Source organism: Callospermophilus lateralis, chromosome 8 (genome assembly GCF_048772815.1).
Source record: "Callospermophilus lateralis isolate mCalLat2 chromosome 8, mCalLat2.hap1, whole genome shotgun sequence".
In the NCBI taxonomy this organism is placed as follows: Eukaryota; Metazoa; Chordata; class Mammalia; order Rodentia; family Sciuridae; genus Callospermophilus; species Callospermophilus lateralis.
The window spans coordinates 32431209-32575387 of NC_135312.1; the positions used below are offsets into that span (position 1 = coordinate 32431209).

At 35.5% G+C, this 144179-nt stretch overlaps 1 protein-coding gene and 2 non-coding genes across 4 annotated transcripts; all 3 read left to right on the top strand.

Annotated features, from left to right (window-relative positions):
- Positions 1-16700: 16700 nt before the first annotated feature.
- Positions 16701-106142, top strand: Slc30a9 (solute carrier family 30 member 9). 2 transcript variants are annotated; one of them, XM_076864588.2, is made up of 18 exons: positions 16701-16937; positions 25598-25765; positions 37614-37673; positions 40015-40114; positions 41816-41908; positions 42433-42515; positions 58699-58757; positions 65515-65582; positions 68527-68629; positions 78193-78248; positions 80936-81071; positions 83935-83974; positions 84982-85053; positions 85502-85609; positions 87946-88111; positions 92734-92863; positions 95600-95713; positions 104686-106142. In XM_076864588.2, exons 1-18 carry the CDS (start codon positions 16826-16828, stop codon positions 104728-104730), a joined length of 1713 nt encoding a protein of 570 aa, XP_076720703.1. In that variant the 5' UTR covers positions 16701-16825; the 3' UTR covers positions 104731-106142. The 2 variants fall into 2 exon arrangements, with proteins under 2 accessions (XP_076720703.1, XP_076720704.1); XM_076864589.2 differs by lacking the exons at positions 95600-95713; positions 104686-106142 and adding an exon at positions 93423-93505.
- LOC143406597 (U11 spliceosomal RNA) lies at positions 47413-47550 on the top strand. Its single transcript, XR_013092240.1, has one exon. It is a non-coding gene; the product is annotated as a U11 spliceosomal RNA (small nuclear RNA).
- Positions 67284-67413, top strand: LOC143406592 (small nucleolar RNA SNORA38). Its single transcript, XR_013092236.1, has one exon. It is a non-coding gene; the product is annotated as a small nucleolar RNA SNORA38 (small nucleolar RNA).
- Positions 106143-144179: the final 38037 nt, after the last annotated feature.

Here is a 144179-nt window from a genome sequence, read left to right on the forward strand (position 1 = left end):
GGGAAATTTATCACCAATTTTACTTTTTAAATGTATTTCCTTTTTTAAAAAACTAATTTGTAGAATTTTAATTTTTCTTTAAATTCTTTGAAGCTCTATAATTGTTACTATTCTAGAAGTGATACCAAGGTGTCTCGGGACAAATAAAACTGGCAGTGATCTAGAATAAAATAGGTCTGTCTTTTATCATTAACTGATGAAAGACACAATCATGTAATAGGGATTCTGTGATCTGAAATAATGGTTCTTGATATTTTGAAGTATCAGGTTCATATTTAGCAGTTAAGTATAGTAGTAAACATTTTTTACTGTCGTTCATCTTCTGAAATATTTAGAAATTACTGTTTTACTACTTTACCTAGAAGACTAAACTTTTTCAAGCTATTTTACTCATTTTGAATTAATGGTTTTTGTATGAACATTGTATGTTCATTTCCTGATGGTACTCCTCAGTTTCAAAATAGAAGCAAAAAAAAAAAAAACTTCTTAAAGAAAATTTGGAACAATTTTTAGGAAACATTTTAATTTGGCTCTTATATTTTTTAGTTATATGGCTAGAAATAAAAATCTTTTCTTCAAAGCAATTAGACATTTCTCCTATAATTTGCCAGAGTTTTTTTTTTTTTCCTTTGCTTATTAATATTGCATCAAAGTCAGTTTCTCTTAGGAGACTTATTAGGACTCTTGAGTTTTTGTTTATTATACTTTAAAATTGTTTTGTGGCAGCTACATTTGTATATTTATATACAACTGATATGATTTCAATAACAAAATCTCTTCACCCTTTTATTAAAATGCAGAAATGAGCTCGAAGCAGGCTTATAAAATCATTATTTTCTGTATACTAATAGTTATCTCATTCTCAAAGTATAATCTTATTTTAATTGTAAGCAAACTTCATTCTGGTGGTAAGTTTTCTGAAAAGCAATTCTAGTAACTCATTTTGTATGTAATAAAAAACAGGAACAGCGGGAAGACATATGGCTCAACTTCATAGTATTTCCAGGTTTGTTTGTTGTTTTTTTTTAACACTAAATCATCTAATCAGTGTTAAGAAGGGCTTCTTGGGCTTGCGGTTGTGGCTCAGTGATAGGGTGGTTGACTAGCACATGTGAGGTACTGGGTTCCATTCTCAGCACTATGTAATAGATAGATAGGTAGATAGCTCAGTTCATCTACAACAAAATATGAAAAAGGTTGGGGGTTTCTTTCTCAGGAGGCTAAGGCAGGAGGATCACAAGTTCAAAAAGCGAGCCCTGGTAACTTAGCAAGGCCCTAGGCAACTAGCAAGACCTTGTATCAAAAAGGCTGGAAATGTGGCTCAGCGATTAAGCACCCCTGGGTTCAATCCCTGGTACCCCCACATATATATATATATACACACACACACACACACACACACACATATGTGTATTGTGTATGTATGTATGTACATACACATACATAAAAAAGGGCCAGGTGCAACGACACACACCTGTAATCCCAGCAACTCATGAATCTGAGGCAGGAGGATTGCAAGTTCAAGGCAAGCCCCAACAACTTAGCAAAACCCTGTTTCAAAATAAAATGGGGCTGGTGATGTGGCAGGGTTCAATACCTAGTTATCCACCCCCTCCCCCCAAAAAAATCCATTTAAAGGGTGCAAAAAAAATTTATCAACTTTATCAACTACTTAATAAATCTTGTAAGTCAAGGTATAAAGTCACAGAATCTTTTGAAGATTTTTAAAAATTGCTATTGAATGTTGACGTAGGCTCTTGAACAGTTGACCAAGTTTTCAACTAGATACTGTTACACAGGGAAAGTAAACCTAAAGGATAATGTCACACAGATGAATTTAGGGGCCCTAACAAAAATAAGTAAATTAGCCAGTGAAAGCACTTAAAAATATTGGAAAGACTGAACTGGAAAGTACTTGATTAATTTAAAGGCATTTCAATTTAAAAAATTTAGGAGCTGAGGGTAGAGAGTGCTTAGCATGCACAAGGTCCTGGGTTAAATCCCCATCAACCCCTCCTCCCCAGTTTTGTTTTTTAAACACTGCCAATTACACACTGTGGACCTAATTAATGACCCAAATGTTAATATTATCAAGGAGTTAAAAATATATATAGCATCAAGAGTAACACCAGAAATAGTAGTTCCAGTATTTGGACATTCGTCTATGGGCCTCAGTTTCCTTATTTGTAGAATGTAGCCAGTAGAAAATTATATTAGAGATTTATTTGAGGTAGTGTATGTGAAAGTGTTTGTACACTAAAGATTTATACAAACAGCTAAATTTACATTCTTTTTTTTTAAAGATTTTATTAGTTGTTGATGAACTTTCATTTAGTTATATGTGGTGTTGAGAATTGAACCCAGTGCCTCACACATGCTACACAAGCACTCTACCACTGAGCCACATCCCCACTCCCAATTTACATTCTTTTATGGTCTCTTTACCTTAGGAAATTCTGGGACTCTTGAAATTTAAAGAACTGCCCCCAAAGTCATACTTAATGAGTCAGTGTCAGTTAATTTTGTGACACTATGTTATAAGTCACTACCTTTCTGAGAAAGAATGAAAACATTGAAGCCTGGGAATGTAGCTTAGTGGTAAAGTGTATATTTAGTGTGTAGGAGACCCTGGATTCAGTCCTCAACAATAAAGAAAGAAAAAAAAATTAGCCTGGCCTGGTGGTGCTTGCCTGTAATCTCAGAGGCTAGGGAGGCTCAGGCAGGCGGATCACGAAGTTTAAAGCTATCCTCAGCAATTTAGGCCCTAAGTAACTTACCAAGACCCTGTCTAAAAGATAAAAAGGGCTGGGGATGGGTCTTAGTGGTTAAGCACCCCTAGGTTTAATCCCTGGTACATTTGAAACAAAGAAATGAAACTTTGAACCTGTCAAGACCAAAAAAAGACAAAGCCTTATGTCAACATTTGGATTTTCTTTATCATCAAAGTTCCAGAGCTTATGCAGGAGACAAGTAAAAGTGCGGTTACTTACCAAAATAGATCCACCTCTATAATTTTAGAAGTTGTCTCCAGAAGTACATCTTCAAGATCAGCAAATGATTTAGAAGTCATCTCCAAAATATACTCTTTTTAAACTATCCCAAATTAATACATAAGGAGGCAAAAAATAGTCTGTGAAATACTCAAAGCTCAATTTATCTGTAATGTGTAGAGAATGTGGCCCAGAATTACAATTCTGTCTTCATTAGAGAATATGCCAGAAATTGAGAGTTCCCTGATTCTTATCCTAAATGAAGCTTCTAGGAAGACAGATAAAACTTTATCATCTCAAAGCAGTAAAACCTGGCCTGTCTCTAGGGCTCTGAAGTCTGACAGGCCTGGCTTCAGTTTTTTAGTTGTGTAGCCTGTTTCTCTTCTGTAAAATGACAAAATACCAGCACCCTGTATAAAATGACCTAAGGTACATATTATCATAGTGCTTTGCATTTAAAGACTCAGTATATTCTGGCAGTCATCATCATCATTAATAATTTAAAACAGTACTGTGGATTGCTTCATTGACTAAATTGAGTAATATAATTTCCTATGTCCTTATATACCAAAGAGAAAACAACTATAATGATTCTCCAAATGATGTATAGTATAGTAATAATTGATACTTTTAATGATGACTGCCCATCATTTTACCCTATACAGGATATTTAAATTGTTGAATTGTCAGAGAAAGTTTAAAATTTTAGAGGTTACATACAAGATATTATGATTTAATGGTAAGATTTAAGTAGGGATTAGCACTCAGACGTAAGTGGTAATTATGTAGGGTCTATGACCTTGGATAACATTTTTTAACCACTCTGAACATCTGCTTTCACTTGGAAAATAGGGAGATACAGAACCCAAATCATTAATTGCATGGATGATGGGATGGTGTTTTCTTCCTTGCCACTCCTATTTTCTAAAATGTTGAATCTCTGAAGACTACCTTAATAGAAGGATGGCTTTAAAATGTTACGTAAGGTATCAGTGTAATGAGAAATCTAACTGCATTTAAATATTTAAAAAAAATTTTTACAGTCGTTGATAGACCTTTATTCATTTATCTGTATGTGGTGCTGAGAATCAAACCTAGTGCATCACACATGTGAGGCCTACCACTGAGCCACAACCCCAGCCCTGCATTAGATATTTTACCAAGTAGTCAGATCCCATGAGGACTTTCCCCCTCTGCCTCATGGCACATTTGGCAAGTTTTGAAACCTCCCCACTGTCAACAGATAGAGCACAAAAAGATAGAAAGCATCCTTTGGAGGCAAGATCTAAGGGGAGTTGGACTGACATTTTAAGGAAAGAGTATATTAAAAGGACCAAGAGACTGTATAGCAGCACTGTCCAGTGGGAATACAATGCAAGGCACAAATGACAACCACCTATGAGATTTAAAATTTTCTAGTAGCCAGATTAAAAACAGTAAAAAAGGGACCGGAGATGTAAATCAGTAATAAAGCATGTGCCTAGCATGCACAAGGACCTGGGTTCAAATCCTTTTGACAAAACAAGAAGCCAAAACATAGTACAAAGAAACAGATGAAATTATTTTTGTAAGGTATTTAATTCAACATATCCAAAATATTATTTCAACAACATATAAGTTGTTAATGAATTTATTTTTTTAGTACACTGTTTGAAATCTGGCATGGATTTTATTTTTGTGGCACATCTCATATGAAAGAAACCATCAGTGAGCATGGTATAACCACCACTTGTTCCACAGAGCCTAGAGCTAAGTTCCATTCATGGCTCTAAATAACACTTAGAACAAGTTGATTAAAAAGTGGTTTAATCTCACTGGCTGGTGGACACTGTGTGTTTTGAATGATATGACCTGAAAATGATATTTTTAAACATTTTTGGGATTTTGTGTGTGTATTTAATTGGCCAAATTAAGACTGTTTCGCCATAGATTAAACTACCTTTCTCTTCCATTTTGTGGTGCCATAACAAAGTCTAACAGCCTGGGTGACTTGAACAACAGAAATTCATTCTCCCTCAGTCTGGAACCTGGGAAGTACAAGATCAGGGTGGTGGTGAGAGATGTTTCATTTTGAGGCCTCTTAGTTTGCAGGCAGCTATCATCTCATTATACGCTCATGTGGCCTTTTTTTTTTTTTAATGAATATGCATGGAGAGAGAGATTGTTTTCTTCTAAGGCCACCAGTCCTGTTGGTTTAAGATACCATTATAATCTGACTTAACCTTAATTACCTCCTAAAGACTCCATCTTGTATACAGTCATATTCGTTAGGGTTTCAACATATACTTTTGGGGTGTGTCCATAATTCAGTTTATAGTGTGAGCTCTAGTGTTCATATGTAGACATGTGTAGAAAATATAACTAGAAAAAAAGAGAGATTTAGGAGATAATGGAATGCCACTTCTGAGTGTATCTGTGATAAATGATCCTTTGATCTGTGAGTTAAAGGATCCAGTGGTGTTCAAACCTGGCTCTTGTACTCACTAGTACTAGTAGGTGACTTGAGGCAAGTTACCTACTTCTGTGGCTCCCAGTCTCCTTTTCTATAAAAAGCTATACTTAACCTCAGGGTTGTTGTGAGTTAAATAATGAATATTAAAGTGCTTTTTAAACTTGCTATTTAAAATGTTTGGTGTTGCCACATTACTGTGACTTGCACATAGTAGGCACTGAAAATATTTTTTAAATGATTTCAACACAGTGATAATATATTTTATTACATGCATCAGATAGTGTGAGCTTTTAAGAGGCTTTCTGTCATTACTGAGGGAGAACACTGTCATTACTGAGGGAGAACACGTATGCTAATCCAGTTGTCAGAAGCATTAAGTCATCAGAATGTCTCAAAATCAATCTGTTTACAAATTGTGTCAGTTACACCTTCAAAATATATTCAGTATTAGACCGTTTTTGCCTGCTTCAGTTCTCACCATGGAGTAAACTATCTTCATTTCTCACCTAGATTATTGTAACAGCTTCCTTATTTTACCCTTTCTTTTGCTTTTGTCTCCCTTCCTAGTTTTTATTTTTGTTGTAGCAACCACAATGATTCTGTGAAATCACACATCAGAATTTGTCTCCTGAAGAAAAACAATAACAACTTCCAGTGGCTTCCACTCTCAGAGTCCTTGCAGTGCATATGTGCCCCCAGGGTTCAAATCCAGGGTCATACACATGCCAGGAAAGCACTTTAACACTGAATTCCATCCCCAGATCTCCAAGCACCTCTTGATCATCTCCTATTTCCCCCCTCATTCGGTGTGTTCTAGCCACACTGGTTTCTTGCTCTGCTCTAAATAAGCCAAATAGACTCCTGCTTTAAGCACACAGTTGCTCCAGCCTAGAATGTTGTAGTTGATATCCATTTCACTCATTCCTTTACTTGCTTCAGATCTTTATTCAAATGTCACCTGGTGAGACTTTTCTGGACTGATCTATCTAAATATATTGTTCTTACCTCTAAAGTAGTCTTTCTTCTTGTTTTATTTTTTTCTCTAGTACTTGTCATAGTCTTACATCACTTACAGATAACAATTATCATGTTTTTTTTTAATCATGTCTTCCTCACCAGAGTGTAAGCTTCATTAGAATAAGAATCATTTTGTTTTCCTCATTGTAAAAACCATTTGTTAGAACACAGTAGGCACTAAATAAAAGCTCAATGTTTGAAACCCTCCCTGTCAGTTAAATAAGAGGAATTCTTAGAAAGATATTGGTGGTTAAAAGTTGGAAGGAGTGTAGAATCAGGATTGGAAACTGTACAACTGAGAATGATACAGTTTCCATTGGGAACAGTCATTGCTATTGCTGGGGCACTCCCCTAGACTTCTATCCTTACCATCCCTGAGACCTGGGTATAATTTTATTTCATAACCCTTCACCAGAGTATACTCTACGAGATGCCTTGCTTTTTTTCATTACTTTCAAACTGAAACCTCTCAAAGATGTTCTGATAGTTAATTGGAGCCTCTGTCACAATGCATGGGCCTTAGCTGCAAAGGAGCCCAGAAAGCAAGATCCAGCATTCTACCTTGAGGAGGAAGATAGGAAATTTTCCAGATATTGAAAGTTATGTTCAAAATATACCAGCAGGCATGAAATCAGATAAATGCCCTCCATGGCACCAAGTTCTGTCATTAAAAATAAAACTTGCAGCTCAAGGATTAAACATAATTCAGAATTTGTTTCCAACAGCAACAACAGTTTAAAAATATCTTAAAAAAAAAAAAAAAAGACAGTGTCTCCTGATGTTGCCCAGGGTGGCCTCAAAACTTCTGAGCTCAAGTGATCTTCCTGCCTCAGCCCCCCCTGATCCTACTAAGCAGCTATAACTTACTGTGCCCAATTCCTTCTTTCAATTTTGTTTTTTCATTTTTAGTTGGCAGTTTTAGCGGTACTGGGGATTGAACTCAGGCAGGGCCTCACATATGCTAAGCAAGCACTCAACCATTGGGGCTATATCCCTAGCCCCTTTTATTTTCTTTATTCTTGACCTTGCTTTTATTCTCTACTAGTTTCATATATTCATTTGACCTCTTAGTAATAAGACCAAGCCTACTGCCTAAAGTATAGTTTCCATTGTGACTGGTAGGCCTTGGCTAGGGTGGGATGAACAAAAAACTGCATCTTTTATTCATGAAAAGGGAATCAGGTTGTGAGCCCATTGTCAGAAAATGTGTTAAAGCATGTAAAATATCAGACTGCTCAACTTTTAAGGGCATATTTTCTGCTTGTCACAAACCATGCTTTGACGAGGACAAATGCTAGATTGAATTCTATGAATAGAATTGATATTAGTTTATCTTTTTTTTCTGTAACCATCTTCTTTTGTTTTTCTTTTTCAAGTAGGGATCGGGAGTTACTCTTAAATTATTAGATATTCAAGTTTAGAATCCAATGTTATTATTATACAATTCAGTTGCTGAAATAACATGTAGCAGATGCTACAGTGCAAGTTAATAAATGGTTCTTTTTTTGCACTCTAGCCTCTGATTGCAATTCCTTTGTCACAGATGTGGGTTTAGTAATTATTCTTTTGACACTTTATAGAAAGTTGGCTTTTAAAAAGGCATTTTGCTTCTATTATTTGCTTTTATTTTTTATTTTCTACTTCTTAAATTCTTACATTTATCTTAACTCTTTATAAAGCCTCAGGACTTTTTAGTTCACTTCTGCTGTGCAGAGGAATGTGAATACTTCCAATAATTTGTTCCTTATTGTAACCAAGCCAAAGCTTGTTTTCCATTTTACTGGCACAGTTGAGGCCTCAACTTTTAAGGGCATATTTTCTGCCTGTTATAAACCATGCTTTGACTTCCCTTTTCCAAGCTTGTCTTCTTCCTAATCAGAAAACAAGGAAGGGCCAAGATTTTCTTCCCATTCAATTTCTATATAGTTGCTTGTATCCAAAGGTAGACCCAACATAGCTAAAATTAATATCAGAATTGACTCAATTCAACTTTTTTCTTTTTCTTTTTTTTTTTTTTTGTCGTGCTGGGAATTGAACCCAGGGCCTTGTGCATTCAAGGCAAGCACTCTACCAAACAAGCTATATTCAATTCAACTTTTTTGAAAAGAAGACCAAAAAAGGTAAAGATCTAGATATTTTTAGAGCAAATGGTGCAAAATTTCACAGAAATCTCTTTATATTTGGATTGATGTTAGATAAAAGTATTTTCAGCAAGCTACCAAAAGATAAGAAATGTTGGAAGTATTGGGATAAAAATATAGTAAAATTGATGTGAACCAAGAAGCTGTAATGATGTGTGTCCATGCTGTTGAAATATCTGGAAGATGGAATTTCCTTGAAGATGAAGGAAGAGTGTAAGAATAGAATAGATTTAAAATCTAGCCCTGTTTATCTTTTTACCTTCATATCTCTTCTAGTATAGATAAATATTTGATGCAAAATTATGAAGAATACTGTTGCCTATTCCTTTCTCCTTGATTCCCAGTAGTGATGCTGATAATGTGAAGTAGCTTTAGACATGGAGAGAGGTGGTGGGTGGGAAAAACTGTATTAGGATATATACATGAAGATTCAGAAATCTAAAAATAAACACACATACAAACACACTTGGTGGAAGCTGATGATCATTGCTTTTATATAGTACCAAACTGTTATGGTTTCTCAGTAGTGGTACTCTTTGACATTTTGGGGGATATAATTCTTTGTTGTGAGAGGCAGCCCTATGCATTGTAGGCTGTTTAGCAGTATCTCTGGGCTCTACCCATTAGATGCCAGTAGCATCCAGCTATGACAGTAAAAAAGGTCTCCAGACATTGCCAGAAGCTTCCCCTGGTTGAGAATCACTGCTGCAGAAGCAACTTGTGTTTGGGCATGGGAGATGTGAAGCCTTGAGCTTGGGCAGGGAGGCTGGAAAGACCGAGGGGCAGAAGTGTGAGGGTTGTAAGGATACCTGTGGAGAAATGGAAGGAGATGGTAGATGAAGGAAACTGAATGGAATGCTGGGACAGACTACATATGTAGATTCCTAAAAGAAAAAGAAAGGATCTTAGAGGCTGAGAGTCTTTCAGAAATGTAGGTCAGATGTCGTAACATTTAAGGGGATAGACTTATTTCTCAGAAAGTTTTGTTTACTGAGAGGGAAGAAGAGTTGATCAGAAAAAGAAGTGAAGGGGCTGGGATTGTGGCTCAGCAGTAGAGTGCGCACCTAGCACGGGACCTGGGTTCGAACCTCAGCACCACATAAAAAAAATAAAATAAATATTTAAAAAAATAAGTGGAAGTGCCTTGAAAGCTGTCTTTCTACTTAAACTTGGATTGATGTCACAAAAGTAAACTGAATCCCTTGTCCTTCTCAGTGAAGGAGAATGCAGTTATGTAGTTCTTAGAATTTTTATTCCTCCCATCATTTGCATACATCATGTGTCCCATGTGTTATGATATAAACGGAAAATTAAAAATAAAAAGATGAAGAAACATTCCCTATACAGTATTTACTGTTTAGGCAAAACAAAAATTTGAAGCTAGTTTTACCGAAAATTTCAACTCCAAAAGCATAAGCACGAGCTGGGCACGGTGGTGCACACCTGTAATCCCAGCAGCTCGGGAGATTGAGGAAGGAGGATGGTGAGTTCAAAGCCAGCCTCATCAACAGCAAGGCACTAAGCAACTCAAGTGAGATTTTGTCTCTAAATAAAATATAAAATAGGGCTGGGGATGTGGCTCAGTGGTTGAGTGTCCCTGAATTCAATCCCCATACTTGCCTCCACTCAAAAAAAAGCGTAATCTGTTTTATATAGTTGGCACTTTTTACAATTTCAGTGCCTCTATATATCAGCCTCCTTAAGTTACTGTAACTTTCATTTTAGGTATTGAAATTTAGTCCTAATCATTTAAAACAATCTCATATTTAGTTAAAAAAAAATTCAACTACTCTCTGGGGAAAACTAGATCTGTGTTCCAGCTTTCTTTGCACACACCTCTCTTCCACATGCCTGCTTTTTAAATGGTTAGGTCAGAAGGCTCAGGAAGGAAAACAGGCAATATCTTAAGGACTGGACTGTAATAAGGTGGTTGTGTAGGTCATTGTAGCTTATTTAGTTTACTCTAGTGAAGAGACATGGTTATCCCAGCAGGCCTCATGAGAAACTCAAACCCAAAGCAGCCCCCTTACAAGACTTATATCTGTCAGCTGACTCCCTACTGGCAGTAGTGAATTCTTCTGATACATACATACTTCTGGCCCTGTGCTTTGTTCTATAGCAAGACTCTAGGCCTCAAGTCTTATTTATTCTCTGATCCCAATTTTGAAGTCTGTTGGATCAGATAGTGCCGGGTTTCTGTTCTCGCGACTAAAAGGCTTAGGGGTCACTCCAGTTAAACTGGGCTAACTGGGCTGTGCAAAATAACCACACAAGAGACACAAATACCTTTTTCTTTGGGGTCGCTGTGATGGCTCCTCTGACCTTAAGGGTCCACAGAGAGAGAGCGAGAGCATGCGCTGACCCCTTTTACCGAGGAGAAGCTATTCAAATGAGGCAAGGGGTCAGGTTTCAGGGTTTTGAGTCTATTTTCATGATGTCCACTGTCAGCAGGTTGACTGACACCTGGGTAGGCCACATCCAAGGGCACAGTAAGAGAAGGGGACACGCACAAGGGACTTCCATGGAAGATTCTATCCTAACAGGGCAAGGGTTATATTCCAAAGGAACAGGTGAGCATCGTTTCACCCATGGGGCTGTAGCAAGATACACCCATGAACGAGACATGGACCCTCACACCCAAGAAGGGTGGGGAAAGCTCTGCCACATTTCTGCGACTGAGCGCCTCAGCACCAGCTGGGGAGTGTAACTCAGTCACATGTAAGGTTGGTCTCCCACAAGATAGGATCCATAGTTGGTATACCATAGAAATTCTCTTTAGTCTTATTTCTCCCCAGTGCTCAAAAAATCCCTCCAGGTTCATAGCATAGGGGCAGGCAAACTCTGATGGCTAAGCAAACATCCAAATGGGGAATGGAGATACCAGTCTTTTTTCCTGTTTTGTTTGTTTTGGTATCAGGGATTGAACCTAAGGTACATTCCCTGTCCATCACCCCAACTTTTTTTAAAAAATCAAATTTTTTATTTGTTGAGACAGGATATCACTGAGTTGCTAAGGCTAGCTCTGAATTTGGGATCCTCCTGCCTCCATCTCCTGAGTTGCTGGGATTACAGGCAGGAGCTCACACACCTGACACTAGTCTTTTTTTCTTGAAGATATAAAAACTCTACTAGTACCATGTGATATTCATAAATGTTGTAAACAAAACAGAAAAAGTATTAACCATTAATGAATCAAACAAATAATTTAACACCAAGTACTTCTTTTTTTAAGACTTCAGAGGATTGGGGTGTAGCACGGTGGTAAAGCACTAGCTTAGCTTGCATGAGGCCCTGGGTTCCATTCTCAGTTCTGCAAACAAACAAAATCCATTATCCAGATGTTGTGATACATATATCCAAGAAAATCTTGCTTTTAGAAAACATAAAGAGCTTTTAATAAGGATGAACAACACACTAAAAAGAAATATGGGCAAGATTCTTGACTAGAATATGAAGAGGAGATCCAAAAAGACAATATTTATTTTTTAAAAGGTGTCCAACTTCATTTATCATCAAGGAAATGCAAATTAAAATTACAATGCCATGCCATTACAAATTCACCACAAATGTTGATGCAGTTGTGAGCAAACAGAACTTTCAAAAATTGCTGATGGGAGTATGTACAGATAAAAGCACTATGGAAAACTGTTAGTAACTGCTAAAGCTGGAAGTGTGCATTTTTCTGTAATCCAGTAATTTTGGTTCTAGGAATGTATCCATTAGAAATGCACACATGTGTCCAACATAATTTGTTAATGGCCCTAAATTGGATATCACCAAAATGCTCATCAGTGGTAGAATGGATAAATTGTGGGATAGTCATACAATAGAATCCCATCTAGCAAAAATAAAAAACACAATATAGATGAATCCCACAAACACAATGTTGAGATAAAGAAGCCAACCCAAAGTGTATGTAGCATACAATTCGTGCATACAAAGTCCACAAACAGGCAAAATTACTCTGTTAGAAGCAGGATTAATGGTACACTTTCAGGGTAGGAGACAGTGATTGACAGAGAGGCTTCTGGGAAGCTGGCACTGCTGGGTACTGGTTTCATAGTTTTGTTCACTAGTGAAAATGTGTGCCCTTAAGAATTGCATCTTCTGAATATACCTCGACAAAAAATACCACTGGATTTATTTTCACTTTACCAATGAACTACATCCCTAGCCCTTTTTATTTTTTTATTTTGAGACAGGGTCTTGCTAAGTTGCTTAGGGCCTCGCTAAATTAAATTCTAAAAAAGAAAAAAAAATCGAATGAGAATTTCTCTTGGTGTGTCTGACTGTGGTTTCAGGGGGGAAAAAATGACTCCACAAATATTGTCTTCTCAAGAAGTACCAAATCTCCATGTTCCGTCCCCAGCTTTTTTCTCACAACAAATATTACCCAAATGTTCAGTTTCTTTTGCTCCCAAGCATATTTAGTAACTCTTTCCCCAATTGTAATCCCAATCTTACTCACTAACTTCTGAACAAAGTGTATGTGTGTATTTATAAAAAATTGTGACCAAAAAAAAACCCCACAAGCAACTTAGAATGTCAGAAGTGGAGGATCTGTGAGAACAACCTACCCTTTTTCCCCACCTCCTTACTCAGCACATATATAGATTTGGAGTCAAAGGACCAGAGTCTGATTCCATGTTCTATCACATTCTTCTTCTTTTTTTTTTTTCCTATCACATTCTTGCTTAATGAAATGGGAGGAAAAAAATCTCAACTTCTGGAAAATGAAAGGGAGGATTAGCAACCTGGTCTGAAATCATATCAACTCCAAGTTGACCTTCCTTTATTTATGCAGAAGTTTGCCTCTATGTACAAAATGTGTCTGTGCACATCCACTTTACTTTTGATCATGGCAGAGTGTGACACTCTTGGTAGCCATGATTATCATTTTTATCCGCATGTTATGATAAAGGTGTTCTCATGGGACAGCTCCTTCTTTCGCCTGAGGAAAAAGAACATGATGGCAACTAATATATCTGTGTTAAATTTGTGTTTTTGATGTGCCTTAGGATAGCCACTGGATTTATTTTCTAATGGATTATCTAAGTCAGTTTTCAAGGTAACCAGCCAAGTTTGTCTCATGATCTGAATCATTTCCCCAAAGATATCAACAGGATAAAACGAAGGAATAGTCGATTCAGTTTCAGAAGCAAGTTTCTGAAAGGTGTTGGGACTTCAGAGTTAATGGAGAACCTTATAGGAGTTATGGTGTATGGAAATCAAAATGACACTTGACCTCTTTCCTGCATCTATTTCCTTCTATCTGACATAACAGTTGTCTATATTTAGGCATCTTTTTATATCAGGAATCATCAATTCCTTTTATATCAGGAATCTAAAATTACATTGATCACACATAAAATGATGTTTAAGAGTTTCTGGGAAAATTCCCACTCTTCATCTACATTCCAGAAAAAAATGAGATCACACTGTCATTCAAATCTTTGAAAGAATAGTACCCACTGATTCTAAAGTAAAGAGTGGTGCTTAAGAGAAAGGTCTTTGTGCCTTAGTTTCTTCATCTAGAATTTGATAAGGTGTTAGGAAGGGTGTAATGGACCTAAAGGTTCAGTAAATAATCAATGTTGCTACTGATATCATTATTTAAAATTATGTGTTTAAATTTTCTGTATCAGCTGGGTACAGTGGCAAATGCCTGTAATTCCAGTGGCTTGGGAGGCTGAGGCAGGAAGATTGCAAGTTCAAAGCCAACCTCAGGAACTTAGCAAGCCCTAAGGATTTAGTGAGACCCTGTCTCAAAAAAATAAAGGGCTGGGTATGTAGCTCAGTGGTTATGCACTCCTGGGTTCAATCTCTGTTATACCCCTCCCTGCAAAAAAAATTTGTTTCCTCCTTCAACAGAAAATAAACTCTATGATGCTGGAATCTTACCTGTTTAATACATACAGGCAAATGCTGAATGTGTGTCAAGGAGCATAAAAGTAAAATTTCTTAGTAAGGATGGGATTTCTCAAAGAATTAAAAGGAAAATTTCCTAAGGAATTCTCCAACTGACATTAATTTTTCAAGACTTGGGAAAATTCTGAAGACTATCTATCTAGCAGGACAAGTATATGATGTGGGTGTAAAGAGCAATATAGAAGTATTTCAAGCCTTGTGCAGGGTTAAATAAAGTAACAGCATGATCCATTATTTTTCAAACTTATTTGGCAAATCAAGGCTACTGGAGGTTTGTAAAAATTGTCTACATCAAGTTACACCTGCCTATACCAAGAAAAAGGAGGGTAGAGCCAGGCATGGTGGCACATGCCTAAAATACTAGCAGGTCAGGAAGCAGAGGTAGGAGGATTCCAAGTTTAAAGCCAGCCTTAGCAGTGGCCAGGCACAAAGCAACTCAATGAGACCCTGTCTCTAAATAAAATACAAAGTAGGGCTGGGAATGCAGCTCAGTGGCTGAGTGTTCTTAGGTTCAATCCCTGCTACCCTCCCCCCCCCAAAAAAAAGGAGGGCAGGGAAAAACACATAGTGAAAATTTACTATATATCAGTATTAAGTTCTTCACATCACATGGCTATTATTAAAATTATTTTAACACCTACACAAAATATCTTAAAAGTTTCTTATCAGAAAAGTAAGTATATTCCTCTAAGATTAAAAACTAGATTAAAAAGAATAAAATTCCATTGAAAAAATAAAACAAAACTTAATCACTTACTTTGATCATTAAAATGACAGTGGAAACCAGGACCACTTTAACAATGCAAAGTGTTAGGTTAATTTTGTTCAGAAAGAATTATTCATAAATGTTAATGAATATTTTACATACATTTACTACAAAGTTAGAAGCCTTTATGTATTTTTTATCATAAAGTTGAAAAAAAATTTGTATGGAGGATTTATCCCAGGGGCACTTTACCAATGAACTACATCCCCAGCCCTTTTTATTTCTTTATTTTGAGACAGGGTCTTGCTTAGGGCCTCGCTAAACTGCAGAGGCTGACCTTTAACTTGTGATCATCCTGTCTCAGCATCCCAAGTTGTTAGGGTTACAGGTGTGGGTCACACACAGAAAGTTGAATTTCTGTTAAATTTACTTTCCATTCTTGTAACGATTTACTCATTCACCTGATTATACTTAATTGGTATAAAAGACTATGTTGAATCTCTTTAAATTAGGAACATACTAATTAATTTCCTCTCTTAAGTCGTTATCTTGTAGTAATACAGTTGAGCCACTCAGACTAAAACAAACCATCAATGCAGTCCATTCAGTTTGTGCCAGGCACTGTTTTAGCCCCTTGGAAACAGCAATGTAGAAACGGAGAATTCCAATATCATGGTGCTTATTTTCTACTCCAGGAGGCAGAAAACAAAATGATAAATAATTTCAAATAGCGTTTTGAAGAAAAGCACACTCGGCAACGAGGTACAGAATGACGACACCAGTTACAGGTTGGGTCATCAAAGACCTCTCTCGAATTTGAGCTAAAGCCCTAAACAAGCATATCAGAAATAAACAGGCTTGTATTGAATATTGTTCAGCTTTCTTTCTCCTTGGAACCAGACTGTTTCCAAATTTCCACACCTTCGTTTATCCCAAATTATCATAAACACATAAAATCTCTAATTTTATTATATTACAGACGAGAATCTCAGGTTCACAAATTAGGCAAGTAATTCCCAAGTGCGTACTTCTTACTTTCTTGATATTGAGTACACAACGGTGTTACAAGGAGAACGAAGTACCCTGAGTTCGAGGACTTCTAGGGGAAGTACTGAGGAAGACTCCTTCTCACCTTTCCTCCCATTTCCAACACCATGGCTCAGGCTACAAAGCCCAGTTAAAAGAAGTCAAAGAAAGAAGAAGGCATCGTCCCCAAAGGCCGTCGCTTCTCTCACGGTTTTCGTGGCGCTAAAACGCAAACAAGGGAAGGGATGATTTCCAGCCCAGCGCAAGCAAAAGCACTGGTACGAACCGAATACAGGGCAACACCCACTTCCACCGACCGCCACGCCCTCTCGAGCGGGCCGTTTACATAGGGAAGGCTCGCGATTCGCGCTTAGCGCGTTACGTCATTTCCGCTGTCTCCAAAGCGGGCGTCACTAAATATCATTACGATTTCCGGGTCCTTGAGGCCGCCTTCGGCGGCGCAGGCATCCGTGTTTGCTGGTGTCCAGTCTATGGAGGCAGTTGGTGCTGGCGGCGGCGCCGAGGCAGGAGGCGGTGTCCCAGTAGGGGCCTCTGCCCCGCCAGGATGTTACCGGGCTTGGCCGCCGCCGCTGCGGCCTACCGATGTAGCTGGTCCTCTTTCTGCCGGCTTCATCTGCGCTGCACGGCAGCGGCCCGTGGCTCCAGCGACCGCCAGGGTGAGTGTCCCGCGCTGGCCGCTGGGTTCCGCGGGCCGGGCCGGGCCGGGCCGGACTTAGGCTCGGCGCGTCACTCCGGGCAGTGATCACCTTGCCCTTTCCCAACCCCAGAACCTTCCTCTCCGGACTCCGCCTTTAGGGCTCAGCCTGCCCATCCCGCAACGGACGTGACAGGTACTCCTGATCCTGGTGCCGCCTGCAGCCCCAGCCCCGGCCGGCCCGGTCCCAGAAGCTGACCACTTTGTAATAAACAAAACCTTAACGTGCGCTTCGAGGTGTCGGGTGATGAGCCTCTAGTCAGTCGGAAATGGCGGATCCGCAGAGTTCCTGAGCTTTTTGATCTCACGGACTCACCTTCACTTAGCACTTTTGACTGAGATATTCTTTCGCTGTTCTCAACTTGTTTTCTTAAATTTCCTAAAAGAAAAGTGGGGGATGTCACACAACATTACGGATTAAGAAGTTTGAGGGCATCTCACAGGCATTGAATGAATCCCGTTTTGGACCGCAAAACAAAAGAGCTCTCAGTTCATCTAACATTCCCACTGGTGAAATGTTTCCTGGAGCAATAGTAACCTAGGGGAGGGAAAAGGTGGTTCAGATTTTTTTTTTCTTACTTAAATTTGTTAGAGAGGTTTCAAATGAACATTGAGCTTGTAATCAATCAGTCATACCCTGTTTTTGCAATAGCTTGACATCAGGAACAGATGGGAACCCTGAGGGAGAAGATAGAACTAAATTTGTCCCTAATAGAATCCTCCAGATACTTGGGAATGCAAGGATTATTTACAAAAACATTTTCAAAAAATTAATGTTTGACAATGTGCAGCATGTTGCGACCTTCCAATAGAAGATGGAAGTCGCAGTAATTGGGTTTGTAAATTGGCTTAAGTTCTATGCTGTGAAAATAAATTAGAATATATTTGTCTTACAAATGTAATAAATGTAAAACCTAGTTCTTAAAATATTTTTTTTTAAAGAGAGAGAGAGAATTTTTTTTTAATATTTATTTCTCAGTTTTCGGCGACATAACATCTTTCTTTGTATGTGGTGCTGAGGATCGAACCTGGGCTGCAAGCATGCCAGGCGAGCGCGCTACCACCGGAGCCACACCCCCAGCCCAAGTTCTTAAAATAGTAAACAGATTTATTTTAACAGTATAGTTCTTGGTGCATTTTGTTAGTGATAGAAAAGTGTGACTATTGAGTTTTTTTATAGTGACAGTATACCTGACTCGCTAATGAACATAATGAATCATCTGGTTATATACTATACTCCAGAAATCCTCAAGTAATTGTTTCTATTAATCAAACAGTTTGGCATTTTACAATGAAATTACATTTATTGGTTGTTAAATTTAATCTAAACTTAGTGTTGGTAAAATATTGAAATAGTGTAATTTGAAATCCCTGTTCTCTTTAGCTGGAAACTATGTACACTCTTTGTCTCATCCATCTGTGAAACATAGATAATAATTACCACTCTAACTAGTCAGGATGACTTTGCAAAGTTCTTTGAAATGTTTAGTACTACAACAATTAAAGTGGGTTGAAAACACTGGGTTTTAAATATAACCATGTTTGTGGGAATTTAGTTCAATACTGAAACACTTTTTAAAAGGGAACCATAATCATAATAAAATTTAAAAACCATGGGCTGCGATTGTGGCACAGGGACAGAGTGATTGCCTCACATATGTGAGGCACTGGGTTCAATCCTCAGCACCATATAAAAATAAATAAATAAAAAATAAATAAGTAAAAGTATTAAAAAAAAAAAACACTGGGAAAAAATACTATTTGAACTGGATGCCTGTGAGAAGAAAAGACTATTTGAAGAACCTTTTTTTTTTGGTTGGGATGAAGGGATCCAGATGTTTTACAAAGTCAATTTTTGCTTCAAAAGTGCCTATGTGCCTATGTTGCTGAGGCAGAGTATAAAGAGAGGAGGAAACCTTGAGGAAAACAGTTGCTTGATTTGAAAAAAAAAGATGAGGCATTCCTTTAAAGGCAAAATAGTATTCAAGAGCTTTCCTATATAAAAACAATGAGAACCCCATTCTGAATTGTCTGGTAGCCACATTTAAAAATGTAAATATAAATTAAATTAATAAAATTTCCCAGTATGTTCAAAACATTTCAACCATGCAATCATTTTTAAAATTGAGTTATAGGGGGCAGTTCTCATATCAGGCATGGGAGATTGCAGGAAATCAAAGGGCAATTGAAGCCTTTATAAACTTTATAAAGTATCTGAATCATGAGTTACAGAGAATGGAAACTCCAGTTTTCTTCAATAACTTGATGTCACTACTCTGAGTTTGAAAATTAAGTCAGCTGTTTAAAGGGTTCTGTGTATACTTTACACATTCAGAAGCATTTTTAGCCCCCTTCTCTCTCAATTATTAAGCTGTTTTACATTTTCTTTCTTTATTAAGTCTTCAGAATCCAGTATTTTACACTTCCAACAATTCTCAGTTTAGATTAACCCACACTTCAAATGCTCAATACACAGAGACTATTGGATAGTGTATTCTTGAGTCAATATCCCTAATTTATAAGAATTTTTACAGCCGAGCATGGTGGTGCATACTTTTAATCCCAGCTGCGTGGGAGGCTGAGGCTGGAGGATCATAAGCTCAAAGCGATCCTCAGCAACACAGCAAGACCCTGTCTCAAAATTAGGAATAAGCACTCCTGAGTTTAATCCCTGGTACCCCCCCCCCAAAAAAAAAAGAAAGAAAAAAAAAATAAGAAAGAAAATAAAAGAAACTTGTGAACATTCCAGTAGAAAAATGGTCAAAGGAAATAATAAATCAATAAAGAAATTTTATCGGCCGATAGGAATGTACAAATGCTCCAAACACTGAAAAATATAGACATATACCTTTGAAGAATTTACTACTTATTGGCTAGTATGTACCTCATAGGGTATTTGTTGAGTGGGGATCATTCTGCAGAGAGATGTTAGGCATTGTTTTTATAGGTAGTATTAGTCCTGAGCAAGACAGTTTCCATCTTTATTGGTCAGATAGCCAAAATATGAAGTCTAAACTGCTGTAAAAGAAAAAAAGCAGAGTTTTGGACTAGAAAGTAACCACGAGGGGCCATTTTGTTAGTGCTGGCCTTGGCCTTTTCATTTCGTGAAAGATGAAAATAAGCAAGCTAGGTTAAAATCTAGGGGAGTGAGCAGACCAGAAAGCAACGTGGAACCATGAGTACTATTCTGGAGCAAAAAGAAATCTGCTGTGCCTCGGGTATAAGGTAGGTGGAATGAAATGAAGTTTGAGAGTTGTTAGACCCTTTTAGGCCACTAGTTTAAAAACAAAAGGCAGTGTTATAAAAATACACTGTGACTACTGGGTGAAGAATGGATTGGAAAGGGTGGAGTATGGATAGAGGAGATAGGGGACTATGAAGTTATTGAGGCAAGCAGGGTTGTGTTAGGACAATGCTGGTTAGCAATGAAGATGAGAGAAATAGATTTGAGATATGTTTTGGAGAATTAAGTTGATAGTATGTTAAAAGCCTTTAGCAGGATGTATAGTACTTGGTAAATCCTCAATGGTAGATGTTTTTTATTGTTTTTAGTTTTTCTAAATGTCAAGAAGAATTAAGATAATAGCGATGCATGCCAAGATGCAGTGCGGGAATTTGTTAGCATCACATGTTGTTTCCTTACTCAAAAAAAAATGACCTGTTCCTTACTGTGTCCTAGAGAAGTCACATCATAGACTGTATTATAAGTTATGATGATGATGTTAAGACCTTGAAGAATTTCTAGATAATTTAGCAATGGCTATATTTTTAGTTTATTACTATAGATATTTTTTAGTACAGAATAGTAGAAGGTATAAAGTAAAAATTATGCATAATCATGATATTTTACTGGTCACATTTTTAGTAGTCAAAAATCATAGTGTATTAGTCTCATGCTTTTTTCCTTCTTATTAGAAGTTTTTAATGAAAATATAGGGGCCTGCCTTATGTGATCATTTTTCTGCTAGGGAACATTTAAGTTGTTTCTGTTTTTTCTATGATAAATAATACCATGAAGAATAGTCTTTGCATTCTGTAAGTATTTCAAATTCACACTTAGTAACCTCTTTAATAATAATTATAATAATTATTTAATTTTTATATGTCAGTGATTTCAAAATTTTGGGTAAAAAACTACTGAACCAGTTTTCTTCAGAAAGGAGACTGACATCTGGAAAAGAGGCTACAAGCTTGATTCTTGTCTTGAAATTAACCAGAAATAAGCTCAAAACTCCAAGCAGTAGCTTGATTCTTGTCTTGCAATTAGCCAGAAATAAGCTCAAACTTCAAGCAATCTTTTTGTTTTTAGCTAGTGTTTCTGTAGAATCAACATATACCATAGATTGTCACTTTGGGAAAAAAGGAATTTCTTTTTGTTGTTGTTTGCAGTCTAAACACAAAGGCCAATTTTTTTTTTTTTCCCCCTGAAACCTAGAGTAAGTGATGGGTGACAAACCAGACTGGAAATAGAGGACAACTGGTGATCAGTAGCAGTGGTCATCAGGAGCTATGGAGGAAATAACAGTAAAATAAAAGCAGAGAATTGTTGTGAATGACTAGTGATGTTTGTGACTGAACTGATATTCCACAATCTTGATGAAAAACAGCCCTTACATATCCAGCAATAAGAAAGGCCTTGTCCAGTTTGGTAGACTACTGAGTGCCAAACTAAGGACTGATATTCCATGCATAGCTTATTTTAGATGTCACCTACAAGAAAGGGCAATAATAGTGGTAGTATTTTTTACTACATTACTGCATGCTAGAATTAATTAGTTCATAATTCTTACAACAAATGGTTGGTTCTGCTGCTGCTGCTGCTGCTGTTGCTGCTGCTTAGTTACTAACTACATTTGTTTGATTGTTTGACTCATATACGGTCCTGTTTAGTTTTTAAAATATAATCAGTTTTGTGTCTTGATGCCAAATATATACCTTTAAAGTTGCAGATACCTGAATTTCTACTGATGGTAAAATAGTAGAATAGTTCATTAGGAAGTTAAGATTACTAGAATAGGGTAAAAGATTTGAAGAGACCCCCTACTGGCCAAGAATGGAACAATTTTAGCATTACTCCAGATAATGATTGAAATGGATTAAAATATATCAAATAGGTTAAACACCACCTTAGGAATTCAGTCCGCAGGATCTAATTCTAAGAAACTACCAGGACAAAAATTCAAGACAACTGGTTCAACATAAATATGTTCAGTTAAAAAGAAAGAGAGAGATTCTGCTGGGTGCCATGGTGCACGCCTGTAATCCCTGTACCTCAGAAGGATGAGACAGGAGAATTGCAAGTTCAAAGCCAGCCTCAGCAAAAGGGAGGTGACAAGCAACTCAGTGAGACACTGTCTCTAAATAAATGCAAAATAGGTCTAGGGATGTGGCTCAATGGTCAAGTGCCCCTGAGTTCAATCCCTGCCACCTCCCCACCCACACCCATAAAAAAGACATTCTGCAACTTTAAAGAGAATTAAAAGACATCTTAATATGCCTCTTAGATATATATACTAAAGTATTTATGAATGATATTATTTGCTGTTTGAGATTTGCTTCAGTTTAATATGGTAGTGTGTAGATATTGGTACAATTAGACATGTGGCAAGATTTCCCATGAGTTTATAATTGTTGAAAGTCGGTAACAAATATGTGAAAGTTTATTGTACTGTTTTTATTATCTTTGTGTATGTTTGGACTTTAACAAAATATTTTAAAAATGAATTTTGAAAAACTCTAGCATCAGGTCATAAGAAAAAAGTCATCTTCTGAGGAAGGATTTTTTAGGCTGTGGAGTAATCTCTCTTTAAATACTTTAGCACAAACTCTATAAAAGTATTTCATTAATGGATGAGAAAAAGTGTTGGTGCCATATAGTCCTTGTTGAGGAACAGTTATAAAAGTTATTTTAAATAGAACTGAAAAGTCAGAATGCCAGCGTCCCCAGTGAAGAAGAAGCTTATCTAGAGTATGGATTTCTTAGGGGGACTTCTTTAGCTCTTGTTTCACTAGTTAATTTTGCTAACTGGTTACATTGTGCAGGAATCTTCCATAGTTATGTTTTGTCTACTCAGCATTTAGGAAATAGATGCAAATGGCTAAAAATATACTGGACCTCCAGCAATTTGCCAAATAAGTGAAAGTGCCATTGTGGAATATATTTTCCAAGAAAATAAATTCCAAGCCTAAAACTTGAGTGAATAATGTTGCCTTATGTCCTTTGTGCTCTTTAAATTATCTTCAGCATTCACAATAAACTGTATTTCTGATGTATTCTCTGTACTTTTAAGAAAAGGTTTTTCCTTATTTCAGAAGGTATGTATTTGCATACACACATACATGAATTAAGATTTTTGCATGATTATTATTAAGTTAGAAAATTTCAGTTCTGAACTGCTCAACCCTTCACTTAGAAAAACTAGATTATCTATAATATGATTTCATCTAAAACTTCAAAGAATATGAATTGTGTCTAGACAGAATTTTTGAGTTCTTTCTAAAAGGGGAATTCTAAGTACTCATAATAAAAAAGAGAGTCACCAGAATGTAAAGACATTGCTTTTCTATTACTTTAGTGCAAAGTGGACTAAATTCTCCTTTAGTCCTGCAAAGCCCACGGTCAACCCAGATGCAACAACTGAAGTACTTCATAATTAGTCTTCTTATTCTTTCCTCAATTAAAATATCCATATATAGAGACATCTCACCAAATGTTGATCTAATTATCTGATTAGAAATAAGTGACAATATGAATTAATTAATATTTATAATTAATTAATGTCATTATAATTACATTAGTGAATCTCCAGCAAGTGAAAAGAGGGCAGGGAATAATTTTGAGTAGAAAGCCCTCCTAACACCCTACCGCCTCCATGGAGTCTTCTATTTTGAAAAATATGCCAACTTAAAAAAATTATTCATATATGACAGCAGAATGCATAACAATTCCTATTACATATATAGAGCACAATTTTTCATATCTCTGGTTGTATACAAAATGTATTGACACCAATTCATGTCTTCATACATGATAATAATATCCATCACATTCCACCATCATTTCCAACCCTATGCCCCCTCCCTCCCTCTCCCACCCCTCTACCCTCTCTAGAGTTCGTCTATTTCTCCCATGCTTCCCTTCCTTACCCAGCTATGAATCAGCCTCCTTATATCAGAGAAAACATTCGGCATTTGGTTTTGGGGGATTGGCTAACTTCACTTAGCATTATCTTCTCCAACTCCATCCATTTACCTGCAAATGCCATGATTTTTTTCTCTTTTATTGCTGAGTAATATTCCATTGTGTATATATGCCACATTTTTTTTTATCCATTCATCTATTGAAGGGCATCTAGGTAGGTTCCACAGTTTAGCTATTGTGAATTGTGCAGCTATAAACATTGATGTGGCTGTGTCCCTGTAGTAGTATGTTATTTTTAAGTCCTTCGGGTATAGTCTGAGGAGAGGGATAGCTGGGTCAAATGGTGGTTCCATTCCCAATTTTCCAAGAAATCTCCATGCTGCTTTCTGTATTGGCTGCACCAAATTTCAGTCCCACCAGCAATGTATGAGAGTGTACCTTTTCCCCCACATCCTTGCCAACACTTATTGTTGTTTGTATTCATAATAGCTGTCATTCTGACTGGAGTGAGATGAAATCTTAGAATAGTTTTGATTTGCTCTTCTCTGATTGCTAGTGATGATAAACATTTTTTCATATATTTGTTGATTGATTGTATATCATCTTCTGAGAAGTATCTGTTCGGGTCCTTGGCCCATTTATTGATTGGGTTATTTGTTTTTTTGGTGTTTAGCACTTTGAGTTCTTTATATATCCTAGTGATTAGTGCTCTATCTGATGTGTGAGTGGTAAAGATTTGCTCCCAAGATGTAGGCTCTCTATTTACTTCACAGATTGTTTCTTTTGCTGAGAAGAAACTTTTTAGTTTGAATCTGTCCCATTTATTGATTCTTGATTTTAATTCTTGCACTATCAGAGTCTTATTAAGGAAGTTGGGGCCTGATCCCACATAATGGAGGTTAGGGCTACTTTTTCTTCTATTAGAGGCAGGGTCTCTGGTTTTATTCCTAAGTCCTTGATCCATTTTGAGTTGAATTTTGTGCATGGTGAGAGATAGGGGTTTAATTTCATTTTGTTGCATATGGATTTCCAGTTTTCCCAGCACCATTTGTTGGAGAGGCTATCTTTTTTCCAATGCATGTTTTTGGCACCTTTGTCTAATGTAAGATAATTGTAATTTTGTGGGTTAGTCTCTGTGTCCTCTGTTCTGTACCATTGGTCTACCAGTCTGTTTTGGTGCCAGTACCATGCTATTTTTCTTACTATTTATGCCAACTTTTTTAAAAATATGCAACTAGCATACAAAACAAAGAGTATCTGTCTAGATAGATACTTTTTTCAGAATACCCAAATATGAATGTTTTGCCTTTAAGTGTTTTTTAAGTTGCCACATAAATTTACAAATTAGAGAAAAAAAATTTTAAATGTATTTTTTCTTTACAAAATGTTCCTCTATACTTAGGGAGATACCTCCAGTGAAGGCAGATTGTTATTGTGCATCTAGGAGTTGGTTTGAAATTAAAATATATTTTTTCTTTTAGAATGGCGGAATGTAGTGACAGCTGGAAGTTTTGCATACATGGTTCCCTATAGTCACCCACATATTTGTGTACTGAGTCAAGTAAAGTTGTACTCTACAAATGTTCAGAAAGAAGGACAGGGATCACAAACTCTCAGAGTGGAAAAAGTACCATCATTAGATGAAACAGGTATGTATAAACTTTTAGATCTTTTTTTTTTCCTGTATGCTTTGTGTAAAATTATATGCTCCTTGAATATCTGATAGAGTTTGTAAAAGTAGCCTGACTTGTATTTTCTTTGTGGGATCTATTAAACTGGTGCTTTAATTTCTTTAGTTTTTCTATTTCTTTTTGATTCAGTTTTGGTAAGTTATATTTTTTCTAGGAATTTTTACATTTAAACTAAATTTTTAATATATTGGCATAAAGCTCATAATATTCTGTTCATTCTCAGTTGCACAGATAATTCTTTTTTCATTTCCAATATCTATCTTATTTTTAAATAAATTGTGTCAAAGCTTTTTTTTAATTATTTTTCTTTTTTTTAAATATTTAGTTTTTAGTTATAGGTGGATACAGTGTCTTCATTTTACTTTATGTGGAGCTAAGGATCGAACCCAGTGCCTCACGCGTGCTAGGCGAGCGCTCTACCTCTGAGCCACAACCCCAGCCCTTTTTATTATTTTTCAAATATTAATTTTTTACTCTGAACCATCACATTGTATATTTATTTCTTTTTATAATTTTTTTAGTTGTAGTACACAATACTTTTATTTATTCATTTATTTATTTATGTAGTACTGAGGATCAAACTCAGTGCCCCATGCATATAAGGCAAGCACACCACCACTGAGCCACAACCCCAGCCCCTCATATTTATTTTTTATTTCATGATTTCTACTCTTTAGTTATAGCCTCATTTTTGCTTGCTTTAGGTTTATTCTTTCATTCTTTTATTAACAGTAAAATATTTTGCTTATTAGTAATGAGCCTTCCTTTTCTGAAGTAGGCACATAAACTGTACACTTTCTACAAGTTTTGACAGATATTATTTCTTACTACTTCTCTATTATCTTTCTCTGGAATTGCAATTATGCAATATGTTAGATTTTCTGGAGCAGGTACAGTGGAACAACACACGTAATCCCAGTGATTGGGGAGGTTGAGGCAGGAGGATCACAAGTTTGAGGCCAACCTGGGCAACTTAACAAGACCCTGTTTTAAAACAAAAGGGACTAGGGATATGGCTCAATAGTAGTGGTACTTGGTTTAAACCCCAGTACTGCAAAAGAAAAAAAAAAGTTAGATTTTTATACTTTGTTTTTTATGTCTCTAAATTCTCTCTTCATATTTTCTGTTTCTTTATCTTTTTGCCTGCATTCTAGATTATTTCCTCAGGTCTACTGAGTTCACTAATTTCCTCTTTTTTTTTTTTTTTGGCACTGGGAATTGATCCCATAGGTGCTTAACCCCTGAGCCACATCCTCAGCCCTTTTTATAATATTTTTATTGGGGACAGGGTCTCATTGAGTTGCTGAGTGCCTTGCTAAGTTGCTGAGACTGGCTTTGAACTCTTGATCCTCCTGCCTTAGCCTCTCGAGCTGCTGGGATTACGGGGTGCTATTGTGCCAGGCTCATTTCCTCTTTAGTTGCCTCTAATCTACTGGTTATTTATGTATATTAGGTTTCCAATTTCAATGACTATGTATTTCATTTCTACAAAAAAAGTTTTTCACCTTGCTTGATCTGTCATTCCTTGTGTGTATTTTCAAGTTTCTCTTTTTATTACTTTATCAAATGTGACTGAAAATTGCTATGTAAAATTCTGATTCTCACTATATTGTCATTTTCCCCTCTATCTTGCTTTCATTTTGTATCTGTTTCTTAACTGTGATTTGCTTATTTTCCATGCAGTTATTTTATTTTGAAACAATATTTGATCTTTACCTGGATAGAAGATGCTGTCTTTGACTAGAATGTTTACTTTTGCTTCTGCTTCTGTTAGCTTTTGGGTACACAACTTGGGACAATATTAAGTTAGATTCTCTGCTTTAGATCTTTTAGACTCCATTATTGGTGCAGATTCAGACTGCACATGTGAAGGTTTAGGATTGACTTGTTCTTAGGATTTTCAGGGGAGTTTTTGTTTTTTTCCTCCCATACTACTTAACACCAAAGTACAGATAAGCCTAATTATTACTGCTTTCTGTGTGTGCTATTTATTTCTGGCTCACAGTTAAATTATGTATGTAGCTTTATATCCGGGTATTTCCTGTTTGACCCCCACTTTCATGTTTTTATTTAATTTTTTTACTTTTTGGTACCAGAAATGGAACTCAGGGGTGCTTTACCACTGAGCTATCCATAGCCCTTTTTAATTTTTGTTTTGAGACTGGTCTTGCTAAGTTGCTGAGGGCCTCACAAGTTGCTGAGACTGGCCTCAAACTTGTGATCCTCTTGCCTTACTCTACCAGAGTCCCTGGGATTACAGGTGTGTGCCACTGTACCCAGTACCCCAACCCATCTTCAGCAGAACCTAGTCTTATTCTCTGGTCTTCTGCATTCCTTCTACAGCGATGACTATGGAAGCTCAAAGAGTACAAGGTTCAGTAGAAACCAGGAGAAAAGGTAGTTTATTCTGTAGAGATTTTGCTTTTATTTCATTTTTCTTTTTTCTGGATTATTTTTTGCTAGATTAGTGATGCATTTTAAAAGGTTTTGTTCCAGGTATGTAGTATGCCATGCAGCATTAAAATAAAGTACTTTGTTTATTGATTTGTTCATTAATTCACTCAAGAAATATTTATTGAGTACCTCTTTTATGGCAACAAATGAAGTAACTCTGAGTTTATGTTTTCTTTATTTCTAAAGCAGAAAATTGAGCAGAAAGATATTGTATGGCAAGTACTGTAGTAGGGGAAAATTCCCTTTGGGTTTAATTGTACACTTTCAGCCAGTTTCTTCTTTCTTTTGTAATACAGAACTGCTGGGATAAATATTGTTTGATAGTTGGGTATTATAGAAGGAGTATAGAATGTAATGAGTCTCTTAAGTTCTAGAATTAAGTAGTTGTAACATAGTGAATAAAGAAGAAACAGATGATGAAATAATATAATTAGGGGTAAAATATAATGCTCTTCTCAGGTAAACACAGACTCGGACAAAAATATTAAGTGTTGATTCCACTGTACAGAATCCTTAAAATTGACCTCCATGACTAGTTTTCTTTTTACTCTGTTTACTGGAATAAAAATGTTACATTATTTTCTTATATTAGAAGTAAATTGTTTATTGATGATTATATTTGTGGTTCTATTTTTCAAGATTTGCTAAGGCAAAATTAGACCTTGTTAGCCATCACATAGGCACCAAGTAATTGCTTGATTGAAAGATAATTTGTATATTTAAGGATTTGAGATTGATTTTTGAATAATTCAAAGCACATGGTAAAGTTAGGAACAGCTCATTAAAAAGCAGAGACCTGCTAAGGCATCTTAAATTTTTAAGGAGCATTGAGATGTTTTAAATTTTAGTAAAATTAGTTTTAATTTTTCTAATGATAGCAGATATGTGTCGAACAGTTAGGATTTGAACTTAAAACGAATGTCTGGAGATATTCGTGGATAGACTATGTGGTTAGTTATTGAAATCATAAAGATTCTACTCTAGTGATACAGCATGAGTTTGTTAAGATGGTGGTATGCAAAATAAGTATTCATACCTGTGTTTGAGCCATTTACCAAAACATTCTTATTTGTGCTTCATAACACTATATATTTAGTAGGATCTAGACAGTTTGCAGTGAGAAAAATATTCAGAAGTATCCATCTTAGAGCAACTCATTTTATAAATTTTATGTGATTTGGTTAATTATTGTGAAAAGGAGGACTTTTCTGAAACCTTTGATGATAGATTTCAGTTTTTCAGACACCAATGTATTAAAAACTTAACTACTCTACCTCTTCCCTCTACTTGTCTCTGCCTTGCTCTCTGTTCCCAAAACAACTTTTTAAAAACTTGATAAGTAGGTTCTGTAGAGAAAGATGTTTTATTTAAAGTTTTATAACTTTATAGCAATAACAGTCATAATAATTATTTAATTCTTCAATGTCAGATGTTATGGGCTTTATTTATTTATTTTTTTCAAAATATTTATTTAGTTATCGGCAGACACAACATCTTTGTTGGTAAGTGGTGCTGAGGATCGAACCCGGGCCGCACACATGCCAGACGAGCGCACTACTGCTTGAGCCACATCCCCAGCCCATGTTATGGGCTTTAGTTATTAAGAAAGTAGAAGTGTTTTTAAAGTAGGCTTAAGCCTATTTTAATTAACCAAATATGCCATCATAACCCACTTAAGATTTAGTCAGTAGTTAAAACCTTTTAAGATTTTTTTGTTCATGCTTTAGTAATTGAAACATATTACATACAGTCATTTCCCCTATTAATTTTACTGAAAAATAATTGCCAAGAAATATACCAAAAATTACATGTAAGAGGTTTTTGCTTTTATTTCAGTTTTGCCTTTGTTCGTGCTTAGTCTGTTAATTCTTTCATATGAGTCTTGAAAGAAGGTAAGTCAGTGGATAGGTAGAACTTCTGATGAAAATATGAATACATGCTTTGAGACACGCATCCTATTTCTCACTAGAGTGATAGGTAAAATATAAAAAGAAAAAAAGAAAATGGAAGCTATATTCTGTGCCAAAAAGAAACAGCAGCAAAAACCTCATGTTATATCCAAGAAATTGAACAGAAGTATCTGGGCTCTGGGTCTGTAAGCAGGTAGTGGTAGCTAGGAATTTGGTTTGTTTAGGGTGATGGATCTACAAGTGCTCATGAATAGCCAAGTACCGGAGTCATACTATTTGAACTTACCCATGCATCCCTATACATAAGGAGGCTATTCCATTTGCTACCACAGAGGCTGTGTCATAAGAAGATACAGGTCTAGGGAGGAAGAAAGAAGACTGTTAACTGAAACCTGCTATTTGCTGGAATGGAGACTGAATTGAAGAATAGGACATCCCCCAGCACTGGGGATTGAACCCAAGGTCTCACACATGCTTATCAAGTGCTCTAGTACAGAGCTACCTTCCTATCCACTGCCGGCCCAGCCCAGGGGTAAAACTTTCAAACAGGCGATATGTGATCTGGTTCTAGAGAGAGAGATCAGATTGAGTTCTGAGTTTGACAGCATGAAGAAGGGGTGAACAGATATATACTAATTCTCAATGAAATAAAATAATAAGCAGGGGCTGGGGCTGTAGCTCTGTGGTAGAGCACTCTCGCCTAGCACTGGGTTCAATCCTCAGCACCACATAGAAATAAATAAATAAAGGTATTGTTTGTATCTACAACTAAAAAAATTGTTTTAAAAAATGGCGGGCTGGGGTTGTGGCTCAGCGGCAGAGCGCTAGCCTTGCAAGTGCGAGGCCCTGGGTTCGATCCTCAGCACCACATAAAAATAAATAAGATAAAGGTATTGTGTCCAACTAAGAAATAAATATTTTAAAAAATAAAAAATAATGGCCTGAATTGCTTTAAAATAAGTTTAATATCCTCAGTATAAATGAAGGACTCATTCATTAAAAAGAATGAATACACCAACTAGTCAAAATAAAACCAGAACAAATAAATATGAATAAGAGACAGCTATAAATCTTAGGAATGAAAATATAGTTAATGAATAAAAAATAAGTGGATTAAATAGTTATTGTCAATAGGAGAATTAGTAAATTAAAATTCACTTGAAGGTGCAGGGAAAAGCAGAAAGATTTTCAAAAAAATAAGAGCACTTAAGAAGCAGAGGGACTGGGATTATGGTTCAGTGGTAGAGTACTTGCCTAGCATGTGTGAGGCACTGGGTTTAGTCCTCAGTACCACATAAAAATATACAAAGCATTCTGTCCATCTACCAAAAAAAAGCATGAAACTCTAGTTTATATTTAATAGGCATTTCAGAGAAAGAATAAGAATTGGTAGGAGAAAATGGATGAAAATTTTTGTGAATTTGGGAATAACAAATCCTTAATCAAAAGTGTACGTGTGTATGCGAATATATCTATATAAACACATACATACGCATGTGTATTTTTTTTTGGTAGTGGCATTGAACCCAGAGGCAGTTTATCCTAAGCTACATCCCCAGCCCTTTTTATTTTTTCATTATATTTATTTACTTTTAAACAGGGTCTCACTGAGTTGCTTAGGGTGTCACTAAGTTGCTGAGGCTGGCCTCAAACTTGTGATGCTCCTGGCTTGGCTTCTCAAGTCACTGAGATTACAGGCATGCACTCCCATGCCTGGACAAAAGTATGTTTTGAATATTAAGCAGGATAAGTAAAAAGAAATGCACATTAGGCACCTTGTAGAATAATCACAACTTAAAAACCCAAACAAGAAACAAAAGCTGCCAAAGAGTAGAGTTGAGAATGCTGTGAGTATAGTTGTTGCTCTTTTTTCCCCCAGTTGTTGCTCTTTTCAAGTAGACTTTTTATGTGCAACAGTGTGCAGCAAACAAAAGAGGGGAAATGATTTGGAGTATTATCCATGAAAGAGAGGAAAAATGAATGCTATCATAGAATTTTATAATGATCTAAATAATCATTCTAGAGTGAAGGCAAAATCAACATGTTATCACACATATAAAGATGAATGTTACTGACCAACCCACACACATTAGAAAACTATTAAAGTATATATATCTTTAAGAGGTGGAATAAATCCAGGGGGAAAAAGAAGGTATGAAATATAAAAGAAACAATGAAGAATAAGAAATGGATAAAATGTGTTGAAAAGGTTAAGTATTGATAATAGAAATAATAAATGTTCTTTTAATATTAAATACCAAAATTTTAATCCAGAGTAGTAAGGCGGGGCTGGGGCACCTCATAAAAATAAATAAATTAAGGCATTCTGCCTCTATATAACTACCCCCCAAGATGAAAGAAGTGTTCAGTGGTAAAGTTTTTTTTTTTTTTCTTATTTCAGAGAAAGGTAGAGATACTGAATAACTATGTAGTTGCTTAGAAAATATGTTCAATTAAATAGTAGAAATATAATCTTATAAATTCCAACCAGCAACTGTGGGGATAGAGTGGGTGGAAGATATTGAAAATTTGATCAATCTAACAAATGGCAAAAGTCGAAGTATAAATAAAAGCAAAGAAAAAGGGATGGTAAACTGAAAATAGTAAGATGTATCACAAGTACAGATGTATCACAATCAAGTAGTCAGACTTAATGGTGTTCCATATTTAAATACACTCATATTATAAATATGTATATTTTTTAGTCAACTTTTAGTGTTTTAGACAACTTTTGGTCACTGAAACCAAAATACCCAACAAGAGCAACTTAGAGGAGGAAACGTTTATTTTGGACTCATGGTTTCAGAGGTCTCAGTCCATGTTGGTGGACATCGATGCTGTGAGCCTGAGGCCAGGAGGAAGGAGGAAAGCTGCTCATCTCATGACTGCAAGGATGCAGAAGAGAGTGAGTAGCCAGGAGGACAATACGTGATCCCCAGAGATACGCCCCCAAAGACCTCTGTTGCCTTCAGCCATACCTCATCTGCCTATAGTTAACTACCCAGTATAGTGGTAATTTCAAATTATTGATATGCTGATTAGATTACAGCTATCTTAATTATTTAACCTCTGAATATTCCTACATTAACACAGGAGTTTTGGAGGACACCTCATATCCAAACCCTAACAGAGTTGATTTTTATTTCGTTACATGTTTTCAGAGACCTTGTTTATATTATGGATCCCGTGTTAGCTCATCTGCTCAAGGATTTTGTTCATGTGATTATTGTCTTAATGTATTATATACACCAACATTTATCCTCCTGTACTTCATCACTCTCACCTGTACATCAAATACAATCAACCTTTTCTTGATTCCTTTTTCCTCTCCTGTTGAAAGTCTGGATACTTCTTTTATTCCTACTCTTCCAAGGGAACTGCTCTTATCAAAAATTTCCAATGATCTTCATGTCACTATTAACACGATTCACTTCTAACCTCTTATTTTTTTTTAAATAGATTTTCTATACCTATTTATTTATTTATTTTTATGTGGTGCTGAGGATTGAGCCCAGTGCCACACATGCTTGGCGATTGCTCTACCACTGAGCTCTACCATGACCCCAGCCCCAACCTCTTCTTTTTTCCCCATGAGAAAAATAAACAAATACCTACTTATAAATCTATTTATTTATTTAGTACTGGGGAACAAACCCAGGGCCTCACACATGCTAGGTAGGTGAGCTACCACTGAGCTAAATCCCTAGAGGATTGCTAAATTGCTCGTGCTGGCCTCCAGCTTGAAAATCCTTCTGCTTCAGCTTCCCAAATAGCTAGTATTACAGTCATGTACCACTATGCCAGCTTAAATCAAATATTATTTTAAACATAAATATAGGAAAGTGGTTAAGAGTGTAGTCTAATCAAAATGCCCTGGTTTTCAATCCTGACTGTGTCTTGTGTTTAAAGTACTAGCTGTTTGACTTTGGGGGGAAGTTATGACCTCTCTGTGCCTTGGTTTCTTCACAAGACTTATCTCTTGATTTATGACTTATGTCAAAGTGATTTTCTGCTGGTTAAATGAAATACACATAAAGCACACAGGAAAACACATGACGCATGTTACATGCTGAGTAAATGTTAGCTGTGATTAAACTCTGAAATTTTTTTTTTTTTTTTTTTAGAATTTCAACATTTATTTTTTAGTTTTCGGTGGACACAACATCCTTGTTTGTATGTGGTGCTGAGGATCGAACCCGGGCCGCACGCATGCCAGGCGAGCGCGCTACCACTTGAGCCACATCCCCAGCCCCTCTGAAAAAATTTTTTATTATTGAATAAGAATATAATTTTAGCCATTTTATTTTACTTTGCAGTACTGGGAATCAAACCCAGGGCCTTGTACATGCTAGGCAAGTGCTCTACTATTTATCTATATTCCCATCCTCAGGATATAAATTTTAATAAAGGAAAATGTTTTAAAATTTTTTACAGGTGTAATATTTGATACAGGTATACTATAATATCATTTTATTTGTAAGTCAGGAAATAAAATCATTTTCTTATAATTTATCACTCAGCCTAACAACTTTCCCTTTTTTTTTTTTTTGGTACTGAGGATTAAACTCAAAGGCACTTAACCACTAAGCCCCATCCCCAGTCCCTCCCCCTTTTTAAAAAAATATTTTATTTTTTAGCTATAGGTGGGCACAATATCTTTATTTTATGTTTATGTGGTGCTGTGGATCGAACCCAGTGCCCCACGCATGCTAGGTAAGCACTCTACCACTGAGCCACAACCCCAGCATCCCCCCCGCCCTGCCCTTTTTTATATTCTGTTTAGAGACCAGTTCTTGCTGAGTTGCTTAGGGCTTCACTAAGTTGCTGAGGCTAGCTTTGAACTTGCAATCCTGCTGCCTTAACCTCGTAAAACACTGGGATCACAGGCATGTGCTATTTGATCACATTCTTCTCACATCTCCATTTGTCCTGTGTATTTCTGCCATCCTGATTCTTATGTTTCAGTCCCTTGATTTAAAAAGGGGCGAAGGAGGTGCTGGTACTTTAGCTCAGTGGTAGAGCCCCTGCCTTGCACACTTGAGGCACTGGATTCAATCCTCAGAATCATGTAAAAATAAATAAATAAAGACATTGTGTCCATCTACAACTAAAATTATTTTTTTAAAAAGGCAGAGAATATAGCTTTGCATATTTGTATGCATGTCAGACTATTTAGTTTTGTCTGTTTTCAACTTGGTTGTGATAACTTATTTATTGTATGATTTTTTCATTAAATTTCGTTGCTAAGATTTATCGTAACTATTGGTGTATGTGTGTGGTTTACTGATTTTCATGGAGATAGTTATAATGTGCACTGTTCAGGTCCATTGTGTGATTTAAATGAGTTGATATTTGTAAAATGCTTAGATAGTATTTGGTACATAGTAAGGGCCTAAAGAAAGATAGCCAAATCATGTTTATTATTTTTCACTGCTATATGAGGTGATATATGAATACAACATGATTTGTTTGTGTATTCTCTTATGGATGAGCATTTGGGCTGTTTAACACAGAAAAGAATACTTCTCTGAACATTCACATACCTCTTGTGCCTTTGTGCAAGGGTTTCTTGAAGCCAGATATATTGACCTAGAAGAATTGCTATATTATAACTAATGCTTATGTTCAATCATATTAGATAATGCCAACTTTTTTTTAGTAAATATTTTTTAGTTGTAGTGGACACGATACCTTTATTTTTATGTGGTGCTGAGGATCAAACCTAGGGCGTTGCATGTGTTAGGCGAGCGCTCTACCGCTGAGTCACAACCCTAGCCCCAACTTTTTTTTTTAAACCAAGGTAATTGTGCCTCTATATTTATCAGCAGTGGGTTCTGTTTCCTCCTACCTTTACTGACATTAGGTAGTATCATTGTGTTACTTAGGTTTTCATTGCTGTGTGACCAGAATACCTCACCAGAACACCTTAGAGGAGGAAAATTTATCATGGGCTCATGGTTTCAGAGGTTCAGTCTGTGGTCAGTCAGCTCCTTTGTTCTGGGTCCAAGCTGAGGCAGAACATCAAGGCAAAAGGGTTTGGTGGAGGAAAGCTGTCAGTTTATCGCAGCCAGGAAGCAGAGAGAGAAGGTGAGTATCCAGGAGGACAGGTTATAATCCCCAAGGGCACACCTCCAGACATGTATTTTTTTCAACCATGCCCTAGCCACCTATAGTTACCACCCAATATAGTAGTCCTTTCAAATTACTAGTTCATCAAATGGATTAGTCCATTGGTTAGGTTATAGCTCTTATAATCTGATTGTTTCACCTTTTGCATTAACCTTTTGCAACTCATTTTTTGCATTCACCTTTTGCAACTCATCTCTAAACCCTAATTGTCATGTTTTTACTTTTCCTAATCTGTGGTTGTAAAATGGCATTCTGTGGTTTCATTTGGATTCTATTAATAATGAAACACTCAGGTTTTAATAAATTTTCTAGTTATTTGTATTTCCTTTTCTGTGCAAGTTTATTCACATTTTTTTCTAGTGTGCTGCTTTTTTCTTATTGATCTGGGTAAGTCTAAACATTCTTTATTCTAGGGGCTGGAGTTGTGGCTCAGTGGTAAGAGCACTTGCCTAGCATATGTGAGGTCTTGGGTTTGATTCTTAGCATTACATATAAATAAATGATTAAAATAAAGGTTCATCAACATCTAAAAAAATATTTAAAAAAAAACCCATTCTTTATTCTAATCCTTATCAGTACTATTTGTTGGACATATCTTCTTCCAGTTTAAGATTTTTTTCTTTCTTTTTTCTTATTTTTAATGGAATCCTTTGATGAATAGATTTCTGAATTTTAATTAGCAGTATGTGTCCATTTATGATAAAAATATTCTCTGTTGTCACCATGAGGCTATAAATGCACCAATATTTAAGCAGTTAATTGACCTGGAATTTCCTTTTGTCCATGGTGGGATTCCAGTTTCATTTAAAAGAAAATTCATTCATAAAAATGAGTGATGGAAGATTAAACAGTTGTCTCAAGACTTTATTAGTCATCTTTTCTACATTGAATAATGTCTCTAGAACTGTTTTAAGTGGAAAGACTCTGTATGTTTGTTTTGTTTCTTATTTTATAGGAATGCATCTAAACTTTTACCATTGAATACAGTGTTATATGTTTGTTTTTCACTTGAAAGAAATTTCTTTTGTCCTTGTTTTCTAATAGGGTTTGATATTTGTACGATACTGAATTTTATTAAGTGCTTTTTCTTTAGTTTGTGAAATGATTTATAGTTTTTCTTCTTTGTTAATGAGGGGAATAAATAGCTTTTTAATGTTTAACTACTTTTTATATCTTAAAATAAATCTAACACAGTCTAAGATATTTTTTATCTTTTTTATACATTGCTAGATTCATTGGGCTAATATTAATTATGCTTCTAGGTTTGTGTATGAAAGTACCTTTAATGTAAACTTGTTTAATAAACTTTACAGCAGAAAATATTGGCGCAGAACTCAAAGCCCCACTTAAGCAAGAACCTCTCCAAGTAAGAGGTAAATATATTTTATTCTATATTTTTATTTTATTGATGATTTGAATTAAATATATAACATTAACTTATGGAGATTTTTATAGTTATATTATTTTAAGAGCAATACTTCTATTTTGCTTTTATTTAAATAGATTGACCATAATAATTTATTCTATTTAAAAGCTTATTTTCTACAGAAGTTTATTTTGCATGTTGGCCAACATCTTCAGCTACATCTTTTTCAAATCCTGGTAGAGTTTGGCCATTCTTGTTATGTCTTTTCTAGGAATAATTGAGTTCTGAAGAATTTGTTTGCAGCTCTGTTATGTGAAACAGACTGTTAGTTCCCATCTCCAAAGCAGCTGTTTTGTGGAGGTATCTCTTTGTGATTAGGAGCACTATGGTTTTGGTGTCAAACAAAACTTGGTTCAGTTTGTAACTCTTGAGTTTATTAGTTATTTGACTTTGGGCAGTTTGACTTATCTGAGCCTTAGTTTTCCTTCCTATAAGATGGCAATAAAAAATGAGACCTCTAAGCCAGGTATGGTGGTAATCCCAGAAGCTTGGCAGGCTGAAGCAGGAAGATTGAGAGTTCAGAGCCAGCCTCAATAAAAGCAAGGTGCTAAACAACTTAGTGAGACCCTGTCTCTAAATAAAATACAAAATAGGGCTGGAGATGTAGCTCAGAGGTCAAATGCCTGAGTTCAGTACCCTATACCAGAGAGAGAGAGAGAGAGAGAGAGAGAGAGAGAGAGAGAGAGAGATATCTAGCTGGGCACAGTGGTGCTTGCCTATAATCCTAGCAACTTGAGTGGCTGAGGCAGATTTGAAGCCACCCTCTGCAACTCAGTGAGACCCTGGCTTAAAATAGAAACAAAAGAAGGCTAGGAATGTAGTTCACTTGGTAAAATGAGCCTGGGTTTAATCCCCAGTATCAGAAAAATAAATAAACAAACAAACAAACAAATAAATAAATAAGAGACCTCTTTTTTAGGGTAACTTGGGAAAATGAATAATCGGTATCAAAATAGCAGTATCCCAATGGGATGTTTCCCTTTTCTCCTCCCTCATAATCACATCCTTCATGGTATGATATCAAGATTCCCACTAACAGTAATTTGGGTCATGATAAACAACAGAAATTTCTAGATATTTTGAAGGAATTTAGAAAAATAATTAAAAAAAACGAATCTTCTAAACTGAGATGTGATTTTGAGTTTTAGGGTTATTAGAGCAAAGCATCTTAGACACCTGGAACTTAGGCAAAAAGAAGTCTAAATTTCCTTATGTACTTTTCTCAAGTAAGGTTCTGGGTTTTTGTTTGTTTTTAAAAATATTCTTATTTTTAAATTTAATTTTAGTAGTTAATGGATTATTACAGGAGTGTTTTTGCCCACTGAAGTGATTGTTAATTTTAGGTTTGATTGTGTTCTTTCAATTTTGAAGTAGAACAGAAAACTAGGAATCACTAGATAAGAGCATAGAATATGAAGTAAATAAGTGACAATTTGAAATGGAGCTTATGAGGAGTTTTTGTTGTATTCTGGCTTTTTTAGATGTTTGCTTAAGTTATTTATTTTTGTCTCATGTCTAATAAAAGTCTTGCTTCCTAAGGACTTGCTAACTTAGAAGAATGTGTAATTTTTAACTCACCAACCATACATAATTAATGCCAGATTGGTATCTTGTTATCGATGTCTCTGGCCATTTTTTACTTTTTATGGCAGTTTTAATACTTGACAATAGGAAATTTACCATAAGTTTTAATTGATAAAATTGTTCCTTAGTTTACTTCAGTTTTCACAATTTACAGTATGTGAAATAGTCCAGTGTCTTTAAACATTTTTGACTGCAAATCAAACTACTTCTTAACCTAGAAGACAGATTTTTATACATAACTGAATCAAACTTCACAAAAGTACTTATTCTTAAATATATTAAATATTTTTCATTTACATTCTATTTTGACTTTATAAAATGCTGGTTTGTCCCACAGTTTGAAAACACTGAACTAGACTATAATTTTTTCAATTGAAACTTTATTTTTAGTTAGACCCTAAATAACTTAATTGTTTCCATGTTTTAGACAGTTCAGTTTCACAGCTACAAGGTATTCATTAGACAAAAGGTGGGCATTTGAACATAAATTACAAATGAACTATGGAGATAAAAACTGGATGGCTACAAGTGCAATTCTATCCTATTCTGCACTTGGATAGTTTATTTTTTGATGCCATTTGGTGCATCAGGAAAATGATAATTTCCTATGGAATTTATTAGTAAGACCACTTAAGAATCAACATGTATTCTTCAAATATGACTTTCAATGTGCATACTTACATATTTTTCTGTTTTTGATTTAGTCAAAGCAGTCCTTAAAAAAAGGGAATATGGATCAAAATACACTCAGAATAATTTCATCACTGGAGTCAGAGCAATGAATGAGTTCTGCCTTAAGCTCAGGTACAATATATTTTTTTTTAAATGTAGTATTGCGCCCTATCTAAACAATCTGGCCATATTTTTCTTACAATGTGTTACCTGCTACTATCCATATGTGGAAAATTTCTCCTTGGTTCGTCCTAAATTGAAGAAATATTTTTGTTTCAAAAATGTTAAAATTATTAGCACCAGGAATTGTTGTGCACCCCTGTAATCCCAGCGACTCAGAAGGCTGCGGCAGGAGGATTGCGAGTTCAAAGCCAGACTTAGCAACTTAGTGAGGCCTTAAGCAACTTAGCAAGACCTGTCTCAAAATAAAAAATAAAAAGGGCTTGAATATAGCTCAGGGGTTAAGTACCACTGGGTACAATCTCTATTGCCAAAAACAACAAAAATTAAAATTATTAACTTACTAAACTGAATTCTGCCCTAGCATGAGCAAATTCAGACTTTCTCAGCTTCTTAAAATCACAAAGGCAAGTTTTTCAGAACCTCTGTATCACCAAAGAATCTATTGTTATGGTTTGTTGAAATTGTATTTGTCACAGATTTCAAAATTTCTCTCTCCTTTGTGGGCTAATTGGAGAAACAAGATGATGTATCCCTTTTCCGTCCCCTGTGGTATAGTATCAAGGAATAAGTATTCCTATAATACATTTCATAACTTTCATAATCATTAATATAACTGATTATAACATTGATGTAAAACTATATTTTTTCACATAGAATATTTCATTTGGTTCTCACAGAAATTTTGTGAATTAATTGAATCAGGTATTGCTATCACACATTCTAGACTAAGCTTATTTAGTGAATCAGTAATAGAGAGTGAGTTAGAATGTATATTTTTTCAATGCCTGGCCCAAATATTTTTACTAACATGTTGTGGCTGTTCATTTATTTTAAATCTAGATTTAATTTCTAGAACTTAATGACGTTCTCTAGTCACCAATTTTTATTTGTAGGTCTTTCCATTGCTATTATAAAATTTCGTTAGGAAGACCAGTGGTTAAATATAAAATATTTAACAGTGACTTGATGAATATGTAAATTTCATCAAATAAATTTGTACTTGTAAATTTTTAATTTAAATTCTTACAGGATGATACTCTAAGCCATATTCTTTTCACTTTTAACTTTTTTTTCATACATTAAAGATTAGCAGTGGTGTGCCCATAAACAAAAAAATACAAACACCTACAAGGGAAATGAATTTCTACACATTATGCTCTGATGTCTATACTGACCATCAAGAATAATTCTTTTTTTTTTTCTTTTCACTGTCTAAAGACCATTTTTGTATATACGAATGCCACCTTTAAACCTGTCTTCAAAGCTATGAAGTATATTCTTTTAAGATGAGGAGCAGTATAGTTGCTTTTATCTGCTCTTAGTAATCCTTTTCTTCCTCCATTTATTTATTTATTTTAATTAGAGCTTTATGGTTATATATAGTAGTTGGGTTCATCCAGAAAAACTCATACATACATAGAAATCAGCTTCAGTTTATGATCTCCCCTTTTCTGTCCTGCCTTTACCCCCTGCCTCCCTTTCTCCTTCCTCTATTAGACTTTCTTTGATTGATTCTTTATGTGATCTTATTCCTTCCTCCCCCTTTCCTTTATTTCACTCTAGCATCCGAATATGAGAGAACACATAGTAATCCTTTTAATCTATAAACAATATGCACTTTAAATAAATTCAACATGTTTCTTTCTTCAGTGATCTAGAACAGCTCCGAAAAATCAGACAACGAAGTCCCCATGAAGATACTGAGTCCTTTACTGTATACTTGAGATCAGATGTGGAGGCAAAGTAAGATCATGTGTCTTTTTTTTTTTTTTTAAGTATTTATTTTTTAGTTATAGTTGGACACAATACCTTTATTTTATTTATTTATTTTTATGTGGTGCTAAGGATCGAACCCAGGGCCTTGCACATGCTAAGTGAGTGCTCTACTGCTGAGCCACAATCCCAGCCCAAGATCACATGTCTTTTAGAATAAAAATGAAGGCAAATTTGGGATTAATAAAAACACATTTCAGATAAATTCAGGATTTTTTAAATGACATATTTTGGAATAGAATTTTATATTTCCTAAATTTTTACTAGTATGTACTAGTTACCTAAATATATGACAGAATTTATAAAAAAAAATTTGTTGTTGAGGTTACTCTTATTGTTTAGATTTAATTAGAAAAGTTCCTTAAGTGTGTATTTTTCCAAAAAGACCTTATGCATTGTTGAAAGATTCTCATATTGTTGATTTAGATTTAAATATAATTACAATAAAGTCCTTAAAGTAGTTCATTGGTGATGACAGTGTTTTTATGTAACAGATCCTTGGAAGTTTGGGGAAGCCCTGAAGCTCTTGCCAGAGAGAAGAAACTGCGTAAGGAAGCAGAAATCGAATATAGAGAACGTAAGTATATTCAACTTAAAGCTAAGTTAATTAAAAAGTAATTTGGGGGGCTGAGGTTGTAACTAGTGTTAGAGTGTTTGCCTAGCACATGTGAGGCACTGAGTTCAATCCTCATCACCACAGAAAAATAAATGAATAAAATAAAGGAATTGTATCCCTCTATAATGAAAAATATATATTTTTTTAAAAAGTAATTTGTTAGTAAGAATCATGTTTGTGATAACTCTACACTCTTTAGTGCTGGTATATCCTGTGTCTTTGGCTTTTTTGGTTCCAGCAAACACCTGTTTTCCTTTTGGGTTTTAATTTATGAAAAACTGGATCTATTTTTTTTTCTTGATAGCTTTTTGAAGATGATGAGAGGAAGAGAAGCCACAGTTTGTGGTTTTCATAAGTTAAAGGACTGTTTGTTAAAACTTATTTGATTTAAAGATTATACTTGTGATAGAAGTAACAGAATAGAAGATACTTGCTTTCTTACAGAAAGGTCTATTAACTCAACTCCACATTAATTAATTCATTCAGTAGATATTTATTAAACACCTGCTGAGAGCCATAGCTAAGTAGGTACGACACATGGCAATTTCCTTGTCAGACTACCCCATGTTGCTTAGAGGAAGGACTCTCCATTGTGGACCCAGGTCATTTGCAGTGACTTTGCATGAATCAAGGTTTAGGGCGGATTGGGGGTTTAGGGCAGTTCCAGGTTTAAGGTGATTTCTGCTGGGAATAGGGCATATCCTGCTGCCTCAGGCGCCTTGAGTTCCAGTTGAGTTCTCCCGGGATTCAGAGAGTATTTGGGATTCAGAGTCCGTGGAGAATGTGTATTTCCCCAGAACATGTGTGTAGAGTGCCAGTGGATTTTCCCCAGAACGTGCTTATAGAGTGCCGGTGTGAGTTCGGGAATAAAGAATTGCTGTTTGAATCTACAAGGCTGTGGTGGCTCGTGATTTTGTGCCCAGCCAGACTGCGGCAAACACCCACAAGAAGCTGTGCTTGGTGCTTGAGACACAATTACAGATAAGACTCTGAGGTTACTTAACAATGTAGTAGTTTAGTAACAAAATAACTTTAGAGTTTAGATTTAGGATAAGGTAAAATATGTCTTAGAGAATTGATTAATTTACATAAATATGTATTATTAACGATAAAAGGGACACAAGTATGATTAAAAATGAATAAAGAAACAGAATAAGATGACTCCTTTCATTTTCTATAATATTCTTTTATTTTCCTGCCTAGAGATGACTGTTGTTGACAGTTTGGTGTATATCTATTTCTATTGCATTTTTAAATTTATATATACATATGCTTGTGCATTTTATTCTTTATAGATGTCAGTGTAATAATTATTTTTCTATATTTAGAAATATATATTATTTATCTTTAAAAAGCTGAGTGGGATTCATGTTTTACAATTTTTTTTTTTTTAACTTTATAAAGAAGGCATTGGTGGCCAGGTATGGTGGTGCATGTTTGTAATCACAGTGGCAACTTTTGTTTTTTTAATATGTTTTTAGTTGTAGATGGGCACAATACCTTTATTTATTTATTTTTATGTGGTACTGAGGATCAAACCTAGTGCCCTAACCCAGTGCCTCATACAAGTGCTGTCCTAGGCAAGTGCTGTCCCACTGAGCCCCAGCCCCAGCCCCATCCTAACTTATCAAGATCCTATCTTAAAATAAAAAGGGGGGTGTGGAGGATGCTGGGGACATGGCTCAGTGGTTAAGCATCCCTAGCTAAATTCAATCCCTGGTACCAAAAAGAAAAAAAGAATATGAATACATTGGTGAATTATTGAATGTCATCTGACTTTTTCCATTTTTTTTTTCTTTTTTGTGGTGCTGGGAATTGAACCCAGTGTCTTGCACGTGCTAGGCAAGAGCACTACCACTTGAGCTATATCCCTAGCCCATCTATCTCCCCCAACTTCTACTTTCTTTTTTTTACACATGAGACTATTGTGAATATTTATATAGAACTGTTAATAACAGAATTTTAGGGTCAAATTTCATATGGAAATTTTAAAATTTGATTGATCCTGAAGAATTATTCTTGAGTTTACATCACACTCATAGAGTATGAGGGTGCCTATTGTACCCTTGTCAATGCTACGTACTAACAGTATTTTAACTTTGTGTGCATTGATTGGTAGCAGATGACACTTGTTTAATTTTGAATTTCTCTGGTTACTATTGAGATTGATTATCTTTTAATCTGTTTACATTTTCTTTTCACTTATCTGTTAGATTGTGTGTCTTTTAAAAATCTTTTTAGCGAGCTTTGGTGGCTTTTAACACAGTTATAAATGTTCTAAATATGAAACATTCTGACTTCAAAATTTGTTTTGCCTTTTACTTTTTAGTGGGGAAATTTCAAATATATTCAGAATTATAGAGGAAAGTATAGTGATCCTTCAAGTATTAATAACCTAGCTTTACAGTTATCAACACATGGCCAACTTGGTTTCTCTCTTATGAGCCCTCATCTTACTAGATTACTTTCAGATCAGTTCCAGAAACTGTATCTTTTCATCTGTAAATATTTCAGTATATAACTCTAAAGGTCAGGGTGTTTGTTTTAGTCACTTTGTGTGATGGCAATGGTTGAACTGTTTTACAAAGGTTACCCACTGCTTGCTAACCTGTCAGTCTTAATAATCCTCTCAGTTGGTCCTTGGTTGAAGTTCCAAGGTACTCTCATATAGCTTTAATTCTGTCAAAGAAAGTGAGTGACCTTCTGCAGCTGATTTCTTTTCTTGTCAAAATGAAAACATTTATATATCTTTTTAGCCAATCCAGTTGGGAGGAATAAGGAGTATATGTGAGATACTTGTGGACTGGAATATGTAGTAGTCATTTATCTACATATTGAATGTAGATTTTCTTGCAAAATCCAAAAGTATCAAAGGAGTAAATGAATTCTAGTATCTAAGAGCTTTTGGTGTTTCAGAAGAAGCAAACAGTTGTTGACTACCATAGGTATGCTACACCTAACAGTCACAGAAGTGGAACACTTAATTTCAGTGGAAGAAATACATATTGGGGTCAGATAGCACCCGAAATTTTGATATAATCTTCAGTTATTGGGATTTTTTAAATAGGTACTCTTGATACTGGTAGGGTGTCTAGTAGGGGGTTCAGGTTCTTGGCATCCTGGACAAAGAATTGAGCAAGTCTGCAGAAGTAACAGGCAGGGCCTGTATTTTGTGAAAGTGAAAGTTAATATTCATTAGAGTGAGTGGAGTGGGCTCAGCTGAAGAGACTGGCTCAAGACCCCAATATTTGGGCAAGCCTTGTCTTATATCCTGAGTTGTGCTTCTATGTCCTCTCCATACAGACCTGGTTGAAGTACTTGTCCCATTTGTTCCCTTTGGTTACTTTATTTTCACCTAATTAGAATACAGAACCTGTTGCAGGAATTGCCATTGGCAGTAAACCCTTACTGGCAGGGAGTTGTTGTGGTAATGGGATGTATCTTAAACAGGGTCATGATGACTCATTGGGTCTTATACTCCAGTCAGCATTTTTTCTTGTGCCCCCATCTCCACCATCTTGACATCCCTTAACTCCTACCTCAATACTGAGCTAATATGGGATATGATCAAATGTTGTTTGATGTGGGAACAGCATCAATAATTGTTTAAAAAACAAGGCAAATAAATTATTTTGAGTGGATTCCTTGTCTCTTGATAAGTTGACAGATGTTACAGATGGTTACAGGTACTGCTTAGTCTTTGTTATTATCTTTGTTATTTAAGAAGTCAATACTAAGTCACTGCATCTGAAGAATTATCTTTATGAATTATTTTTATGGAACTATAGACATTACTATTTTAAAAGATGTTAAAATACCAATTCTGTAAACCTGAAGTAGAATGTGCCAAGATGTGTATAGCTGATTTTGATAAAAGTCTGTGTGGAGCAAGAAAAGCCTTAGTTGAACCAATTTACATTTATCACTAGGTTTGCATAAAGTATTTGTCATTAGTATGTACTTTGCAGAAAATACCTAAATCTTTCATTTGTTATTAGGCCAGCAGTATCAACTGTGAATTTCATTCACTCTTGTGATCTTAGCTATTGTCACTCTTCTGTGAATTTTTCATCACATTAGCTCATTATTCTTATTTACCCCTACCCTTGTCATTTCAGTGGTTTGTCAGATTAACCTCAAGTTTTTGATTTTGGGATTAAATATTCAAGATTGAAATTTTTCTAAATAAGAAAGCCCACACAAAAGAAAATAAAAGAAAGCCCATGGGGCTGGGGTTGTGGCTCAGTGGTAGAGCGAGACCCTGGGTTCGATCCTCAGCACACATAAAAATAAATACGTGAAATAAAGGTATTGTTTCCAACTACAACTAAAAAATAAATATTAAAAAAAGATAAAGAAAAAAGAAAGCCCACCCATTCGTCACTATTACCAATCACTGAATAACTTTGAAAATTAGCCTTGCAACAGTCTTGAGATTTCTTAATGCATTCATTGTAAATGCATTAAGGTAAAACAATTCTTAAATATGAAACTTATTTGTTAATAAAGTCATTTCACAACCGATTCATTGTTTAAATTATATGTAATGTTAAGCTGCTTTATGGACTTCTGTACTGTTTAAAGCTAAACAAAAGAAATGTGTAGTGGTTAAAATTTCCAAGCCCAACCTATAGTTCCAGAAATGTTTTTCAGTTTTTATTTGTTGCAAGTGCAAAGGAGATTTCCATATTTCAGAATCCACTGAACTGTGCATTTGAAGAGCTTCCACGTAACCTTTAATTGGAAATGATTGAACTGCTGTATAATGACATGCTAAAAGGCAAATATCAAAGAATTTAATAAAATTCTATAAGTGCTTTCAAAGCAGTGAATATGCTCATTTAAAACCATATGCTTTAAAAAAGGCTTCTGTCATGATTGGAACATGTAAGGCAACTCTCTTCCTTATGCAAAATCCACATCAAGAGATTTTGGAAGCATAATATTTTGGTAGGTGAGCAGCTGGTGATTGTTGATTAAAAAATTTTATGCTTATGGATTGATAGTAGTATTTTTTCATGTATGAAATATATAAAATCTCAGATCATTATTACACATTAGCATTTGCAACCAATTTGGGTGATAAAGAACTGAAAAGGAGAACTAACTTTTTTTTTCCTTTTTGGTGCTGTGGATCAAAAAGCGTGCTATGTGCTTTGTGCATGATAAGCATGTGCTTTACCACTGAGCTATATATATAGCTCTATATACATTAACTTTTTAAATCTCAGTTAAGTAAAATGTTATCTCACTCCCATCCCATTAATAGACCTTGTATTACCAAAAAAAAAAAAAAAATTGTACTCATATATATTTATTTTAAATTTTTGTCAAAAAATTAGTGGAGGGACTGGGTTGTGGCTTAGTGGTAGAGCATTTGCCTACCATGTGTGAGGCACTGGGTTCATTTCCTGGCACCACATAAAAATAAGCAAAATAAAATAAAGGTTAAAAAAATCAAGCATTTATTTTAAAAAATTAGTGGAAATTTATTTTTCTTTTTCTGTAATTATCTTTATAGTATCCTTTACATTGTCTCTTTTTTATATAACTTTGTTTGTTTGTTTTTATGTGGTGTTGAGGATCAAACCCAGGGTCTCACTTATACTAGGCAAGCACTCTACCACTGAACTATAACCCCAGCGCCTTACATTGCCTCTTGGCCTCCAGAGCACAAAATATTTGCTATAGATCCCTTTATAGAAAAAAGTTTACCTACTCCATTTAAATAGTTTCCTTAGAATTCTAGCCCACTTTGTTTTTGTGCTTTTGAAGGAGTAACTTGACAAGAGGATAAAATTGGAAGGTCCAAAGAATATTTAGGAGGATTCTACATTCTTTGACTACATTTCTGCATAGAATTGAGGCTTCAAAAATGACAATATTTCCTTCCCCAGATGACCTGGCAGAATTTCTAAGTGGAAATTATGAAATAATTATGATACGATTAGTAACATCAGAAAAAAAGGTACATCTCTAGCAATTGGAGAACTGCAAATTAAAACTTCACTGAAATTCCATCTTGATAATTCAATTATCAAGAAGACAAATAACAATAAATGTTGGTGAGGATGTGGGGGAAAAGGTTCACTCATACGTTGCTGGTAGGAGTGTAAATTGGTGCATCCACTCTGGAAAGCAGTATGGAGAGTCCTCAGAAAACTTGAAATGGAACCACCATTGGACCCAGTTATTCCACTCCTTGATATATACCTGAAGGACTTAAAATCAGCAACCTACAGCATCAGTTACGCAGCCACACCAGTGTTTATAGCAGGTCAATTCACAATAGCTAACCTATGGAACCAACCTTTGCCCTTCAATATATGAATGGATAGAGAAAATGTGGTATATAGACACAATGGAATATTGCTTCACCATAAAAAAGAATGACTTTCTTTTGCTGATAAATGTATGGAATTAATAGACTAACATGCTAAGTGAAATAAGCCAGTCCACAAAAATCAAAGGCTGAGCGCTCTCTCTGATATGTGGGTGTTAACACACAATAAGGATTGGGGGGAGAATAGAAGTTCATTGGATTGGACAAGGGGGAGTGAAGGGAAGGGAGAGGAGATGGGGAATAGAAAAGATAGTAGAATGAGTCAGACATAATTTTCATATGTTCGTATATGAATACATGACCAGTGAAACTCCACACCATGTATAACTTCAAGAATAGGAGCCTAATTAGAATAAGTTATACTCCACATATGTAAAATACATCAAAATACAATGTACTCTCATGTATCATATCTAAAAAGAACAAATTAAAAAATAAAATGAAATATAAAAAAAGGGGAAAAGTTTCTTGAGAATGTGGGAGTTTATTATCAAGAGAGGGGGACAATTAAACTGTAAGGAGATCAAGGAGAAGGAAAGAGAGATGGCATGTAAGGAAAAACAAAGTAGGCAAAGTAACAGTATTTGGATTGCTCCCTTGTTGGCCACTGGAAACCTCAGGTTGAGCTGTGAAGTCCTTTTGTTGTAACTCTTGTACCATCGCATCCTTACTTTCAGTTACAGTATGATATTGCAGGCTCATCTTTGTATATTTCCTGTCCCAGTTTAGGAATCACCCATTTCTAAAAGGAACCACTTTCACCTTTACAGGAGAATACAATTGAATTTTTTTTTTTTATTAATTGGAAAAGAATAAACTTACTGGGTATTTTTTTCCTTTGACTTTTATTTTTGTACTAAAAATACTGTTTCCTAATTTATTAACATAATTGTAATTATATTTGATTTATTCTAGAGTGTATATATACACCCAAAGAGTATAATACAGTTTCAAAATAATAGTAGTATTTCTTTCAGGGTGATTTAAGATTTTTGTATTTCTGTGTTTAGTTAGTATATATCCCACTAGAGATGTGTAGTCAGTTTTAAAGTCACTTGAAATTTCTCCTTTATATTAATATATTATCAATTAGATATAAAATTATGCTCATTTATTTCTTTTTGCTTGTGGTTTTTAGAGGCAATTTTATTTTTGTTTTATAATTGTGTAAAACACTTACATGGTTCCAGAGTCAAATCTACAAAGTAAAATATTATGGAGAAATTAAGCTTTATCCCTGTCCTGTCTACTTTATTTTCTCCCTATTACATAGGTAACCATGTTTAAAATTTAAATTTTTCAATAATTATTTTCACCTTTTTAAAAATAAAATGTATTACACACACACACACACACACACACACACACAGGTAAAGCATACTATAAATACTTTGTGCTCTTGCTTTTTTTCCTTGGCAGTAGTATGTCCCAGGGTGTAGAGACCTTTTTTATTTCTTTATTTGAAGTGCTGGGATTAAACTCAGGACCTTGCTCATGGTAGGCAGGTACTTATTCTACCACTGAGCTACATCCTTAGCCCATTTAAAATTTTTTTTCTTTTTCTTATTTAAAAATACCTTTATTTATCTATTTTTATGCTGTGCTGAGGATTGAACTTAGTGCCTCACATGTGCTAGGCAAGCGCTGTACCACTGAGCCACAACCTCAGCCCTTTTTCTTTTTTTTTTTTTTAATACTGGGGATTGAACTTAGAGGCGTTCCACCAAGCTACATAAGACAGCCCTAGCCCTTTTTAAATTAAAAAAAAAATAGTTATTTTTTAGTTGCAGTTGGATACAATGCCTTTATTTTATTTATTATTTTAAGTTTTATGTGGGGCTGAGGATTGAACCCAGAGCTTCACATGTACTAGGTAAGCACTCTACTGCTGAGCCACAACGCCAGTCCCCCTTTTTAAATTTTGAGACAGGGTCTCACTAAGTTGCTGAGGCCGGCCTTGAACTTGGAATCCTCCTGCCTCAGCCTCCCAAGTATCTGGCATTATAGGTATATAACACCATGTCTGGCTTCAAGATCTTTTAAATTCTCTATTTTGTGGATATATTATAATTAATTCACTTATTTCCCCATAGGTCCTTTCTAGTCCTTTACTATTAAAAGAATGATAACATAAATAGCCTTGTATTTATATTAAAAGTTATATTTAAAATACAAGGAGAGACTCAACATGGCGGCGGGCAGGGAGGCAGCGCTTTCAGTACCTCCTCAGCCACATGGACAGAGAGACACATCAGAATGTTCGGATTCTGCCTGCTGAGAAACTCCCAGCTAAATTCCGCTGAAGTAAGACCTAGGCAGGGAGTTTGGGATTATTGGAGGTGACAGCTTGCCACAGAGGGGTGAATCTCCGCCACCCTGCGCGGAGGTGCGGGCCACTGCTGTCTGGCGACCTGTGCAGAAGGAGGCATTTCAGCACTGCCGGATACCGTGTGCTGCGAAGAGACCCTTTGAAGAGGTTGCTAACCAAGCCTTTATGAAACAGCGGACTGACAACTGAACTGAGACTGGGAAAGACCAGAGACAGGCCAGACCCACCCCTCCCATCGGACACTCAGGCAAGGAGTCCGGGGCCCGCCATAGCAGAGAGCTGATGTCACCAGAGTTCGGTGGATGGGATCCCTTCCCAGTGGAATCGGCTTCAGCAGGTGTGTGAATCCCATCCCCACCAGATACATACAGCGGAAACCTCAAAAATCTCGCCCCAGAGCTCCGTGGGCGTGACTGTAGGGGCCGAGAAAAGCAGAAGGGACTCCTGACCCCCAACTCCCCTTACCACCAGCAGCAACACCCAAGGCCTTAGCCGCCAGCTCCCGGGGGCGTGGCCACCAAAGGAGTCCAGGCAATTTAAGCTGATGGTTCCCAGATCACCCGCTCCACAACCTTGGGGTCTGGGTGAATGGCAAACAGAGAGAGTGCTCAGTTGTTTGGGAAATAGGGCACTCAGGGGGGCTGCAAGTGTAACTGGATCTGTGGAAATCGCCTCCGGTGAGCGGGGCCTGGCTGGCTGGCAGGAGGAAGGGGGGGAGGGGCTGGAGAAGAGAAACAGCTCTGGACTAACAGGATTGGAGAGATGCCCAGTAGGGGAAGAGGAGCCCCCTTACAGGGATTGCTTCCGGCACATAGAGGGCAGAAGCTCAGCTCAGAGGGCACAGCTCCACCTACTGGAAGAGAAGAAAATAGAACTCTAAGACTTCATTTATCATTTTTTTTTCTTTTTCTTTTTTCTTTTTTTCCCTTTTCAATTTTTATTGTTCCTTCCATTCTCCTTTATTCTACCTATTTTTCTCTCCCTCTTTTTCTTTAAGGACTTCTTCCTTCCCCTTCCCCCTAATGTTCACCCCAAGCATTACAACTTTCATTACGGGTAATTTTCTAAATGCAAATAGGTGAATGTTCCAAGGCTGTCTATAGGGCTCCTGAGTACCTAGCTACTACCAAATACCCTGATCCATTTGCCTGTTAATATCCCCCTTCAGTAGAGCAATCTTCCAAGTTTCCAAGACGTACTAACCTTCATACCATCATAGCACCCAACCTAAACATAAGTCCTAAGACCAAACAACTGATCACTATATGCCTACAGAATCCGTAAGCCTTTTATGAAATGAATGAATCAGCTTTAAATTACAATAAAGCCCAACAGCTCTAGACATAGTCTCCCACCACAAAGGAGAGACCACAGAGATATACAAAACCAAAACAAACTTATAGGAGAAAACAGAAGCACAGCAGTTAAACAGAGTTGGAAAGTAACGTGAATACCATGAAAAAACAAGGGAAAAAAGGATTACAAACAATGCAGGACAACTTAAATTTACAGGAGAACCTAGAGGCATCAGAAAGATGGACAGAGAAAGAATTCAAGGCATACCTGACTCAGATGGAATGGAATCTTAGAGAAGTCATTAGACAGCAAGTACAAACAATGAAAGAATACTTTCAAAATGAATTACATAAGCAGATTCAAGAAGCAAAAAATCAACTCTACGAGGAGATAGAGATTTTAAAAAAAATCAAGCAGTAATCCTAGAAATGCAGGAAATCATAAACCAAATCAAAAACTCAAATTAGAATATTACAAGTAGACTAGATCAAATAGAAGTCAGAACATCAGGTAATGAAGACAAAGTTTATCAACTTGAAAATTCGAGTATAGTCAACGCAGAAAGGCTGGTAAGAAACCACGAGGAAAACATCCAAGAAATATGGGATGTCATAAAAAAACAAAACTTAAGAGTCATTGGGATAGAGGAAGGTATAGAGGTCCAAACCAAAGGAATGAGCAATCTGTTGAATGAAATAATTTTAGAAAACTTTCCAGACCTGAAAGATGGAATGGATTGCCAAATCCTGGAAGCCTACAGGACCCCAAACATACAAAACCATAATAGACCAACTCCAAGACACATTATTATGAAGATATCCAACATACAGAACAAGGAGAGAATATTAAAAGCTGTAAGAGAAAGGAGGCAGATTACATTCAGGGTAAACCAATTAGGGTAACGGCTGATTTTTCATCACAGACGTTGAAAGTGAGAAGATCCTGGAACAATGTATTTCAAACGCTGAAAAATAATGGATTCCACCCAAGAATATTGTATCCAGCAAAATTAATTTTTTATTTTATTTTTTTTCAGCGTTTGACAATGAAATTAAAATTTTTCACGATAAACAAAAGTTAAAAGAATTCACAGCCAGAAAACCAGCACTGCAAAGCATTTTGAGCAAAACACTACAAGAAGAGGAAATGAAAAACAGCACCCAAAACCAACAGTGGGAGGTAACTCAGTGAAGGGGGAAAAAATAATCAAAGAGGAAAAACAAGCCAAATTAAAATAAATAAATAAACATGACTGGAAGTACAAACCATATATCAATAGTAACACTAAACGTTAATGGCTTAAACTCACCAATCAAGTGACATAGGCTAGTAACTTGGATTAAAAAAACAGATCCAACAATATGCTGCCTTCAGGAAACTCACATGATAGGAAAAGACACACACAGGCTGAAGGTGAAAGGTTGGGAAAAATCATACCACTCACATGGCCCTCGGAAGCAAACAGGAGTGGCCATACTCATATAGAATAAAATCAACTTCAAACCTAAGTTAATCAAAAGAGATAAAGAAGGACACTATATACTGTTAAAAGGAACCATTCACCAACAAGACATAACAATTATCAATATGTATGCACCAAATAATGGTGCTGCAACGTTTATAAAACAAATTCTCCTCAAGTTCAAGAATCAAATAGACCACAACACAATAATTGTGGGTAACTTCAACACACCTCTCTCACCACTGGACAGATCCTTCAAACAAAAGTTGAATAAAGAAACTATGGAACTCAATAACAATCAATAACCTAGACTTAACCGACATATATAGAATATATCAACCATCATCAAGTGGATATACGTTTTGCTCAGCAGCACATGGATCCTTCTCAAAGATAGGCCATATATTATGCCATAGGGCAACCCTTAGTAAATATAAAGGTATGGAGATAATACCATGCATCTTATCTGATCATAATGGAATGAAACTGGAAATCAATGATAAAAGAAGGAAGGAAAAATCCTGCATCACCTGGAAAATGAACAGTATGTTACTGAATGATCAATGGGTTACAGAAGACATAAAGGAGGAAGTCAAAAATTCTTAGAGATAAATGAAAATACAGACACAACATATCAGAATCTATGGGACACAATGAAAGCAGTTTTTAGAGGGAAATTCATTGCCTGGAGTTCATTCCTCAAAAAAAAAAAAAAAAAAAAAAAAACGAAAAAAACCAACAAATAAATGAGCTCACACTTCATCTCAAAACCCTAGAAAAGGAAGAGCAAAACAACAGCAAATGTAGCAGAAGGCAAGAAATAATTAAAATCAGAGGGGAAATCAATGAATTTGAAACAAAAGAAATCATTGAAAAAATTGACAAAACTAAAAGATGGTTCTTCAAAAAAATAAATAAGATCCACAGACCCTTAGCCATGCTAACGAAGAGAAGAAGAGAGAGAACTCAAATTACTAACATACGGATGAAAAAGTCAATATCATAACAGACACTACAGAAATACAGAAGATAATTAGAAAGTATTTTGAAACCCTATATTCAATAAAATAGAAGATAGTGAAGATATCAATAAATTTCTTAAGTCATAAGATTTGCCTAGATTGAGTCAGGAAGGTACACACAATTTAAACAGACCAATAACAAAGGAGGAATTAGAAGAAGCCATCAAAAGACTACCAACTGAGAAAAGCCCTGGACCGGATGGGTATCCAGCGGAGTTTTACAAAAAAAGAATTAATACCAATACTTTTCAAGTTATTTCAGGAAATAGAAAAAGAAGGAGCTTTTCCAAATTCATTCTATGAGGCCAACATTACCCTGATCCTGAAACCAGACAAAGACACTTCAAAGAAAGAAAATTACAGACCAACGTCTCTAATGAACCTAGATGCAAAAATCCTCAATAAAATTCTGGTGAATCGGATACAAAAGCACATCAAAAAAATTGTGCACCACGATCAAGTAGGATTCATCCCTGGGATGCAAGACTGGTTCAATATACGGAAATCAATAAATGTTATTCACCACATCAATAGACTTAAAGATAAGAACCATATGATCATCTCGATAGATGCAGAAAAAGCATTCTCACCAACATTTATTGTTATTTGTATTCTTGATAACTGCCATCCTGACTGGCATGAGATGAAATCTTAGAGTAGTTTTGATTTGCATTTCTCAAATTACTAGAGATATTGAGCATATTTTTGTATATTTGTTGATCAATTTTATATCTTCTGAAAAGTGTCTGTTTAGCTCCTTAGCCCATTTATTGATTGGGTTGTTTGTTTTTTTGGTGTTAAGTTTTTTGAGTTCTTTATATATCCTGGAGATTAGTGCTCTATCTGACATGTGTGTGGCAAAAATCTGCTTCCAAAATGTAGGCTCTCTCTTCACCTTATTGATTGTTTCTTTTGCTGAGAATGTTTTTAGTTTGAATCCATTTCATTTATTGATTCTTGATTTTATTTCTTGTGCTTTAGGAGTCTTGTAAAGGAAATCAGGGCCTAATCTGATGTGAGGGAAGATTTGGGCCTACTTTTTCATCTATTACGCACAGGGTCTTTGGTCTAATTCCTAGGTCCGTGATCCACTTTGAAGTGAGTTTTGTGCATAGTGAGAGATAGGGGTTTAGTTTCATTTTGCTGCATATGGATTTACAGTTTTCCCAGCACCATTTGTTAAAGAGGCTATCTTTTCGCTAATGTATGTTTTTGGTGCTTTTGTGTAGTATGAGAAAACTGTATTTATTCTGTACCTTCTATTCTGTACCATTGGTCTACATGTCTATTTTGGTGCCAATACCACACCATTTTGTTACTATAGCTTTGTAGTATAGTTTAAGGTCTGGTATTATGATGCCTCCTGCTTCACTCTTCTTGCTAAGGATTGCTTTGGCTATGAATTTCATGATAGCTTTTTCTATTTCTATAAGGAATGACATTGGCATTTTAATTGGAATCCCATTGAATCTATATAGCACTTTGGGTAGTATGGACATTTTGACAATATTAATTTTGCCTATCTAAGAGCATGGGAGATCTTTCTAGCTTCTAAGGTCTTCTTCAGTTTCTTTCTTTAGTGTTCTGTAGTTTCATTGTAGAGGTCTTTCACCTCTTTTGTTAAATTGATTCCCAAAGTTTTTTCTTTTTTTTTTTTTTTTTTTTGAGGCTATTGTGAATGGGGTCGTTTTCCTAATTTCTCTTTCAGAGGATTCATCACTGATGTATAGAAATGCATTTGATATATAGATATTGATTTTATATTCTGCTACTTTGATGAATTCATTTATTCTGGAAGTTTTTGGATGGAGTTTTTTGGATCCTCAAAGTATAGGATTATGTCGTCAGCAAATAATGATAGTTTGAGTTTTTCTTTTCCTATTTGTATCCTTTTAATTTCTTTGGTGTAATTGCTCTGGCTAGAGTTTCAAGGACTGTGTTGAATAGAATTGGTGAAAAAGGGCATCCCTATCTTTTCCCCATTTTTAAAGGGAATGCTTCCAATTTTTTTCCATTGAGAATGATGTTGGCCTTGAATTTAGCATAGATAGCTTTTACAGTGTTGAGGTATGTTCCTACTATCCCTAGTTTTTATAGTGTTTTGAACATGAAAGGCTGCTGTATTTTGTAAAATGCTTTCTCTGTATCAATTGATATAATCATATGATTTTTGTCTTTAAGTCTATTAGTGTGATGAATTACATGTATTGATTTCCAAATGTTGAATCAACCTTGCATCCCTGGAATTAACCCCACTTGATCATGGTACACTATTTTTTAAATATGTTTTTGTATGTGATTTTCCAGAATTTTATTGAGAATTTTGCATCTATGTTCATCAGGGATATTGGTCTGAAATTTTCTTTCCTTCATGTGTCTCTGCTTGGTTTCAGTATCAGGATGATATAGCTTCATAGAATGAGTTTGGAAGGGTGCCTTCCTTTTCTATGTCATGGAACAATTTGAGAAATATTGGTATTAATTATTTCTTGTAGGTCTTGTAGAACTCAGCTGGGAATCTGTCTGGTCCCAGGCTTTTCTTGGTTGGTAGGCTTTTGATGACATCTTCTATTTTCTTGATTGAATTTGTTCTGCTTAAATTGTATATGCCCTCTTGGCTCAGTTTGGGTTGGTTATATGCCTCTAGAAATTTGTCAGTGTCTTTGATGTTTTCTATTTTACTGGAGTATAAATTCTCAAAATAGTTTCAAAATTGTCTTCTGTATTTCAATAGTGTCTATCCTTTTTCATCACAAATTTTATTGAGTTTTCTCTCTTCTTTTTGTTAGGGTGGCTAAAGATTTGTTGATTTTATTTATTTATTTTTCATAAAACCAGCTTCTAGTTTTGTCAGTTTTTTTTAATTGTTTCAGTTTCATTGATTTCCACCCTGATTTTAATTATTTCCTGTCTTCTACTACTTTGGGTGTTGGTTTGTTCTTTGCCAAGGACTTTTAGATGTAATCTCAGGTTGTTTATTTGTTGACTTTTTCTTCTTTTAATGAATGAGCTAAATGCGATGAACTTTCCTCTTAATACTGCTTTCATAGTGTTCCAGAGATTTTGATAAGAATTTTTTTATCTCCTTCCTGATGTCTTCTGTTATCCATGTGTCATTCAATAGCATATTATTTAGTCTCCAGGTGTTAAGAGTAGCTTCTATTTTTTATTTTATCATTGGTTTCTAATTTCATTCCATTGTGGTCAAATAGAAAATAGTGTCTCTATTTTTTTGTATTTGCTAAGACTTGCTTTGTGGCATAACTTTTTAAGTTTTTGAGGAACATCCATATTTTCCAGAGGGATGTTTTATATTCCCACCAACAATGCCTAAGGATTTCAGGTTCTGGGTATTCTAGCCAGAACTTGTTTCCTATTGTTGTTTCGATTATAGCCATCCTATTAGATATAAAGTGATCTCTCATTGTGTTTTCATTGTATATCTCTGATGTTTGGTGATGTTGAATATTTTTTCATCTTTTTGTTAGTTTGTTTGTATGTCATCCTTGGAGAAATGTCTGTTATTCCATTGTCCAATTTTTAATCAGGTTGCAAATTCCAATTTCTTATGATAACTTGATATTATTGCCAGCAGCTAGTAGAGCATATTTAACATAGTTAAGTAGTTAGTTGTGTTAATCTAAACTGGTAAGAATATGTATGACCTAAATTTATTTTCTTAATTCCTTCAGGGCTGTTTAGAAATCAAAAGATATTAAAAGAATATAGAGATTTCTTGGGAAACACCAAGGTAAGGATATTTTTCCAATGTATATATGTGTGTATTACACAGTAGAATACTAATTTTAGTCCATTATGAAGTTTTAGCATGTCTGTAATCTTAATCCAAGACTTTCTTGAGCACATTGTAATTTAATAAGTATTCCTTTCTGGCTAATTTTCTTGAACTTAAAAAAAAAAAAAAAAAACTAAATTTGGACATAAGTTTTCTAAGCATGCAGATGTAGACAAAAGCGACTTTATTTTCCCAGTTAGTAACAAGATTTATATCTCTCATATACGTCCTTAATTTCTTTTGTCTATTTTTCTACCCCTAACTCTGGTTGAACAGTCAGACTGTTAACTCTCTCAGTTTGCCCAAGAATCTCAATCCTTGGAGGAGAAAATTACTCAGCCAATTTGATTGTTCTTTCTTTATTGTTTGACTATGCAAAATCAGTGGATCTCAATATTATTTAACAATCTTACTAAACTTTCATAGTACATTCATTCTTCTGCTCTGTGAAATACCTACTGCATACCTTTTTCTCTCTTCTCAAACTCTCTATAGCCTCACTCTTCACTCTTAAGCTTTTGACCTGCTGAAAAACAGATGTACCGATGATCTGACTTAAAATGGTTCCGTTTATAATTTTTTGATTTTTATGATGGTGTAGAAGCATACCTGTATGATTTCTCTCTTTCAGTACCTTATTCAGTGAATTTTATGAGATATGCAGAACTTCATTATAAAATAGGCCTTGTGTTAGATGATTTTGCTCAACTGTGTGCTAACACATTAAGGTGGGCTAGGCTAAGCAGTGATGTCAGTAGGGTAGGTGTGTCAAATGCATTTTCAACTTATTTTATGCTTTTCAGTGGGTTTATCAGGAATTAACCCCATCATAAATCAAAGATCATCTGAAAATTAATAAAAATATATCATTTTTTAAACTGGGGATTTAACCCAGGGGGATTCTATCCTGAGCTATACCCACAGATAATTTTTATTTTGTAAAAGTGTCTTGCCCAATTGCTGAAGCTGGTCTTGAACTTGCAATCCTCCTGCCTCTGCCTTCTGAGTTGCTGAGGTTTGTGCCATCACACCCAGTAAAGTACCTCACTTTTTCATCACAAAATTTACTGACTTATCTATACCCTTGTCAAAATACCAAGCTTTCTTTCCTACTAGAAGTAAGTAATATTGGGACTAATATAGGAAGTTTGCCTTTCTTATCCCACCTCTTCCTTTCTCCTGAACTCAATCTAATTGGACTCTTTGCCCATCACTCCACCAAAATGGCTTTTCCCAAGTCTTTGAGATGCCAAGCAGTCTGTGCCCAGAGCTCACTTTCTATTTAAATTTAGCTGGAAGGGATCTCCTGTCAAGAAGTTAATGCCATATCTGGGGAAAAGGCTGCATATGCAAATTGTCTTCCTTCTTAATGGCATTTGAGACACTGCTCCCGTTTTGCAAAGTTTACAGTTTAACAATGATGACAATTAAACCCTGTTTTTCTGGCACCCCAGTGATGCAATGAGGGTATAGATTTTCTTTAGTAGTAGAGCCTTTGTGTGTCTATGAGCCAGCATTGTCATTCCTGTGCTGCAAGGGCTGCTGCCACTGCCTCTCTGCTGTGGAATAAATAATTTAAGCAAGAGACACCTGCCTCCTGGGAAGTGACTTATATCCTTATGCCTGTTTCACATGAACTATCATCCTCACCATATTTTTTTTAAAGTAGCTATTGACTTTTGTGTCACCAGAGGTCTTTTGAAGACTTAATATGCCTCAGTATTTGAAAACGCCAGGTTTTGAATAGAATTCATTTCAGTTATACCCCCCACACCTTTGAGTGTGGTAAGTGGATAAAATTAGTACACCAATTCCCTCAGTGGTTCCCCTGTTCCTTTTAAAGGAACGTTCACTCTCACACTAAGGTTGTTGCTTTCCTACACTAGAACATATAAGGCTAGTTCTGTTTGTTAGGATTAAATATCTCTTTATTTTTTTATTTCTGCCCCAGATACTTCTTTTTCCATTATATTATTCTTTGTCTCACAGTAATTTCAAGAATAAGATATATGAAGTCACAATGTTCTGGGTCTGCCAAAAGCATTCTCGTACCAAAACAATAGCTAACCCTCTGATAATCCAGTTGTCTATTGTCCATTTAAAACATTTTCTTTTCTTTTCTATTTTTTTTTTTTTTTTGGTGTCAATGATTGAACCCAGGGACACTTAACCATTGAGCCACAGCCCTTTTTTAATATTTTATTTAGAGACAGGGTGTCTCATTAAGTTGCTTAGAGCCTCACTAAGTGGCTGAGGCTGAATTTGAACTTGGCAGTCCTCCTGCTTCAGCCTCCCAAGCCACTGGGACTACCAGGATATGCCACTGTGTCTTGCTCATTTTCCCTTTAATATGTTCTACTTTCTTGTGCTTTCCCTTAGAATCCTAATTCTGTGAGTTTCTTAAGTTAGTCCTTTAGAACACTGGAAGTACATTTATCTCCAGCTTAAATGAGTAAGTGCCACTTTTCCTGTTAGTCCTCTCTGAAATCTGTCCTAATTTTCTATACTTGTCTCAATCCAAAAGAAACTTGTTAATTGTAAAATTTTTCAAGTATAAACAAAAAATAGAAAAAAAGATATCAGATATTCGATAATTACCAACATTTTGTAATCTTGATCTTGAAAAAGGGCAGTTCTATTTATATATTTGAGACAGGGTCTTGCTAGGTTTCGGAGGTTGGCCTTGAATCAATTTTGCAATGCTCCTGCCAAATGGCTTTCTGTATCACTGGGATTACAGGCATGTGTCACACCCAGCTCCAGCTGCTTTTATTATGGAATTTATAGGTAGCTTTTACAGGATGCTTCTCAAGAGTATTGTGAATCCTGGCTCCCTATGATCTCTTTATTTTTTCAGATTTTGATTCTCCTATTAGACACACAATTATTATAAAGGTATCCATACTAGCCCTTCCTTATTATTCTTTTTGACCTTGTTACTACCAACATTTTCCCCTTTTCTACAATATTCTTTAGCTCAACAAATCTCTTTTTTCCTTATTATAGCATTCTGATCTTAAAGATCTCATTTCCCTTTCTTCTTGTTTTTTTCCCTCCCTTAAATTCTCAAACCTTTCTTCTAAAGAAATCTTTATCTTCTACCTTAGGTAGTATGTTTTTGTTATTTGTATGCATTTTTTAACATTCTGCTCTCTACTCAACTAAAGGATACAGTACATTCTTGTTATAATCAAACACACACTCTCTGCATTTATCAATAAGCAGTAGAACTTAGAAATCTAGATCTATGATCAGAGTTTATAGCTTACAGATCTAAGTGCAAATTGAAACCCCACGGATAAGTTTTGTTTTGTATAATTCCTTCTCTTAGTCTTGAAGTACAGAACTAGGAGTACCTGATTCACACTTTTTTTAATTTATTTTTTTTCTGTTTTCTTTTTAGTTTTTAAATTTAATTTAATTTTTCTTCCCACATTTTTTGTTGGTGCATTATAGTTGTACATACTGGTGGGATTATTTGTTATTTATTCATACATGCACACAATACACAATATAACAGTATAATTTGGCCAATGTCACTCCCTCACTCCCTTCTTTTATTCCATGGGCCCTTTCCTCTACTGATCTCTCCTTTTTTTTTTTTTTTTAATTTTCATGAACAGATACAAGATAAATCTGTATTTTACAGTTAAAATTTATACAAAAGTCAAGCCCTGAAGTATTTTTTCCCTCAGAGGAAAGCTCTAATGTTTAAAAAATTTGTGAGAGAATAGTGTATAAAAGTATTTTTACTTAAAATGTTGAACCTTTGCACCACTTATAAATGAAATCAAACCTTTTGCATCTAACATTATCTTGCCATTCAAGAGTCAAGTTTCTAAAGCTGGAATACCATTGCCAAGTAGTGGTATAAAAGGAAGGACAGTGACTTCTACACATACCTTGGATCACACAACACTGTGCAGCCAGTTGATGGTTTCTGGATAAATTTTAGTAGTGATGTGATAAAACACAGTTACATATAGAGTCCAGTGATGGCCATTTAATCAAGACTTCACTTCTTCATATATTTTACCATTAATAGAAAAAACATCCTTCAAAACAGAGTCATTGAATCTTTATTGTTTTAACAGCACACAATTGTTATAAAGGTATCCATTATAGCCCTACCATAAAATTAATTAATAAATATGGAATTAATAATAAATAAGGAGCCACAGGGAGTTATTTTCATGTTCTGCATCTGTGCACACTTGCATAATGTGGTGCCTGTGCTCATGATACTGTAGAAGCAGCAGTTTCTAACTTGTCTTAAGTGGATACATTGGAAAGTAATAAATAGCCTCATAAAATACTACACTCTACCTGTCATAGGTGTATACTACATATTTTTCATAAAGTGTAGACAGTTCACACTGTTTTTCAAGGCAAGGCCTTTTGCTCTGATGTTCATATGGAATTTTGGAAATACTCTTTAAAATCCTGGCTTCCAGAACTGGGTGAAAACACCATAAAAGTATAAAACAAGCAAATACACACCCCCCAGAACAAAAACATTTTGTTTCCCTAATGCCTAAATCAGAATCTTTTCTCAGTTTTTTCTGCAATATCAGGCCAACTTGGATCTATAGAATTTAAGTTGTTATAGACTGCCCTGCAGGACCTCTATATCATTTAGGTCTAGTCCTTCTCTTTAAGACCTGTTGGTGCTTGCCTGCAGGGGACAAAATTGCCATAAGTTATGGTAACTTAGTAAGAATCAAATTTTGCTTGGCATGATCCCACTAAAACCTCAAATTTCGCCCCCTATTTGTTTTTCTCAAGGATCCAAGCCCCAGTACTTTAGATTTTAAAGACTTTACTTACTTGGACTTATTCATTAAGTTGTAGCCAGCTCCCCACCCCCCTACTTCTTAGGTAGAGCTGGGAAAGAACAGAACAGAATGTATACCAAATCCTAAAGGAAAGGAGAGAACTAACTAAGCATGCCTAGCATTCCATCACAAGTTTATCAGTTTACCTACCTCATTCTCAGGAGGCCAGTTAGGAGGAGGGGAGTGTATGATGCCAACAATATGGGAGTAGCGGGAATCCCTCTTCATGGAAATCAGAGAAGTAAGGAAGTATCAAATACACTAGCAGGTATTCTTCCTTGGAATACATTGTTCTCAAGAATCCTAAGAATCTCTAGCATTTTCCCCCTACTTTATTAATCCCTCTTCCTCAGTTTCCCTTGCAGAGAACTCTTTCTCTTCATCCAGGCTCCTAACATTAGAGATTCATTAAGGGCCTTTTTTATATTTTAAATCCATTAGCAAGTTCCATTGGCATTTTCTCCAAAATACTTTCTTAGTGTAGCTGACTCTCACTGTGTTCTTTATTGAAACCCTAGTCTAAACTATTCTTCTCTCCTACCTGGAACATTTTTCTAATTAATCGCTCTATCTTTTGTTTCTTTGTCCACATCATAAACTGTATCTTTTAGAAACATAAATCAGATTATGTCAAGTCTCTGCTTAACATTATTCAGTGACTTTCTTTTTTCCCCACTAGAATAAAATTCAAACTAAGTAAGGAGTCTGCAGAGTCCTGTGGGATATAGCTCCAGTTTCTCTGGCCCCAGTTCCTACCATTTTTCTTGCTTCAGTCACTGTGGCCTTATTTTTGTCCTTTGTACAAACCAAGCTTATTTCTGTTACAGTCTTTGGACTTTCTCGTCTCATAATTGAGCCTCTTTCCCTGACTACTTGAATTCTTCCCCACCCATTGCCATTTTACTTCTCTTTAATTTGCTTTATTATATTCATTACTATTTGATGTTAGGCATTTGTGATCTATGAGATTTGTGAAGGCAGGAACTCCCTTCTTGTTTACTGTCATGTTCCAGCATCTGGAACTGTGCCAGGCATAGAGTAGTTGCACAATAAGTATTTCCTGAGTAAATGGTGGAAGGAAAAACATAAAATACTTTAATAAAGGTGTAAAGTACAATAATAAATTTATAGTAGAGTATTTCTGTGTTGATTATCAAGGAAGGCTATCAAGGAAGAAAGGTGACACTTGGAGAATAAATAGATTGCAGTGGAAAAAGTAGGTAATAACAAAAAAAAGTAGGTAATAACAAAAAGTAGGTAATAATAATAATAATAAAAGAAGGTAGTAACAATCCAGGAGAAGGAAAAAGTATGAGAGAAAACACAAAGAAGTATATATTCAAAGAAAGGCAAAAAAAAAAAAAAGATAAAGAATATAGTTCCCCTGAATGTTTCCCTACTTGCTTTGTTTCGTTTGTTTTGCTTTGTTCTGGAATTTAACACACTATTTTCAGTTGAGGTCTTTTGTCTTGAGAGAACAGTCAGAAGTTGAAGTAGAACAGCAGAGTCATTGGCTTTGGCTGTTTCTTTTTGAAAAGTTAAGAAGTTGCTTAAGAAATGCAAAATTTGTAGAGTATATGAATTTCAGTTCAATATATTTTTATCACTTCATTACTAGTTTCTTTGTGACCCATTTGGATCCTTTCTGGAAGTAGGCATGACATGAATTACAGGGAAAACACTTAAGGTCTTTTTCCAGCTGCATTTTTAATTTTCTTCTGCCCATTTTTTAAGAGGAAATTCTGGGGGAAAAGAAATAAATAAAGCCTAGTTGTTGAGAGGTTTTGATAGAATACAAATTTTCTACTGTGTCAGAGTATTATAGTGCTTTTGTGGGAGATTTTGGAAAGGTTTTGTTTTTGTTTTTGTTTTTATAGCCACGCTCCAGAACAGCATCAGTGTTCTTTAAGGGACCAGGAAAAGTGGTGATGGTTGCCATTTGCATGTAAGTACTGAAAAATAAACTTGTAAAAATAGAAATATATTCTTTTTAATGTGTGTATGCTTGAATATATAAAGTTATTACTTGGTAGGGAGCTATAGAGTTAGAGGTTCATGTTGTTTTAGGAGGAATCGAATAAGCCTGTATTGTTAGTAAAGCAGTGGGGGAAGAGTAGGAGTCCACAGAGGCAGGCACTCACGCTTGTGCTCTATGTACTTCTGATATTTTTAAGATCTGCATTGCTACCTGAAATTGTTTATTTTCACTGAAATTGGTAGAATCTCTTTTAAAATGTTAAATCAGCCAAGCTTATTTTTTGAATAACTGAACCAACTTAGGTTACAGATACTAAAGAATATATTCATGCTTGTTTTCTCCCATTTACCTGGAAGAACATAATTATTGATTTTTTTTCTTTTTCCGTCTGTCTTCTTGATTCCTGTTACATTGTTTACCTTTTATTCATTTTGCTAATCACTTTTTTTTTTTTTTTTTTTTGATACTGGGGATTTAACTCAGGGGCACTTCTATCACTGAGATACATTCCCCAGCCCTTTTTATTTTTTATTTTAAGACAGGATCTCACTAAGTTGCTTAGGTCCTCACTGCTGAGGCAGGCCTCAAACTTGTGATCCTTCTGTCTTAGCCTCCCAAGTCGCTGAGATTGCAAGCATGAACCACCACGCCCAGCTGATCAATCTATTTTAAGCTGTATAGCCAGGCACAGCCACATACACAGTGGCATAAACCTACTGACTCTGGAAGCTGAGACACGAGACTTGAAAATTCCAGACGAGCTTCAGCAACTTAGCAAGGCCCTAAGCAACATAAAAGCATTAATTCTATAATTCATTAGTTCTTAAAATTATATATCAGAAACTATAAGAAGACCTGGATATGTAAAGATACAATGCATGATTCTTTAAGATTTGCAGGGGTACTAAACTAGAGCAAGGCATTTACAATAATGTAAACAAGGGATGATGATGTCATGATTGGACACATGGAGAGACACAGACAGATTCAGTGGGTACTTAAAAAATATGGTCAAAGATGATACCCAAGTTTCTCTCTTTAGGCATTGAGTAAATATTGTTCCATTCACTGAGAGAAATGCTAGAAGGAGGGCAAAGTATGGACAGAGAAAATATTTTAGTTTGAGGTATCTGTAGGTCAGATGTAGGTGATCAACAGGACTGGTTCTTTTTTTTTTTTCTTTTTTGTAGCTGTAGATGGACAGAATGGAGTTTTTGTTGTTGTTGTTTTGTTTTATTTATTTTTATGTGGTGCTAAGGATCGAATGAAGTGCTTCACGCATGCTAGGCAAGCGCTCTGCCACTGAGCTACAGCCCCAGCCTGGATTAGTTCTTTTTGCTAGTAAAATAGTGATAGTAATTATAGCTCTCCTTGTTAGAGGAATATGTATAACATCTATAACCTGGTTAGTATAGTACCTGGTGCATAAAATATACTTAATAATTATTATTGTTAATGTATATTGGTCTAAGCTCAAGAGAGAGAACTAGGTTAGATATTTAGAGTCAAAAATTATCAGTATTCACATTAGTATTTAATTATTCAAATGATAATTAAAGCCATAGGAGTACTTGAGATCATATGGGGAATAGTACATATAGGGTGAAGAAAAGCCTTCATGAGAAATCCTTGAAGAATGCTGACTTTTAAGAAATAGGTGGAGGAACCCCCACTACAAAGGTGTGTCTTTGGTTCTCTGTCTTTGCACACATAAGAATTAGCGGTAAAGAAATATAGATTTGGAAAAGTCTGGGGGCAGCTCATTCCTCATGGGCTTAAGATCAGTCACCCCACCTAGAAAAGGGAAGGAAAAAAAAAGTGGAGGAAAAAGAGCCTTCAAGGGAGAGAGGAACAGTGAGGCACAGGGTAGGAAGAAAGCCAGGAGTATCAAAAGTGGCAAACAGAGGTTAAGGAAAGTACTAAAATATTTCTAGGACTTTAATAACAAGGAATAGTTGCTAGTATTGATGGGAACAATCTAGTAGGATGTTGAAGAGAGGAGACATTGTGTAGTGAACCAGAGACTTAGTATAAAGTGAGGAAAACTGAGACCATAGAAATAAATTAGATTTTTTTTTCCCACTAAGTTATCTGCCCAGTGTGGTGGCCTCTGCTTGTAATCCCAGCTACTTCGGAGACTGAGGCAGGAGGTTCACAAGTTTGAGGTCAGCCTGGGCTACTTAGCAACACCCTGTCTTAAAATAAAAAGGCCTAGGGATTTAGTTCAGTGGTAGAGTGCTCTTGTGTTCAGCCCCCACTATTGCAAAAAAAAAAAAAAAATAATAATAATATATATATCTGAAGTGAAGGAAAGTGGGAAGGGGAAAGGATAATTGAAGGTGTACAATTTTCTTATTTACAAAATGTGGGTGTTAATATTTGTATTATGGAGTTGTAATATAGCATGGTAGGTGACAAGCAGAGTGCCTGAGATCAGTCATGCTAGTCATTACTGTTGGAATCTGAGCCCCTCGTTTTCTCTGAGGTAATCCTGTTTATTTGAGCATTTGGGTCTTCTAGTTTTGACCCAAGGCTATATAATCTAGGTTTGTCCTCAACTCTGGCATCTCCCTGCTCAACAGAGGCTTACCAAAGTCTTGTCTTTAATGCTGGCTTCCTGGACAATATCAAATGCAGATTCTCTTTTACTTTTCATCTTGTCCAAATGCAGAATACCCTCTTTTCTCTCACATTCTCAAAATACGTTCAAGTAATTGATAACATATATTGTGCCTCTTTATGTGAGTACTTAATGGTACCATAAACTATATTTTTCAGATTTGTACTCTTGTTATGTGAATGGTAATAATTTCTTTTAAATTTACTTTTAATGGATTTCAGTCAATTAAATAAGCTTGTGGTGAAAATTTTTAATCTAAACCTATGCTAAATTGTTCTCTCTCTCTCCTAGCAATGGTTTAAACTGCTTCTTTAAATTCCTTGCCTGGATTTATACGGGTTCAGCAAGTATGTTTTCAGAAGCTATACACTCATTATCTGATACTTGTAACCAGGTGAGGATAAAAGCTTTTTTCTTACTAATTTTAAAATACATTTTTAAGCTTTAGTCTCAAAGTTGATATATTTAAAAATAGTGATTCCTATAGTTGGTTTATGGTAGAAAAGGAAAATTGTTTTATTTTTGAGTGATTAAGTACAATTGGCTTTCTATATCTGTGGGTTCTACATCCATGGTTTCCATATCTTAAGATTCAACCAAAAATACTAAAAAGAAAATTGTATCTGTACAGAACACGTGTAGTCATTTTTCCTTGTCATTCCCTAAACAATTTGGTAATTATATACATAACATTTACACTGTATTAGGCATAAATAATATAGAAATGATAAATAATATAGAAATGTTTTTTTAAATGAGAGGATGTTTGTAAGTTATATGCAAATTATACTATTTTATATAAGGGATTTGAGCATCCAAGGATTTTATTATCCTTGAGTTGTCTTGGAATTAATTCCCCAATAATATAGAGGGTTATCATATTATATTTTAAAGCAGATCATTAGGCTCTGAGAACATCCAGCAATGGAATGTGAAGTATGGCTATCAGTTACGAAATGATTACAGGTTTTCCTAGAAGAAATTTTTACATTGAGTAGAAATTTGTTGTCTAAATGAGTTCTTAATGACTCTAAGAGTCAGTAAATTAAGTTTTTGAGTAAAGATATAAAATACTGGGAAATTACAGTCACATGAGTTAAGAAGACAGAAATGAATGTTCAGGGAATCTGAAGTGGCTCCATTACAAAGCAGAATTCAATAGAGGAAGGAACTAAATAAGACAAAAATCTGTGGAAGTCTTATATAGGGATTTCCTTGAGTTGAATCTTTGCTGAATGTTAATTCACACATGTGTAAGGTGTAGACATTAATCTGGGTAAGAAACCATCATGGAGCAGCAATAAGCTGAGTAAGTCCTAGAGCTCACACAGGACTGAAATACATTCAAGTTCTGAGAGGTGAGATAAGAGGGTCCCCATTAATATCCAGGTCAACAAAAGACTCTTACCATAATAGTGGAGATAAATTATCCTTAATTGTAAAGGCTATTTTAATAGAACCCTTCCTAACAGACCTCCCTAGATCAAACTGATATGCAGACAATTTAATAACTTGTCAGAGGAAAGCCCTACACTCTTTAAGAAAGATAGGGAAATCCTAACATTCATTATAACAGGTATTACATGCACAGTGTTTAGCATACAATTAAAAAAAAAAAAAACAACCTACTAGATGGTCCAAGGAGCAGGAAACTTTGACTCATAATCAGGAAAAAAGTCAGTGAGTAAAACAGTCTATTTGATGGATGATAGAATTAGCAGACAAGGGTATTAAACTGTTATTACCTATGTTTTTGCATTGAAAAGAAATGTGAATGTAATGAGAAGAGAAAGGGAAGATATGGATAAAGAACTGAATGAAGATTTTTGAGCTAAAAAGAAAAATGTCAGAAAAAATTCACTGTATAGAATTAATACCAGATTAGATAATGCAAAGAAAACAATTAGTCTTGAATTCGTAATAGTACAAAACTTTCTAAAACCAGAGAGAGAAAATTGGAAAAGATGAAGAAATCCATAGTAACCTATGGGATAGTATCAAGAGAACTTGATCAACTTTTAAAGAAGAAATAACAGTACATAGATTTTCAGAAATGGAGAAGAAAATTCTTTTCAACTCCTTTAATGAAGCAGAACTTTACAAAATCATTACAAGAGTAAAGAAAAATAGAGAGACCAGGATCCCTCATGAACATGCTTCAAAAATCTTTAAAATACAGCCAAATCTAACACTTTGTAAAAATAAGTATAATCTAGTGACTATAATTCCAGGAATGTAAGGTTGGTTTAATATTTATTATCAGTAAGTTTAGAAGGTTAATATGCAGCTACCAATGCATTTCTACTACCAGAAAATCAATGAGAGAAATACAACTCTTAAAAATTTCCATTAGTAGTATCACAAAATACTAAATAAGAAATCTAATAAAAGATGTACAAGATCTTTATACTGAAAATTATAAATTTGGAGAAATTTTAAAAGATTTAAAGAAATGGAGAGATAATACTATGTTCACATGGATTGGATGCCATGGGATTAATATGTAAAATTTTCCTAAAGTAATCTGCAGATTTATTGTAATCCTAATTATAATCCCTACAGGCTTTTTATACAATTGACAAACTGAATAAATTTTAAAATTTTATTTGGAAATGCAAAGAATTTAGAATATGTAAAGCAATCTTGAAAAGAAATTCAGAGGACTTCAAGTTAGATAAAGCTTAATAATTAGAACAATGAAATACTGACATAAGAATTGACAGACAAATAGTCATGCACAGTGTCACAGACCTGTTGTTCCAGCAGTCAGGGAGCCTCAGGCAGGAGGATCACAAATATAGGCTAGCCTGTGCAATTTAGCAAGACTCTTGTCTCAAAAAAGGGCTGGGGATATAGCTCAGTGATAAAGTACTCATAGGTTTAGTACCCACTACTAGGGGAGGCGGGCAGAAAGAATTGACAAATAGAACAGAATAGAGATTCTACCAACAGATTCACATTTACATTGACTTTTTTTGGTGGGGGAGATTACTGGGGATTGAACCCAGGGGTGCACTGTTCCTACCCCCTGCCCCCTGTTTTTAAAACTGTGAGACAGGATCTCCCTAAGTTGTTTAGGGCCTCGCTCAGTTGCTGAGGCTGGCCTTGAACTTGTCCCACCTCAGCTTCCTAAATTGCTGGGATTATAGGTATGTGCCACTGTACCCAGCACTAGCTGACTTTTGAGGGAGGTACCAATGCAATTCACTGAAGAAAGGAAAATTCTTTTCCCCCTTTTTAACAAACACTACTAGAAATTTTAGATATCCATATGGGGACAAAAGGAACCTTGACCCATACTGTGTACAAATCTGAGGTGGGTTATAGGCTCAAATATAAAAGCTAAACTGAAGATTCTAGAAGAAAACTTAAGAAAATATCTTCTAGACTCTTGGGTAAGCATAAACTTTGTAAATAGGGAATAAACTATACCATAAAAGTTGTTTACAAATTAAACTTCATGAAAATTAAAAACCTTTTCTTATTAAAAGACACCCTTAAGAAACTAAAAAGGCAGCCTAGGGTTGTAGCTCAATGATGGAGTGCTTGCCTTGTACGTGTGAGGCACTGGGTTTCATCCTCAGCACCACATAAAAGTAAATAAATAAAATAAAGATATTGTGTTCATCTACAAACTAAAGTGAAAAAAAAAAGAAAGAAAGAAACTAAAAAGGCAAGCCATAGACTGGGAGAAAATTAGTCACAAAACATATCTGACGAAGAATTGGTGTCTAAAATAAAGAACTTATACAACTCGGGAATAAAAGATAACTCAATTTTTTTAAAGATTAAAGTTTTGAACAGGTATTTCACAAATAAAGATACATGAATGGTGGTCAGTAGATACATGAGGAAGTGCTAATACTTTTAGTCACCAGGAAATATATACTAAAACCACAGCAAGACCCTCTGTTCATCCACTATAGTGGCTAAAATTAGAAAGCCAGACAATCAGATGTTAGTGAAGATAGAGAGCAGCCAGATCTCTTAGACATTGCTGGTAGAAAGTAAAATGGTACACTGTTGAAATGTTTGGCATTCTCCTATAAATATATGCCTTTCCTGTTGACCCAGCAGTTGTACTCCTAAGTATTTACTCAAGAGAAATGGAATGAATGTCCACAAAAGACTTGTATGAGAATGTTTATAGCTGCCTTACATATAATGCCCAGAAAACTGGAGTCAATCCATAGCCCATCAACATCAATAGGTATAAACAGTCAATGAAATATTATCTGGCAATAAAAAAGAATGAACTACTTATCTAGTTGGTAGCATGTATGCATCTCAATACTGAAAGAAGGTGAATACAAAAGAGTACTTATGATAAAATTTGAACTTTAAATTTTTTTAAATGGTTGCTTCTCTTGTGGGGGAAGATTAAAAAGAAGCATAGGGGAACTTTTGGGGATGATGGAAAGGTTCTGTCTCGATAGGAATACGTTACAGAGCTGTGTACATTTGTTAAAACTCAAAAAACTATAAACTCAGAATTTGTGTTTTTCACTGCATGTGAATTTTTTCTCAAAAATAAAAATTTTTATGCCAAGCATGATGGTTCACTCCTGTAGTCTCAGCAACCCATGAGGCTGAAGCAGGAGGATCACAAGTTTGAGCCAGCCTCAGCAACTTGGCAAGACCTATCTTATAAGAAATAAAAAAAGCTGGGGATGTAGATCAGTGGTAAAGTACCCTGGGGTTCAGTCCTCAGTACCCCCTAAAATATAGATAAAAAATAAAACTTTTTTTTATATACAAATGTTACTGAGTAGAAATTCTATAACATTAATATTAGAATTAATATTAATTTTTAGAAGTTTGACAAATAATCTCCTGCTTTTATTTTCTAAAGGCCTACTTTTTAAAGAAATTCATCTAAAATATTTAAAGACAAAATGGTATGATGCTTGGAATTTGTTTCAAAACATTTATGAGGAAATAGATATGAATTAGATTAAATAGATTTGGTCATATATTTATAGTTGATGATGCTTAGAAATGGATGGGTTGAGTTTATTGAAATGGTCTGTCAGATTTTTTGAATTGTTTTATCCATCCACCCATCAGTATATTAGAAAAGCAAAGTGCAAAAAGACATGTAAATTGCGATAAAATATTTAAGCATGAACACCCCTTTCTGAAATAGGGCACAAACATATTCACAAAAGCAATATAGAAGCTGGATGCTTACCTATAATCCCAGGAACCCAGGGGACTGAGGCAGAAGGCTCAAAAGTTCAAGGCCAGCCTCAGCAACTTAGCAAGACTCTGTCTCAAAATAAAAAGGACTGGGGATGTAGTTTAGTGATAAATCATCCCAGGGTTTAATCCCCAATACAAAAAAAAAATGGATAAATTTAAAAATATACATAGAGATAAAGATAAACGTGTGTGTGTGTGTGTGTGTGTGTGTGTGTGTGTAGAGAGAGAGAGAAAGTGTCTGAAATGTACTCTAGACTCTTAAATAATCCCATCTCCTGTATTACTTAAATTTCTTTAAAGTGAGCATGTATTAGTTTTGTAACTAGAAAAAGAAATGAATTTTTGTAAAGGGATAAACAAAATAAGAAAAAAATAAGTTTGAAACCATGTGGTATTAAGTGCTTTAAGAACTCCTGAGGGACTGGGGTTGTGGCTCAGTGGTAGAGCGCTCACCTGGCATGTGTGAAGCACTGGGTTTGGTCCTCAGCACTACATAAAAATAAAATAAAGATATTGTGTCCACCTAAAATTAAAAAATAAATATTAAAAAAAAGAACTCCTAAGTGAAGAGTATGCCTTAGAGTTTTCAAAAAGGCTTCAATGAAAAAGATTTTAATTGGACCTCATACAGTAGATGGAAATTGTATCTCTCATATCCTTTTGAAAACTGTTCTTTTTGAGATCTATAATAACATTTCTAAAAATTTAATTATTTGCAGTATTTTAATGCCATATTTTTTCTTTACTTCTGAGCAACAAAACACTTTCAGCTTTAAATTAGACCTTTATCTCTAATGATGATTTAGTTTCACAATTTGAGAGTTTGTTTTGAAAGCTTTTCTGCTAAATAATATACAGCACATTATTTAATATTAACTCACATGAGTTTATTGAACACTTGAGTTTTCAATGTAGTGAGTGTTTAGAAGAAGACACACTCCTTTGTCTTGTAAGCAGGTCATATGCACTAAAACAACTAGAAAGGGGCTGCGGTCATGGCTCAGTGGTAGAGCACTTGCCTAGCTTGCATGAGGCACTGGGTTCGATCCCCAACACCACATAAAAAAACTAAATTAAAAAAATAAAGGTTTTGTGTCCATTTACAACTAAAAATATTTTTTAAAAAACAAAAACTAGAAAGATCTGCCAAGACAGCATGTAACTGCTACATGTATAGTAATGAAGGAATGTCAAAGGGAAGGTTTGATTATGGAGCAGTGAGCACTGTTGATGCTTCTTTGCCACTAGATGTTAGTACTATGTTGTACTGGTTATATATACATTAACAAGTGTGGGGTATGTGTGAAAGATAAATGTGCAGGAAAAAGTCTAGAATGACACTTACCCAACATAACTGTGATTCTACCTTACCTCTGAGGGAGAACAGGATTACGGATGAGCTATGAGGTCTGATTTTTATATGAATATATGTGGCACAAATTTTGATTTATAAAATAGTTATTGAGTGCTGGGGTTGGGCTCAGTGGTAGAGCATTTGCCTAGCATGTGTGAGGCACTGGGTTCAATCCTCAGCACCATATAAAAATAAATAAACTAAAATAAAGGTCCTTTGATAACTAAAAAATCAAAATTAAAAAAAATTATTGTTGATATCCCAGAATTTATTACATATGCAATCTGAATATTAAGGATTTTAAAATGATTAAATCCTCATCAAATATTTCATAAGTATTATAAACATATACATATGTATACATGTATATATACATTCATAGCATAAGGTGAGTTCATCACTATTTTAATGTACAAGTTTAAGAGATCTATATTTCTATTTATTTAGGATACTAGGGATTGAACTCATGGCACTTGACCACTGAACCACATTCACAGCCTTATTTTGTATTTTTTGTTTTTAAAATGTTTTTATTGATTTTTTTTAAGAGAGAGGTGAGAGAGAGAGAGACAGACAGAGAGAATTTTTAATATTTATTTTCCAGTTTTTGGCAGACACAACATCTTTGTTTGTATGTGGTGCTGAGGATCGAACCCGGGCCGCACGCATGCCAGGCGAGCGTGCTACCGCTTGAGCCACATCCCCAGCCCTTTTATTGATTTTTTAAAAATAAATGACAGCGGAATGTGTTACAATTTTTACTACACGTATACAGTACAATTTTTCATATCTCTGGTTGGATATAAAGTATGTTGATACCAAATCGTGTCTTCATACATGTACTTTGGATAATGATGTCCATCACATTTCACCATCCTTGCTAATCCCCTGCCCCTTCCCTTTCCCTCCCACTCCTCTGCCCTATCTAGAATTCATCTATTCTTCCCGTGCTCCCCCTCCCTACCCCACTATGAGTCAGCCTCCTTATATCAGAGAAAACATTCACCATTTGTTTTTTAGGGATTGGCTAACTTAGCATTATCTTCTCCAACTCCATCCATTTACCTGCAAATGCCATGATTTTATTCTCTTTTATTGCTGAGTAAAATTACATTTTGTATATATGCCACATTTTTTTAATCCATTCATCCACTGAAGGGCACCTAGTTTGGCTCCACAGTTTATCTATTGTGAATTGTGCTGCTATAAACATTGATGTGGCTATGTCCCTGTAGTATGCTATTTAAGTCCTTTGGGTATAGACCAAGGAGAGGGATAGCTGGGTCAAATGGTGGTTCCATTCCCAGCTTTCCAAGGAATCTCCATACTGCTTTCCATATTGGCTGCACCAATTTGCAGTCCCACCAGCAATGTATGAGTGTGCCTTTTCCCCCATATCCTCGCCAACACTTATTGTTGTTTGTCTTCATAATAGCTGCCATTCTGACTTGAGTAAGATGATATCTTATAGTAGTTTTGATTTGCATTTCTCTAATTGCTAGCGATTTATTTTGCATTTTTTTAAAAATATTTTTTAAGTTGCTGGTGGGCCTTTATTTATTTATATGCAGTGTGAGGAACTGAACCCAGTTCCTTACCCATGGTAGGCAAGCGCTCTATCACTGAGCCATAACCCCAGCCCCATATTTTGTATTTTATTTAGACATAGTCTCACTGAGTTGCTTAGCAGCTCGCTAAGTTGCTGAGGCTGGCTTTGAACTCAGATCCTCCTGCCTCAGCCTCCTGAGTCATTGGGATTACAGGCATGTGCCATCGTGCCCAGCTATATGTTTCTTTTAATTTACTCCCATTTTCTTAGTTTAATTCACTGAAGACTCACCACCTGTAATTTAGATAATTCACCCCCCCTTCCTTGGGAATCTGTTTTTTGTTTTTTTTTTTAAAAAGGACTTGTAATATTCTGTGTATTTATGGTAGGATTTCCAATATCAAAACGTAAAAATCCAGTATCTATTTGTTTCGACCATATTAAAGATGCTTTATTCTCTATAAATTTTTAATAATTTTTAATAAAACTCATCTTTGAAAAATTTGGTTATCTGGAAGCCTTATATATCTAATTATTTGGTATTATACTGAAATACAGGAAGGTCCTGAATCAGTCAATTAAAATTATATAGGGCATTCATGTAGAGGCTTTGCATTCTTATTAAACAAATAGTTCTAATGAGGTAGATAGTTTTATAGATTTCTAAATTCACATCAAAGTATAATGGATGGTACTTACTACAAGCAAGCCTACTTATATTGAGAAGTTCCAATGGATAACAATGTATAAAATTCAGAAATTAAAGAAGGGGAGGAAAAGTGAAGGCAAGAAAGAAAGGAGGAAAGGGGGGAAAGTGGGAATCTGGCTATTAGAATTAAACACAAGTTAGCAATTTACCATGTTTAGGTTTTTGTTTTTTAAGAAATAAAACTTTGAGTTGGGGTTGTGGCTCAGCCGTAGAGCGTTTGCCTCAAACGTGCAAGACCCTGAGTTCGATCCTCAGCACCACATACAAAAATAAACAAGTGAAATAAAGGTGTTGTGTCCAACTACAACTAAAAAATAAATGTTAAAAAAAAAAAGAAAGAAAAAAGAAAGAAAATTTTGTGTGGGTTGCATACTGAGGGTTGAATTCAGGTCCTTGCACATGCTAGGCAAATACTCTTATCACTGAGCTATACCCCCAGCGAAGATATATAATCTTAATTATTATAAGTTTTTCATCTTTATTTCTTCCTTTCTGTTCCCCAGGTAATCAGTGCCCTGTACACATTGATGTGTGTATTTCCTGTGCATGGTTTTGAGTTTTACTACAAATATATATTCGTATACACAGTTCATACTGTCTAAACTTTTTACTACTTTTTGTTTATACAGCTATAGTAGTTATTTATCTTGTAAAAAAAAATAGATACTACAGACTATCCTAACAAACTTGAGTTATAAACAGTTAAGTGTAGGTTACTTCAGACCTTTTCTTGTGCTTTATAAGTAGTTTATTAAAACTACAGAACATGAGTTTATATTTTATGTACTGCCTAATTTGCTTTTTTACCTGCCACTTTGTAGTAAGTCTAGAAGCTGTTTCCATGTCAGTATAAAAAGCTCTGCCCCATCCACATTCTTTTAAAGTATCGTAAAAGTAATTTAAGGTTTATTACTTGTTTTCCCAAACTGATGGATTTTAAAGTTGCTTTTGTGTTTTTCATCTTTATAAATAGTGTTGTTTTGAGCCCTTTGAGATTCATTTATTTTTCTGAGTACTGAAAACTAAAATTGCTGGGCCATTGGACATGTGTTATGGAGTTTTCTTGTTGTCAAAATTGACTTAATCATATAATATTTTCCATCTTGCTAATGATTATTTGCGCTTTTTCCTTCTTCTCCATAGGGTTTACTAGCATTGGGCATCAGTAAGTCTATTCAAACACCAGATCCTACTCATCCGTAAGAATATTGCCTTTTTGTTTCTTTTCTTTTTTTTTTTTTTTTTTTGGCAACAAGTTGTTGAAATCAAAGGAGCTAAATTTTAGAAACCTCCTGCAATTTATATATCTGCAATTTGTAAAAGATCTGTCCATTTCTTCCACTGTAGTATCTAAAATGTAGGACTAACTGCTGTGCCTAAATAAATTTAAGGTATAATTGAATATGAATTTTAAATTATTTTAATGCTTTGAAACACAGTATGAAGATCTTTTGTTCTCCACATTCGATAATAATAAAGCATTTATTTGGACCTTAGAGTTCTGTTTTATTTTGGTCCAGGAAGCATATTTCAAATGTAGGCTACCCAGTCTAAAGTTTTGCAGATAATTTTCATTAAACATATACTTATTTTAATCCTTTTATTTTTATTTTAAAATATCTTGTTAATATTTTAAAATTACATATTTGTAAAATGAGTATACATTTTAGAATATATTATTTTGAATCATATCAATTATTTGATAGTTTTTTCTTTTGCTTTTAACAACTATCTAAAATTAAATATTTGAATTTTACATGCATCATTATGTTTACTAGTTTTATCAATAGAATTTGATCTTAGGATCTTAGGATGAAAAAATGCACTTTGGCTGGGCACAGTGGCACATACCTATAATCCCAGCAGCTCAGGAGGCTGAGGCAGGAGGATTGTGAATTCAAAGCCAGCCTCAGCAAAAGCAAGGCACTAAGCAACTCAGTGAGACCCTATTTCTAAATAAAATGCAAAATGGGACTGGGGATGTGGCTCAGTGGCTGAGTGCCCTGAGTTCAATCCCGGTAACCCCCACAATGCACTTTTATTTCTGTGAAGGTGTCTGTATCTATGCTTTATAAATGCCTTTCCTTACTTGAAAGAAAGCACTCCTGTTATAAATAATAACATTTTGAATATACTATAATAATCAATCAGCTAATACAGAGAACAACTAGTTCCCTAATCTGCTAATTGTAATAGCAGATTAGCTATTAGTAATAGCTTTACTATCTCCAAAAAAATTTTTTCCTGACCATTGTTATATGCCAAATATTTAAAATCAGAAAGTAAAAATTTTCAATTTTATGTTGTGAAAATTTCTTCTTAGGCTATTTTTAGTTATTTACTTTAGTACTGCCCAATAGAATTTTCTGCAGTAATAAAACTATTTTTTATCTGTCAACTACTTGTGATTACTGAGCACTGGAAATGAGTCCAGTGCTAATGAATAATTAAATTTTGATCTATATTTAGTTTTAATTTAAATTTGAATAGTCACATGTGGCTAGTGACTTAGCACATTGGATAGTGCAGATCTACATGATAAAATTTTCAATAAGAGCCTAAAATTTCTTGAAAACAACTGAAATGAAATTATACCATTTAGCCAGGTGTGGTGATGCAGGTCTATAATCCCAATGGCTGGGAGGCTGAGGCAGAAGCATCTCAAGTTCAAAACCAGCCTCAACAACTTAGTAAGGCCCTAAGCAACCCACTGTGACCCTGTGTCTCTATAAAATGTTTAAAAAGCTGGGGATGTGGCTTAGTGGTTAAGCACCCCTGGCTTCAATCCCCAGTACCAAAGGAGGGAAAAAAGATATGCCACTTAATTTAGATCCTAATTTACTTTAACTTAAATAAATATGTATATACTATATTGCTTTGTAGGAAACTTTGGAAGTAAGTTTTTCTAAATCAAACTGGTAAAACGAAGAATTTTCCTATGGCAAAATTAAATCTTTTTTTTTAAAAAAAGAGTAGTTTTGATTGAAAAATCTTGTTTGAATTTGCATATGCCAAAAGGGTACAGTAGAATTTGGGTTTGGGAGTAAACTTCCCAGGAATTATTCTTATGAAGAAGTGATTGTTTTTCTCATATATATTTAACTTCTTTTTATGATACTTACACTAAAACAAATTAATGTACATTTTAAACAAAATGCTTGGAAAAAAATTACAATTTTAAGAAATTAGCCATAGAACCACCCAGAAAACTGAAGCTCTTGGTTCTAATAATAGTTGACAGTTACTGTTTGCTAAACTATTCAGAAGCAGCAATAAATTGTATATACCAAACTGTTTAGTTTTGAGCCTCAAATTACAGGTAATATAAATCACAGGTTGATCACAAGACCAAAATATTCCATTAGAAGCTCTATTACAAGGATATTTAAATGTCATCCAATTCATTAAACATCTGAATGTATTTTTTTAAATGTTTATTTTTTGGTTTAGGTGGTCACAATATCTTTATTTATTTTTATGTGGTGCTGAGGATCGAACACCAGTGCCTCGTGCATGCCAGGCCAGCGCGCTACCACTTGAGCCACATCCCCAGCCCCACTGAATGTATTTTTTGAAAATTAATTTTGATAACATAATAGTAAAGAAGTCCTAGTAAATCAAAATACACTATATGGAAAAAGAACTAGAAAATATCTTAATTTAAATGACATTCTCTTTACTTTTATATTGCTTTCAAAGATCTTGCAGGTTTTTTTCCCATTTTATATTTAGCTTTTCTCTTTTGTATTTGGCACTTAACATTTTGTTTAAATATACAACTTTAACATTTTGATGTTCTAAGAATTTTTTTAAAAAAACTATTAAACACATGTTTTGAAAGGAAATCACTTTTAGTTTTGCAAATTGTATTCTTTTAATTTTTCAGGTATGGATTTTCAAACATGCGCTATATTTCTTCACTAATTAGTGGTGTTGGTATTTTCATGATGGGTGCAGGACTCTCTTGGTACCATGGAGTTATGGGATTGCTTCATCCTCAACCAATGGAATCCCTTCTATGGGTAATCCTCTTTTCTTTTCTTCCCTCATTTTGAAGTAATATGACATAATGACTTAAGCATGGTAAAATGCCTTTGTCATATTGGTATTAAAGAACAGGAATAACATACCTTCTTGATTGTGTGATGTAGGGTAATGTATCTGTAGCTATTTTTTTTTAGAGTAAGACATCTAAATCTATATAATATTTTGTGATATTAAACAGAAGGATCTCTATATGGAAGGTTTTTTTAAAACTTTTTCTTTTAGTTATAGATGGACTTTATTTATTTATTTATTTATTTATTTAATTTATGTGTGCTGAGGATTGAACCTAGTGCCTCATATGTAGTAGGCAAGTGCTCTACTACTAAGCCTCAATTTCAGCCCCATAAGGAAAATTTTTAAGCCTGACCTTGTTGACTTCTTCTGTTTTGAGTTGCTGTTGAAGAACAAACACACCTCTGTTCTCTTTTAGTTTTAAGAATAGTCTCATGTCAATAATTAAAATATCCACTCTTATGTTACTAGTCATAAATTGGAACTGCATTTAAAAGTTAAAGCATCTCCTTTTCTCAGTCAGAAGCCTGCCTGCACTGAGGGATTGGAAAGATAGAAGGATGGTCACCTTCTGTATAGCCTTGCCTATGTGTCCTTTCCTTCTCCCCTTCCCTAAAGGCAGCTCCAAGGTTGTGATAGGAGACAAAAAAGTACTGACACAACAGTTTTATTTTGCTTTGATTTCCCCTGGCCTTTGTAGATGTTTAAAGCTTTCTTTGTCTTTCATGAACATTTCCTGGAGATTACAATGCTTGGCTGCTCTGACTAGCTCCCCTGACAAGTACAAATTACATAGCACTTCCTCTAACTCAGACATATTTGAGGTTGCCCTGCACTTGGCAAGAATACCTTTGTTACAGTTTATCTTTTTCCAAAAGAGTCCTATTCAGGGCTATATATCTGGGCCTTATGTTTAGCCTTTTTTTTTTGTATTGGGGATTGAGCTTAGGGGCACTTTACCATTGAGCTTCACCCCGTGGCCCTTTTTATTTTTTTATTTCAAGACAGGGTCCCACTAAATTGCTGAGGCTGGCTTTGAACCTGTGATCCTCCTGCCTTAGCCTCCTGAATTGCTGGGATTACAGGCACATGCCACTGCACCCAGCTAGACATCTTTTAACATGCCTTCTGTGGGAGTGCAAATTTTTCCCCAAAAGTAATCGCCTACTCTGCTGACACAGCTGACCCAGTCTTGCCTTGAGATTTCTTGTTCAACGGAGCTTCAGACATGCTATATCCAAACTCCTGGAACATATATCAAGCTTTCTGAGCAACCTCAACAGCTCAACTGCTTGCATTGAAGAAATCTTGACTTTTGATATCCCTAACTTCCAGCTCTTCTTAAATAGACAAGTGGGTATAGAGCTGGGGTTGGGTGTAGTCTAGAGAATAGAGGTCTCAGATTGGATCTATCTTCTGTGCAAAGACTGGAGGTACTAACAGTACTTCATTCTAGAATGTAGGGGTACTGTAATTTTGTTTTCTGTTTTGGGTCATAGACTAAGACAGAGTCCCACTTAACATCTTATGTATGTAATAACAAGCCTATTAAACATGGTATATAATAGCAAGCCTATTAAACTACACTTATTTACATTTGTTATTGACTAGTTTCCCACAGTTTTTATTGGTCAGTTTCTTACAATTATACATTTCATATAGTGAAAGTAAACAAACATATATCTCCTCCAAAGATTTGGCCACTTTGTAGATATAGTGCCTCTTTTTTTTTTTTTTATTTTTTAGTCGGACACAATATCTTTATTTATTTTATTTTTTATGTGGTGCTGGGGATTGAACCCAGGGCCTCGCATGTGCTAGGCGAGCGCTCTATCGGTGAGCCACAACCCCAGCCCTAATATAGTGCCTCTTAATATCTAATTTGCACAACATTAGACATTAATGAGATCAATTTTCAATTGTTTATAAATTTTAAGTTTCTAATAACTTATGTGTCTCTGAGTAAACAAACAGGGTTGCATTAGACTATGGCTCTTTTTAAATAAATAATAGGTTCCACATATCATAAACCAGTTTATTAGGAATTATTTTGAGATCTTTGACTCTGATATATGCTTTTTCATTTTATTGGGTAATCATTTCATTTTATTGGGTAATGTCTCGAATCAAGAAAAAGGTGAAAGGATTAAAAAGAGTTATTAGGAAATTTAGCTACTATTTTAATCATAGTAGCAGTAATTAATTTCAAGTTGTCAGTCAGATTCAGTGGAAAGAGCCTGTATCTGTCACTGGGAGGCCTGTGTTCTAGTTCTTGTTCTATCATTTTCTTTATACTCAATCAAGTCTCTGAATTTTGGAAAATGCCAGTTTTTACAATAGAATTATAAGGATTTGGGGCCAGGTTTGAAACTTTTAAAACCTCTGTTTCAGAAAAGCGTAGGTGTCTAGAAAGGTATGTTGAAAATTCTATAGGTATTTGGTTTAAATTTTATTTAAAAATTTTAAGAAAATTTAAGTATGTCCTGGACTGCAAGGAAGTACTGCTACCAAAAGAAATAATTGATTATTTTTTATAACTAATTGCCTTTCTGAAACAGGAGTTTTTTCATACTGGACATTCAGACAGAATCCAGAAGTTATTTGAATACGGGTGTGGATCTTAACTGTGTCTAGGATCCACAACCCCAGATTTCCAGTGTTTGTGTTTGTATGTCATTGCCCTTGTTTGAATTGTTTCCTGTCAAAGATCCTTACCATCTAGCTTGGATTTGAATTTTTCTGTTTTAGATATGACAAACTTTATACATGAAAAATTGTGATTCTTGAGTGAAATACTGAATGTATGTTTTAATATTTATTTTCTAGGCATATTGTATTTTAGCAGGATCATTGGTATCTGAAGGAGGTATGTGCCATCACAAAGTCTCACTGTATAGTGATATATATTGAGCATTCCATTGCTATAGTTTAAGTTCTGTTGAATAAAGAAAACTGTGGAATAGGAATCTAAGGTTTGTCTATTTTTAGGAAAAGAGGTCTTTATATAATGTACTGTGGTTTTTTCTGTAATGGATGTGACAAGAGGAAAGTGTGTTTTGTTCTTTAGTACTGCATAATGCACAAAAAATTGGAGTACAATATAAAAATATAATCATACTAGAGTTTTAAACACTCAGCTTTTAAAACTTCAGAAATACACACCTATAATTGTATTATGACATAGAACTGCTAATACGGAATGAAACTTTAATTCACTGCTATACCCCTGAAGCATTGTCATTTTGTATGTGTGGCATCCCCTTTGTCTGGTTTTTAAATTATATAATTTTTAATTGACAGATCATATTTGTATGTATTTATGGGGCCCCTCATCTTTGCTGGCTATAAAATGGTGTTAATATCACCTGCTTCAAAAGACTGGGAGGCTCAAAACTGACTGTGTTGCCAGGTGTGGTGGTGCACGCCTGTAATCGTAGTGGCTCAGGAGGCTGAGGCAGGAAAATCATGAGTTCAAAGCCAGCCTGAGCAATGCAAGGCCCTAAGCAATTCAGTGAGACCTTGTCTCTAAATAAAATACAAAATAGGGCTGGGAATGTGACTCAGGGAATGGGTGCCAATCAGTTCAATCCCCAGTAACAACAACAAAAAAGTGACTCTGCTTAGGTGGTACCTGCCAAATAGTGGCTATGCAATAAATTAAGTCTGTTGTTACACTCATTTAATGATTATGGTTTAGAAATATGAGATTCATTTTATTATAATGATTAATTAGAGTCTTGATAATGAGTTAATATAGAGCTTTTCCTTGTTGCCAACCCTGCCATTAAAGTGTTGTGCTTGTTATTAATTTATCTCTTGAGAGTTTGGAGGTATGAAACCTCTTCCTTGCTGATATGAATGCTTTTCTTTCAGCAACACTTCTTGTTGCAGTAAATGAACTTCGTAGGAGTGCTCAGGCCAAAGGAATGTCATTTTATAAATATGGTATGTGTTTTAGAAGCCAAATATCAGTGTCTCCTTGTTTATTTTCTTAAAATGATCTAAGGCTATTGCTTTGTGCCACTTAGATGGATATAAAATATATCTCAGTGTTTTCCCTATGTGACTCTTACTGAATAAATCAGCCATTTGGAAAAATGTGCACTTGGAGCATATGGGTACTTTCTGTTTGGATTTGGCTTAAGTAAACTACTGTATTTCTGTATATGCTTACATAACCTGAAAAAGTAATTTGACTTTATATGGCATTTATTGTTGACATTTAAGCCAAAAAATTATGTTTATATTAAACAGAATTTTAAAAATTATGGTCTGTCATACCTTTTTATCTTACTTTATAGTTTGATTTTAAATAGATGATTACTAAAATGTCCTCTGATAGTAACAAGTTAGATTTTTTACAAATTTTCTTATCTCTTTCTTCATGGTTAAGTAATGGAAAGTCGTGATCCTAGTACAAATGTTATATTATTGGAGGATACTGCAGCAGTCTTGGGAGTGACAATAGCAGCCACTTGCATGGGTCTTACTTCTATAACAGGTAAATATTTCTTAAATTACAGATATATTTATTTGTACTACTTACTTCTCAAATATACAGGATTTTTTCCTTATATTATTGAATAATTTTAAACTAATTGTTAAATATTAATTCCATGCTAACCAATTATTTATGTAAGATATTTGGGCAGCAAAAGTGTTCAGGTTTCTCTGAGTTGCAAGTTTCTCTAATTTAAAAATAAGGAATCCTTGGGGCTGGGATTGTGGCTCAGCGGTAGAGCGCTCGCCTAGCATGGGCGGGACCCAGGTTTGATCCTCAGCACCACATACAAATAAAAGCATAGTGTTGTGTCCATCTACATCTTTTTAAAAAAAAAATGTTAAAAATAAATAAATAAATAAAAATAAGGAATCCAGTGCAGTGGCACACTCCTATAATCCCAGTGACTTGGGAGGCCAAGGCAAAAGGATCACAAATTCAAAGCCAGCCTCAGCAACTTAGGTCCTGAGCAACTTTGTGACACCTCATCTCAAAATAGGGATGTGGCTCAGTGCTTAAATATCCCTGAGTTCAATTCCCAGTAGCAAAAAAATAAATTAATAAGGAAAGGTATTAGTAGAAGATTTCTATAATACTCTAATCCTTGTGGCTATAACTTTACCTATAAAAGTATAATAACATTTGTCCTAGTAACTTTATAAGTTTATTAAGATAGTATGAGAGAGAACTAAAAAAAAAAAAAGACAGTAATCTAATAAATGGATATTGTGGCTCTTATTCACTTGTCTTTTCCTGTTCTTAAGTCCAATAGTAAGTGTTATTGCCTTTATATTTCCTTAATTCTAAGTTGGTTCCATCTTCATTTTGATAGCTAGTTAGGTCTTTTCAAGGGCCAGTACAATACAGGTAAGTCAGAAAAACTATTTTATTTTCTAAAATGAAAGAACCATTTGGTATGAAAGGCTTAATATGTGGAGTTGGAATTCTCTTGGAATGGGGCTTCTTCCATTCTTTCCCCTTTGTTCTTGCAAATAATTTTAGGTGATTGGCTTCCAGTTCTGCGATGTTTCTTGAAGTGGTCTGAAATACAAATTGTTCTTTCTCATTTTGAATGTACCTCTTGAGACTAAAGGAGCATTTTCTTATGTTCACTGTGATCTGAAATATTTCTAAAAGTGTCGATTTTATATCCCTTTGTTTTTCTGGTTGACCTATAGTTTGGGGTCTTTTTTTTGAACATAAGTTATTAGTGAAAAATTATTTAAGTTTGGATTTGTAAAGAGCATATTTGATCTTGAGTTCTACAAACCTCAATAGATTATGCTTTATACACTTAGATAAGTGAGTTTATTTTGTAATATTATATTTTGGCTACATGTTAATAAAACTAGTATATAAATTCAGATTTCTAGTAAATAAATATATTTTATCAAGCATTAAAAGTTAAATATTATTTTGATGACATTTTTTCCTCTGGAATAAAAAAGACTTCTAATTATAAAAGCCATGTAGGTAAAATTTTTATAAAAATTTAAATTGTAGCTTGGCATTGTGGTGCATGTAATCTCAGCAGCTCAGGAGGCTGAGGCAGAAGGATGGCAAGTTCAAGGCCATCCTCAGCAACTTAGTGAAACCCTGTCTTAAAAAATAAAAAAGAGCTGGGGATATGGCTCAGTGGTAGAGCACTCTTGAGTTCAATCTCCAATACTGCCAACAAAACAAAACACTGGAGGGCTTGGGGAGACACAAAATGCTGAACCTCACCTTCAGAATTTTTTATTCAGAAGGTCTGGGATGACATCTGAGAATTTTTATTTCTACCAAATTCTCAAGTGTTACTGATAACTCCTGTTACAGGAACCAAACTTTGAGAACCACTACTTTGTGGTACTAGCTAATTATTATCCTTGGTTGAATAAGATCACCCATATCATATTCTGTAGTTCTTAATTTTTTCACAGGATTTTGATAGGAAGGAGGCACAAGAAGTTTTTATTTCTTTCAGATTTTGATTCCACAACAGTTTTTTTTAGAGTACTACCTATATATCTAAAAGAAATTGACTCTTAATTATATTATTATGTATCTGGTATGTCTTCTGAAAATACTCTGAACCTTGACCTATATAATGACCAGACACAAGAAACAGGTCCTAAATAATTAAGCTCATAACACTCTTAGGTAATATAAAGCAGGTTGTACTGTTTCCAATTTTGTAGTTTAGTCAAACTACTAGGAGTCATTAAATGAGGTGACTAAAGGAATTGGGAATTAATTTTATATCCCTTTGTTTATTAATTGTGATTGTTTGCTCTCTAAAGTCATTGAAATAATAGAAAATGTTAATTCACTGACTTCTTACATGCTTTATTTAGGCAATCCATTGTATGACAGCCTAGGTTCATTGGGTGTGGGCACCTTATTAGGCGTGGTCTCAGCATTCCTCATCTACACCAACACAGAAGCACTCTTGGGAAGATCCATACAACCAGAGCAAGTTCAGCGGCTTACTGAACTCCTGGAGAATGACCCATCAGTAAGGTTAGCCTTATTCTAGTAATGTTGTCAAGACTTGTAAAAACATTGAAAGACTGGAATGTTTGGTTCCAAAGGAAGTTTTGGATTCCTAACCTTTGGAATTTTCTAATCTATTACTTTTCAGAGTTATTGTCTTGGAAGGAAGCAAGAACACTTAGTTTCCTTTTAAATTTTGTATTGTCTTTATTAAAATAAGTCATAGTCAGATGATATAACGAGAATAGAAGTTTTACAAAGTACAAAGTTTTGGATCCTTAATGTGGAACCACTTAAAATCAAACCTTTATATTTATATTTACCTTATATTTGTATTGTAATTATAAGTTGAATATATTAAATGTGAAATAGTATTTATTTATGGGGAAATAATTACCAAAGTAAATGTAATTTATATTGGTTTTGAAAATGAACTTTTAATGTATTTAAATTTTTTTCTTATATTATTTTTATATTTTTATTTATTTAGTTATTTCTTTTATTGTTATTTCTTTTATAGTGGTAGATACTGAACCCAAGGCCTCACACATTACTAGTTAAGTGGTCTACTAGTGATCTTTCCCCCAGTCCCTATCTTTTAAATTGTGTAATACTAACTAAAGAACTGAAGACTTAGGAGATACCAGAAGAGTTGTACTGTTTCCAATTTTGTAGTTTAGTCAAACTTTTAGGAGTCATTAAATGAGGTGACTAAAGGAATTGGGAATTAATTTTATATCCCTTTGTTTATTAATTGTGATCGTTTGCTCTCTAAAGTCATTGAAATAATAGAAAATGTTAATTCACTGATTTCTTATATGCTTTATTTAGGCAGTCCATTGTATGACAGCCTAGGTTCATTGGGTGTGAGCACCTTATTAGGCGTGGTCTAATAAGGATTTTAATCCTTATTAGAAGAAATATTAGAATTCTCATGGTGTTTTTTAGTGAAATTTAGCAGCAGTGTGGTTTCATAATGAAGTGGAAAACCAAAACTTTAAAATCTTAATTTGAGCGGCTTGAGGTATAGCTCAGTAGTATAGCATTTGCCTAACATTCTTGAGTCCTCATTTCCATTTCCAGTACCACCAGATTTAATTTGTTATCCCCCTGCCCAGTGTCTTAAGATGGTAGGTTAAATTTTTAATTTGATATGTTACTTCTTTTTTTAATATAGACATTTCTAAATATAAATTTTCCTTTTAAACACTGCTTCTCTGTATCCAGAAATTTTGATATGTTGCATTGTTTTGATTCATCTCAAAGTACTTTCTTATTTCCCTTTTTTAAAATTGAATTTTTTCTTACTGTATGTTTTTTGTTTGTTTGTTTGTTTTAGGTACTAGGAACTGAACTCAGGGGCACTTAACTACTAAGCCATATCTCGAGCCCTATTTTACATTTTTTTAAATTTAGAGACAAGGTCTCACTTAGTTGCTTAGTGCTTCACCATTACTGAAGCTGGCTTTGAACTCACAATCCTCCTGCCTCAGCCTTCCAAGCTGCTGGGTTTCCAGGCATGCACCATTGTGCCTGGCTGTATTTTTATTGTTAATTGACACATAATAATTATATATGTTTATGGAACACAGTATGATATTTCCTTCTGTGTCTACACCTATTAGCTATTTTGAAGTATACAATTAATTGTTGGCAATTACAGATACTCTACTGTGTTATAACATTTGAAATTATTTTGTATCAAACTATACCCCTGTACCAATTGGTCATCCTCTCTCCAACCCTCCCTAATTCTCAGCATTTAGTAATCACTACTGTGTTTCTATAAGATCAATCTTTTTAGTTTCCTCATACAAGTGAGAACATGTGGGTTTTTCTGAGTGTGCTTATTTTACTTATATTCCACTATGTATACATACCACATTTTCTTTGTATAACCATTGATTGATGCCTAAGTTGATTCCATATCCTGACTGTTGTGAACAGTGCTACTATTAGCATGGGGGGGGGGGCGTGTTGTAATCTTTAACATACTGCTTTTTCTTTTTTGTTTTTATTTTGTTTGGGGGTGCTATTTAGGAGTGTGTTTTTTAATTTCTAAGTATGTGTGAGTTTCCCAAATTATCTATTACTGATTTCTGATTTCGTTCAGTTGTCATCAGAGAATATACTTCATATTATTTCTGTCCTTTTAAGTTTACTGAGGCTTATTTTATGGCCTATATATATTCTATCTTGGATCATATTCTATGTGCACTTGAAAAATGAATATATAGATGTTTGTTAGGTTTATTTGGTTTATAGTGTTCAAGACTTTAGTTTTCCTGTTGGTCTTCCTGACTTGTTCTATCCATTAGAAGTAGGGCCTTGAAGTCTCTAGCTATTATTGTTGAATTGTTTTTTTCCTTCATTTCTGTTTTTGTTTCATTTACTTTGGTGCCCTATTGTTTGACATGTATGCATTTATATTTTTCATATATTATTTACAATTAATGTCTAAAAGATTGGCCAATCTGAAAATTTCTGCAAGAATGAAAATCTGTGGATTAAATTATTTGAGAAAATAAAAGTAATCCAGAAAATTCATGCAATTTTTAAAATAGTATAATAATTACTTTGTTGTGTGACAAATTAGCTCAAAACTTAGTGGTTTAAACAACCTTTATTATCTGTTTCTATGAGTCAGGAATTCAGGCCCTGCTTGTATGGGTTCTCTACTTCAGACTTTTTCAAACTATAATCAAAGTGCCATGTCCTAGAGAGGGAGCTACTTCTAAGCATATTTAACTTACGATTGTTGGCAAGATTGAGTTCTTTGCCACATGGACCTCCCCAACATGGCAGCTTGCTTAAGCACTGCATGCAGACTGATAAGGCAGTAGGAATTGAATGTGAACAAGAAAAAAAGTCACAGATTAGTTAACTGTTGGAAATGACATCTCATCACTTTGCCATATTCTCTTTGTTCGAAGCAAAGCACTAGGTATAACTCATATTCAAGGAGAGGGGGATCACACAAGATACAGGAGGTGGGGTTCTGTCATTGGGGAGCATCTCAGAAATACCTGCCCCACTTTCCCATCTGCAGTTATATATAAGAACATGAGAAATGTGTTGGGTGCTTTGATGCATGCTTGTAATACCAATGACTCAGGAAGCTGAGACAGGTGAGTCACAAGTTCAAGACCAGTTTCAGCAACTTTAGCAAGACTCTGTCTCAGAAATTTAAAAGAGGAGAGGATGGGGATGTGGAGTTACCCCTGGGTTCAATTCCTAGCACTAAGAGGAAAAAAAAAGGACAACAACAACATGGGGGTGGGGGCGGAATCAGAATATATTTACTAGCTACTACTTAAGTTTTAATTAAAAAACAAAATGTATTAATACTTTGTGAGGACTGAAATAGATTTGCCTTTGAAATAAATGAATAAATTACATATTACTTCCTACCAGTCTGGACAAGTTTTATTTTTAACCTGAGATTATATAACTTTATAAATTATTTATCCTTATTTCACCCTAGATAGTTGATAAAAACAGCTTCTTTATTTATTTGGATAAAAAAATTTGGACACAGTAACTTGCTCAAGATCATTCAGAAATTAGTGTGAAGTGCAAAGTGCTTATAGTCTCACTTAAGCTTCTTCTCTAGTACATCTCTGTGTTCTCAAGATTCAGAGTGTTTTGTTATTTCTTATATATCCAGTGAAGAAAAGATATTATGGGATCACCATTGAAAGAAGAAAATTTCTCAACTGTTTTCTAGGAAAGATTTAATTCTTAAGGGTTAGGGCAGGAGGAATGAAAAGTAGTTATAGATGAGCATCCACTTTACTTTCTGAGAGGCAGATGGTGTAATATAAGGACTCCAGGCTTGGATATTTAAAGAGCTAAAGTGTTAGGGAGTCCTATTCTATTAGTTACTAGCTGACTTACCTTGAGCAAGTCACTTATGCCCCTCTGGAACTGCTTTGTCATCTATAAAATGAAGATATCACCTTACCTATTTTATGAAAGTTATTTATTAAATGCCTACCTTATGTTTGATACTATATTAAGCATTTTATATATGTGTTAGCTCATTAGTCCCCTCATCAATCCTATGTGGCAGTTATCAGTAGCTCATTCTAAGAATTTTTCTCAGAGTTGTACAAAGACTATTAAAGAAGTTTGTGGATATAAAAGTTGTTGGTAGGGCTGGAGTGTACCTCAGTAGTAGAACACTTGCCTAGTATATGCAACATCCTGGTTTAGATCCTCTGCATCCCACATACATGCAGAAAAGTAATTAGTGTGCTTTCTATGACACCATTATCAGCAACACATTTTTTGTAAATGGTATTTAGGAAATGACTAAATGGATATATGGGACAAAAGGTTTGTGAGATAACAGTAACATTTTAGAAAAACAATTTAGAGTTAGTGTTCTTAATACCTGAACTTTACAACTTACATGTATGGAGTATTAAAATAATATTTGTTATATTTGTACCATTGTATGAAATATGCACAAAAAAAACTAAACATCTAGTGAAATTTAGTAAGTGACACTTAGTGGTGAATTCTGTGAAGCTATCTTAGTCCTTATTCATCATGGGAAGGAAAAAATCAAGAATTCTAGACTTTTTGCCATTAGAGAATATATGTGTATATGTATATAAATTTGTATGCATTGTTATTGATTGCAGGGCAATTCATGATGTTAAAGCCACAGATCTGGGATTAGGTAAAGTAAGATTTAAGGCAGAAGTAGATTTTGATGGACGAGTTGTTACAAGATCATATTTGGAAAAACAAGATTTTGACCAAATGCTACAAGTAAGTTTATGTGTCTGTAATTTTCTTATATATCCTATGCTTAGAAAACTTAAATTCTAAGTAAATAAATCTTTTTCTGTTATTGATCTTAAACTCACTTCAGCTGTCAACATCTTAGATTCTAAAATTTGGTACAGAGCCTTTTATTTACTATAGAGTAGGTTGGAGGAGACAATAGAAGAGCAGACTTTTGAAGTTATTCATGCTTGCTATATGCCAGGCATTTTAGCTGTTTTATCTCATTTACTCTTAACTCTGAGAAGTAAAGAAATAACATTTCATTTTAAAGTATAGGTAAATTAAGACAGATTAACTAACTTGCCTGAAGTTTCAGAGTCTTGTTTATGAATTTAGATCTCTCAAACTCCAGAATGTGTGCTTTTTTCTTTATATTAAGCAGTCTCCTCCCACTTTTATTTGAAGTTTGCTTTCCATGCTTTAGTTACCCATAGTCAACCACGGTTCAAAAATATTAAATGGAAAATAACAGAAATAAACCGTTCATAAGCATTAAATTGCTTTTCTGAGAAGTGATGAAATGTTGTGCTGTCCTCCTCAGAAATGAATCGTCCCTATATCCAGCATATCCTTGCTATCCATGCTGCCCACCCCCACTATGGCAGTTGAGAAGGAAGAAGGGGGCCACATTCACATAATTTTTATTACAGTATGTTGTTACAGTTGTTCTATTTCATTGTTAATTTTTGTTGTTACTCTTTTACTGTACCTAATTTAGAAATTAAACTTTATCTTAGGGGTGTGTGTGTGTGTGTATAATTATATAGTTTTATGTATCTCCTGGGATCTTGAAATTATCACTGTAAAAAGGGGACTGCTGTAGTTTAAAAGATAATTTACAGAATATAATGAACAGTGTAGATTATCACCATGTGCCTTTGTCAGTTGTTAATATTTTGCTGTATGAGTTGAGTATCCCATCTCAAATATTTCAGATTTCAGAAATGTTTCATATTTCAGAGTTGTTTTTTGTTTGTTTTTAAGATCATTTGCATAGACTTGGATCAGACATCCCTAATGTGAAAATTTGAATTGCCTTTTTGTCGTCACTCAAAATTTCAGAGCATTTTGGATTTTTGGACTGAGGGGCTCAACCTGTACTGTTAGCTTAAGATCTTAAAAACAGAATAAAGCATTACAAAAACAGCTCAAGCCAGTTTCTCTTCCTAAATCGCATTCTCTTTCCTTTATTCCTAGAATTAGTTATTATGATGAATTTGGTACCTACCATTTCCATTCATATTTTTATATTTGTCATCATGTTTTAGCATAATATAAAGCAACATTTTGGATGTTTAAAAATTTACAGGAATGATTTCATATTGTATGTATCTCTCTAAAATTTGCTTAACAGCATGTTGTTATATAATATGCTATATGAATATGCTGCAATTTGTGTGTCCTATCTGCAGTCGATAGGCATTATATTCTTTTCAGTGTTAAATTATTAAAAAAAAATTCCATGATGGCATTCTCATACATGCTTCGTGCTTTATATATGCGTAAATTTCTTTAGGGTAGTATTCAGATAGCTAGGTTTAAAATAGGTGAGGGCCACTGAGCATACATTCTTGTCTTCAACTTCCAAAGGTATTGCCAAATTTTTCTCCAAAGTATGTTGATTCGATTCCCACCATCAGCATACCAATGTTTCTGTTGCTTCACATTCTTACTAGATTATATTGACAGAATTATCTTTCTTCAGTTTGTTATAGTACATTCTAGGAGGGAGGCTATCAGGGATTGAACTCAGGGCCACTTGACCACTGAACCACATCCCAGCCCTATTTTTTATATTTTATTCATTTTTTCTTTTTTTATTAGTTGCTCAAGACAATACAATGATCTTGACATATCAGGGTATGAATTCTCATTTTTCCACGTGTACAAATTGCAGGGTCACATTGTTTATACATCCATGTTTATACGTACAGCAATCCTAGTGTCAGTTGTATTCTGCTGCCCTCCCCTCCCCTCCCATCACTATTCTTTACCCATTCTACTGTGACACTTATCTCTCTCTCTTTTTTTTTCTTCCCTTCCCCCTCACAGCATCATATATGCATTTTGTGAACCCATGAGGGTCTCCTTCAGTCATCCGTGCAATTCCCCTTCTCCCTCCTTTTCCCTCCCACCTATTTTTTGTATTTTAGAGACATGGTCTCACTGAATTGCTTGTCACTTCACTTTTTCTAAGTCTAGCTTTAACTCACCATCTTCCTGCCTCAGCCTCCTGAGCTGCTAGGATTACAAGAGTGTGCCGCTGCGCCCAGCTATTATAGTACTCTTTTCCTTTGTGCTTTTTATCTTGTATGATGAAGCCTTCATTATCCCATTTTCACAAAAATACTCTCTTCTTCTAAAAGTTTTATGGACTTCCATCCTTAGGTCTTTAGTCTAATTGGAGTTGTTTATTTAAAGAACTGAGGTAGAAATTGTCTTAACCCTGATTTGTGAATACTCTTATATTTTATAGTGCTTTTGTATTTTTATAGCTCTTTAGTATTTTATAGAGCTACCTCTGTGTAGCATTGTACTCTATCTTCTTGAACTGAGTTTCTTGGGAAATAGGTGATCCATTGCCTGTATCCTAAAGTTTTTTAAACTTTTTATTAAACTTATCAGTGTTTGTCATAAATTTCTAAAAGGAATTATCAGTGTACCACTGTGATTTTTTAAAAATTTTATTTTGTTTTTCTGCTTTTATTTTCTTTACAGGAAATTCAAGAAGTGAAAACTCCTGAAGAGCTAGAGACCTTTATGCTTAAACATGGAGAAAATATTATTGATACATTAGGAGCTGAAGTAGATAGACTTGAGAAGGAACTGAAAGTAAGATATATACATTCATTATAAAAATATCATATTGAGGGGGCTGGGGATGTGGCTCAAGTGGTAGCGCGCTCGCCCAGCATGCGTGAAGCACTGGGTTCGATTCTCAGTACCACATAGAAACAAAATAAAGATATTGTGTTCACCTATAACTAAAAAATAAATATTAAAAAAATATTGTATTGAGGGCTGAAGGTTGTGGTTCAGAGGTAGAGTGCTCGCCTAGCATGCAAGAGACACTGGGTTTGACCCTCAGCACCACATAAAGTAAAATAAAGACATTGTGTCTACCTACAACTAAAAAATAAATATTAAAAAATATTATATTGATAATGGCAACTATTTTTTGAGTATTCACTCTGGGCTAGATATATCACATGCACACTCTTTTTTTCATGTTTCTTTTTTTTAACTTTATTTTTTTATTTTTATTTATTTTTTAGTCATACCTGACAGCAGAATGTATTTTGACATATAATATATACATGGAATGTACATACATCAATCATATTGTCTATTCTAATCTGCTGCCCTTCTTATCCTCCCTACTCCTCCCCTCCTCTCCCATCCTTTCTCTCTATCCAATTTAATGTGACACACTTTTTGTTTCTTTTTCTCTTTACAACATCATATATGTATTCTGTATAACAATGAGGTTCTCCTTCCATCTTCCGTGCAACTCCCCTCTCCCTCTTTTTTCCTCCCACCTCTCTTCCCTATTTACTGGTGGTCTTCTTCTCATGCTCTTCCTCCCTTATCCCATTTTGAGTCACCCCCCTTATATCAGAGAAGACATTCAGCATTTGTTTTTTAGGGACTGGCTAACTTCACTTAGCATAATCTGCTCTAATGCCATCCATTTACCTGCAAATGCCATGATCTTGTACATGCACACTCTTAAACTCCCAGAAACCCCATAATGGTTAGCTATTTATAGGCAAAATGATTAGGTTAGACAAGTTGGATAACTGACCTGAGGAAGTAGGGGAATTATGATTTGAACCTGTTATTCAGTTCCAAATACTGTATTTCTAACCACTGTTCTGTTTGCTTAGTTTCTAAAATAGCAAAAAGGTTTTTGTTTCTTTTTCTTTCTTTCTTTTTTTTTTTTTTTTTTTTTTTTTTGGTGCTGGGGATCAAACCCAGGGCCTTGTACATGCAAGGCAAGCACTCTACCAATTGAGCTATATCCCTAGCCAGGTTTTTTGTTTCTTTTTAAATAAGCATTTTGAAAGTTCCTAAAGAAAGATAAAAGGGAAACTTTTGAATGTGATCAAAAGTTAAAACAAATAAAATATGACCTTAAAAATACACATTTAGGCGGGACTAGGGATATAACTCAATTGATAGGGTGCTTGCCTCACATGCCCAAGACCCTGGGTTCAATCCCCAGCACCACCAAAAAACAAAACAAAACAAAAATTTACACATATAGGGGTTGAGGTTGTGGCTCGTTGGTAGAGCATGTGTGCCTAGCATGTGTGAGGCCCTGGGTTCGAGCCTCAGCACTTCATAAAAAAATAAAATAAAGGTATTGTTTCTATCTACAATTAAAAAAATATTTAAAAAAATATACAGACACCTTGATTTTAGTCCACCTGATTTATTTGATGTTTATTTGTATTAATTTGGAGATTTTAGTTGTGTTGCTGAACTATCTGATCAGGTTGCCTTTAAAAATGTCTCTGATCTTAAATTGCCATTTATTGACATTTGAGTTCTATTTGTTCACAGTTCATAAACACTTGTAAATAACCTTTAATATATAATATAGTTGGTGAAGGCAGTGCATTTTCTTCAGTTGTTGTTGACCATTCTTTAGTTTTGTTAAAAAACTGAAGGAACAAAAAAAAAAACTACTCTGCTTTACTATCTTTGTGAATTTAGATATCTGATTACATTAACAGTAAAGAAGACTTTGTTAATATTGTTGGCATTATAGTTCACAAACTTACCTGACATAATTTTTGGAGTTTTTAAATGAGCATTTCTCAAATATTTTGATCTTAGGACTCTTTTTATTCTTAAAAATTATTGAGAACCCAATATCTTTTGTTTGTTTGAGTTACAGTTACTGATATTTTCAAATCACACATAAAACTGAGAAATTTAATAATATTTATCCACTCCTCTCTATATAAGCATGTTACTATATATAATATTTTAATGAAAAATAATTTTTCCAAAATGGGAAGAAAAATAGTTAAAGGGGTGATATTATTTTACATTTTTTTAAAAAAACTCCCTTATACCTACCGGTAGAAGATAGAGTTCCATATCTGCCTCTGCATTTAATGTGTAGTGATTTGATTATTTTGGTTGAAGAACATGAATAAAAGGGAGGAATATTCTTACAGTCTCTTAACACAATTGGAATATTATCTTTTGATGCTATATCCAAATCTGGCAGCAAACCTTATCAGTGAACTTCTCACAAGTTACTTGTGCAGTTAGGGGGCACTGTCTATAAAGACTGCCCTTGCTTCCAAATTCCAATTGTGAGTTTTGAGAGTGCCAGGACTACCCAAAGGTCTGATAATTCACTTGAAGGACTGCCAGAACTCATTGAATGGTGTAATTCTCATAGTTATGGGGTTCGTTGTGGTGGTGGTGGTGGTGGTGGTAGAAGTTGTACTAAGGATAGAATCCTTGGCCTGTCATTGCTTAGCAAACACTCTATCCCTGATTTACATCCCCATCCCCATTGTCAGGGTTTAATGTAGGAAAAGAATACATATTAAAATTAGGCAAGGGAAGAAGGACATAGGATAGAGAGCCAGGAAAGTTCCAAAAGTTGGAGCTTCAGTTGTCCCTTTCCTGTTGAGTCATGTTTCCTGGCAATGGAATGTAATGGTAGCATGGAGTGTTGCCAAGTCTCCTCTGAGACTTGATGTCTATAGGTTTCATTGGGGACCATCGTTGACTGCTTGAGTGAACCCTTTGACTCCTACTTTACCAGAAGTAGTAGATAACTGTGGAACCAAAACTACAAAGTGGCCAACACTCTCCAGATAAACAAAGACACTCTTAGGACATTTCATGGGTTTAGAAACCATCTCCCAATGATTGAAAGGAAAAAAAAAAACAGTACTTTTTTAGGTAAGATTAATTCTCTAGTAGGCATTGCTATGCTAATATCTATCAGTCTGTCTTTGTATTCTGAATATATCTTTCACCTGTGCATGATTCTATAACATAAATTGGTATACTGACTTATGCAGATCCTTTGAATGGTGTTCACGTTATTTTTTAAAAATCAGTTTATTCAGCTCACAACTCAAGCAATCACAGGAGTACTTTCTTGTGATATTGTACCTCAGTATGATGTAGGGCTTTATACTTCTCAATTTTTTTTTTTGTTGCTCATTTTGAGCTTAAATCTGTTAGTAAATAAGCAGCCTCATATACAAGTGAAGTGTATGAGTACCTTTTGAGGTGTTAGGAATGTCTTCTCTGCACTTTCCCCACTCACAGTTTCATATGCACAAAAATATACATGTGTACATACACAGGCAGTCTTTCTGAGATGCTAATGAATAAAATCCCAGGAGTAGTAGACTGCTTTTTTGTTGTTGTTCTAATTAGTTATACATGATAACAGAATGCATTTTGATTCATTGTACACAAATGGAACACAACTTTTCATTTTTCTGGTTGTATGTGATGTAAGAGTCATACCACATGTGCAGTCATACATGTACTTAGGGTAATGATGTTCAACTCATTCCACCATCGTTCCTGTCCTTTCCCTCCCTCCCCTTTGCCCAATCAAAGTTCCTCCATTCTCCCCACACTCGTTTCCCCCCACATTATGGATCAGCATTCACTTATTAGAGAGAACATTCAGCCTTTGGTTTTTGGGATTGGCTTACATCACTTAGCATGATATTCTCTCAGTTCCATCCTGAAAATGCCATAATTTTATTCTCTTTAAATGCTGAGTAATATTCCATTGTGATTATGTGCCACAGTTTCTGCATTCGTCTGTTGAAGGGCATCAAGGTTGGTTCCACAGTTTAGCTATTTGTGAATTGAGCTGCTATGAACATTGATGTGGCTGTGTCACTATAGTATGCTGATTTTAAGTCCTTTGGGTATAGACTGAGAAATGGGATAGCTGGTTCAAATGGTAGTTCCATTCCTAGTTTTCTAAGAAATCTCCATACTGCTTTCTATAGTGGTTGCACCAATTTGCAGTGCCACCAGCAATGTATGTGTGTACCTTTTTCTCCACATCCTCGTCAACACTTAATGTTGCTTGTATTCTTGATAATTGTTACTCTGACTGGAGTGAAATGAAATCTTAGAGTAGTTTTGATTTGCATTTCTGTAATAACTAGAGAAGTTGAACATTTTTTCATATATTTGTTGATCAGTTGTATATCTTCTTCTGAGAAGTGTCTGTTCAGTTCCTTAGCCCATTTATTGATTGAGTTATTTATTTTTTTGGTGTTAAGGTTTTTGAGTTCTTTATATATCCTGGAGATCAGTGCTGTATCTGATGTGCATGTAGTAAATATGTTCTCCCATTCTGTGGTCACTCTCTTCACATTATTTATTGTTTCCTTTGATGAAATATACTTCTCCATTTTATCACAGAATTTTTTTTTTAATTTTTTAATGTGCTGAGGACTGAACCCAGTGCCTCACACACATGCGAGGCAAGCACTCTACCACTGAGTCACAACCCCAGCCCTGTATCATAGTATTTTTAAAAGTGGACTGTCTAGTGAAGTTTAATAAAATTAACACATTTTACTAGTTTATGAGGGGTATTTTAAAGTGAAAATGGCTTTATTTCCCCTTGAGTATGTGGCAGTAAAGGAACACATTAACAACTAATACAGTTCCATTTGCCTTGAACTGTGCAAAGGTGCCAGTGGTTTTACCCACCATTGTTTTTATGCCATCATAGGAAATAGCAGCATCTTAGTTATGTATTATTTACTATAAAAAGTTTTAACTTTAGAGTGCCCCTGCAAAGGTCTCATGACTCCCAATAATGCTTGGACCTTGAGAACCATTGTTCTCTATAAAATGTGAGGTGATGATTATATTGAACAGGGTAACACAAAAAAGAATAACACTTTGTTCTTCAGTTTTAGTTACATGGCAAGGAAAATAATGAACTAAATCTTTATTTGTTATACTTTAAAACAATAAATCAAAAGTCAGATTTAAGAATAATTACAAATTGTTCATTCTCAGGTGTTATTTACTCTTAATCATAGCAAGATAAAGATTATTGTTTGTTTATTTAACTTTGTTGTTTAATTAAATTCTATTAAATCTTTACTAGTGTATTTGAATTATATAAGTCTTTCATTCCCCAGTACTGCCCAAAAAAAAAAAAAAAAAAAAAAAAGGAATTATATAAGTCTTTCAAGTCAAAGAGCTAAGTTTAACCTGCATGTTCAGGTGGAACCATCTTTGACTAAGATAACACAGCATGATTAATCTTAAGTCAGAGGAAAGTTCTTTACAGTTGCAGTCCCAAACCAAAAAATAGGGGTACATGAATAGAATTTTTTCTACTCGTGAAAATAAACTGATTTTCTTTCAAAAACTAAAATTTTATATATTGGATAGTCCCTCATTTTTAAATATCTATGGTGTCCTTCTAAAGAAGGACAAAGTGTTATTCTTTTGTAATTACTGTTGAATTACTTAATGTTATTGAATAATTAACAGATTACTAATTAATAGTTACTTTCCTTGTTTTGACTCCATGGAAAGGGGACAACTGAAGCTCAATGTTTGAACTTTAGTAATACTTCTTTTTAATACTATAATTCTGCATAGCCATTAGCCATCTCTTGAGTAATTTTATTGAGTTTTAGAATAGGTGATATTTTTGGCTTAAAATTCTAGAACTTGGGGCTGGGGTTGTGGCTCAGTGGTAGAGCATTTGCCTGCCATCCAAGAGGTACTGGGTTCGTTCCTCAGCACCACATATAAATAAAAGATTTTGTGTACACTTAATACTAAAAAAAAAAATTTAAATTCTAGAACTTGCCTAATTTTATATAAAGATATTAAAAATGATAAAATCTAATTATAAATTCTGATACTATAAAGTAGAAGTTACAAAATTTTTATAAAATTGTAAAAAGTATCTATTTGTAAAATATTATTTTGAAGTTTTTTGAACCATCTGTTTTAATTTTTTTCCTTTTGTTCTACCTTTATGTTTTAGTGTGTGGGTTGACCTGTCTTCCCATCCCTTCATGAAGTTTTTTATATTTGAAATGATTTTTTTTCCTGCAAGGGAGATGAAACAATTCCATTGGAATTAATTCAGTGGGAGACTGCCATAACATTTGTAAATTCCTTTAAGTAATGTTTCAGTTAAATGCTCTGCTCTTTATCTGTGCTCCTCTAGTTGCATTCTCCTAACAGCATTTTCCTGACTTCAGCCTACAGCGTTGCAAATAAAATCACACGATTTGGTTTTTATCTCTGTATGAGTTGTTGAAATAAAATCTGTCTGTGATCAGTGAAATCGTCCAGTTCACATTGAGCAGTATGTGAGACATAGTAGTTCCAAAAGTATTTATTGAATAAAAGAATGAAAATTTTAAGTGGGGCACTAATTATTGATTCTTTAGTTCTGTGTAACAAATACCAGTTTCTACTATGCCTGTCGTGATGTCTTGTTATAAAGTAAACATTGAATTTTTAGGACATTAATACTTTTTCTTTTATGCATTCATTCAGCAAATGTGTGTGCATACATTTTGCATTGTGCACATATTTTTTACAAATGTTGTTAGTTTTCTATCTGAAACCTTATTTTAAAAATTAGAGAAAATTAACTTTTTGGGTTCTTTTCCTTGAGATAAGATTTTTTATCACAGTGATTTTAGATAGAATAATACCATATTTCTCAAGAACAGCTAAATATTTGATGTCATACTGGGATAGGTAAGGGCTTCTTTTTTTTTTTTAAGAGAAAAAAATAAAAAAAAATTTTTATTCTATTTAAGAAGTTCTGGAGAGAGAATAGTGTTAGGTAAAAAAAAAAATTGAGAACAAAACTGTTCTCTATGTTTGGGTAGCCCTGACCACTCTCACCCTAGGATCCAAGAAGAAATTATCCCCAGGCACACTTGAACTATACTTAGTTACAAGAAAAATTCTTGTGTACAGTTGTTTTTTTTTTTTTTTTTTTTTTTTAGTGTTTTATTAGTTGTTAGTGGACCTTTATTTTTATGTGGTGCTGAGAATCGAACCCAGTGCCTTATACACATGCTAGGCAAGTGCTCTACCACTGAGCCACAACTCCAGCCCTCTTGTGTACAATTAATAAAATGCTGTGGCAGAGCTATACTCTAGTGTTAACACCAGACTTCAGTTTTTATAACTTAATTCCTTTAGGATAAGTAATACACGTGGCCCCAGGATATTAGTTTTTAAAAACTAGAAGTTATTAATCCTGACTGATCAATGGGATCACTTAGAACAGTTTTTTTTCCCGTTAATTTAGTTTTACAGTTTTTATCAAATAATGCACAAAGTTCATAGTCAAACAGAACTGAGAAGCTTGTAACAAAGATAAGAATCACCTGCCTCATTCTGCTTATTCCTTAATTCTACTCTCTGAGATGGCTGTTTTTAATATTTGTAGTATTTCTTTTTGTTTATATGCCATATTTCTATGTAAGTCTTATACTGCTTCTCCTGATTTAACATTATTTATTTCCTTTTTGCTGGGTATAGCTTTTATATACTCCTGTACATCTTCTAGTCTAATTGGGGGACATTATCCCCCAAATAGAGTTAGATATGTCCTTCCTTTATATACCCTTAGTAAAAAGAAGCCCAAAACCTTTACTTTACTCTGTAGTTGCAGAGTATTAAGTTGCCTGCTTACCTCTCCAGACCCCTTACTAAACATAAGTTTATTGAAGACAAATACTATTTTTGTTATAGAATTAAAATTCCTTACTCTAGCATATGGTAAAATTTAACAATCTGATTGCTGCCTGTCTTTTTAGCCCTTCTTGTAGTCTCTGTGCCAACTCCACTATAGTGCCACAATCTACTTTCTGGGCTCTCTTCCTTTGCTCATACAATTTTATTTTCCTACCCAAACACTCTTACTCATCTCTCTGGAAGACTTACCACATTCGTGTCTAACTTAGATTATTATGTCTTCAGTTAAATCTTTCTGGATTGCATGAGCAAAAATAACGGGACTCTCATTTTTATTCCTAGTGTTTAGTATACTGTAATAGTTAGGAGACTGTATTAAGGCTTGAAATCTATACCCATTCCATCATTTACTAAGAATTTGACCTTACATTAGTTAATTTCTTCAAACTTCAGTTTTTCTAGGCATAAAATGGAAATAATAATAATGTTATCATAAGGATTTTAGAATACACACATCTGTACATAAAACCTGTAGCACAGTACTTGAAATGAATAAGTGCTCACTAAACATTAAATGTTATTCTGTAATATTTTATATCATAGGTGAGAATTGCTTCACTTATCTTCATGGCTGACCTAAGTCCATTAGGGTCAATATCACTCTATTTAATTATCATAGCTTCACTTTCTAGCATAGTACCTGTCCCAAGACTAAATGGATTGTTATTGACATCCGTCAAATGAGTGGTTATGAATTCATTGTTTCTTATTACAATTGTTTTGCAGTGATTTTCATTTTTATCACAAAAGAGAGCATATTTCTAATGCTTTGGCGATGCTTGGCACATACAAGATCCTTAATGCATTTTGCATTTCTTAAGACATGAACAGACTCAGGGTGGTAGAACCATTTACTGAACTGTTTGTAGTGTGTCTGTTCACCTCTTTGCCTTTTTCCTTATGCAAATATTTCTCTGGTTAGTATGCTATAGTAAAATAGTTTGATCAAATGTTACCAGTAGCTCTAGTGATCAAAAGAAATTTTTTTAAAATAGAGGTTTTATTTTAGTGAATAACGTGATAATTTTTCTTTCCAGAAACGAAATCCTGAAGTTCGGCATGTAGATTTGGAGATACTTTAACCTTGATGGGGTCTTGGAAATGAGCTTGTCAAGCCATTCTACAAAGCACGTTTTCCTGCTTCTTCCCATACTAAAGGAGTCAGCGCCCGCCATTCAGAAGCCTTTTCCTTTTTCAAGACAGAGGAAATATTTTATGTAAAGAGCAATTGAACAGGCCACAGAACTAAAACTTCTTTCTTCTAATCATGTTTTTTGTGCTTCAGTAGGGGACACTTTGGTTATTTCAGTTGTTCATAATTTCATTTTAGCCTGTCAGTGTGTATTATACCTTGCAATCATGTGTCTTTCTTCACATTGGTAAAAAACAAGTGGCATCCATAGGATTATAACTTTTAATTTTGTTCCTACTGAAGATTTTACTCCATCAAAATCTGCCAATCTTGACTATTCTGGCTAAATTTGGTTCAGGGTTTATAAACAGTCACTCTCTTTCAAAGTCTGTCTTTCCCAATACAATGTAGAAATTATTTATTTCTACGCACCTTGTTATTTTGACCTGAGCATTGAGAAGAGTCCTTCTTTCCTAACCTAACCTCTTTATCCAGATATTCATTCCAGAAGTGGTTTAGTTATTACTGAATTAAGTGAAGACATTTCAGTACTCTTTTATATCATAGAAGTTGCCCTTTTGTAAAAATTTCTCATTTCTCTTTTTTTCCCTTATTTGGTTTAATTTTTCTAAAGTTAAGAGATATAAAGTAATCCTAAACATTTCCATGGGCCAGTGTAATGGTTGTTTCTTTTCTTTTCTCTCTCTCTTTTTTTCTTTCTTTCTTTTTTTTGGGGGGGTGGGATAAACCGGTTTCAGTACTGTAATGTTTATTTTCTGGGAGATAATGCATTTATAAGCATTTTAATATTCTGCAAAATGAACTAGAAATATTTATAATTTTACAGAAAGGACATCATTTCATTTTTAATTTATTTAAATGGAGGCACTACTTATGTAAATTTGAACTGTGGGATATTTCTTGCTTTGAGAGAGAAGTAAATCTCTTACACTGAAACTTATGTCATGATTTTGTATCATATGGTAGTCGTCAGTGTATCTGTGAGTTTCTTGCAGTTACAAGTGGGCATTCAGCATAATATATTGGGCTATAACATATTATTGTAAGTAAATAGTTTTCTAATGACCATAAAGTATCAAGGTGAAGAAAACATGTAATTCAAGTAATTAAAAATTTTAGTGAAAAACTACAGCTGTCTCCATCAAAACAAGTCATATGCACTTTAAAATGTCCAGGTAACAGTGAGCATTGTTCATGCCAGAATGGTGGCTACTGGTCTTTGCTGAGTGAGACCTGCAGACCTAACTACCTGTGTGAGGTCAGGGTCTTAAAGCTAATATGGAAGTTTATAAATTATAGCAAATTGTAATCCTGGAAACAAAAAATAAATCTTTGACTAAAGGGTTTGTTTTGGTAATTTTTAATCTAGTACTGTCATTTACTGGAAGATTGTGAGAATTGACATTGTACTTCTTTTGGTAATGCTCTACATTTTAAATAAGGTAACAATTCAGTTTTATTTTAATATATAAAATCGTTGAGCTGGGGATGTAGCTCAGTAGTCAAGTGCTTGCCTAGCATGCATAATGCCCTTGGTTCAGCTCCCAGCACTAGAAAAAATAAATAAACACACACACACATATATTTATATATATCTAACATTTATCATTTGATTATCTGTTCTTATACTTTGATTCCTCATCCCTAGTTTTTTTAAATCTTTATTATTTACCTGTTATGATTACCATGCTATACATTCTGTCTTCTTTCTCCATCCCCTTTCCCACCTGCCATTTGTTACTATATGTCATTGCTACATGGGATAGTCCAAATTACATACAACTTCCTACAAGTAAAATTACTCTTAAATTTTTCACAGTTAGATAAGAATAGTTAACTTGTTTTTTAAGTTTTTTTAGAGACTATCAAAGTTGATGCTCAGAAGTTATTCCAAATTTTTTTTTAAAGAATTCTCTAGAAAAGGTCAATTCCTACTATGTCTTCAGATTTTCTAAACTGATTTTGGTTGAGGTCATACTATTCTTAAGTAATTGAAAATTTATGTTGCTGTTTTTTTCTACTTCTAATGTTTCAAAGTTTGTTTACATAAATTTGACACAAAGGAGTGCAAATGTCCAGAAATTTTGAGGATTGCTGTGAAATCAGGAAATGTGTTTTATCCTTTTTTTTCTTTTTTCCTTTAAACTAGAGTCACATTGCAAATTTAAAACCAGGGGATTTGGGGCCTCTTTCTTTAAGACAATATCTTGTTTTACCAATCTCTTGTTTCTGTCTTTTAAGTCTTCCTCTGGTCCTCCATTGCATTTGAACATTTAAAGTGTATGATTTTTTTTTTTTTTTTAGTTATAGTTGGAAACATTTCTTTATTTTATATTTATGTGATGCTGAGGATCAAACCCAGTGCCTCACACATTCTAGGCAAGCGCTCTACCTCTGAGCCACAATCCCAGCCCTAAATTTTTTAAAAAACTTTTTTGGGTATCAGGGGATTGAACTCAGGGGCACTCAACCACTTAGCCCCATCCCCAGCCCATTTTGTATTTTATTTAGAGCCAGGTTCTCATGAGCCACTGGGATTACAGATAAGTGCCTTAAGTATATGAATTTTAATGTTTTCAAGGGAAATATTCTTTGTTGGAGAATAATTACAGAATTAATGTTGGACAGAATGGAGGAACAGTCAAGGACCCAAGTTGTGATATATCTGTTTTCAGCTTTGGCTGTTAATGGATCTCTAGCCAACTAGACATAGCAGCCCCAAACTTTATAAGTACATTTTCAGATTATGGCCATGGGAAGATAAGAAGTGAGGACCTATTTTTAAGTGGAACATCTTGGTGGTCATTAGCATTCAATTTCAGAGAGCTATGTTCTGAACATGTACTAAGGAATCTGTGAGAATCAGACTGGAGATTTTTTTTAATTTTTCAAAAACAAAATCTTTGTACACACACACACACACACACACACACACAGACTCTCTCTCATTTGCCCCAAATCACCCAAAATAACAAAATGTCATAAGTCAGGTTTTCAATATACGGTTTTCACTGTTCTCATAATTATCTCATAATTTGGATAATGCTTTTGCTAAAATTACACCTTCTAAAGAAAGGCTTATGTTTTAAATCTGATAACTTTTGAGGTAGAATGCTGGGAACTAGAGAAAATTGCAAAGGCATTTGGAATTTATATTATCTTCTTAGATTGCATTTGTCAAGCCTTGGCAGCATTTCTTTTAAATGTGATGACCCCCAATTTGCCAAACTGTCAGGAGTCAGTGAAGCAAGGAATTGAAGGTAAAATGTTGATTCAAAGATTGTCTCCCCTAAATCCCTCATCCCTGCTTCAAAATGGAACTTTGGAAGGCATTTATATAGAAGATTGGTCTGACAGCCTTTATATTTGCATTTTTTACTTGCATCCCTAGACTTGGTTTTATGGTAAAAGAAATTTTTCATTTCTATTACATTATAATTCATCTGTCTGATTTCATTGGCAGATTAAGATGGTACTGGTCCCTCAGGATGCTTTTTTTCCTTAATAAAACATCATATGTAAATAAGAACAACTCAGTAATTTGGGACACTTCCCCCCCTGCCCCCCATAAATGAATATTTGTTAAACATAGATGTTTCTTTACCTCATGTACTAAGAAGTAAACTGTATTATATGGTACATTTTACCCTGAAACTCATGCCTATGTTTTTTGAATAGAATTTTTTATTCAGTATGCTTGTTAATTTGTAAGGTTTTCCTGGTTTTTCGAAACTACACTTTAATTATTAATATACTGTATGATGTCATGTTTGGTAAAATACAAATCCAAAAAGTTATATCCCTTAGTGATATGTATTGTGCAATTTGACAAAATTAGATTGCTTAATATTTTAATTAGGCTGTGTGTATATGTAACCAGAGATCAATCCAGAGCCTCACATTCTAAGCATGTGTTCTACCACTGAGCTACACCCTCAGCCCACAAAACTATTTCTTCTGAGATGTGTTTAATATCTTATATTTAAATAAAAACACCAAAGGTACATCCTAGAGCCAGCCTATACTGCAGTTCAAGTTGAATTCTATACTAATCCTATAGGAATTCCAACTATATTTTTTTCCCAGAGAAACTAAACAAGAGTAATTATTCAAAGTAATTTGGCATTTGGGGAGGGTATAATTCCCTCTTTATATTCAAAAATCTATTGAAAATAGAAGCAAAACAGTTTAGAATTTGCCTAGCCAAATACAGAATCCTTTGTATTCAAATGTATTTACAGAAGCTTTAAAATAAGAGTTAAAAGTAAAAACACACCTGTTTGTATTAAGATAGTTACCAATAGGATAATTTAAGCTGTTTATGCCAGGTCCTGTTTTATGTGTACCAACACTTTTAATCCCCACAAAGAGCCAGTGAAGGGCTGTTATTCACATTTTTGCAAATGAGGAAACAGATAAAGTAGTTAGTGTCTGAGACCACTCAGCTGTTAAGGGACAAGTCAGGATTTGAATTCAGTGTGGTTCTCACTCAAAGCATATGAAATAAAATGTTAATGGAAGGTAAGGCATTGCCAGTCATTTAAGAATTATTTATAGGCCATCCTAGAGACCATAGGCTAAAGATTATATTTAGTTCAATTGTCAGTCATTGATTTGAACCAGGAAGAAAAAAAAATTAAGGAAAGATGTGGAATAGCATTAATCGAAAAATTTTGCAGTTTTGTGATGCTGAGGATTGATTTCGGGGCCTCACACATGCTGCTCACTGAGCTACACCCACAACCCCAAAATTTTAAAAAGTAAAATTGTACAGATAAAACATTCATGATTCAAAATTAAGATTCTTCTCACATTGTCCCAACTATGACCCCAGCTACCCATTTTTTTTTTACCTAATAACAACTGATATTGTAAGTTTGTGATGTATCCCTACAGATATTTGACATCAATATTCTCACACACGTTTGTTACGTATATTTCCCCTCTTCTATGAATATGGCAAAATACTGTATACATTAATAAATTTCGTAATTTACCTTTCAGGGTTGGGGATCAAACTCAGGGCCTCATGCTTGGGAGGCAAGTGCTCTCCACTGAGCAAAATCTCTAATCTCTGTCTCGTAATTCAAAAAATACACAATTTCCAGAGTTTTGCATTCACTTAAAATTACTAAATATTTAAGAAGATGTACATTATAGTGTTATGCTTTGCCGCTATTAATGTTGGGCTATATTAAATAAGAATCCACTTCTTTAGTTGCATTAACCATATTTTCATATGCTCAGCAGCCACCCATGGCTAGGGTCTACTGTGTTAGACTTTGCAGATAAGAGAACATTTCTGTTCTCTATTTAGGACGTTTTGATGTGGTAGATTAAAGTAATACTAATCTAATATTTGAGATCATCTTTATAGTGTCCAACAAATAGTGCCCAGATTTTTGTTACTGAAGACAAGGAAAGAAATTATAGTTTAGCTCTTCAGAAATGTATTGATATAAATAATTAGTACTTGGGCTCTAACTTAAGGTTACCAGCTGGTTAGTAAAAAGTAAATTTCTCATCTTGAAGTGTTTGAATGTGACTTCATCTCTCATAATCAACATACCAAATATTAAGAAGTCAATCCTAAAAATGTTATTGAGCCAACAAAAATTCTTACCCAGGGGGCTGAGGCTGTGGCTCAGGGCCAAAGCTCTTGCCTCGCATGTATGACGCATTGGGTTTAATCCTCAGCACCACATAAAAATAAAGATACTGTATGTTTATCTACAACTAAAAAATATTTTTAAAAATTCTTACCCAGATTGATAAATTTTGTGATTCTGAGTGTTCACGTTACCTTACTAGGTTGTTGAGCAAATGACTAATTAAGCATGAAACCATTCATCACCAAAAGAATTCAGAGATGAAAATATGGGCTTTGTGGGCCCAGGTGGTGAGAAAGGAGGAAGCTTCAAGTTATTCACAAAATATAAATTCCTGGAAGTGTATGTCAGATCAGTCAGGGCAGGCAATGGCCAAAGGAGGCAGATTTAAAAGGGCCGCTGAACAGGCTTTATTGAGATATCACTCCCGGGCGGAACTCGATCGGACCCACAGAGGGGACAGGGGAAGGGTCTGAGGAGAAACCGGGCAGAAGCTTGACCGGACTGGACTTTTATGGATCTTACAGCAGGAAGGGAAGGGCTTGGGACAGGAAAAGGTGTTTCTAGGGTCCCTTGCCCCCTTGGAGTTGGTCAGGGGAGTTGGCTGAACTCCAGGATTGGCCAGGGGGTCCTGCTGATTGACAGGTGTTAGTCAGGAGATCTGGCTGATTGACAGGCATTTCTGCAGGCATCTGATTGACGTTCTTTTCCTGCATGGGCTGCTTTGTTCTAAGTTGCCACTAAGTCGCCGCCACCGACCTAACAGTGTAAGTATCTCTAAATCTATAAAGGTAAGAGGAGTTCACAATCTAGAAAAATCTTTCTGTAATATGCTTTTATCTGCTTTAAGTCCTGTTTGAAAGAAATTGACTCTAGCTTATTCCTGGAACTACTAGATTATATTGGGATCAGTAAAGAATTAAGGGATTGGGTGATAGATGACCTGACAGAGACCCCACTTGAACTTCCAAGGAATTACTCAAATTGATCCAATTTTCTTATAACACCCTCTGTGTGTATTTAAAAAACTGTGTCAAAATTTGTTGAGTACTTATATAGGCCACCTGGGATTTCCTCTAGATGCCAGTTTAAAACCTCTGGAAGAAGGAAGCTGAAGGCAGAGCTGTCGGCCAGATAAACTGAGTTATTCCTGAGGGTCAAGGGGGTGGATGTCCCATACTGATCAGCAGCGTTACTTCATGCCTGTGGCCTTAGGCTCACTAACACCTGCCTGGATCAGAACCAAGCCAGAGATGGCCAGGCTATTTCTGGTACAGAAGATGTTGCAGTCCTACTTTGAGAGGATAGTTATTGGGAAGTATCCTGGGCAATGCCCATAAAAAAACTAATTTGCATGTGCTTTTCCTGGATCATTTAAGCTTCCTAATTTTGATTATGTAGATCTTCACAGAATTCCTGTGTTTTAATAAACACACTGTTATTTCTCACATCTTTGAAAGGCAAACAACGATCCCCTCCCCCCACAAAAAAATCAAACCTAAGAACAAAATATCCTTCAAAGCAAACTTAAATGCAACAATGTCTTTCACTTACTTTTCTATTTATGTACTTTACCTTATAGCAAAACTCAAAAAAGAGTCGACCATACTCTGAATTTGATACCCAACACTGCAAGGTAAATTACAAAGTTGATTAATGTGTACTTTATTTTGCCATCTTCATAGAATGGGAAATATACATAGTAAATGTGTGTGAGAATACAGATATCAAATATCTGCAAGGGACATCACAAGCTACTTTATCTGAAGCCCACTCCAATCTGGTTTTTGTCAGTGTCCCTGCACTAATCTGACCTTGACTTCCTTGCTATTAAATATGATGGTCAATCTTAAATTCTCTTTCTGCTTGACATTTTAGCAGCATTTGACATAGCAAATCTTTTGTTTCCTGAAATTTGTTTTCTGGACTGTCCACCTACTTTTCTGGATGCTCCTTTTATTAGTCTCTTGCAAGTCCCTCATTCTCTCTAACTCCAAACATTAGAGTGTCCTGGTGCTCTCTTTCTTCTTTGTCTATATTCATTCACTGATTGAATTCTCTACCTTCAATCTGGGACTCATACCCCATTGCCTATTTGACATCTCTTGGGAAGGGTCTGTATTATATGGTTGCTCCCAATTATTCACTGCCTTTATGTAAAAATGTACTTCTGTTTTATAATCATTCCATTGCCATATGATTTGCAACTAACTCTCTGTGGGCAAAATACAGTTATTTGCCCCACTGACATTGGGTTTAGTCATGCAACAGACTTTGTCCCACAGAGTGAGGGCATAAGTGACATATGTACATCTGAGCAGATGTTTTAAGAGCTATTGTATAATTCTACAATTAGTGTTTTTGCAGTTCTATGAGAATGCTGTGTTCTACATAGGGGCTATTCTTTCAGACTAGGTGCTGAATGAAAGTCATGAAATAACCAACCCATAAACAATGCCATTTGAGCATTAGATGTGGGGCAGACTAAAATGTCAAACTTGACATATCCAAAAACAAAACTCCCAAGTTTCTCACCTCCCCTTCCAAAACACTTCCTTTCCAAAACATTTCCTTCCTAATAAGTGACTTCTTCATCATTTCATTTGCCCAAAACCTTGAATTCATGCTTGGATCCTCTCTGATTTTCATGCAATGGATGTTTGACACTTTAGCAAAATTCACTGGCTTTACCTCCAAAATAATTCTCGTCATCTCTATTATCTTAATGCCAGTTATTATAATTTCTTCTCTGAACTACTGAAATAATCTCTTAACTGGTTTCCATCATGAACCTAGCCCACATATTCTATTTTCAGCACAGCAGATCATGATCTTTTGAAAATATATCCAACCATGTCATTTCTCAAAAATTTCCTATGGCTTTTCATCTCATACAGAATAACAAAAGTATCAGCCAGACTTACCAGCTCTTCCATGATAAGTCTTCCCTCTGCTCTCTGACCTTATTTTATACTCTTTTATTGTTTGAGCCAGAATGGCCTCATTTCTGCTTTTCCTATATTCTACGCTTGTTCTCAACTCAGGCTCTTTGCATTTTCTGAAATATTCTTATTTTGTCAAATATCTGTTTGACGAAATAGCCTTGCCCTATCATTGAGGTCTTTCCCACCACCACTTATGAAACAGCAAACCATTTCAACGCCCCCTCCTCCAAATCCTCTTTCCTCGCTTTATTTATTTATTTTTATTGGTTGCTCAAAACATTACAATGATCTTGATATATCATATATTTGATTCAAATGGGGTATGAATTCTTATTTTTACCACGTGTACAGATTGCAGGATTATATTGGTTATACAGCCACGTTTATACATACTGACATACTAGTGTCTGTTGTATTCTGCTGCCTTTCCTATTCCCCCTCCCCTCCCATCATCTCTCTCTACCCCATCTACTGTAACTCATTTCTCTCTTTTATTTCCCCTTTCTCCTCACATCCTCTTATATGTAATTTTGTATAACAATGAGGGTCTCCTTCCATCTTCCGTGCAATTCCCCTTCTCTCTCCCATTCCCTCATACCTCTCGTCCCTGCTTAATGGTAATTTTCTCAACCTCTTCCTCCCTGCTCTGTTTTGAGTCGCTCTCCTTATATCAAAGAAGACATTCAGCATTTGTTTTTTTAGGGATTGGCTAGCTTCACTTAGCATAATCTGCTCTAATGCCATCCATTTCCCTGCAAATGCCATGATTTTGTTATTTTTTAGTGCTGAATAATATTCCATTGTGTATAAATGCCACATTTTTTTTTATCCATTCATCTATTGATGGGCATCTGGGTTGGTTCCACAGTCTAGCTATTGTGAATTGTGCTACTATGAACATCGATGTAGCAGTATCCCTATAGTACGCTCTTTTTAGGTCTTTGGGGAATATCCAAGAAGAGGAATAGCTGGGTCAAATGGTGGTTCCATTCCCAGCTTTCCAAGGAATCTCCATACTGCTTTCCAAATTGGCCGCACCAATTTGCAGTCCCACCATCAATATACAAGTGTATCCTTTTCCCCACATCCTTACCAGCACTTGTTGTTTGACTTCATAATGGCTGCCATTCTTACTGGAGTGAGATGATATCTTAGAGTGGTTTTAATTTGTACTTTTTTTGTGTATTTGTTGATTGATTGTATATCCTTCTCTGAGAAGTGTCTGTTCAGATCCTTGGCCCATTTGTTGATTGGGTTATTTGTTTTCTTATTGTTTAATTTTTTGAGTTCTTTGTATACTCTGGATATTAGGGCTCTATCTGAAGTGTGAGGGGTAAAAATTTATTACCAGAATTTAGGGTCCTATTTACCTCACTTATTGTTTCTCTTGCTGAGAAAAAATTTTTAGTTTGAGTACGTCCCATTTGTTGATTCTTGATTTTAACTCTTGTGCTATAGGTGTTCTATTAAGGAATTTGGAGCCCGACCCCACGAGACGGAGATTAGAGCCAACTTTTTCTTCTATCAGACGCAGAGTTTCTGGTTTGATCCCTAGCTCCTTGATCCATTTTGAGTTAACTTTTGTGCATGGCAAGAGAAAGGGATTCAGTTTCATTTTGTTGCATATGGATTTCCAGTTCTCCCAGCACCATTTGTTGAAGATTCCTTGCTTTATTTCTGACCACAGCATTTATTACCTGACATACCATACTTTTGTTTGTTTTCTGTTTATCTCTGCTAGAAACAAAGACACATAGTAGGCACTTAATAAATAACTACTCAACAAGGTATTGAGTGGTTCATGCATGATGCTAGTCTCTAGGGGTTATAAAGACAAAAAATGCTGACTTGGCCTACTGAGGCATTCAGAGCCTCCTTAGTTTTTAAGAAGGGACCATACAAATGATTACAGTACAGCATGCTTTTCAGATTATCATTTAAGTGGATTACTCTTCACACAGTGAAACCATATTTATGAGCTAGACACTCTGATACACTGCTGACTTGGGGTCATCTACCTGGAAGGTATTTTTGCAGTAGATATTAAGATCCTGGAAAATAGACCTACCCTTTGATCTAGTCATTCACTTATAGAAATGAAGCCTAACAAGATAGAGTTGCTTCAGTATGTCAAATTTTAGGAGAATGGTTGAATAAATTAGGGCATATTGGTAAGAGAGAATACCATAGTCCCCCCTATTTGTGATTTTGTTTCCAAAAATATTGACTACTGAGAGCCACGGCAGAGTCTGTACGGCCCCTGGCATTTTGCCAACAGTATTGGTTGACAGGCGAGGCATTACTATCCACCTCAGCCGCTACTTTTGTGTTCTTGCGCTACTTTGGAGTTCTCGTGGGGATTCCCGGGGATTCCCCAAGAATTCCCATTGGTTGGGGAAGTGCAGGAGGAGGGATTTCCAGAGGAGATATTTCCGGTGGCTGGTTCCTGGACCAGCCGTGTGGAGTTGGGAGAATTCCCCGGGAGCGCGTGTGAAGGTTTTTGGTGGAGTTCAAAAATAAACTTTGTTCCTGCTTCAGTGGCTCGTGATTTGTGCCCAGCCAGACTGCGGCATTTGGCAGCCTGTGCGGGGAACGCCTGAAGCTTGGGGGTAAGTGAAATTCCTCGCCCCTAAGGAAAGGCGAGAGAATGGGTGACCATTTTAAAAAACAATGTGTTCTTGTTTTGATTTGTTTTTGTTTCAAGCTGCCTATCCCTAGAACTTTCTCAGGCAAACTGGGAAAAATGGTTGGCTCAAGGTTTGAAGTTGTTCGCCACTGAGGAAGAGATAGAAATAGACCACAAATGCACATGTCAAGAAAATAGGAAAATTGATACAACAATTTTTTGTTCCGTTTTTGTTTCATCCTTTTTCAGTTTTGTGTCATCTTATTGGGTTGCGTTATCTTCATAGTAGATTAGAAATTAGTAAAAAACAAACTGAAAGAATGTTAAGTAAATTGTTAGAGGTTCAGACCATGGAGAAAGACATTTTAGATCAAGCAAAAGAGAACGTCTCTCGAGCTAGTCAGACAGAGGAAGAAAATTTAAAGGAAGAAGCTTAGAGGAGAAACAGCTATTAGGGAAAAAAGCTACAACAGGAGGCTGCTACTAACACCGTTCTATCACCAGAGGGCGTAATTCAACCAACAGCTCCACCTATGGAGACAGCTGAGTGGCTCTCAACCTCCATAGTTGATAGATGGGATCCTGAGACAGGACCTCAAAGATTAGCATGCCCTGTACTTGAGCAGGCAGGAGGGCAGGGAATTCACCGTGCTTTAGATTTCAAAACAGTGAAGCAGTTAAAGGAGGCTTTAACTACCTATGGTCCCCAAGTACCCTTCAACGTTAGCATGGTTGAATCCATTACCAACTTGGACATGACGCCAGCAGATTGGGCTAGCATGTGTAAATCTGTGCTAGATGGAGGACAATATTTGTTATGGAAGGTAGCCAATGAGGAATTTTGCATGGAGACGGCTAGGCGAAATGCAGAAGCTGGTTAACCTCAAAGAAATCTAGATATGATGTTAGGAAAAGGACCTTATGAGGGTCAATGGCAACAAATTGAATATGATCCTGCTATATATGCACAAATTGCTGCAGATGCAGTTAGGGCATGGAAGACTTTACAAGGACATGGAGACTTACAAGGTCAATTATCTAAGGTAATACAGGGAGCTAATGAACCTTACGCTGAATTTGTAGATAGGCTTATTCAAACAGCTACCAGAGTTTTTGGGGATACAGAACAAGCAATGCCATTAATTAAACAACTGGCTTATGAGCAAGCAAATCATTGGTGCAGAGAGGTCATTAGACCATGGAAACATGGAGATTTAAACACATATATTAAATTATGTAGAGACATTAATGAATAAGGGCAAGTCATGGCAGCTGCAGTACAACAGGCTTTAGATGCCAGGCCAAAAACATGCTATAATTGTGAACAAACAGGACATTTTAAAAGGAATTGCCCCATAGGAGGAGGGTTTAACAAAGCTAGGTATCAAAGGCGTAGAATACCAGGTATTTGCCCACAATGCCATAGAGGGAGACATTGGGCTAATGAATGCCATTCTCAAACCACCATAGAGGGTACTCCATTATCAAAAAACGAACAAGGACCAACTGTTTATCCACAATATCGTGGAGAAAGGCATTGGGCTCCATTGCCAAAAAATGGACAGGGGGGCCCAATGCTCCGGGGCCCAAAACCACAAATATACGGAGCACTGGAGGAACCCAGCAACCCCATCAGGGTAGTGCCCAGGACACATTGTCCATCAGATCCCTCATCAGACAAACCAGAGGGAGCGCAGGGTTGGACATATGTATTGGATCATCTTCCCATAAATTTATGGGGATGAGATGTCCTAGATCAATTAGGTTTGACATTAACAAATAACATCAATCCAAATGTGCCCATTATTAGGACTAGAAAAGGTTTCAGGAAAGAAAAAAGATTAGGAGAACAAGAACAAGGTATAGCAACACCAATTCAAATAGATCAAGGAATAAATAGACATGGATTGGGTTTTCAGAAGGGGTCACTGAGGCAATAAAAATTACTTGGAAATCAGAAAGACCAGTATGGGTTCCTCAGTGGCCCCTGACTAAAGAAAAGATACAGGCAGCCCATGACCTGGTCAAACAACAACTAGCGGAGGGACATATACAACCTTCCGTATCTCCCTATAATACTCCCATTTTTGTTATTAAAAAGAAATCTGGTAAATGGAGATTATTGCAAGATTTAAGAGCCATTAATAATGAGATGGTTATTATGGGACCTGCTCAATCAGGGATTCCTCAATTGTCTGCTTTGTCAAAAACCTGGTACGTTTTAGCTATAGATATTAAAGATTGTTTTTTTTTTCAATTCCAATTCATCCTGAGGATAGTCCACGTTTTGCATTTACTATCCCTGCCCTGAATCATGAAGGTCCTGATCAGAGATATGAATGGAAAGTACTCCCTCAGGGATGGCTAACAGCCCAACTATGTGTCAAATTTATGTTAACAAAGAAATCCAGCCACTTAGAAATCAAAATCCTGAACTACAAATATTTCACTATATGGATGATGTATTGTTAGCACACAAAGATAAAAACACACATTGCTAGAATGTTATGCCACACTTACAAATTTATTAAAAAATTATAATCTAGAGATAGCAATAGATAAAGTACAATTAAATTTTCCAATTAATTATTTAGGAGTTCTATTATCCTCAACCATGGTCCTTCCACCAAAAATTCAAATACTAGTAGATCAAATCACCTAACGACTTTCAAAAGTTATTGGGAAACATAAATTGGATAAGGCCTTATCTAGGCATACCAACAGGAGAGTTGGGACCTTTATTTGATATCCTAAAAGGTCCATCAGATCCAAATTCACGCCGCATGTTAACGCCTGAAGCAAGAAAGGCATTAAAAATTATTGAAACATATATGGAAAATATGCATTTGGATAGAATTGATATAAGTTTGCCTTTATTATTTATTGTACTACCAAAAAAAATATTCCTACAGGAGTATTTTGGCAAGAAGGTCCATTATTGTGGATACATTTATCTTATTCTCCTAACACTATTCTTACTAGGTATCCTGAGGCTGTAGGACAATTAATACTCAAAGGAATAAAAGCAGCAAAGGGAGTGTTTGGAATTTCTCCCAATAAAATTATTACTCCATATACTATGGATCAAATTGATGAGTTACCTAATGAGTTAAATTCTTGGGCAATAATCATGTGTAAATCTAATGTTTCATTTGATAATCATTTACCATCTAATCCTTTGTTGTCTTTTTGGTCTTCGCATCCTGTAGTTTTTCCAAAAATGACAAGAAAAACCCCTATCATGAATGCTCCAAATGTATTCACTGATGGGTCAAATAATGGTACAGCAGCAGTAGTTACCCCTGATCAAACTTTTACATTTTTAGTACCCAAACAATCAGCTCAAAAGGTAGAGCTTAATGCAGTATTACAAACTTTTGTGATGTTTAAAGATTCTGTATTTAATTTATTTCCTGATAGTCAGTATATAGTTAATGCTATAGTATCCCTTGAAGATGCTGGTAGATTTCTCCTTCCTCTACTGTTTTCTCTTTGTTTTCCACTATACAAAGTCTAATCTGGGACAGAAAAGATCCATTCTTTATAGGACATATCAGAGCACATACAGGATTGCCTGGAGCCCTTAGTTTGGGCAATGATTTAGCAGATAAAACTACACATGACATACATATTTTCTCTACACTAGAAGAAGCAACAAATTTTCATAAAAGCTTCCATGTCAATGCTAATACTTTACAAAAGCGTTTTAAAATAACTAAGGAACAAGCTAGACAAATAATAAAACAATGTCAAAATTGTGTGACCTTTTTACCACAAGTTAATCTTGGAGTCAATCCTAGAGGACTGATACCTAACCATATTTGGCAGATGGACGTCACACACTTGCCAGAATTTGGAAAATTAAAATATTTGCATGTTACAGTTGATACTTCTGGATTTTTGATGGGCTCCCTTCATGCCGGAGAAAAAACTAAAGATGTTATAGCTCATTGCTTACAAAATTTTGCCACTGTGGGCGTTCCAAAACAGTTAAAAACAGATAATGGTCCTGGTTATACTTCTACCTCTTTTAAACAATTTTGCTCATCATTTGGCATTACTCACATAACAGGAATTCCATAAAATCCACAGGGACAAGGCATAGTTGAAAGAGCTCATCAAACTATTAAAATGTACTTATTAAAGCAAAAATAGGGAATTGGAAAGGGGTGTATATCCCTCAAAGATAAACTTAAAATAACCCTTTTTACTCTAAACTTTTAAAATTTGGATTCATCAGGGCTTAGTGTTGCGGAAAGGTATATGTGTCCAAAAAATGTACATAAGCCTAAGGTACTTTGGAAGGATATTCTAACAGGACAATGGAAAGGTCTTGACCCAGTGATTGTCTGGAGTTGGGGTTCTGTTTGTGTGTTTCCACAGGGAGAACAACAGCCGATTTGGATTCCAGAGAGACTAACCAAAGCGATTTCTATAGACCAAAAAGAAGATGATTTGACTCAAATCCATAACAGCTGATATCCAGAGCTCCAGCTTGGCTATTCTTACATCTGCGACAGCAATTAACCAGGATGCTTTTTTCAATATCTATTTTATTATTGCCTTTTCCCACATCATAAAGTTCTATTTTATTTTTTGAGCTCATACAGACCTAGGTTAATGTTTTTCTGATCAGTTTTATTTTTTGACTGTGGAGTTTTTAAACATTGCAATGGAGATTTCACCTGTGTAAATCTACAAGGCCTTTACTATTGTCTTATGTGTTGTATGTTATGTGTGCACACTTGTGTTTTGTGCTGTATGTCTGTATGTGCGTATGTCCATATATCATATATGAGGAGCACTCATGAAAAAATGGATCCAAATTTTTTTTTATTCATGTGATTTAAATGGTTTAATTTAAATTGGGTAAATAGCTATTGAGGATTGTTTTAATATGTGAACAAAAAAGGAGGTTAACAGATCTGTTTGTTTACTTTCACCTTTCCTTTTCATTATATTTAATAATTCTGTTCAGGATGATGTAAATTGTTCAGAAAATTGTTTTCTTAGTACCTGTTGCAATGTTACATAATTTTTTTTAGCATCATTGCCAGAATTCCTATCTTCATCCCAGTGCTGGTGAAGACAAAGATAAAACCAAACTATAGCTTCTTCGATAGTTATCAGAACAAACTGTATAAACTGATGCATCAATGAATAATAATAACTCAACAAGTGATGCTCAATCAAGAAGTCTATTTACTATGGGAGGAAATGGACATATTGATGGATTCCTCTGCTTTGAACTGCTTGCAGAACTTGCCTGGACTATGTATCACTTGTATGTATTGTGAACTATCTGTTGGTGCAGCGAATTGTGGTAGTGCTGGAGTATCTTTGCTGATGGTGTCACCGGTGGTACAATTTTTCAAAGGAGCCCTAAATTGGCTTAGTGTCATGGCATTTTGTATCCTCCTCCCTTCTACTAGTGATGGTCTAAAATTTGAGGGCCAACAGAGGTGAGGCAAAGAACCTCACCCCCCAACTGGCACCAAGGCCAGATTTGGGGGCCAACAGAGGTGAGGCAAAGAACCTCACCCCCCCACTGGTGCAAAGGCCTATCCACAAGTATGGCTGTATGCTGGACCGGTAGTCAGTGATGGGTATGATCCAATTGCAGTGGTACCAACCTAAAACAGGAGGCTGACGCCTAGAGGTCAGCTCATCCAATGATGGGTAAGAACCATATGTTGTATTGGACAACCTTACAGACACGGTCCCTAAGCCACATTGCTTGTTGTTTAATTAAACAGAAGGGGGGAGATGCTGAGAGCTACAGCGGAGTCTGTACAGCCCCTGGCATATTGGTTGACAGGCAAGGCATTACTATCCGCCTCGGTCGCTACTTTTAAGTTCTCACGCTACTTTGGAGTTCTCATGGGGATTCCTGGGGATTCCCTGAGAGTTCCCATTGGTTGGGGAAGTGCAGGAGGAGGGATTTCCAGAGGAGATATTTCCGGTGGCTGGTTTCCGACCCGCGTGGAGTCGGGAGAATTCCCCGGGAGCGCATGTGAAGGTTTTTGGTGGAGTTCAAAAATAAACTTTGTTCCTGCTTCAGTGGCTCGTGATTTGTGCCCAGCCAGACTGCGGCAATTGACCAAAAACATTAAATGGAAAATTCCAGGAATAAGTCATGAGTTTTAAGTAGTGTTATTGGGAGAAACAGAATGAAATCCCATCTCACAATGACATCACTGTTCAAGCTTTGTTCCACCTGGCATGTGAATCATCTATTTGTCCAGCATATCCATGCCATATACACTATAGCCTCTCATTAGTCAGCAAACATCTTGTTAATCAGACCCACTGTTGCAGTATCACAGTGCTTGTGTTCAAGAAACCCTATTTTTCTTTACAATGGTCCCAAAGCACAGGAGTAGTAATGCTGGCAATTTTATTAAATTATTTTATTAAAATTTCATGTTATTATTATTGTTATTCTCTTTCTATACCAAATTCATATATTAAACTTTATCAAAGACATGTATGTATGTATGTATGGGAAAAAACAGTATGTATACGAATTAGTATGATTTGAGGGTTCAAGCATCCACAAGGAGTCTTGGAACATACCCCCCATACATAAGGCAGGATTACTCTGTGATTACTCTTTTTAAGCATTTTTTGTTTTGCAGAACATTTACTACTGTGGCAAAATGCTTATGATAGAGAAAAATGTAAAAATTTCACAAACTGTTACTGGTAAGTTTTGGGATTGGAATGGGACACCAAAAAAAGTTTTTATGAGCAGTTATTATTTTTAATTTTAAAAAGTACTCAAGATTCATTTTTAGTAAAAGTATAAAAACAAGATACACTACTACACTCACAATAATCCCAATTATACATATAGAAACATATGGAAAGAAAACATACTAAATACTAATAATGCTCATATATAGGCAATTTTTCTTTTCTCTACTATTTACAGATTTCCTAAAATGAACTTATTTTTTATAATAAGAATTTGAAAGGACATAGAATTCTTCAATCTTGAAATAATTAAAAACATTCGAGGTATATAAACTAAGGTGTGAGAGTCCATAAATTACAGCCTTAACTTTTACCTCCTTTCACTTGGACATTGAGAACCTAAAAATTTAAAGGGAAAAGACAAAAGGAACAGGTTTTCTTAAAGAACTTTAAAATTTGTTTTTAATACCATTGGACTTTAAAGCCTCCCATGGTAAATTCCAACTCTGGTAATAAGGGCATATATTGTTGAGACTTGACATGGTCATTTGCTTAACTCTGTATTTAATCTGAAATGATCTTGGATCTCACTATGACTCATAAAAGTGAAAGGATCTATTTGTCAAAGAAGAGTAGGATAGTCATCTTAGTAAATTGCAGAACTGAAAAATAACAGTTGAACTTAGCCTTTAATTATTGAATTCACTCAACATAATTTTTTGAGTGCCCATGCCTAGACACAGCTCTACTTGATAACTACCAAAGCATTAAGGGTAGTAAAGTCACCCTGAGGAAGTGCCCTTGAGAAGCCAGGCACAGATAAAGGACAGGAGTGCTCTAGGCAATAGGGACAGTGTATATATAAAAATATGACTGCTGATTTTCAGTTGATAGCTGTGTCTAATTAGGCTGATAGAATCTTAAATCCAACAGGAGTATCAGAATGCATTTTCATTCCTGAGGACCCTTCCCTTGGTGTTAAATAAAACAAAGTATCTTAAGCCTTCAATAACAAATGAATTCCATTTTGCTACACTTCTGCTGGATCTAAAGAATCACAATAGTTAAGAGTCTCACACCATTTTGAAATGGTATAAATAGTGTCTCTGGTGGTTCAGCATTTTTAACTTGTTTCCTTCTAAGTGTGGCTTCAAAATATTGTTCCTTGCTGTAGTTCTGAATTGTGATTTATTCATTTTTAGTAGAAATATTAAATAAATCTGAGAAAACTCTGAAACTGATTTTTATTGTAATTCTCTTATTGAATTTTAGTTGTAGCTTTAAGATGATTTGGTAAGAGATGAAAGGCAAGGTGGCTATTAGACTAAGATTGAAGCAATTTAAAAATTTATAGGCAGTTGTATTTGATATAGAATTTCTCCATTTATTCTAAAGTGGAAAAAGTTTGGACCTGCAGAAGGAAAGAAACAGATATCACAGCTGTTTTCCACCTTATTTGTTCCACGGGACTAGAACTGCCCACAAACTTGCCAAGTTTCTTCTGGGATCTCCAGCCCTCCTTGCTTCTCTGAGGCCCTTGGAACTTCCCGTGTCCTGAAAACAGGCCTAGCATGGCAATAGGACCAACCCTCAGGGTTTAGCCATGTCTCAGATTAGAGTTTCATTTACTAAATTTTATGATATCTATCTCTGATCCAACTACACTTCAAAAGCCAAAATGCTTTTGAAGATGTATATTACAAAATAATTTTGGGATTAACTTTTTCCTTAATAAAGACAGTCATTGCCAAATAAGGTGGTGCATGAAAGGAAAGTGACCACAACACTCGGAGCGACCAAGAGATCTTTTTGCAGCAGTGCAACAGAGGAGAAAAGAGAGAAAGAGAGAGAGAGAGAGAGAGAGAGAGAGGAGAGCATGCACGCAAGGGAGACAGAGAGATCAAGAGAGAGAGACAGAGCAAGAGAACAAGAGAGCAAGAGAGAATGGGGCCCAGCAGGAGGGAGTTTTTATAGCCCAGATCTAACTGGGCCTCTGGGTCTGCAAGCTGCCTTGTTGGCACAAGTGGGGGTTGAGTGTTCAGCCTTGAGTGGGGGTTGAATGTTCAGCTTTGACGCAAACAGGTGATAAAGGACCAGACAGAGAGGGGTTTGAGTGCGTGGGCCATCCTGCAGCTAACATTTGTTCAGCCTGCCCTGCAGATAACATAGTTCAGCCTGTTCTGCACCTAACAGTGCATACCTGTAATCCCAGTGATTTGGGTGTCTGAAGCAGGAGGATTGCAAGTTTGAGGCCAGCCTCAGCAATTTAGGGAGACCCTGTCTCAAAATTAAAAAAATGAAAATGTGTGGCGATGTGATTCAGGAGTAGAGTGTGTCCCTAGCATGTACAAGGTCCTGGATTAAAAAATAGAAATTAAAAAAGACAGATGTGGACTGCTTAGTGGCAAAGTGCTTGCCTTTCACATGTGAGACACTGGGGTTGATCCTCAGCACCACATAAAAATAAACAAATAAAGGCATGCTGTCTATCTACAAATACAAAAAAATAAAATAAAAAATAAAAACAAAAAAAGATGTTACTATTTATCAGAAAAGAATGTCCTTATTATTGTTTCATTGGCATTTTAAATTATATTGTCTTTTCATAAGATTCTCTAGAGCTTTGCTTCTCAAATAGTAACATGCATACAAATCACTAGAGAATCCTGTTAAATGCAGATTTTGTGGTTCAGAGGGTGTAGAAACCCTATATTCCCGGTGATTACTGATGATTCTAAAGCTGCTGGCCCATGAACCACACTTTGGGTACCAAGGTCTAAGATTATTTTCAGATGTCTGGCTCTGCAGTGTGCTGGCTCGGGTAAATCTCATATCTTACAATAGATCTAAAGATGTATGGATCGTGATTGTGGTGGTAAAACTGAAGCAGCTTTGTAAAGAAAAGTTATTGTAAATTCTCTTGTAAAGGAATATATTCTTGCCTCCTTTACTTTAGAATAACTCTGGAATTGTATTCACAGTATGGCCACAAAAATAATGTCAATAGTATTTTAATAAATATTTAAAATTATTCTAATAATGTTACCATCCTTAGGATATGTTTGGGACATTTGCTACTTGCTTAAAGTATGTACTCATACTTTAAGCAAGAGGGTCAATGAAATGATTGAGAGCTTCATCTTTTGAAGAAAAATTTGATGTTTTGGAAGCAGTTAAAAGAGTTGGATCTAAGACTGATGAATATGGTAGATGGGTAAGTGGGCTATTATTTTGGGTCAAATATAGGGAATACTATGACAATATTTATTTTATGTTTGTGGCTCATCAGTTCATTTTGTAGGAGGAGCCCTAATCATTCTTGAACATTATTAAAATAAGTTCATGTTCTTTCAAGGTAATTACTATTTTTAAGAATGATACTCACCTGAAGATATAAATTCTAATGGGTTGATTAAAGAAATCAGTCTTAAATGTTATCATCTTGGCTCATTTTAAATATTCTTCCACCATAAAAAGAAACATCCTTCTTGAGGTCATATATATAAAGGTCATAGGGCTTTAAGGCATATTTGTTTTTAAATTCTACTCTATATGTGTGACCCTTAGTTAAATTGTTTTATATCAATTTGCTAGTAAATAAAGATAATAACATTACCCAGGATCATATATATTATATATAACATGTAAAATAGTATATTGTTTTATATATACATAATAAGAGCCCAATAAGCCTTAGCTGATATTATTATCATTATTGAAAGTATTTCAAATCATTCATTCATTCATATAATCATTTAATGTGTACCTTCTCACACTAGGAAATTGGTGGGGGGCACTAGGGATTGAACTCAGGAGCACTTAACCACTGAGCCACATCCCCCACCCTATTTTGTATTTTATTTAGAAGCAGGTTTTCTCTGAGTTGCTTAGTGGCTCACCATTGCTGAGGCTGGCTTTGAACTCACCATTCTCCTACCTCAGCCTCCTGAGCTGCTGGGATTACAGGATGGCACCATTGCGCACGTCTTAGGCATTTTTACATATATCTTAATTCTTATACTTCCATTTCTTCATATGAAAAATGAATTTCTATTGAATTGTCTTCCACTGTAAACAATAAAATGAGACAAAATAGGCAAAACACTGTTTTCAGATGTTGAACAGAAGGCAGTGCAGGATCCCTGGGAGAAGACGGAGAACAGAAGAAGTAACTAGGACCTGGCAACAGTCTGCTGCTGGATGCATTTTCTAGGCTGCAGCACAGATAAAGGTGACTAACCCAAACAGAGCCTAGAAATCTTGCTGAGTGGAAATTACACTGGAGTTCAAGAGAGAGAATTTGTCAGTATAGAAAGGAAGTATTATAGTATTAAAAAGGAAGGAGATTTACAGAGAGAGAGAGAGTGCTTTATGTATTTGGAGAGAGATTTTCATGAGTCTTTGGTTGAGTCTTGATGTGAAACTCCTCAAAACTGGGAAACATCCATTGAATACTAGTGGATAAAAATTTCCAGAGGTCATACAAATCTGAGAATTGTTTTGTTTCAATCAGAAGAGGGAAAATGTTTAGTAGATTCCTTGGAAGAATCATGATAGTGCAATTAAATTGGCCTTAGAATAAAGCCTTCTTTGGGCTTTCCTAACATAATGCCAGCATCCAAAGAATTAAACTGATCTGTAATTTAATTGCATGCCAAAACAAAATCCAATACTTTATCAAGGAATACAGCCAGATCGAGTGTTCAACAACATAAAGTTCAGAATGTCTATGATCTGATCAATAATTCCAGAGGGGAAAATGATCCATAGCTAAGAGAAAGAGCAATCAATAGAAAGAAGCAAAATTATGGAGATGAAGGAACTACCAGAGACTTTAGAACAGCTATGTAAATATAAATTTTTCCAAGAATGTAAATGAAAACATGAACATAATGAGCACAGATGTGAAAAAATAAACATACGTACATATATAGGGTTGTGTGTGTGTGTGTGTGTGTGTGTGTGTGTGTGTTTGTGTGTGTAAAATAACAATTTCAAAATGGAACTCCAAGAAATTAAAAATACCATATTATGGTTTAGATGTGGTATCCCCCAAAAAGCTCACGTGTGAGACAATGCAAGGAGTCTTGGAGAAGAGATGATTGGGTCACAGCCTTAACCTAATCATCGAATTAATCCCTGATGGGATTAACTGAGTGGTGACAAGGCAGGTGGGGTATGCCTGGAGGAAGTGGTTCACTGGGGGTGTGGCTGTGAGGTGTATATTTTGTATCTGGAGACTGGAGTCTCTCTCTGCTGCCTGATCACCTTGTGAGCTGCTTTTCTTTCCCACACTCTTCTGTCCTGCCTCACCTTGAGCCCCAGAGGAACAGAGCCAGCCACTTATGGACTGAGACCTCTGAAACTGTGAGCTCCCAAATAAATTTTTCCTCCTCTACAGTTGTGCTGGTTGGGTCCTCTTAGTCACAGCAGTGAAAAAACTGACTAAAATATACTATGTCTGAAAAGAAAAGTGACCTGGATGGAATTAATTGCAAATTAACCACTGCAAAAGACAAGTTGAGTGGAAGTTGTAGCAATATATACTATCCAAAATCAAGCACATATAGGAAAAAAAAAAAAAGCAGAATCCATGTAACCTGTGGGGAAATAATCAGTCTAATTGCTATGGTTACCATAAAAAGTTACAAGAAAGGCTGGGGTTGTGGCTTGCCTGTGCAAGGTGCTGGGTTCGATCCTCAGCAACACATAAAATAAATAAAATAAAGGTATTCTGTCCATCTACAACTACAAAAAAAAAAATTCAAAAAATAACAGATTTATTGTCATACAGTTCTATAGGTGAGACTTTCAACTAGGGTTTCACTAATGTGGCTTTCATTGGGCTGCATTTGTTTCTTAAGACTCCCGGGAAGAGCCCATTGCCTTGCCTTTTACAGCTGCTGGAGGCTGGAGGCTGGAGGCTGCTTGCGTTCCTTTCTTCGACTCGTCCTCCATTTTCCAAATCATCAACGGTGTGGCTAGACTTCATATTTTATTACTCAGACCTCTCTTTGCTTCCTTCTTCCACTTTTAAGGACCCCTGTGATTACAGTGGGACCACCCAGATGTTCCAGGAGAAATTTCCTGCTTTTTTTTTTTTTTAAGTCAAAAAATACCTTTTTTTGCCAGGTGTGGTGGTGCATGTCTATAATCCCAGCAGCTCAGGAGACTGAGGCAGGAGGATCACGAGTTCAAAGCCAGCCTTAGCAATTTAGCAAGGCCCTAAGCAATTTAGTGAGACCTGTCTCAGAATAAAAGGTAAAAAGGGCTGGGAATGTGGCTCAGTGGTTAAGCGCCCCTGGGTTCAATCCCTGGTGCCAAAATTAATAATAATAGTAGTAATAGTAGTAGTAATAATGATAAATTCCTTTTAAAAATCCCTGGTGCTACTACCACTATCTACGGGTAAATGAAATGATGTAATGAAAATAAAAAAGCTACAACTAATCAAGAACCTCAGGAATATACACCAATTGACATTACATTGCGTTAATCAATAGCTGCACTTTTAGTAGATTAGCTATGACAGTCCTGCACACACACAAAAAAAGTTTCCTGTTTAAGCTGCAGCAATTTTTCTGACTATGGGACATTATTCTTTCTGTAACAAATTTTTGCAGTTCACCTAATATTTGGAACAACCATCTCAAAAAAATCTGAAGCCTTCCTGACAACAACTAGCTTTTTCTCCTGCTAAGAACTGTAGCCCTTTTCTGCTGCTTTTAAAACTTTCTATTACCAAATTCACCACTTCCACCACCAGATCCATCATCACCACCAAAATCTCCCTGCTTTAAGGTCCTCTTCTCTGTATTTTAAAATTATTATTATTATTATTTTCATGATGCTGGGGATTGAACCCAGGGCCTTGTGCATGCAAGGCAAGCACTCTACCAACTGAGCTATAACCCCAACCCCTCTTCTCTGTATGTTAACATGGCCACAGATGCAAGGATTCCCATGTGGACATCTTGGATGAGACTTCCAAGATGCCTTCCAATTTGTAAGTAAAGTGTCAGAGGAGAGGAGAAGGAAGACATGATAGAAAATAAATTTGAAAAAATATGGACTGGAATTTTTTCCAAATAAAATTTAAAATATAGATCTACCAATTCAAGCATTCAAATCCCAAGTAGAAATGTAAAGAAAAACCACACTAAGATACATCATAATCAAACTTGAAAGACAGGGATAAAGAGAGAGACTTAAAAGCAGTCAGTGATAAAAAGGATACAAGTACAAAGAAGCTCAGGAAAGAGACCCTTAAATATGAAATACAGGAAACTTCCTGTATTAGTTAGGGTTCTCCAGAGTGGTAGAACCAATAGGAGACAGATGATAGAATATAAATGATAGATGTGATTTAATGGGGAAACTGGCTGACATGGTTATGGAGGCTGAGAACTCTGACAACGTATCTTCTGCAAGCTGGAGACTCTGTGGTGCTCATTGCATGACTTAGTCCAAGTCTGAAAATCTCAGAACCAGAGATACCAATGGTGTAATTCTTGGTCTGAGGCCAAAGGTCTAAGACCCTGGGAGGGCGGAGATTGCTGGTGACCAAAGGTCAAAGAACCCGGACTTCTGATGTCTTAGGCAAGAGAAGGGTATCCCAGCTGCTAGAAAGGGTGTAGAATTTGTCTTTCTCTGTCTTTGTTCCATATGGACTAGTAGCTGATTGACACCCCCCTAAAATCTTCCCCACTTAGCCCACTGAATCCTAAGTCACTCTCCTCTGGAAACACCCTTACAGACACAGGGGCAAATAATGCTTTACCAGCCTCCTAGGTATTCACTTCTCATTCAACTGACACCTAAAATTAGCTCTTATACTTCACATTAGAAACTATACAAGCCATGCTGGTTCCAGTGGCACATGCTTATAATCCCAGCTACTCAGTAGGCTGAGGCAGAAGGATCACAAGTTTCAGGACAGCCTGGGCAATTTAGTGGGGTCCTGTCTTGTTAAAATATAAAAAGGGGGCTGGAGTTGTAGCTCAGCAGTAGAGCAATTGCCTAGCACATATGAAGCTCTGGGTTTGATCCTGAGCACCACATAAAAATAAATAAATGAAGATATTTAAAAATTATATATATATATATAAAAATACACACACACACACACACACACACACACATACATACATATAAAGGGATAGGGGGTATTGTTCAGTGCTAGAGCACTTGCCTAGAATGTGTGAGGCCCTGGGTTAAATCCCCAGTACAAGAAAGAGAGAAAGAGATGGAGAAAGAGAAAGAAAAGAAAGAAAGAGAGGAGAAGAGAAAAAAGAAAAGGAAGGAAGGAAAGAAAAAGAAACTCTGCAAGCCAGAGGAAAATGGAATGATATCTTTAAAAACCACAAGGGACAAAGGCACCGAAATATGCAATTAAATATAAAAATATTTTCTTATTTAAAAAATTACCTTATTAGCAAAACTAACAATAGAAGGTGGTGTTTATCAAAAAGAGAAAAACACCAAAAGAGTTTTTATACCTATAGCAGCATGCTATTACTTAAAGTCAAACTGTGATAAGTTGAAGATACACACTCTAAACCTATGAACTCTAAAAAGCAACCACTAAAAAGAGAAAATGAGGTATATCTAATAAACTTACAAAGGACATAAAATGGAATAATAAAAAATTCAAAACAAGGCAGAAAAATAGGAAAAGGAGGGAAAAAAGAGATGGAACAAATAGAAAGTAACAGCAATGTGGTAGATTTAAATTTAATGATAATCTATAATCACACTAAATATAAATGGCCTAAACACATAAAAAACATAAAAACAGAGATCATTAGATTAGATTTTAAAAGCTAGACCCAATTATACATTGCCTATAAAAAATCAGAGTGATTATAATGATGCCCATAAGTTAAGAGTAATAGGATAGAGTAACTTATACCATTCCAACACCAAAAGAAAGTTAGAATGGATATATCAATATCAAAGTATATATTTTTTAAATTACCAGGGGTAAAGAAAGACTATTTCATGATTAAGGGGTAAAGTTTTTAAGGGTCATAATAATCCTAAGTATTTTTCTGTCAAAATATTGAGCTTCAAAATACACAAAACAAAAAGGGACATAACTAAAAATAGAAATTGATAAATCCACAAAATAACCAATTCACAATAATTATCAACTATCAACTAGCTTAACACTATCAACTAATTTCACCTAGCTGACACTTTATAGTACCTTCCTTCCAAAACCAGTAGAATTAACAATCATTTGAAAGGCACTTGAAATATCTACCAATAAAGACCATCTGCTTGGCCAAAAATAAGACTATCTTCTTGGCCAAAACTTATAACCTTTTATAAGTTATAACTTTATTTTATTTGTTTATAATTATTATTTTTATGTGGCACTGAAGATTGAACTCAATGCCTCACATGTGCTAGGCAAGTGCTGTATTACTGAGCCACATGCACAGCCCTGAGGGCATTGTGGTATGACTATTTTTCAAGGTAGACTGGGATAAGTTAAAGACGTATACTGCAAATCATGCAGCAACCATTACACACACAAACACACACACACACACACACACACACACACACAGAGTAAATAAGTCAATAGTAGAGAGGAAACTGAATCATCATAAACTTGAATTAATCCAAAACATTAAATAAGTGCTGAGAGCCATTGACAAGTAGGAATGACGCATGGCAATTTCTTTGTCAGCCTACCCCATGTTGCTTAGAGGAAGGACTCTCCATTGCGGACCCAGGTCATTTGCAGTGACTTTGCATGAAAGGTGACCTTGCTCTAGGACCAGGGCGGATCCGGGTTTAGGGTGGATCCGGGTTTAGGGCGGATGGAGGTTTAGGGCATTCCGGGTTTAGGGTGATTCCAGGTTTAAGGTGATTCCTGCTGGGAATAGGGTGTATCCTGCTGCCTCAGGTGCCTTGAGTTCCCGTTGAGTTCTCCCGGGATTCAGAGAGTATTTGGGATTCAGAGCCCGGTGGAGAGTGTGGATTTTGCCCAGAACGTGCTTGTAGAGTGCCGGTGTGAGTTCCGGAATAAAGAATTGCTGTTTGAATCTACAAGGCTGTGAGTGGCTCGTGATTTTGTGCCCAGCCAGACTGTGGCAAATAAGAAAAAAAATGGAACAGAGAAACAAACACAATAACAAGATGTTTGTTTTAATTCTCATATTAATTTGAAGAGGTAGGAATTATTTTACAGGTAAGGAAACAGATTCAGAGAACTTTAGATAATTTTTCTAAGATGATACACCATAATGTACTAAGACTGGGATTTGAATTTAGGTTCCATGTCTTTCAGCTTCTACATACCTTAAGATGAATATATTGCTGTGATTGTGTGTGGGGGGACAGGGGGAGTGTGCACATGCTTGCATAAGTGTGAATTTTAGCAGTTTGTGTAGAAAAATTTAAACCTGTCTTCATTGAATGTTTATATGATTGACATTTAAATTTGCATGTGCTGATATCATTAAAATATTTTTGCTTTTCAAATTACATTGAAGCTATACGAGAGAATTGTTTGAGTGTTTTTCCCATCTGTCTTCACAGGACAGGATATGCCTAGATTCTCCATAGTGAGGGACTAGAGTGAGATGCTGTTAGGAACCCCAGAAACACTGCTGTACCACACTGTCCCGGGAACAGTCTAAGTCATTCTCCAGCAAACCTCTTCAGATCTTTAAAAGCTTTTTGTTGTGTGCATCCTTTTTTTGTTTGTTTGTTTTACATACCTAGATTTGAGTATAGTGTACTATGAAAATGTGAGAAATATTTTATAGCATTGTGTTAGTCATGTTGTTGTTGTTGCTGCTGTGATGAAAATACCTGACAAGAACAACTTGGAGGAGGAAAAGTTTATTTGGGCTCATAGTTAAAGAGGTCTCAGTCCATTCATGACTGACTCCATTGCTGAGAGCCTGAAGTGAGGCAGAACATCTTGGTGGAAGGGGATGGGAGAGGAAGGCTGCTCACTGATGGCAGCTGGAAAGCAGAGAAAGAGAGAGAGGATGAAGCAGGTAGAAGAAAAGTCCCAGAAGCAGGTAGAAGAAGTGCTTCTTCTAGTGAAGTACTTCCTCCAGCTAGGCCCCACCTCCCAGTAGACCCTTCAGCAATCAATGGTCTAAAGCAATCCATTAGATTAGTAATGAGGTCATCTAATCATTGTCCAAAAGTCTCACCTCTGAACTTTGCTGCATTGGAGACCATGCTTTCAATGCATGAGCTTTTGGGGGACATTCCAGATTCAAACAATAATAAGTTCCATAATATGCCAAGTACAGGACTAGAGCTGAGAGTCTGTGGGGGATACGGATTGGAGAATCCCACAAAACCTGGCAGGGTGGAGGCACCTGTTTTAGTCAGCTTTTTTGCTGCTGTGACTAAAAGACTTGACAAAAACAAATTTAGAGGAGGAAAAGTTTATTTGGGGGCTCATGGTTTCGGAAGTCTCAGTCCACAGGCAGCGCACTTCATTCCTCAGGGCGTGAGGTGGGGCAGATCATCATGGAAGAAGAGTGTGGTGGAGGGAAGCAGCTCACATAATGATCAGAGAGCAGAGAGGAGACTCCACTTACCAGGTACAAAATATATACCCAAAGGCAACCCCCAAATGACCCACTTCCTCTAGCCACACCCTGCCGGCCTTCAGTTCCCACTCAGTGAATGCCATTAATTCACTGATTGGGTTAAGGCTCTCATGACTCAATCATTTCTCCTTTGAACCTTCTTGAATTTTCTCACACATGAGATTTTGGGGGACCCCTCACATCAAAAACATAACAGCAACTGTAATCCTGGCTGCTCAGGAGACTGAGGCCGGAGGATCTCTTGAGTATATGAGTTTGAGGCCAGACTGAGGAAAATAGCAAGACCCTGTCTCAAAAAATAAAAGAACCACACAGATATATTAAATTCTCACATTGTCGTATTCTATGTAGGAATGGAATACCATGAAACAAAACAGGATAATCTATCTGGAACAACATGAGGAGAACTAGGAATTCCCCTGCCCCACAAACATTTGAGAGAATGGTGACCCTAGTTGTGTGTTACCTGTTTTCCTTTCAAATTTCTGGAATTTTCTTGTGGTTATTCATTGTTATCCACATATCTAATGTAAATAGCTATTTCTTGTTTTATCATACTCTGAAACTGTCACAAAACTACCAACGTAAATAAACAGGCATCTATCATTTTAGTTTCATACAGAGTAATTTCAAAAACCCTCTGTGCTCCCTTTATCCATGCCCCACTCCCAGCCCCTGAGCAAACTCTCACCCTTTCTCTGCTTCCATAGTTTTGCTGTTTCCATAATGTATTAGAGTTGATATCACATAGGCTTTTCAGATCATCTCCTTCACATAGTACTATGTATTTAAGCTTCCTCCATGACTTTTTATAGCTTGATAGTGCATTTCTTTCAATGCTAAATAATATTCCATTTTCTGGAATAGACCATAGTTTTTGGTCCATTTATGTACTACAGGACATCTTGGTTGCTTCCATATTTGAGCAATTAAAGAATAAAACTGCCCAGTATGATGACAAACACCTGTAGTTCCAGCAAAATCAGCAGAAGGATTTCAAGTTCAAGGCCATCCTGGTAATTTATTGGTAAGTAAATAAAAATAAGAAGATCCAGGATGTAGTTCATGAATGGAGTACCCCTATATTCAATCTCCAGTGGAGCGGGGGCGGGGGAGAGAGAGAGAGAGAGAAAGAAGCTGTTATAAACATTTGTGTACACCTTGTGTGCAGGTTGTGTGGATGGTAAGTTTTCATTTGTTTGGGTAAATGTCAACAACATGACTGTGAATGCCAGAGTATGTTTAGTTTTGTAAGAAACTCCCAGCATCTGGTGCTCTAGGTATCCTGTATTTGGGCCATTTTTATAAGTAGGTAGTGACATCTCATGGTTGTTTTAGTTTTCATTCCCATAATGACCTCTCCTGGGGAGCATCTTTTCATAAGTTTATTTACCAACTGTGTATCTTTGGTGAGGTATATTTTAAGGTCTTCGGCCCACTTAAAAAACTGGATTGTTTTTCTCATAGCTGAGTTTTGCAAACATTTTCTTTTCAAGCATTTTTTTCCTTATTCTATAGCTTGTATTTTTATTCTTTTGACTGTATCTTTTACAGAACACAAGATTTTAATAAAGTCCAGGTTATCAAATCTTTCTTTCATGGATCATGCCTTTGGTATCAGATCTAAAAAGTCACAGCCAAACCCAAGGGCATCTAGATTTTCTTAAATATTATCTTTTAGAAGTTTTGTGTGTGTATGTATATATATGTATGTGTGTGTGTGTGTGTGTGTGTGTATTTTATTTTTATTTTTTTAAATTTTTATTTATTTATTTATTTATTTTGGTGCTGGGGATTGAAACTTGAGCTTTACATGTGCTAGGCAAGCACTGGACCACTGAACTAGCACCCCCCACTGCCACTTTGAGTTTTACAATGTAGTTCTTTGATCTATTTTGAGTTAATTTTCAAGAAGGGTGGAAGGTCTGTTTCTAGATTCATTTTTTTGGCATGTGGATATTCAGTTGTTCCAGCACCAATTGTTGAAATAACTACTTTTCCCCATTGTATTATGTTTGTCCCTTTGTCAGAAGCAGTTGACTATATTTATGTGGGTCTATTTCTAGACTCTTTATTCTGTTCCATGGATGTATTTGTCTTTTTTTTTTTGTTTTTGCCAATACTACACTGCTTTAATTACTATAAGCTTTATATTGAGTCTTTAATTCAGGTAATGTCCATCCTCAGATTTTATTCTGATCCTTCAATACTGAGCGGGTTATTCTGTTCTTGTCTCTCCATGTCAACTTTAGCATCAATTTGTCAATATCCACAAAATGTCTTGACTGTGATTTTGTTGAATTTATAAATCTAATTAAGAACTGACATCTTCACAATATTGAATGTTGCTGTTCATGAACACAGAATCTCTCTCCATTTATTGAGTTCTTTTGCCGGTTTTATAGTTTTCCTCATATAGAACTTGTACATATTTTGTTTGACTTATACCTAAGTGTATAATTTTGGGGTCTACTAATATAAATGGTATTATGTTTTTAATGTCAAATTCTATTTATCTATTTCTGGAACAAGTGATTTATTTTTCACAAAATATTTCTAGGGTGGTCTCTTGAGCAGGAAGGGCCATCATCTGCAATTATTTTGAAAATTATTCATTCTTTCCACACTGTTAAAAGAGTGAATTTTTTAAATTTTTTCTTTTTAATATTTTTTAGTTGTCAATAGATATTTATTTATTTATATGTGGTGCTGAGAATTGAACCCAGGGCCTCACACATGCTAGGCAAGTGCTCTGCCACTGAGCCACAACGCCAGCCCTAAAAGAGTGATTTTTAACAATGCAGATTTACTATGAACTTTTCATTATAACAGTCTTTTGCCATAGGAAAAAAAAAAAAAAAACTCAACCAACTCTTCAGGCACTCCATTTTTTTAATGGATGTAGACCATTGTTAAAAGCTATAAGATAAGCTGGAACCCATGGAACCTACAGCCTGTTAAGAGGCACACTAAGATCCTCTCAAATTTATCGTGAGCTGTTCATGGGAGAAATTGAGCAGGGCTTGGTACCAAGATTCTCTTCCCAGTTTCACCAGGACCTGTCCTTACAGGGGCTATTTCTGATTCTCTCCAACCAGAGGCCACTTGTGGGAACACAGGGACCAGCTGCAGCAGATGTAAAATGTGCCCTAAATGCTCTTTGGAAATCATCTCATACTCTTCCTCTATATCGCATCTTTTTTCTTGGTGATAGGGATCTGGGGCCACAGGGTCAGGGTCCAGGAGTGACCACTTGCTTAATTGGCCCAGGAGTGATCTTCTGATGTTTAAAATAAAATGAAATACAAAGCCATTGATTATTTTATGGTAACTTAAAATTTATAAAAATAGCTTTATTTTTAGGAAATTTAAATGGCCACATTTTAAATATTTTCCATAAGTATTTTCATGGTTAGGCACTTAGTACCTAGGTAATAGAGACATCTGCTCACTGCACAGATATCCTTGCACAGAGTAAAGACACTCAAACAATTCCATTTGCTTTCCTGATTAGACCAAAGGGGAGGGAGCGGAGGACAGGGACATGCAGGGAATGATGGTGGCTGAGCCTGCAGTGTGTGCCTGCTTGCAATATAAATGGGCAAGCTTGTCTGGCTAGCAAAATGGGAAAGATTGCTTCTAGCACAGAACCATTGTCCTTTAAAAATGTCTCCTTGTAAGTGTTTTTTTTTAGTTACTGTTTTAAAATATTTAATATGCCAGATTAAGATTTGGCATAATTTTGAGAAGGCATTTGCATTAATTTTGGGAGTATTTTGGGGGAGCAAACGGCTTCATTGTAACAATGATTATAGCACAATGCTTTATTAATAGCAGAATTTTCATTTTTGGAACAGGCTCATCCATTTGTTTTTCTGATACTCTCTTTCTGGACTAATAATGGGAGCATTTCATTTTAACATTTTGGGACAGTATGTTTTGCTACAATGCCTTTCTATAAAGACAAGTGTTTTAAGAAGAATGAAAAACTATTAAGATACACCATTAGGGAAAAAGTGATTTTGTGCAAAGAGGGTAGTGGGAGATCTCAACATGGAAAATGTTATGGTTTGGTTCTCGAATGTCCCCCAAAGTCGTTTTGAAAACATGGTCCTCAGTGTGGTGAAGTTCAGAGGCAGGGTTCCTGGGAAATGACTGGATCATGAGGGCTCAGGTCACACAGGGGGATTAATCCACTGTTGACTGAATGGATTGCTGGAAGGTGGGACCTATTGGGGTCATGCTCTGGAAGGACTTAACTCTCTCGGCTTCTGGCTGCCATGAGGTGAACAGCTTTCCTTTACCACACCTTTCTGCTACGATGTTCTGCTTCAGCTCAGGCCGGAGGCAATGGAGTCTGCTTACCATGCATGGAGACCTCTGAAACTGTAAGCCAAAATAAACATTTCCTACTTTGTTTGTGTAAGGTATTTTGTCACAGACCAATTCTTTAGGAATTGAAGAACTTGGAATTTCTTAGAAAAATCCTTAGGGTTTTTTTTTTTTTTTTTTAATGAGGAATGAGTTCTTAGTTTTGATCTTGACTCAAAAGTTCATTCTTACATGTTTGTCAAGATAGACTACATTATACTTAAGTGATGAATTAACTCCGAGACCTCAGTATCTTAAAACCACAGCTACTTCTCACTCTCAAGACCACCAGCACCACCCGACCACACCTATCTAGTTCAGTCACCTCTGCAAATCCACAGACCTGTGAAAATTAATGTAATTGTCTCAATCCACTGAGTTAGTGGGTAAATCGTTACACAATTATTTAAAAGTTCTGTGGTAATAGCTGACTAATATACATGTTCAACATGGCAGAAGGAATTAGGTTGTTGAACTTTTTTTTTTTTTTTAATTCTTTAGGTTCCAAACCCTAGAAAAATTTGAGAATTGCTTTTATTTATTTTTTTTTATTTTACAGTAGAATGCATTTTGACATACTGTACACAAATGGAGCACAACTTATCATTCCTCTGGCCAAGAATTGCCTATATGCACAATGAAGAAAAAATTTTTCACACAAACAAAATACTGCCTTAGAGTTCTTGAAATATTGAAATTCAGCCATAACAAAAGCAGATGTGTGAAAATTTCAACTTCTGGAAATCACTTCTAAAAACAACTGATATAACAGTTTAAAAAAAAAAAAAAAAAAAAAAAACAAACAGTTACTTCCCAGCTGGGCACAGTGGCTCACTCCTGTAATTCCAGTGGCTCGGGAGGCTGAGGCAGGAGGATTGTGAGTTCAAAGCCAGCATCAGCAACAAGGAGGCACTAAGCAACTCAGTGAGACCCTGTCTCTAAGTAAAATACACAATAAGGGTGGGGATGTGGCTCTGAATGTGCCTGAGTTCATTTCTCAGTACACACACACACACACACACAAAATAGTTACTTCCCTTTCCAACTTACATTAGATAACAAATATTTGTTCAGAGCTTGCTCTGCTCAAAGGCTCTCCATGAGGACACAGAGAGGGAGGGTTCAGGTCTAGAACTTCACAGGTCCTCACCTCTAAGCAAGTTCCTCACTTTTCCTTATCAGACTCATTCTTACTGCAAGCAAAGAAGATGGGAAGATGCTAGCATGACTAACAAGATAGATTTCAGATGGATCCATTGGAAGAAATAGTTTGAAATGTTTTTGCTAGCGCCTTGGGGGTGAGTGGCAGGAAGAGGCAGAGATGTCTTATTTTTGAAGTTAATTTGAGAATCTGACTGCTATAATTTATGTTCTAGGAAGCATTCTGAAATAATCTCAATTTCAACTATTTCCATGTAGAAATAGGTAGTTTATAAGAAACTTGAGCAGGTTACTAGAACTTTCTGTGCCTTACTTTCCCATAAGTGATAGTAGTTATCTGTTGAATTAGAAGATCTTCAAACTTCTTCTGCCCACAACTTCTCACACAATTACTAATGATACTGCAAAGAAAAAGGTTTCCTTTATAATTTTCACCAGGATTACGCACTTCTTTGCTTAGATTCATGGGGACTCCCTCCATTGACATATCTTTACAGGAAAATGTGCAAGGGTGAGGAAAGGCTCAGTCTTTACTGACTTGAAGCTACCATGCATTTCACACATCAATGCCTAATTTTGACTTTGACATTCTTCTGTACTTGCAGAAAAGGTCTACCCCAAATGTACCAGAAACTGAAAGGGTAATTATTTAGCATAAAATGTTAATTCAAAATACAACATAAGCCACAATCACACACAATTATGTTTTTCAAGTGAGCTGAAAATCCTTCTGTATTGCCAGGAAGGAGGAAAAAAAAAATCTGACAGACTAGATATTCTTATAGCCAGGCTCCTCGAATCTCAGCAGGGTTCAGATTTCTCCCTAGAATCAGTGGACAGTGAAAAGTCTGTTTTAAACCACACTGTTAGGAAGTGAATCCTAAATTAAAGAGAAAGAAGTCTATATCTATAGTTCTATTTTTCTGGTCTCTCTTCTATTAAACCTCTTGGCCTACTTTTCGTTAGATTTCATTTTAAGTACTGATATTCTTAAACACTTTTGTGCCTTGACAAATTTTTATTTTTAATGCTAAAAATGAGAGGGGGGAAAAACCCAAATTAATCTGATCTGAAAAATTTTTTTAAAATGTCTGTTTATTTTTAAACCACAGTTTAACCCAATTTGATAAAACTGACAATTTTTATGTGCAAAAACTAATAGATTCTATCTTAGGTATCTTTTATCCCACCCCACTTATTTTTTTATTTTTTTTGGTAGTGGAGATTGAACTCAGGGGCAACTTGACCACTGAGCCATATCCCCAGCTCAATTTCGTATTTTATTTAGAGACAGGTGTCACTGAGTTGCTAAGCGTCTCCCTGTTGCTGAGGCTGGCTTTGAACTCAGGATCCTCCTGCCTCAGCCTCTTTAGCTGCTAGGATTACAAGTGTATGCCATCACTTCCGGCTTAAAGCCAGCAATTTTTTTCCTTTTTCATGTCAACTTTATTTCTAAAAATAAAATTCAAGCATGTTTCTTTAACATCAGGACTGATTATCTTGGACTGTTGGCATAGACAATGAGACTGTCTCTATGGAGCTTTAGGACTGAACCAGAACTCTTTTTTTCAATATATATATTTTTAATTAATTTTTTTTAGATTCAATATATTTTTTTAAAATTTGTTTTAGTTATACTTAACAGTAGAATGTATTTTGGAAAATCATACATAGAGTATAACTTATTCTATTTAGGGTCCCATTCTTGTGGTTGAGCATGTTGTGGAGTTACCCTGGTCGTGTATTCAAATACAAGGCTAGTAAAGTTATGTCTGATTAATTCTACTGTCCTTTCTATTTCCCTCCCCACTCCCATTGCTTTGTTCCCCTTTGTCTAATCCAATGGATTTCTGTTATTCCCTCCCCACTCTCCCTTGTTTTGGGTTAGCATTAACATATCAGAACATTCAGCCTTTGGTTTTGTGGGATTGGCTTATTTCACGTAGCATGATATTCTCCCATTCCATCCATTTACCAGCAAATGCCATTATTTCATTCTTCTTTGTGGCTAAGTAATATTCCATAGTGTATATATTCCACATTTTCTTTATCCATTTATCTGTTGAAGGACACCTAGGTTATTTCCATAGGTTTGCTATTGTAAGTTTAGCTGCTATGAACATTGATGTGGCTGCTTAACTGTAGTATGCTGTTTTTAAGTCCTTTGGGTATATACTGAGGAATGGGATAACTGGGTCAAATGGTGGTTCCATTCCAAGTTTTTTTATATATTTACTTTTTAGTTGTAAGTGGACACAACACATTTTATTCTTTTATGTGGTGCTGAGGATTGAACCCAGAGCGTCACGCATGCTAGGTGAGTGCTCTACCTCTGAGCCACCACCTCAGCCCCTCCATTCCAAATTTTTTGAGGAATCTCCATACTGCTTTCCAGAGTGGTTGTACCAATTTGCAGCCCCATCAACAATATATGAGAGTACCTTTGTCCCCACATTCTCACCAACATTTATTGTCACTTGTATTCTTTATAATTGGCATTCTGAATCTGGAATCTCAGTGTAGTTTTAATTTGCATTTCTCTTATTGCTAGAGATACTGAACATTTCTATTTCTTCTTCTGTTAAGTGTTTGTTCAATTCCTTTGCCCATTTATTGTGTTATTTATTTTTCTGGTGTTAAGTTTTTTTGTATAATGCTCTATCTAAGGTGGTAAAGATTTTCTTCCATTCTGTAGGATCTTTGTTCACATTCTTGATGTTTCCTTTGCTGTGAAGATTTTCAGTTTGATACCATCCCTTTGTTGATTTTGATTTTACTTCTTGTAGGAATTTTATTGAGGAAGTTGGTTCTAAGCCTACGTGATGTAGAGTTGAGCCTACTTTTTCTTCTCTCTGGTCTAATGCCTAAAACTTGATTCACTTAGGGTTGCGTTTTGTGCAGGGTGAGAGACAGGGGTTCAATTTCATTCTATTACATATGGATTTCCAGTTCTCCCAGCACCATGTGTTGAAGAGGGTATCTTTTCTCCAACATGCTTATAGCAACTTTGTCTAGGATGAGTTAACTGGACTTTTTTTGTGTGTGTCTCTGTCTTCTATTCTATGCCATTGGTCTTCATGTCTGTTTTGGTGCCAATACCATGCTGGTTTTGTTACTATAGCTCTGGAGTATAATTTAAGGACTAGAACCAGACAAGGGACCCAAGTATGGCAAGGGCACTCAGGTGTGTATTTTGGTCTACTTAGGCCAAAACGGAAGATGAATTCAAGTTTGAACAGCTTAAGCTGGAAGTCTTAAAAGTTACTGTTCTATCAGACTAATCATTGCACTTCTTTACTCAGTTTTGGAAGTCTTACTATGTTCAAAGATCAGTTTAAAGGAATGGGTAAAACGTGAGCTCACATGGCATTAGACTCCCTGCATCAGCTTTGTGGCTTTACCACTTCTCCTGTAACACTGTGATGTTGCATATATCAGTATGTTTCCTGTTCCATAGGGTGATATTAGAGCTTACCTCCTTCATGGGGTCATTAAGAAGATTCAGTGTGATAATGAACTTAACCCAATGATTTAATAAATGTTGACTACTCAAATTATTAAGAATTAAGGTGTCCTCTATGCAGAGTCAACCCTCAGTATTTCATTGAGGTGGAACCAGAGATCTTTGAACTGACTCATCCCCATTGTTGTATTGAAGATCTTCCCTTTCTCCGTTCTCCACCTCACTTCTTGTTCCAGGAGGCAGCCATGAACGGACATCAGTGGGTTCCCTAGCCCTCTGGTTTCCAGTATTCAGCTAGAGAAGGGAAGGAAAAGGATCATCCATTCCCCTGGCTCCTTCCCCGCAGGGTCTGCAAAGTTTAACCATGCTCATTACAGAGACCACATTTCCTGGGAGGGAGGCCTTTAAATCCAGGCCACCAACACTCCTAGCCTGTCCCCTCAGGCAGTCAGACTATGCCCTATTAGAACTGGGTCTGGATTCTATGCGTTCACCCGTATTATCAGCCCACACTGCTCATGCCACTGTACCACGTGTCTCTTGTCAAACTCTTGGTGTGTATCCTTCTCTATGTGAGGTCTGCACAACTGCTTTAAAAGTGTGTGTGTGGGGGTGGTGTTGGGACTGTGGCTCAGTGGTACAGCACTTGTCTGACATGAGTGAGGCACTGGGATTGAATCTCAGTACCACATATAAATAAATGAATAAAATAAAAGTATCAATAACTAATTTTTTTTTAAAGTGGAGGGGGGGAAGAGAAAAGGAGAAATACCAATTCAACCAGGATTTGGAAGCACACCAAATCATACGTGAATTCTTTCTCTGCACTGGCACATACCATGGCTGAGATGGTCAAATGTAACTGTTGGTATGACAGGCACAGGCTCAGTGACTTCTTTTCATTTATTTTATAACTGAA

Excerpts from the sequence above, each read along its gene's own strand:
- Slc30a9 (XM_076864588.2), top strand. The coding sequence starts at position 16,826 with ATGTTACCGGGCTTGGCCGCCGCCGCTGCGGCCTACCGATGTAGCTGG. Across the intron at positions 40,115-41,815 it reads GAGTTCTGCCTTAAGCTCAG|TGATCTAGAACAGCTCCGAA; the intron begins GTACAATATATT and ends TTCTTTCTTCAG. Across the intron at positions 78,249-80,935 it reads ACACCAGATCCTACTCATCC|GTATGGATTTTCAAACATGC; the intron begins GTAAGAATATTG and ends TTAATTTTTCAG.